This window comes from Diadema setosum, chromosome 17, assembly GCF_964275005.1.
Source record: "Diadema setosum chromosome 17, eeDiaSeto1, whole genome shotgun sequence".
In the NCBI taxonomy this organism is placed as follows: Eukaryota; Metazoa; Echinodermata; class Echinoidea; order Diadematoida; family Diadematidae; genus Diadema; species Diadema setosum.
The window spans coordinates 18,689,320-18,833,498 of NC_092701.1; the positions used below are offsets into that span (position 1 = coordinate 18,689,320).

General features: G+C 38.2%; 3 protein-coding genes, 2 long non-coding RNA genes and 2 pseudogenes across 5 annotated transcripts; 2 read left to right on the forward strand and 5 right to left on the reverse strand.

Annotated features, from left to right (window-relative positions):
* The first annotated feature begins 1,115 nt into the window (after window positions 1-1,115).
* LOC140240719 (uncharacterized) lies at window positions 1,116-40,679 on the forward strand. Its single transcript, XR_011902040.1, has 3 exons — window positions 1,116-1,203; window positions 39,788-39,976; window positions 40,424-40,679. It is a non-coding gene; the product is annotated as an uncharacterized lncRNA (long non-coding RNA).
* LOC140241072 (solute carrier family 35 member G1-like) lies at window positions 38,195-39,765 on the reverse strand (annotated as a pseudogene).
* A 10,591-nt stretch (window positions 40,680-51,270) lies between the features above and the next one.
* Window positions 51,271-52,494, forward strand: LOC140240499 (solute carrier family 35 member G1-like). Its single transcript, XM_072320271.1, has one exon. The coding sequence runs from the start codon at window positions 51,271-51,273 to the stop codon at window positions 52,492-52,494; it is 1,224 nt and encodes a 407-aa protein (XP_072176372.1).
* An 8,217-nt stretch (window positions 52,495-60,711) lies between these two features.
* Window positions 60,712-63,424, reverse strand: LOC140240500 (solute carrier family 35 member G1-like; annotated as a pseudogene).
* Window positions 63,425-66,243: 2,819 nt separating this feature from the next.
* LOC140240416 (solute carrier family 35 member G1-like) lies at window positions 66,244-70,912 on the reverse strand. Its single transcript, XM_072320181.1, has one exon. It carries the CDS (start codon window positions 70,682-70,684, stop codon window positions 69,461-69,463), a length of 1,224 nt encoding a protein of 407 aa, XP_072176282.1. The 5' UTR covers window positions 70,685-70,912; the 3' UTR covers window positions 66,244-69,460.
* A 77-nt stretch (window positions 70,913-70,989) lies between these two features.
* On the reverse strand, window positions 70,990-79,792 carry LOC140240410 (uncharacterized). Its single transcript, XR_011902030.1, has 3 exons — window positions 79,728-79,792; window positions 72,746-72,822; window positions 70,990-71,366 (listed from the first exon to the last, which is right to left on the reverse strand). It is a non-coding gene; the product is annotated as an uncharacterized lncRNA (long non-coding RNA).
* Window positions 79,793-110,634: 30,842 nt separating this feature from the next.
* LOC140241017 (probable flavin-containing monoamine oxidase A) lies at window positions 110,635-138,214 on the reverse strand. Its single transcript, XM_072320791.1, has 12 exons — window positions 138,065-138,214; window positions 125,499-125,808; window positions 124,058-124,145; window positions 122,203-122,377; window positions 119,050-119,164; window positions 117,276-117,439; window positions 116,300-116,480; window positions 115,431-115,531; window positions 114,192-114,395; window positions 112,605-112,691; window positions 111,780-111,880; window positions 110,635-110,773 (listed from the first exon to the last, which is right to left on the reverse strand). Exons 1-12 carry the CDS (start codon window positions 138,212-138,214, stop codon window positions 110,635-110,637), a joined length of 1,815 nt encoding a protein of 604 aa, XP_072176892.1.
* Between the last annotated feature and the right edge of the window lie 5,965 nt (window positions 138,215-144,179).

Sequence of the window (144,179 nt, forward strand, 5' to 3'; positions counted from 1 at the left end):
GGGGGATCTTATCGGCGGTGAGGCAAAAATCCCGCCGATTGGATCTGGGGGATCTGATATACCGGCCAAAGTCCGCCGATAAGTTCCGGCGGAACTTATCGACTGGCCGGAACGGATCGCCTGTGACACCGGTCGTCGCAGGCGATTCGCAGCTCAGTAGAAAAGCACGACAAGCTGCTCCTCCCGTTATTGTACCCCCGTACGTACCGAATGCCGAACACGACGCTACGCAGCGCACCAGCGAAAACCTGATGGGGCACGAGCGCCGTGTGAGCTGTCCACTGTAATTTCAACATGGACGCCCGAATACCTACCGAATGGGGCCGAATGGGTGCATGCACAAAACCGCACAACAGCCATGCGCATGAAAATCTCTCCCGGTCCGCGACACAACAAGTAGTGAGAGCTGTGTAGGGTGTACGTACGTACGTATCTGGCTCCAGTCTCTGTTTATATGCACTATGGTGCCAATTTCAGCAATCTAGGCAATAATATTTAAAAATGTCTGAAAATATTATATAACAATATCATAAATTATTCATATATTACGTTGTTTAATATTTGGTATTTATAAATATGCTTTGATGAAGAAATATTAAAACTCTAAGCTTCATGTATAGCAAGTTGCAATGCATATGGCCATATGGCAGGTTGTTATGATCTCATCGTGCAATGTTGTCTGCTGCGTCAGCTGCATGTGTTATACGTACAGCTTACAGTACGTTGGGCCGGATCGTAACATAACAAAGTTGATAGAAAGTCGTCGGTACCGGTATGTCAGTATCAATATTGTGTGTGGTATGCGAGTACTGTTTGCAATAAAAAGTGCTGTACTGTTTCGGCTTAGCCTTGGCTTTGGTTTAGTAATGAAACCTCACAATGGAGATCAAACAGCCGTCCAACTCGAGGCAACGTATCTACTTGTTTGACGCTATCGACGAGTGGAGAACGCAGAGAGACGTGTTCTTAGCTGGAGGACAAGTAACAGACCAGAGGGGGAGGCTCGCAGCGTCAGCGTGCCGATGAAAATTTTGCTTTCCACTTGCTGGAGTTGCATGAACAGTTTTGCAGGAATTTTTATTTAGAATGTGCAAATTCGTGTTACGACATGCACGGTGGAATTGTGTTGCCACGGCTTACGCCAATCAAGCAACCCCAGCTGGCCAAGTCAACAACTTCAAGGAATCCAGATCCAGATGATGTGTAAGTAGAAGTCTACACATGAATCAGTAATTGAAGTGGAATGACTTTTTCTAATCTAGTATCAGTAACTTTAGGGCATTTGCGTTTGATCGACAAGTAGGCCTATTTTTCTATGTATAATTCCGCGTTCTCATTTATGTCAAATTATGATAATGCCGTAATTGAAATGACATTTGCTGGGTCAGTTTAATGTCATTAGTCCCATTAAATGAGAAGTTTTTCATATCAATCATGTTATGCAAATTCCCCAAGAATATGATTTAGGATTTGCAAATAAAAAAAAAAAAAAAATGAATAGATCTATCGCAAGCTCCATCATACATGTAGTCTAACCCAATAGATCTGGTAGAACTCTAACGTTTAAACAGGGGAACTAAAGGTTCAAAGATGATAGATCTAACAATAATAGATTCTAGTTTAGGCCCTACTTCGACTTGAAGGTATGTCGGTTGGTGCACGGCCCCCTTCTATCACGGCCACAGTTACACTGTGCAGTGCAACTGTGGCCGTTGGCCCTGCACGGGCACAGTCGCTTCCGGTCCCCGTCCTGAATTTACACACGCCAGGGCAAGTATGGTTGGACCTACTACTAATCGACCGCCTAATGTTTATCTGCTTGATAAGAATATTTAACACTGAAATTCACGTAAAAAAAAAAACTTGACCTACGTGATTGAGAAAATCCAGCTCTATCAAATGCCGTTGTTCCGTTTTCGATTCGAAGTTTCAGTGCAAAAATATCGCCGACGAACTTGCGTGGCCTCGTTTCAGCTCTCCGCGGTAAATCGCGTTAATAGGATCGACCGCTGTTTTTGCATTGACAATGCACGCAAACCGAGTTGTACTGAACACCGTTTGTACGAAGCTTTTTAGAAGCCTTTTAGAAACTTCCATAGACATTACATTGTGCTGTCATTACGATTCGGTGAAAATATTCATTCGAAATTTTGTCCTTGATTAAAACCATTAATGAACAATGAATAAATCGCGTTTTCCCACACCATCCTCATCTACATTCAAAGCCAATCCATTTTTATGTGCTTTGCGCGCAGAGAAGTGCGTACTAAGTGTTCAGTGCGCGAATTATACGCGGTCGGTTTCAATAAGGGTGGTATGGTCGATATGTAGTAGGGCTACACAAGACACAGGGTCTCCGACCCAATCGTCCGCGTTCAGAATGGACAACTCGGCGGTAATATCCGCTACCCATGACGATGTGTCATCGTCCATGATGGCCACCCTACCTATATATAATCTGATCTGACGATTACAGTGTAGTTAACGACTGACGACGATCGACGGTGCGATGAAGAGAAGGCGTAGGCCTACACTGTAGTCGTACAAGTATAGGCAGCTAGCTACTATAGCTCATGCGAACATTGCATCACACAGTACATACAGTATACCATACATTCAATTCACATTACACAAAACGTACTCCCCGCGCTCAGATCAATCAAGCGAGCAAACGAGATACTATAGCGCGATACATTGCTTTAGGGATGTCTTGCGCACACACACATTTCGCTTCGTAGCAACTTCGGAAGCGAGTTTACGTGCTGCCGCCCGCGGCTGAAATATGTCCATGTATCCTCGCGACTGGGTGTCTTTAATAGACCCTAAGTTTAGACTCTTTTCTCAGAACACACTGTTCCAGAATGTATGTTTTCTTTTAGATAGGTTAGGAGAGTCTATTTGAATTGGGTTTATAGAGCATTTATCATTTAAAAGCTTAATGTCTATTCTTTCAGAATCTATTCTAGAAAATCCATGTCTGGTAACAGTCACTTCTCATTGGCTCTGTGATGAAGGGTCATAATCCATCAATCAATCAAATCAATCCCGTCCCCGTCCATTTGACTGTTTCCGAGTGTGTGTTCCTTCAGTGGAAAGCGACTGTACAACTAACCGTATTGTCTGTAGTTGCATAATTGCGGTCCTACATACTGGCTTTTTCGTATTTTTCTTACTCTAAATCTTCGAAATGCACATCATAAGGTATTCTTATATTATTAGAAGGCGGAGGCGAGGACAAGAGAAAAACACATTTCATGTGCTAAGTACGTGTGTATGCATGTATTGTGTTTATGGAGGGTACATTGAAGGACACAATGTTTGCACGATGAGATAATTACTTAATGCACACAGAATCCTATCAGTTAAAATATTTTTTCTTTGTCCTTGGTTTATGTTCATTTTGCTAAGAATGTTGCTAATGCAGCCTTTTTTTTTTTGGTTTCTTTGTTGCATATCTAATAGGCCTATCATTCTGGACAACCTATCGTAACGCATAAACAAGGAAGATTTATTCGAGCGGTGTCTCGTCATCGAATATGTTATCGAAGTGTCTGGACAAATGGTTGACACACGTTTGTTATCCTTGATGATCTTATTTCACTGGGAAATGAAAGAAGATCTTCTGTTTGTTTGAATAACAATCTCAACGAGGCTAATCTGGGTTTATAGTTCCTTGTCAATGTCAAGGGTAGGGTCATATTCTTTTCCTCTTTCTCTGGTAATCTGTGACGCCCTCTCCGATGAAATTAGGCCATTCATGTTATTTGCGAGAATCAGATACATTATGAACTAAGTGACATAAAGATACAGAGGATAGGGCCTATATACAAGTAGCGGCAGATTGCGTCAGACATTTTCGATTACAAAGTGACTGCTGAAAACTATTAATAGCCATTGTAAGGCATCGTCTTGTTTTTTGTGGTTGTTAAACTAGTTGATATAGGCATATCCAGGTGTAAATTACTAGTCATGAGCGTGGCAAACAGCTCGGAGAAAACAGCGAGCTTTAGATCTGCGACGCGAACGCTACTTATCAAGGACGACGCCTACTCAGCCCCGCCAGTTGAACAATGGAAACAGCTGTCTCGCGCGTGTACAGATCATTTTTTTTTCCTAAATAGCGTCGTCTTAGCGTTTGCGTGGCAGATCTAAAGCTCGCCAATAACTCGACTCCAAATTAAGCGACCATTTGGTCACCCTGTCCCACCTAAGTTCATTCTTTGTTTGAATATACATCCCATAAATTGTTACGTGGATCAAGCTTATTTATTGTGTCACTTTTAATACGAGTGAAGTGCATAACCAACCGAGGAAAAAGAGAGTCATGTTGTACCAAGGAGGTTTTATACATGGAGTTCCAACTGGCTGTAATTATTCAAACAGTTGTCAGATTTCTATTGATGTACAAAGGAATTCCACGGGTGCACTTGTGCCTTTGATGATCGATGTTCCTTGCCGCCGTCTTGCTGAGCATTCTGAAGATCAATTTTGAACGTTATCATAATGTTGGCCATATTTTGCTTATCTATTTATGAAATGAACTGAAATGAAATTAATGATTAAGCATGTAAAACAAAAAACAATTCGGTCCAGAAATTTGCGCAAAAGTGTAAATCAGAGCTGTATCATGTGAAAATGTTTAAAACTGTACCATCCTAGAAAGCTGGTTTTATCACTTTTCCGCTTAGTTTCCGCAAATGAAACTAATATGGAATAATCTTCAAGTATAATTCTTTATTGATAGATATATCAGATTAGTGACCGGGTATGACCAGTGGAGTATTTTTCATCTGTATTTCAGCATTTTCTGCTCCATTTCTATTCGCGCATCCTCATGTCTGTACCAACTACCTTTTATAAGAAGGGATAGCGAAAAGTAATTACCATGACAAAGAAATATCTTCCTTTGAAAGTGGCTAGTGATTATGCAATGAGACACGAGTCAATTGTCTTCCTATCTGCGTGGCAGATCCTGTTTGGCACATGCTTCAAATATTTTTGAGCGGCGGCTTCGAACATCTAGCAAAGGAAATAAGACGGTTGTGACTCCATTCTCTAGAACCTCCTTGGCTGTACCAATGTGCATGTGAGCTGATTAGGAACTGGCTTATTACATCTCCTTGTAGATACGGCTAAAGATGATTATTATTATCAACGGTGATGATGACGGTAATGATAAGAAAACTCATAATGAAAACAATTTTGCTTATAACGGTTACGACGATGCTTTCAATGATACTCATTTACATGCACAGATAGGAGATGATTTTGGAAGTAAAACAAAATCAAACAGAAGATATTGATACACTATGGATTCGTTGATGATGCAGTAAACAAGGTGGTGGGGGCGTCCTTCTGATACATTGCAGTTTTCTCAGTAACACTGTCTTGGTTTATTCATGCGGTACGTTATTGTTTAATGTAGCGTTACCTCCTCGAAAGTCCTGTACGGACGAGTCTCTGATTGTAGCAAGAGTCTTGCTTTAGGATCATTACGGAAATGCAACAAACACATTTTGTTTGTTTTGGTTTGCTTCACGAAGAGCTGTATTTCAGCGCCATTGCGGTGTAAAACTTTTTTCTGTGTAACCTACATGTTAAAATAGGAATGGAACGAATCCTGTGAGATTATTTTTCATTTTCTTTTTCTACACAAACAATGCTTCTGTCGTTGTTGTCCAAGTTTTGATTGGCCGAGGGTAAAGATAGAATTATCTAGAATTATCAAGCATTCGAGTGATATCGCGATGCAGGTGCCAGCAGACGGCAGGCAGTCGCCCTCAACGACAAGACTATTTCCGGTCATAGTCCAGCAGATGTTGCAAGTAACGGAGCAGAATATTGACATCGAGGACAGTCATCATTCAGACGTTCTTAACCTTAACATTCAGGAGTGGATCCAGGAATTCCGTAAAAGGGAGGGGTGCTTTACAACATTAAAGGGGTGCTTTACAACCTTAAAGAGGTGCTTTACAACATTAAAGGGGAGGAGTACACGCGCCACCAATCCATCTGCATCCACCACAAACATTCATGAACTTTCTTTCTTTTTTTCTTCCTCTTTTTCTTCTTTTCGTGTATCCCTGCTAAATGCATGGTGTTTGATCACTTAAAAGAAAAGCCCTGACTATTTTGTTTGTTTGTGCTTTCTGGTGTTCATCCTCCCACTCCCACCTTTTTTTTTTTTTTATTGAGTGATCGGTCGAAAATAATTGAATTTTTTTTCTTTTCTCTAATATACCCCTCGTCCTCTTTTGTGTCTTATCGTCTTATCTGTAACTTTTTGTTTCCTTTATCTTTCTTTCTCTCTCTCTCTCTCTTTCTCTCTCTCTCTCTCTCTATATATATATATATATATGTGTGTGTGTGTGTGTGTGTGTGTGTGTGTGTCCCTGCATTACAAAACCAACAAAAAATCGCCAGACATGGATTTTAAAGGACAAATTCTGAAAGAGCACACACTAAGATTTGAAATGATGTATAACTCAATTCAAATGGACTCTCCTAATCTATCTAAATATTGATAAGAAAGCACACACTCTTGAAAAGTGTGAACTGAGAAAAGAGACTCTGAAGTACAGGGTCTATTCAAGCGCTCAATCCTTAATACGGACACGTGCTAGCTGTGCGATGAAAGGGACAAAAAGTAGGATGCAAACCACTGAAGCAACAACAATGAAGAGATTATCAGATTAGGCCGAAATTGAGCATACTGTAGCATGGGCGTAAATCCCGGGGGGGATGGGGGGGATATATCCCCCCCTGAAATGGAGGAGGGGGGGATGGCCTGTACAAACATCCCCCCCTGAATTTTGGGGAAAAAAATGGAGGAAGCAGAAATGTGATAGTATCAATTTTGGCATATTGCGTGACGTTTGTACACCGGCCTTCAGACAGGTAACAGAGCTGAACAGTATTCTATCTTGTAGGAAAATGTATACATAATTTTCTCAAGCGCTCGCTCGCTTCGCTCGCTCGCGAAGAAAGTAACATCGACATAACCGTCGGCCTTATGCCAAAAGGGCCTTAACACCATAGACTTTGTACACTATTAGTGCCCTTTTGGCATGAGGCCGACGATACTGTACAATGTAAGGTATGGCTCAGACGTTGACAACGTCACATAGTATAGGCCTACATGTAAACATGCAATGACGCGAGTAACTTGGGACCATCTGCAAAATATGTACGAAAACAAACAAACAAACAAACAAACAATAAGAAAACTATATCGCCATAATTGAACCCCCTCCATTTCCTGAATCATTCCTGAGAAACGACAGTGACTATGGTGACTCAGTCAGGATACATCTATGGGCATACCCAGGGAAGATCAGGGGCGTCGAATCTATCCCGGGGGGGGGGGGCAAAGGGGCATCTGCCCGCCCCTACGGAAGTGTTTAGGCAGACAAATCATTTATCCCCCAAGCAATTCCCGAGATGAGGACAAATCTCGAACCTTCTTAATGGAAAATTGTCCAAATATCGCCAGAACTATGCACCAGATAGTTGTATTGCAATCTTAAACATGCAAAAGCTCCGCTATACAGGATCCCTTTCGATAGACTTTGTACACTTTTGAGATTGACGTATATTTCCCTAATTTATCAAAGAGTGTGCAGCAGATCTTTCACTTAACAAAAGCACCCTCATACGCAGAGGCGTCGATGGGGGGGGGGAATGGTTCCCCCATAAAAGTGGGACAAACAAAAGCGAAAAATATAGCCACAAACGGCAGTTTTTTGAGTGTAAAATGTCAAAATTTTAAAGCTCGCTCGCTCCGCTCGCTCGCATTTAATCGCTATGCCATTCTCCTGATGTTGCTGCCAGTGACTGACAGCAGTTGTGCCCGGTGCGCCCCCTTAATTTCCAAAGCGAAATATATAGCTACAAACGACAGTTTTTGGATTGTAAAATGTCAAAATTTTGAAGCTCGCTCGCATTTAATCATTATACCATTCTCCTGATGTTGCAGCCAGTAATTGCCAGCAGTTTTCGCCCGATACGCCCTTCTTAATTTCCCAAGCGAAAAAATAAAGCTACAAACGGCAGTTTTTGGACTGTAAAATGTCAAAATTTTGAAGCTCGCTCGCTTCGCTCGCTCGCATTTAATCATGCCATTCTCCTGATGTTGCTGCCAGTAATTGCCAGTAGTTTTCGCCCGGTGCGCCTCCTTAATTTCCAAAGCGAAAAAATACAGCCACAAACGACAGTTTGGGGGACTGTAAAATGTCAAAATGTTCAAGCTCACTCGCATTTAATCATTATGCCATTCTCCTGATGTTGCTGCCAGAAACTGCCAGCAGTTTTCACCTGGTGCGCCCCCCCCCCCCCCCCTTGATTTCCAAAGCGAAATAATACAGCCACAAAGGACAGTTTTTGGGACTGTAAAATATCAAAATTTTCAAGCTCACTCGCTTCGCTCGCTCGCATTTAATCGTTATGCCATTCTCCTGATGTTGCTGCCAATAATTGCCGGCAGTTGGCCCGGCGTGCCCCCCCCTCCCCCTTAATTTCCAAAGCGAAAAAATACAGCCACAAACGGCACTTTGGGGACTGTAAAATGTAAAAATTTTCAAACTCGCTCGCTTCGCTTGCTCGCATTCAATCGTTATGCCATTCTCCTGATGTTGCATACTGCCAGTAAATGCCTGCACTTGTGCCCGGTGCGCCCCCCCCCCCCCCCTTAATTTCCAAAGCGAAAAATATAGCTACAAACGACAGTTTCGGGACTGTAAAAAGTCAATATTTTCAAGCTCACTCGCTTCGCTCGCTCGCATTTAATCGTTATGCCATTCCCCTGATGTTGCTGCCAGTAATTGCCGGCAGTTGGCCCGGTGTGCCCCCCCCCCCCTTAATTTTCAAAGCGAAAAAATACAGCCACAAACGGCACTTTGGGGACTGTAAAATGTCAAAATTTTCAAACTCGCTCGCTTCGCTTGCTCGCATTCAATCGTTATGCCATTCTCCTGATGTTGCATGCTGCCAGTAATTGCCAGCAGTTGTGCCCGGTGCGCCCCCCCCCCCCCTTAATTTCCAAAGCGAAGAATATAGCTACAAACGACAGTTTTGGGACTGTAAAAAGTCAACATTTTCAAGCTCACTCGCTTCACTCGCTCGCATTTAATCGTTATGCCATTCCCCTGATGTTGCGCCCGGTGCGCCCCCCTTAATTTCCAAAGCGAAAAAATACAGCCAAAAACGGCAGTTTTTGGACTGTAAAATGCCAAAATTTTCAAACTCGCTCGCATTTAATCGCTACACCATTCTCCTGATGTTGCTGCCAATGATTGACGCCCGGTTGCGCCCGGTGCGGCGCCCGGTGCGGCACTCCTTAATTCCCAAAGCGAAGAAGTATATCTACAAACGGCAGTTTTTAGACTGTAAAAGTATTATGTCAAAATTTTCAAGCTCGCTCGCTCGCATAATCGCTATGCCATTCTCCTGATGTTGCTGCCAGTGATTGACAGCAGTTGCGCCGGTGTGCCCCCCCCCCCTTAGTTTCCAAAGCGAAGAATATAGCTACAAACGGCAGTTTTTGGACAGTAAAATGTCAAAATTTTCAATGTAAAAAGATTTCACCGTGGGAGGGGGAAACCCCCTACCATACCCTCCCCCTTGCTTGCTTCGCTCCCTCACGATCTCATAACCGCTCCCCCTAAGATCAAATCCTGTCTACGCCGGTGATAGGCCCCACTATTTAGTAGGCCTTCGCAGTGATGTCGCACAGGCGGAGCAAGAGCTGAAATACCACGATTTAGTCATTCAATAATATATTGTGAATATTTCATTTTCTATTGGGTTTTTTTTAAGAAAAAAAAACACAAAAATTTCACCAAACGTGTGCACCAGATCGCTGAATTTCAGGTCTTAAAATGCAAAATCTTCCTCGTGTGGGAGAGGGATACACCCCCCCCCATACACACCCTCCCCCCGTTCGGTCGCTCCGCTCCCTCTCACAGATATTTCAAAAACAAACTGATTTTCCGCCGCAAGTCATCTGACAAGCAAAAAAAAGCAACAACAAGAACAAAAAGTCTTCATATTTTTGCTGCCATTCTCCTCCCACTTTATATTTCTGCAAAAGAGTGGGACATCCGATCCCTGTAAAGTGTGTGTGTGTGGGGGGGGGGGGAGGGGGCACAAAGCTCCCCCCCCCCCCCCCCCCCCCAAGGCTGCGCCGGTCCGGTTATGGGCTTGTGATCGTGGTGATGGTGACCATCCCCCCACTCCTCAGTACGGATTTACGCCGTTGTACTGTAGTAGCGCATTCCAACATTGATTAATGACAACTTTCAAAGCAGTAGCATTATCCTTTCAAAAATTATTTGAGTTTAAAGTGAAGAGTGTGCAAAGGATTTTCAAAAAAAAATGGAAAGGGGCATCTAAGACATATCTGATCACATATCTAAGACATATCTGATATATATATGGAATATATATATATATATATATATATATATTTACACTCAGCAAAAAAAAAAAAACTTTTTCAAGTTTATATTCTCATAGAATAATTGGGTAAAAGTTAATGCATTATATACCATATTGAAGGTCATTTAATCGGTTATCAGCCTTGTAGGTCAATAAAAAGGGAAACTTTACGCATAAATGAACACCTTTGTTTTTCTCTTCCGAGGCACAAAAGCAAAAATTGCAAATATGAACAGGTTGTCATTCATGCGCAAGTGCTCTTCCGTATAAAAATAAGAACAAAAGAAAAATTTAACACAATTAGATACATTAATTAAATTGTCAAAATAAATCTTTGATCTCTATGATATCGTTGAAGACCAAAATATCAATGAAGGCCAAAAATAAGGGAGGATAATGAAGAATCTTTGGCCAAACCCAAATTCAAATGAAATAAGAGAAGAAGCAATATCAATAAAAATGATAGAAATTTCAATTTGTTCTCAAATTAAACTTATCTTATGAATACTTAAATTACTAAATAGAAAAATGAAATAAAGAAATTCTTCTTATTCAATCATCTCTAGGCCATTATTCCCTATGTCGTTTGAAGTTTAAGCTGACAGAAAATTCTTATTTTTCCCCTTTAATTTCCCATTTTGTTTTTGTTTGTTGTTATAAAGATATAAAGAGAACAAAAACTTGTGTTTGCCATTGCATTCATGATTCTCGTTGTATTAAATTGGCCTTTTATTGTCATTGTTATTTTGAAGGGCATTGCCAAATGAAAGACAACTTGTCCAATTTTACAATTTTTAGTTTTGTGCCTTGGCGGACAAAAATAAATGTGTCACTCGTGCGTAACTTTTCCTTTTAAATTAACCTACTAACTTGATAGCCAATTAAATTACATTTAAAATGACATACAATACATTGGTTTTCATCAAAATCTTCTATGAAAACTATGAACTCGAAAAAGTGTTTACTTTCTTTTCTTTCTTTTTTTTTTTTTTTTTGCTGTGTGTATATAATTGAGAAACTCTTATAAAGCGCTCATTCTTCCTAAAAATATACTCGTGGCGCTGTAGAATAGAGTACATATGTAAGACGTTACAACACAGAGACTATCACAGAAGATATATGAACAATAAACAAACAAACAAACAAACAATATATGCCTGTTTGATGAAATTTATGTGCATGTGTATGTAGGTGTGTGTTTTCATGCGCCTGGATTCCATTCATAAGACTGTTCATGCCATTAAGTTATCAGTGCCGAACAGACATTACAGGCGAGCGAAGTTCAAGCTTAGTAGTCTTGCTGATGTCAATAGGAAATACAGGGTGTCAAAAAAATGTGCACTTCAAAACTGACCTCCAATCAAATGTTATTCTATAAACATAATACTCGGCTGGCGAACGTCGTTTCAATCATGTGACACCAAGAAATGTTTCATGCTTGAGTGAGCACTGTCTACTTTTGTAAAGGACATGAAACTTATAGGTATTGGCAAGTCACTGTAGGTGAAGTGAAAAGTTATCCAGTCTAGAAAATCAACACGGATTGTCTGATGAGTTTTTGATAAACCAGGAAGAATGAATGAGTTTGTCTACTGAATGGCATCACTTATAAATTTAACATAATATTCATTATTTGCCTGAGTGATTACCTACTGATTTTTAATCACAATTTGATGATGGAAGTCGTCTTGACAATGCGGTATGTGGTGTTGGTGTCTTTGGTTATCATAACGGTACTCAAGGTAGTTCGTGTTTTCTAAGCCTCATTATTGATGCTGAAATATAAGATCCTCTAGGTCGACTATCAGAGAGTTCGAGTTGGAGGAAACTCGTTGGCAAAAACCAACAAAGTATGCCAGAAAAGGATAATTGATGATCATTCAGCTGTGCTATTTAGGCCATCTAAATATCAAACGTATCCACAATCACTTTTAGTATTCATATTTTTTCCTTTTTTTTTTTTGTCTCAGACTTGACAAGATCTAAGGTGCCACTGTCGAATTTGATTCTATAATGTCATGGTAGTACACCATAACGCCATGCAATTAATGCTTTAATGCTGTAATCTAATCTTAATAAAAATTTTTGTCGAAACACAGGAGAAGTGAGTGAAGGTAGAAAATCCTGCTAGCGCATCAGATTTCCATCACCATCACCCACGAGTTATACGACCCTTTGGCTTGACACGCGGCAAATAAGGCCAATCTGTCCGACAATAGGAAACAAGTCCCAGAAGTCCGTTACTAGGCAAAAACAAAAGACAAAACGAAACAAAACCAATAAGTTCGACACTGGGTAAACAAGGCAGACGAGTTTGACACTAGACAAAAAGGCTCGGAGACCGTCATTTAATCGCAGATGAGTCGATCTCATTGCCTTCTTTTTATTCATTTATTTTTTTTTAGCCTAGCTTAAAACTCGGTCGGCCTTGTTTGCCTTCTGTCTAGCTGCCTTATTGGCCTAGTGTTGAGCTCATGGGTTGTGTATGACTCATGGATTGTGCGATTCGTGGACTGTGTGTCTCGTATTAAAGTGTCGAAGTTGTGACGTGAACGTCGAAAGCCGAACGTCGAACGTCGAACGCTGAACTCGTGGCGTAAATTACCTCTTAGTGAGGTGTTCTGTGGTTATGTTTGTCCGTGTTCCGTATCATAATGTATTAATTAAAATGTTTGATTGATTTACACGAAGCAAGCAGAAAGAAGAAGATGGTGATGAAAGAGATGAAGAATATGAAGAAGAAGAAAAAGATGAAGAATATGATGATGATGAGGAGGAAAGAGAGTGAGAGAGAGAGAGAGAGAGAGAGAGAGAGTTTTGATATGTTGTGTCATAGCTGTGGTGCCATTGTACAGGGTATCTCAGACCACAAGACTTTGGACCAATACGAGCTCCCATCTTTTCCCTATCACAATTAAAGAAGAGAAATACATTACCTATTACCTTAACCAAATGCAAGGAGTTACGTCATCAAGGCCATGACTCTGACTCTCCTGATTCACATTCATATCGAACAATATAATTGTACTGCAAATCATGGCAAACATTTTGCAGACTGAGGAACCATCTTTAATATGGCAGACTACAACAACTCTCCAAGCGCGAATCGACGGAGTGAACAGGAGCAGGGAACGTGATGGGTTGCAATGACAGAGGCATACGTGTTGGTAAAGATAAACAAATGCCACGTATATTTGGAAAGTACATTGGGCCGGATGCATAAACGCTAGCAATTGCTTGTGCTAGCGATTGCTTGCTGCCCGCAAGCATGCTTATAAAGACCAAGCATTTGCTTAAAACGTATGCATAAAACGGACCTTTTGCCTGTTCTTGCTAGCAATTGCTTACGATTTTCCAAGCTTTGTAAATCGAGCTTGAGCTTTTTGCTTAACTGGGATGTTCGCTTTCAAGCATCATTATCATATTCATAAAAGAACGACCATGCTTGTGCAGGAGTGGTATAAATCTACCAAAAAAAAAATCCTCCTAGGTAGTGTAAGATTTTTTTTTTTTTCGTTTCAACTACGGGAATGTCTAGTGGTTAGCACGCAAAATGTTATGAGAAACAGGTAGGATGGCTGACATCTGTGGAGAGTAAGGAGACCTCTCTCCACGTGCGACCTGGTAGATCCGGGCTCCTATATGCAGTGATGGAATAAGCCATTGCGTGTGTGTGTATAGATGTGTGTGTGCGTCTGTGTGTGTGTGTATAAATATGAGTGATTTTAGAGTGAAATTGGAGTAAATTTGAGTGAAAATGGAGAGATCGCTGAGGTCACTCCAAAATTAGTGAAAATGAACATTTTCACTCAAAATTGTGTTGATTATGAAAAATCGCTCATTTTCACCTATTACGTAAAATCAAATTCGATATTTTCTGATCTAAAAAGGATAGGATTTAAAAAACTCCCTCGCTAAAAGATTTGAATCACTTGAGACACAATCTTTATGAAAAGATTTATGCTGCATGTCTATCTTACAGTACCTAAACATATCTATCCTACGGTACACACCATCGATCTATTTTAGATATTGACACATTAGAACTGACGTGGTTGAAAGTAACAAATACGAACCCCAAATTCATGGTTTGTAGTCCTCTAAACAGTAATAATGAAATCTTCGCTCATATAGAAAAGTGATTTGAAACAGATGATGAATGATGAAGAAAAGTTATATAGCGTAAGTTCTAGAGAATCAAGGACAATATCTAGCAAGGACTCTTAGACCTCTGGCAGTATAAAAAAAAGGTTTTTCTTTTTTTTTCTGAAGAAATTAAATATTTACCCCTCCCCCCCCCCCAAAAAAAAAAAATGCGGGTGTTAATATAACAAGAAAAAAAAATGAAACGGAAGATGAAGTCATTGTAACATGTAATTATCAGAGTATTATGTGCTGAGCCACGGGTAATGAACTGATTCGTCGATAAAACCAGTCGGCCATTGGTTCCCAGAGAATACACAGACGAGTTGCTCATGGGAGGTATCAGTGGAAATCCCGCGTGCTATACTGCAACGACGTAAATATGTAGGCCTACTTAACATACTACAACGCACTCGGTCATTACCTTTAATCAATTGATCAAAGAAGTACTAGATCAAAAAGATTAAAAAACTGAGTAAATACTCAGATCATGGCTTCATGGAAAACATACAGAATCCAATTTTATTTGTAAACATCGAATTCGAAGTTTTGAAATAAAAGTTGTCTAATCTTGTCATGGTTCAGAGCAATCAGGTAGTTCAACTAATATCTAAATGTCAAGTAAGGAAGAAGAGTTGGAAAGCAGGGTTTTTCCTTCCTTTATATTTACAGCGATACATTTTTAAAGTCATGTTGATTAAAAAAAAGTATTGGTTATAAAAGTATACATCTATTTTAGGTTTGTGTCACAAGAAAACAAAATTTTGAAAGAAGGAATGTTGCATTTGTTTGATTTGTTACTTTTGAACTCATACAGTTTTAGAAACATTTAAAAATAATAAAGCTAACCAAACCAAAAAGTGCTGAAGTTAGTTATGTGATTGTATAGTGGATATTACATATTGGACCAATTTCCCGATAATACGATAGACTTCATAAGGAAAGTGTTTTTTCCAAATATATATTTCAATGAAATCACAAAAGATCCTGTTATATCACTTAGATTAATATTCATTAAAAATACTTTTACACCCATTTTAGACCAGATCATACTGGACATTACCATTATTTTAAAGTTGTCAGGAAGTACTTGCTCTAAATAAATTGAGATGATCTTTACCGAATTCGATATGACTTTTCATCTCAATTTGTTTCAGATCACTGTTAACATCTTCCTTCAAAATGTGTCTTCACCTGACTAACATTTGAGCGAAAGCAACTGACATGATATTTACCATTTTTAAAACACAGGCCTATGGTCATAATTCAATGTGTAAATATTTCCCTTTTATCCTATACATATACCTCCTTATCAAATGAATTTGATCTATCCTATCATTACCGCCACATCAAATGAATTTGATGGAAAATAGTAATCTACTGGCAAGCGGAGCTTTGCTAAGTTTAAAGTCGTCAACTTTTTTTTTTTCTCGCAGGCATTTACTTGCATCTACCCTAACGTAGTTAAAGTCAGTGAAGATAACTAGATTAGCTATGCGAAAGGTATATGAGGTAATTTAACTCCATATATTTATGAATCCCTTTTCTTTTCTTAATTCTGTCCATCACATTTCTTGCAATATGATGTATTTCGTTCAGTATAATTGTAGTCAATGATGTCTGTACTAATGAACTACTATGGTAATGTAGTGTTTATATAATGATTGCTTTTTTTTCTCTTTCTTTTTTATTCCCTAAATCTATTTGATTGGTGTTCACCAACGGTTTATTTCTGCACACATATTTGCGAGCGACTCGCTCTCTCTCAAGTGTTGAGTATCAACACGTGAGTATCAACACTTGAGAAAGAGCGAGTGGCTCGAAAATTTGTGTGCAGAAATAAACTGTTGGAGAACACAGCATGAATTTTGTTCCAGCTTTGTTTTTTATCTTATAATATATATAATGTATTTTCAATAAGATGGAGACTTCTACAAAGAATTTAATCGCTGAAGCACCAGTCATAAAATTGTTATTTAGTGTATTGGAAATTAGTAAGTATCGCTTTCTGCCCAACTCGAAAGCCAGACTGAATAGGTGGGCCTTAAAGGGACTGTATAATTTTGGTTGAGACCTAATTTCAGGTTTCTAACATTTTTGGTGAGATAATGAGAAACCTTATATGAAATATGAAAGAGCATGTAATTCTATGAGGAATTCAACATTTCATGAAAATTGGTTTTGAAATGGCTGAGATATCCAAAAAAGAGCGATTCTAATAAAGTGTGGGACCCACACTTTATTACGATTGCTTTTTTTTTACTTTGTTTTTGAATGTTTCAGTCACTCCAAACCTGATTTTCATCAAATAAACTTAGAATTCCTCCTAAAATGGTATGCTCTGTACTATATCAGTAGTGTTTTCTTGGTATCTCGCAAAAAGTTAAAAGCCCAATTCTCATCTCCACCGATACTGTACTATCCTTTTAAAGGGATGGTACAGTTTCAGTTGAGATGGGTCTTCAGGTTTCCAACATTTTTCAATGATGATTTTATGAGATAATTAGAAACCTCTTAAGAAATATGAAAGAGTATATAATTCTGAGAGGAATTCAAAGTTTATTTGACGAACATTGGTTTTGAAATGGCCGAGATATCCAAAACGAAGTGATCCTAATAAAAAGTGGGTCATTTTATTAGGATTGCTTTGTTTTACTTTGTTTCTTTGATATCTCATTTCAAAACCGACTTTCATCAAACAAATTTTGAATTCCTCTTAGAATTGTTTGCTCTTTAACATTTCATAAAGTAATTTCTAAGTATCTCGGAAAAAAAGTTAAAAGCTAAATCCTCACCTCAACCAATACTATGCCATCTCTTTAAAGCATCGGTTTCATGGGCATTTTTGATCAGCGTTGGTGCCGAACTCGTGGGCCTTGTTTGCCTAATATGATGTCGGACTCATGGGTCTTGTTTGCATAATGGAGCTGTATCAGCTAGCAGCGTAGCAGCGATCACGCCATTGCACGAATGGTACAGGGTATCTCAGACATGAAGAACTTTGGACCGATTCTGGACAGCTCCCATCTTGGCTATAACAGCTAAATAATAATAACGGTTAGCCTCTTCAGAGCTGCCACTGCTCGACCAGGGGGCCCTGTCATTATCACTACCCGAGCTTTGCTAATTACCGAGTCATTCATTGGGACATAGTGGCTAAAACATCTTGTCTGTAAGGACGTAAGAACTGGACAAACACAAATCCCTAATATTTTAACCAAACGTCGTCAGAGCAATGGAACTGGATTCATCATTCTTCTGATTTACATTCATGGTGGAAAGTATAAGTGTGCTACGAATCATAGGACACATTTCGCAGACTGAAGAACTATCTTAAAAATGGCAGACAACAACTCTGCAAGTGCGAAACGACAGAGTGGAAATGAAAACAATGCTGAATTGTGTGACTTGAACGAGAACGTATTGGGTTGCAGTGACGGAGGCATACGTGTTCGCGGGGATGAGCAAATGTCAAGTACATTGGGACAAGACATTGAAGCAGAAAAGACTACGAATAGGAGGATAATATCGACCTGTTGGGAGGGGGTACTGCGGTGGAGAGGTGTTTGGTACACACTGACTTCGGCGGCCATCATTTCGCTTGCAGCGATGTCCGTGCGACATTTGACGAGCTACATCAGCCCGAACGAGGTTGCCTTCACACGGATGGTGATGCAGCTCCTAGTTTGTCTTCCAATCGCTGCCTGGAAGAAGGTATCTTTCAATTATACTCGACAGGGATACGCCCTCCTTCTTTTTCGCTCCATCCTTGGATCGCTGAACGCTTCACTTGTCTTCTTCACATACACCCTCATGCCGGTGGCCAACTCTAAGGCCATCCAGTACAGTTGTTGTGTCTTTGCTGGCCTCCTCAGCTGGTTGCTTCTTAAAGAGGCTTGCTCCTTCCTCGACGTCGTCCTCGGAATGGTGACCATAACGGGTGTCATGTTGGTAGCCCAGCCCCCGTTTCTGTTCGATGCTCTCGAATCGGTGGCTTCGGCTTCAAGATCCAGCGTCCTTGGTGCAATTCTTTGCTTGTTTTCTGCTTTTCTCTCCGCAGTTACGCTCATCGTACAGCGAAAACTTGCCTCCTTGGGTATCTCGTCTCTAGGAATGCTGACAGTGTATTCTCTGACCGCTACCGGTTTCACTGCCCTCTTTACGTCCTTCCCAAACCAGTGGGCTCCTCCGTACTGTGGGTTGGATCGCATAGCACTAATCGCCAACGGTTTTCTCAACTTTTTCTCCCAAATACTCATCTATCTCGCCCTCAAGTACGAGAGGGCCCCCAATGTGTCTCTCTATCACTCCAGCGACGTCCTGTTTTCATTTGTGCTAGAATTTGTGTTCTTCGGTGTCGTTCCGAACTGGATAACACTGTTAGGAACTGTGCTTATCTTAGCGAGCTTTGTTGGAATTGTAGGAAAACAATGGTTTATAACAAAGAAGAAAACAGATGAGGATGAAAGCGAAAAGCTGAGTTGTGAGAATATTGACGAATGTAGTAGTATCGTGTCAGAAACTACTGATATCTAACCACAATGTTCTTCTTGTTTCTGTTTGGGGAGTGAATAACTTTCTAATAAGCTGGTTAGCACCCTAGCACATTGCCTACGTTTTTCCAGCTTACGTTCTCTCCTTCTTCTTCTTCTTCTTTCATCTTTGTAATGTCGATACAATGAAATGTACCTAGCCCATATTAATTAAAATTCATCATCAAACGAAATGCGAACTATGCGGAATCTGTCAGTATTTAATGATACTGTGCTTCATCTGAGATTGAACACTCCTCTTTCAGTACTTACAGGTATGACCGAAATCAGGATAGCTTAGTCGGCAAAGACACTTCAATGTCTTTGCCAAAAAGAAGAACACCAAAATAATTTTTTTGAAATCCCTCTTCGCCTACCTAGCAAAAGGTCTCAAATGGAAGTGTTTGTATTTATGATACGTGAAGGTTGTCCACAGTTATTTATTTTGTTTCCTTTGAACACACAGCAATCCTATCATTCCCGTGAAATCAAGAAAGAAATACAATACTGTCTATAGCAAGGGTTCCATGCTTTTTTTTCTCTTTTTTTTTGGGGGGGGGGCAATGTTGTACGACAGCAACTCATCTGCTTATGCAAAAGAATGGGGTTTCTTTTTGTGTCATATCAAGGAGGTTTAAGACGTGAGGTAACAACTGGCTTATCCTTCTCGAACTCGTTTTTTATGCCGCCACACAAGTAAATTTGAAGCATGCGCCAAAAGATTCCTGCCTCACAGTTAGGAAGAGAAATTATTGTCTATAAATAACCACACATTCTCTAAGGGAGATATATCGTTAAGATGTAAATAACTTTCCGCAGTTTCCTATAGGCCCTACGTAACTTCTTCATACGTAATCAACCAAGAATGTTAGCACAGTGAAACATGTAAGATACACGTGTTTACAGACATGTACTTTGTCAATCAACTGCATCTTCTTCGTATGCACACGGCAATGTCATGTAAGTTGCGTGCTCCATTTGTCGAAAGTAATAATCACTCGGTGTTTTGTTATTTGTATTTTTCGAGAATAATCATAACATTGTAATAGAACCAATGATTTAGTAGACCAGTAGACTGTGAACCTGTTGATTGTGATAAATAACTCATTTTTATTTGTTAACGTAAAACCACACTTGATATTTTCTGAGCTGAAAGGGTAGGACTGCAAGAAACTCCCCACTTAAAGATTTGAATCACTTAAGACACAATCTTTATGAAAGTTCAGTTGATTTATGCTTTAGTCTATCTTATAGTACGAAAACATAATAGTATGTATCCTACCGTACACACCATCGATCTGTTTTAGATATTGACACATTGGAACTCACGTGGTTGAAAGTAACAAATACGAACCACAAATTCATGGTTTGTGTTTCCCTGAACAGTAATAATTAGATCTTCGATAAAATAGAAAAGTAATTTGAAACAAATGACGAATGAAGTTCTTCTTGGAAATCTCAATGGCAACATGCTTAAAGAACTACTGAATGCCACTGATGTTGCAAGATTATTTATTGAGCAGTTTTACCTCATTATGTAAATATGTAAAGAAACTGCACTTTAGTTTTCTGTAAGCAGATGTCGAAAATGCACGGATACTCGTTTTATCATTGTATCATTTATTGTATTTAGACGATATTTCTGAGCAAGATGTTATAAAAGCATTGGGAAATGAAGCCGAAATGAAAATAAAGCCCCTGGAATTGATAATATTCCCCCGCGCCTTCCCAAAAGAGATGTTTCATTATAAGTAATATATATATATATATATATATATATATATACATATATATATATAGATATATAGATATATCATTCCACACGTTCAATAAGGAAAAGAAAACTATATATATATGTATATATATATATATATATATATATATGTTTAAATAGATAAACGTGTTAAGGGGTTCACTCCATTTTTAATCATTGATTTTGTCTTGAACGGTGTCTCATCTCAAATCTCAAATGTTAGTGCTCATATAGCTGGAACTTTAGCAAATACCAATCTGACCCAACCATCCGGAGCATGTTTCCTATCTTTGTATTATACTCTGCTATTTTTAGGGTAGGCTCTTCAGTGTTAAAACGTTCTTCCAAGCTGTCAATATCAAGTACTCAGCTTTTTAACCTTGGTCGAGCGGGAGAGTGTGTTCGACACGTGATCGACATGTGATCGTTTATCATCTTATTGAGGGAAACATTCGAATTCAGAACACCAATTTGACAGGCAAGAGTTTTTCTCTCTTACTCTCTCTCTCTCTCTCTCTCACACACACATACACACACACTCACACACATACACACATACTCCTGTATACTACATGCTTATATTTATATATGGTAAGCAGAAATAACGCAGATACTTACAATTCATGAAATATCTAATCCCGTGCAGTTGTGTATCACTCACTGTTCACTAATTTTGGATCACCTCTGTATCTTTATTTCTTTCCAGAACTTCAATCCGTAAATACTGCAAGGGGTTTTGCTGGAAGTGAAATGGAAAGTGACACCCGTAAGAGTATTTAAAAAAAAAGATCAATTAACAACTTTTCAATTTGTGATAAAAGAAACGGCGCAAGACATAAAGGGAAAACTAACCAATGAAAAATTGGAGATACAACAAACATTCCCGGGAAGATGGCTAAAGAGATAAAGAGATAAAGAGGAAGAGAATGGAAACAGATGCAATATGAATCACGTCGCTACGATTCGAAAAAGCCGTGTTATAAACTGAGAGGATTGGTAAAACTATGACGAACGCACTGCATTAGCTCACGTAGATAACGGAACAAACCACTTACAGTGCGGTGGTGATAAGGGCAATGTTTTGATGAGTACGTACTTCGACAGAGATAGTGGTGCGCAATCTTGGGTCTGCATTCTGCAATGAGGGGACTGGTTTTGCATTTGTATATGCATTTGTTATTTGTAAACTTGTGCTACGACAGGTGTACTAAGTGCATAGTTTTTGTTTTGTTTTGTGTTGTGTTTTTTTTTTCTAAAAACCAAAGGTGCCGTGTCGACCCAGATTTTTGCGAAGTGGTGCAGAGGGATACAGCTCTTCGTGAGAAAGTTATATAACGTAAGTTCATTAACAGAGAATCAAGGACAATATTTAGCAAGGCTCTTAGACCTCTGGCAGACCAAAAACGGCTTTTCTTTTTTGTTCTGAAGAAATGAAATATTTACCCCCCCCCCCCCAAAAAAAAAAGAAATAAATAAAATAATCATAATAATAAAAAATGGGGAGTGTGAATATAATAAGAACAAAACGAAACATGAAAGTGAGGTCATTGTAACAAGTAATTATCAGAGTATAATGTCCTGGACCACGAGTAATGACCTAATTCGTCCATAAAACCAGTCGGCTATTGGTTCCCAGATAATACGCAGACGAGTTGCCCATGGGAGGTATCAGTGAAATTTCCGCGGGCTACAAGACTGAACGACGTTAATGTGTACATGAGTTTGTGCTTAACCCTATAAAGCCCAAGCTATTTTGTCCCCTTCCAGGCCCAAGGGGGTGGGGGCACATTGTGCCCCCCTATATAACTTCTTTATCATATGATGTATGACCGTCATATTTGGCACGTGGGTAGAGCAACTCATACTCGACATGACCCAACATTCGAAATTTCCCAAGGTCATCCACTGAGGGCGCTATTTACCAAAATATAAAGAAATACATAGGAAATACGCTAAAATCATGTTTTTTTTCTTTGTATTTCTTTATCCCCAGTATATATGTTTTTATTTTATATCAATCATTTTCATATTTACCACAAAGGAAAAGCAAGTCAACTTTCACTATTTGTTATGGTTGAAATTTCTCAAGGTCAACATGTGGGGGGGGGGGCGCTATTCATTACAATATGAAGAAATATATGAAACCTATCATGTATTGCTTGGAATGGGTACATAATATTGGCATCACATTTCATATTTCAAAAATATTGCAATTTTGAGTTTGCAGATTGATAATATGATATACAAATGATATTACCGGCAAAGCTTGTGTGAAAATAACGCAAAATAAAAGGGTAGTCTTTTGAAAATGCTGTATTTTCGATTATTTCTATTATATCTATTGTTTGATGCCTATGTCATATAAGAAATAAAGGAAATAATAAGAAGACCATTTCAGGGTAATTCACAACCATAATTACTTCACAATTTGGTCCTTCAGCAAATTACAGCCAAGAAAACCCCCATTTCATCCATTATTATATTGTTAACTGAACTTGGAACGGAAAATCATGCAAAATCTGACGAACATGGTTGTCAGTTTATGGTTTCCATAGCAACCAACAATATTGGACATAGCTAAATTATACAAAATGTTCGCAATAAGATTTTAGGAAAATATCAATACGTATTTTCCCCGCGTTTCCCCAAATTACAGCACAGTAATCAATTCTATTTTGGATAATAATTTTATAAAAAATCAATGCCATTTGCTCTGCTATATAAGGTCGAATTCTTCTTAACAAAATAAAAGAGTTTGTAATTTTTTATGCAATGTATCGATGTGATTTGAACACTCTAAATGAAGAGTTTGTTCGCAAAACCGATAAGTCCATTTTTGAAGATTTTGAAGTACGGTCTCTGTCATAAAGTACAAAATAATACCTTTTAAATGATATATTGGTCACTAGATATTAAGGTATATTTTTTATGTTATGGTCAAAAGAAGCAAAATTTCCTTATTATTCTCTTTATTTTTCTTGACCTTAAATCGCATATATATCGATTTGGCAAATATGGACTTATCGGTTTTTGCGAACAAACTCTTCAAATATTGATGAATCTGCATACCAAGATAATTGCAATTTGAAACACGAGTTATAACGGTGTCCTTTATCTTTATACATGGTGGCTCCACTGAGTTGATTTTCTTTCATGACCCAATTAAAAGAAATTCACACTTTGTAACATTGAGAGTGAGTTTATTTCTGGTTAACCATTTATGTATTCTCACTAATTCTACATTTAAAACGCTCGTCAATCTATTCGCATCACCACACGAGCAGTACAGGCAGGTATCATCTGCGTATAATGAAACCTTGCACTTCTTTACAGATAAAGGCAAATCGTTTAGTATAGAACAAAAAGTAAAGGGCCCAGATTTGACCCCTGTGGTATTCCACATGTGATTGTCCGTGGACTAAATAATTGTACGCCGTTGATAATAGTGCATTGTGTGGGATTGGCAAGATAGCTTCGGAACCATTCAACAACAACACCAACATCACTCATACCACACATACGTAGTTTCTTCAGGAGGATACCATGGTCTACCGTAGAAAAAGCCTTCTTTAAATCCAAGGTAGTTACTTTCCCAACAATGTTGCCTTTGTCCATATTATCAAGCCAGTCTTGAGTGGTGGTAATTAAGGCAATCGTGGTGGAATTGCTTGGCCTGAAGCCTGACTAGCGCTCACTAAGCAAGTCATTCATTTGTAGATATCCGTAGAGTTGATCAAATACTAACTCTTCTATAATTTTTGTAATAATCGATAATATAGATATAGGTCGGTAGTTACTCATATTAGTTTTCTCATCACCCTTGTAAACTGGCGTAAGACGTGATCGTTTCCACGACATCGGCACCTTACTTTGTTGTATTGACTGATTAAATATGTATGTCAGCGGCTTAACAGCATATTCAGCAATTGATTTCAAAATGATAGCGGGAATATTGTCAAAACCAGTTGCTTTATCAAGAGAGTGTTCAAACAGCTCAAAACATCTTGCTCATCTATCTTTTTCAACTTAAAATCATTTCCGTTATCAACGATTCAAAGGCCATTGCTCCCGTCTTCATTGTTGAATTCGATGTTCTCTTGAATAATCTTGCCTGTGTTTGTGAAGTGTTTATTGAAGCTATCAGCTATCTCACCTTTATCATAAATCTCCCTGTTCTCATTTGCAATACACGTTATTCTTTCAGTCTGCGATTTCTTAGGTAGAACATGCACCTTCCTCTCGACTCAGCATAACTTGCATGTTTCTGTGATATTAATGTGACTAACAAAAGACATGGCGAATGAACATGCAAGTTATGCTGAGTCGAGGGGAAGGTGCATTCCAATGTCTTTTGTTAAACATTTTAGTACTTTAGCAATGATTGACAGATGAGGTCATCTCAAGAATATTGGTTTAGAAAGATTTTTTGTGGGTGCTCCCAAGTAATCTGTAGAAAAACAGAAGAAAAAATCGTTAAAAATATATGGAATGTTTCTACAGATATTCGTTTCACAGCAAAAGTGATGTTGAGGGTATCATAAATCAGCACAAATCAACATGCATTTGGATTATGGCAATACAACCACCACTCCTATTTTTTCTGCTGCATTTGTCATAATGAGATGAATTGTGGAAGATGTAGTAGCTGTATCCCTAGTTGCAGAATTCACTAATTGTTCATAACCATAACATTCAATCACTTCAAACAACCCTTTAGTTTGCCACAATCTTTTCTCAGACATTGTATCACAATTCATGTCACCAAGAAGTATGCATTCATAATCTAAATCTTCTATCTCCTGAAGTCCTGATTCAAGCAAATCAAATGTTTTCAGATTTGAGTGAGGAGGTCTGTACCACGTAGCAATCAATACTGGCTTTACATCTACACGTTTTATTTCAATAATTAACATTTCCAGCTCTGAATTCATCAGGTCATATCTTACAATATAATTAATTTCATCTCGCACATATACAACTACACCTCCCCCTGATCTATCCCTGTCTTAACGGATTATGCTACAACCGTTACACAGTAATTCGTTATCATGAATTGATTCATTAAGATGTGTTTCACTCAATGTTAATCACGTGGATATTTGTTTGAGTACTGACAGAGTGCCTTGTATAACATAAATACAAGGCACTCGGCCAGTACCTTGATCAACTGATCAAAGAAGTACTAGATCAAAGAGATTTTAAAAAAATGAATAGATACTCAAGTCATATCTTAATGGAAAACATACAGAATCCAATTTCGTTTGTAAATATCGAATACAAGGTTTTGAAAATGTTGTCTAATCTCATCATGTTTGAGAGCAACCAGGTATTTCAACTAATATCTATATGTAAAGTAAGGAAGAAGAAATTGAAAGCAGGGTTTTTCCTTTCTTTATCTTTAGAGCGATACAGTTTAACTTCATGTTCATAAAAAAAACACTGATTACATAAAAGTGTTTAGATGTACCTTCTTTAGGTTTGCGTCACATAAAAACAAAATTTTGAAAGGAGGAATATTGCACTTCATTTTTGTTACTTTTGAACGCACACAGTTTTCGAACCATTAAAAATGATAAAGCTAACCAAACCAAAAAGTGCTGGAGTCATTTATTTGCTTGTACTCTCTAAAAAGATCGAGTGAAAATATTCACACTTGAAGGAGTGAATACAAAAATAGAGTGAAATTGGAGTGAATTTCGAGTGAAAACATTCATTTTCACTCATTTTGGAGTGACCTCAGGGATCACTCGAAGATTTTGGAGTGATCCCTGACGTCACTCTAAAACGAGTGAAAATGAACATTTTCACTCGAAATTCACTCCAATTTCACTCTAAATTCACTCTTTTTTGTATTCACTCCTTCAAGAGTGAAACATTTTCACTTGATTTTTTTTTTTTCTTAAAGCGTCTGCATAATCATGATAATGTTGTGTTAGACTTAAAATCGTTTATACGAATCAATATATTCTTCGGCATTTACATCTATATATGAATTTCGAGTGAAAACATTCATTTTCACTCGTTTTGGAGTGACCTCAGGGATCACTCGAAGATTTTGGAGTGATCCCTGACGTCACTCTAAAACGAGTGAAAATGAACATTTTCACTCGAAATTCACTCCAATTTCACTCTAAATTCACTCTTTTTTGTATTCACTCCTTCAAGAGTGAAAAATTTTCACTTGATTTTTTTTTTCTTAAAGCGTCTGCATAATCATGATAATGTTGTGTTAGACTTAAAATCCTTTATACGAATCAATATATTCTTCGGCATTTACATCTACACCAAACCATTCCACTTTTTTCTTCCATAACATGAATTATAAGTAAATGTTGAAAGACTTACAACTGAATATCTTCCAAAGCACTAGATCATATAGTTCCTTTATATCATTGGACCAATTTCCCGATAATTCGATAGCCTTTTAAAGGAAAGTGTGTTTTTTCCAAACATATGTTTCAATTACATCACAAAGATCCTGTTATATCACTTAGATTAATATTCACCAAAAAAATAATAATAATACTTTCAGCAAACTGGACATTAACGTTATCTTAAAGTATCAGCAAGTACTTGCTCTGAATAAATCGAGATGATCTGTATCGAATTCGATATGACTTTTCATTTCAATTTGTTTCCGATCACTGTTAACATCTTCATTCAAAATGTGTCTCCATCTGACTAACATTTGAGAACAGGCCTACTGGTCATAATTTAAGGTGTATTTACCTTCTATCTAAAATATATATCCCTCCTTATCAAATGAATTTTATCTATCCTATCATAACTGCCCCATCAAATGAATTTGATGGAAAATAGTAATCTACTGGCAAGCGGAGCTTTAGAGTTAAAAATCTTCAACTTTTTTTTTCTCGCCGGCATCTTACTTGTATCTAACCTAATGAAGATAAACAGATTAGTTAAGCGATAGGTATATGAGATAGTTTAACTCTGTATCTTTATGAATCCCTTTTCTTTTTTTAATTCTGTCCATCACATTTCTTGCAATATGTTATATTTCGTTCAGTATAATATTGTTACAAGTAGTCAATAAGGCCTCTATTGATGTAATACTATGGCAAGCTAGTGTTCAAACATGTTTATTATTCTCCCTCTTATTTATTCCCTGAAACTATTTAATTGGTGTAGGTGCAGAGAGAGTACAAAAGAATAAACTCTAGCGGTGTTGCTGGATTTTTCTCTTTCTCCATAATTTCATGTTTCTTTCATTCTTGTCTATCTTTGGACTTTGTTATACATTTATAACAGCTTGAAATGAACTGAATTAAGGTTGAATGTGATACACACACACAAAGAGATATGGAAAACGAAAGCTTTCCATACACTGCTATATCATTTTCATCAGTTAATGTAATGAACGTCCATTTGTTTTCCAGTTGCCAATGGTCGTTTTGTGTTAAGGTGAAATCATTATTATATCAATATATGTATATATGTATATATACATATATTGATATGTATATATATATATATATATATATATATACATATCAATGATTAATGATTCGCACTGTCATCCCCGAAGAAGAGGAAGGATCCTCGAAAATTCGGATTATTCATTAAATCAAGATTGGCTATTAATGCATTCCCTGCATTCCTCTGTTGTGACTTTATTATTGCTATTTCTAGTACTGCCAATACGCGGAACAACTACATTGTATATATATATATATATATATATATATATATATATATATATATATATATATATACATATATTTATATGTATATAGCCCTATATGTGTGTATATATATATATATATATACATATATATATATGATAAATATATATATAACGTATTTACAATGAGATGATGACTTCTGCAATGGGATGGAATGTAATCGCTGAGACTCCAGTCATACAATTGTTATCTAGATGTCTTGGAATTTAGTAAGCATCGCCTTCTTCCCCACTCGAAAGCCAGACTTATAGGTTGAGATGGGGCTTCATGCTTCCAACATTTGTTAATGATGATTTTTCTTTTTAGACAATGAGAAATCTGTTATGAAATATGAAAGAGCATAATTCTGGGAGGAATTCAAAGTTTATTTGAGGAAAATTGGTTTTGAAATGGCCGAGATATCCAAAACAAAGAGATCCTAAAAAAAAAAGGTTGAACCCACCTTTTATTAGCATGGCTTTGTTTTACTTTGTTTTTGGATATCTCAGCGATTTCAAAACCGATTTTCATCAAACAAACTTTGAATTTCTCTAGAATTGTATGCTCTTCAACATTTCATAAAGTCACTTCAAAGTATCTCGCAAAAAGTTAAAAGCTGAATCCTCACCTCAACCAATATTATGCTATCTCTTCAATGTGTCGGTCTTATGGGCCTTTTGCTCAGCGTTGATGCCAAACTCGTGGGCCTTGTTTGCCTACTATAATGTCGGACTCATGGGTCTTGTTTGCATAGTGGAGCTGTATCAGCTAGCAGCGTAGCAGCTATCACGTCATTGCAGCATGGTACAGGGTATCTCAGACATCAAGAACTTTGGACCGATTCTGGACAGCTCCCATCATGTGGATATCACACCTAAATAATTATAACGGGTAGCCTCTTCAGCTTCAGAGCTGCCACTGTTCGACTAGAGGGCCCTGTCATTATCATTACCCAAGCTTTGCTAATTACCGAGTCATTCAATGGGACATAGTGGCTAAAAACATCTTGTCTGCAAGGACGTAAGCACTAGACAAACACAAATCCCTAATACTTTAACCAAACGTCAACACAGCAATGGAACTTGATTCATCTTTCTTCTGATATACATTTATGGTGAACAGTATAAGTGTGCTACGAATCAACGGCGTAAATACGTACTGAGGAGTGGGGGGTGGTCGGCGATAGTCACCATCACCACGATTACAAGCCCAACCTTGGGGGGGGGGGGGGAGGGTGGGGGAGGGAAGAAGCTTGGTGAGGGGCTGCCCCCCCCCCCCCCCATCCACACTCACACACACACACACACTTTAAAGGGAACGAATGTTTGCACCCCCACTCTTTTGCATGAAATATAAAGTGGGAGGGAAGTGGCAGCAAAAATATGAAGACGTTTTGTTCTTGTTTTCGTTTGTTTCCGACTTTCGGTGGAAAATCAGACCAGACCAGCGATTTTGACCCCCCCCCCCTTCAAAAACGTAGCGTTGCCCTGAATAATACCCAAATAAAATCAATAGAATGGTAATATGGATCTCCATTTCTTTGTTTGTAATAATGTAGTAGATATTTTCCTGTAGCTATTGTATTTTTAAATTTTCTGGATTTAAGTTAATAAAGCCATCATCTCCAGGGGCATCGTTCCGTTTTAATGATGGTGGGGTGGGGGAGGGACTTGGAGTTGGAATATCTGTGCAAGGGAGTGGAGCAACCGAGGGGGGAAGGGTGTTGTGGGAGGGGGTATGTAGCGACAAAGATTGTCGACCAGTCAAAGATTGTCGCCCCCTGAAACAGGCGAGAATTTTTGACGGAGTTGGCGTCTTAAATTGTCGCTCCGTCATAAATTGTGGGCACATGATAATTTAGTGTCCGTTTGTGTGTGTGTGTGTGTGTGTGTGTGTGTGTGTGTGCGTGTGTGCATGTGTGTGTGATGAAGCGCTGTGCGTGTCCTTGAATGTTTCGTTCCTTTTATCTCCAACGTGCTTACGTAGTCACACGAACGCTCGCACACAACACACATACGTACGTAGCCCAGATATATTAACACTCATGCAGGCACAAAACTGCGCACACAAACACGCATCACCACACACTCTATACACACACGCCACTACCCACATACACACGTACGCATACAGGCACACGTATACACACAGACAAACAAACCACTACCACTATACAACCACCACACATGCACAGTTTCCACATATTGTATTATTATACTCCAAACACACACACAAACACACACACACACACACACACACACACCTATACGCAAACGCACCTACAAATCATACACAGCACATACCATGCAGCCCCTATAACTTACCAGTCATACCCACCCCATCATTCCATATACCAAAGCATAACACCGGAGCAATTACCCACCCCCCCCCCCCCCCCCCCCACGAGCCGGGGGCGACAATTTTTGCCCGGGCGACATTATGTCGCAACAATTGTTTTTGCCATCATTGTCGCCATCGACGTCAAAAATTGGGAACTGTGCAAGCATAAAAAATTGTCGCCACACGACAATTTTTGACGGGGCGACAATCGTTGTCGGAACAGGGCACCCCCCCCCCCCACACACACACACACACGAGGAAGATGTTGCATTTTCAGACCTTAAATTCAGCGATCTGGTGTACACTTTTGGTGAAATTTTGGATTGTTTTCCTCTGAAAAAAAAAAGTAAGAAAAAGAAATATTCATAGAAATTGAATGACTTAACCGTGGTATCTAAGCTTTTTCTCCGCCTGTGCGACATCACTGTGTAGGCCTACTAAACAATGGGGCCTTTAACCGGTGTAGCCAGGATTTGATCTTGGGGGCGGTTAGATGAGAGGGAGCGAAGCGACCGAGCCCCAGCGAGCGGAGCGAGCGAGGGGGGGGGGGAGGGGAGGGTGTGGGAGGAGGAATTCCCCTCTCCTACGGTGAGAATTTTTTGCATTTTGATGTTGTAAATGGTGCAATTTGATGCATTTTTTCTTTGTGCGTGATTTATCGACTTGGCACAGTCCCACATGTTTAAGGTAGCAGTACATTTTGATGTAGATAATTATGGAACAATTTTGCCTATAAAATTGTATAATTTAAATGAACTTCTTGTATTAATTATTATATCGAATATCATGAACGCGACCGAGCTCGAGCGAGCGGAGCGAGCGAGGGGGGGGGGGGTGGTGGAGGGGGGATTCCCCCTCACATGGTGAGAACTCTTCATTTTGATGTTGTACATGATGCAATTTGATGCATGTTTTTGCGTGTTTTATCGACTTGAAACAGTCCCACTTGTTCAAGGAAGCAGTTTATTTTGATGTATATTATTATTGAATAATTAAATGGTATCATTTAAATAAACTTCTTGTATTAATTCTTACATTGTCGTTTGCACGTTTTGTCGAATTGAAACAGTCCCACTTGTTTAAGGTAGCAGTACATTTTGATGTAGCTAATTATTGAACAATTTGGCTATAAAATGGTATCATTTAAATAAACTTCTAGTATTAATTCTTACACTGAATATCATGAACGCGACCGAACCCGAGCGAGTGGAGCAAGCGAGGGGAGAGGGGAGGTTGTGGGAGGGGGGTGTTCCCCCTCCCACGTGAGAACTTTTTGCATTTTGATGTTGTAAATGGCGCGATTTGATGCGTGTTTTATTTACTTGACACAGTCCAACTTGTTGAAGGTCGCAGTTTATTTTGATGCAGATTATTATTGCACAATTTGCCTATTAATTTGTATCATTTAAATAAACTACTCGTATAAATTACTACACTGAATATCGTGAACGCGACCGAGCCCGAGCGAGCAGAGCGAGCGGGGGGGGGGGGGGGGGGAGTGTGGGAGGGGGATGTTCCCCTCCCACGGTGAGAACTTTTTGCATTCTGATGTTTTAAAGGTGCAATTTGATGCATGTTTTTGCGTGTTTTATCGACTTGAAACAGTCCCACTTGTTCAAGGAAGCAGTTTATTTTGATGTAGATTATTATTGAATAATTAAATGGTATCATTTAAATAAACTTCTTGTATTAATTCTTACATTGAATGTCATGAACGCGACCGAGCACAAGTGAGCGGAGCGAGCAAGGGGGAGGGGGGAACAGGATGTGGAAGGGGGTGTCTCCCACTCCCATGGTTAGAATTTTTGTATTTTGACGTTGTAAATGGTGCAATTTTATGCATGTTTGCGTGTTTTATCGACTTGAAACAGTCCCACTTGTTTAAGGTAGCAGTATATTTTGATGTAGACTACATTGAACAATTTGCCAATAAAATGGTATCATTTAAATAACCTTATTGTATTAATTCTTACAATGAATATCATGAACGCTGTCTGTTAAGTAATCAAACAGAAAAAAGCAAGCACACGAGGGTGTGCATAAGTGGCGGTCGAGCAGGGAGAAGGCGTAGGCGAGTGCTATCACCACCCTTCCCGTACGAGGGAGCTTTTGCCTTTTTAAAGTTGAAATTGAGATATCCCGTATACGCATATTTGATGGAATATTTTGGGAAACTATTTAAAAAAATGATCTGGGGGAACTGAGCGAGGAAATGGGAATTGATTAAAAGGGGATATTCCCCTTGTACATGAAGGAACTTTCGAGTTTTCGGAATATAAGTGTTGTTTGATAGATACTTTATTTTCTGCAAATCAATATATACATAAATTACATAATAATGAACATGGTAAACATACAAAGTATATTTGAAACAGAGTCGTTTGACTTGCATAAACAACGATATAAAAGGAAATTAATGATATAATATTACAGTATGCATGTCTATGCAGCAGGGATTACAATAACAATATCATATTTAAGAAGCCATAATGCAGAGGGCCGCCATTGTAAGCATTGTTTGAAAAGATGGCCGGCCCGAGGAAAAGGTAGGGACGTACTAGATTCGTAACAATACAACATCTGCAGCGAAGATAGCAGGGGAAAATAAACTCTGATGTGTGATGGTGGTGAATGTGCGTGCAAGTGCTTGAAAGTGCACATGGGGCAGATAGGCTGGAATTTAGAATAATAGAATTGGTTTGCTGGAAGAGGGAACGGCATGCGATGTTGCTATCGGGAGACCAACATGAGTCATATAAATTATTCGTGCTTAATTCGTATTTGAAGTATACTGTAGTAAAATATGTTTCTTTAAGTTTGCTTTGAATGAAAACAAGGAGGCACACTGTTTCAACTCCTCAGGAAGAGTGATCCATGTATCCGGACTGTGATGTCTAATCGACTGTTGAGCAAGTAAAAGCTTTGGATTACTTAAATGAAAATCATGGGGACGACGGGTAGGGTATGGGTGAATATGGTCATTGGTTACTAGGGCATTATGGAAAAATGGTAATAAATTTCGAATGTGTTTATACATAAATATGGCATTTAGGTATAAATGTATATCATGGGCCTTTAGAGTTTTTAGGCAATAAAATATGGGATCAGTGTTAGCCAAAATGTTTGAATGTGTGCATATACGAAGAGCCTTTTTCTGTAGAGGAAAAATTGTGTTCAATTTGGTTTTGCTACAGTTGCCCCATACAATATTGCAGTACATTACATATGGTAGAAATAAGGTATTGTATAACATTATTAAAGTTTGATCATTAATCAAGTATTTTATTCTCCTTAAAACACCAGTTGCTTTAGATATTGCTGTTGTAATATTCTGGACATGAGTATTCCAAGTTAGATTGCTATCTAGGGTCACTCCTAGGAACTTGGTTGAATGTTTCTCAGCAATGTTTATATCATCAATAAAAATACGTTGAGGAGGAGTGGGTTGGGATTGACGCGTATGAAAATGTATAAAACATGTTTTATCAATATTCAATGAAAGCTTGTTACTTCTAAACCATTTCGAAATGTTACTTAATTCCATATTTAATGTACCAACCAGTCTTACAATATCCTTGTGTGAATAAAAAACGTTGGTGTGGTCTGCAAATAAAATGAAGTTTAAACGAGGAGAGGAATTGATAAATAATTATCATTAATATAAATCAAAAAAGTAGGGAGTCGAGGAAAGATCCCTGAGGGGGACACCACATGACACCTTCAAATATGATGAGTGACTGGATTTAAATGCAACATATTGTTTTCGATGACTTAAATAACTTCTGAACCACGACAAAGTAATCCCTCTCAAGCCATAATTATGTAATTTTTCAAGTAAAATGTCATGATCAATAGTGTCGAATACTTTACTAAGATCCATAAAGACTCCAATTATGTGCTCCTTTTTAATAAGCGCATCAATAATATTATCAACAGATTTGATTATAGCATAATCGGTAGAAAATCCTTTCCTAAAACCAAACTGATTCATATTTAATATTTCATTTTCAATCATGAACGAGGAGAGACGCTTATAAACTACTTTTTCTAAAAAAATTTATATTGCAGGTAACAATGAAATGGGTCTATAATTTTTCATCATTGATGGATCTTCTCTTTTATAAATGGGGATAACTTTGGCGATTTTGAAAGAGTCTGGATACTTACCGTTAAGTAGAGATAGATTTAATATATGGGTGAGAGGGGCTGCTAAGGGGTAACTTTTTTTTTTAATTCACCCTTAAGTTATCAGGCCCACAGGGTTTACTACATTTCAGAGATCGAAAAGTATCAATAATTTCCGATTCATTAATTGGAGTAAAAAACAAAGAATTTTTATTACTTTCAGGTAAGTAATCTTTATAATTTTTGATATTTTTTATGGGAATAGATGCTGCTAGAGAAGGACCAACATTGACAAAGAAATTGTTAAAAATATTTGCAATTTAGTCAGGATTGGTAATAACATTATCATTATGAGTAATGCTATCAGGACATTCCGTAGGTTTCTTTTTGAGTATTTCATTAACAGTCCGCCAAAGAGCACTTTTATCATCCTTATTAAATTCGAATTTATTTGAAATATTTTCAAATATTGTTTGGGTTGGCGACGTATTGGAGTTGTTACAGATTTATCATTAATCATAAAAATCGGTAAATGGTCAGATATATCTGAATAAAGAATACCGTTCATACAGGTTTCAGTTACAACATTAGACAGTATCTATTAATGTTTTACTATGGGTGGTGTTGTTTATTCTGGTAGGTTTATTGAGGTGGGGATGCAGTGAGTTAAAGTAATATGTCATGGAAATGGATGGGTTGTAATAAATCTATATTGTAATCTCCCATCAAAAAAAAAAAAATGGATTTTTTCTCTCCAAGAATTTCGTTAGCACATTGGTCGAAGTTGTCAAAAAAAAAAAAAAGATTGAACGTCATTTTGTGGAGGATGAGAAATGGTACCACGTACAATATTTTTCTCATTATCATTTAGGATTTCAATAAATAAACTTTCTGCTCCCTGAATACACAAATCAGTTCGAATTTTTTATTTAATTTGATAATTAACGTACATGGCAACCCCACCTCCTATGCCATGCTTTCTGTCATTACGAATAGAATTATAATTTTCAATGCCAAACAGGTCCGGGGAATTGGTGTGCAGCCATGTTTCAGTAACTCATGTAACGGAAAATGGAAAATCATTGAGGGAACTTAAAAACAGTTCAGACGTATCAAAATTTTTAGTTAAGCTTCTTGAATTAAGATGACTTAAACTGAAATTAGCACAAATCTGATTTGCCTTATTGAAAAAAAAAAAATGACTGTTAAATTCATTGATAGTGAAGTACTGTATGGCTTGTGTGGTTTACTAGCTGTTGGTCATCTATTCCAAAATCAGAATCCATTTGCAATGAGTGACATTTAACACGTAATAGCGGCCTATCATGGTGCAACGGGAAGTGCAGTGCACGTCGTATACACGAGATGTATATGATGAGGTGCATCGGTGCGTGATATGCTGTAACAGACTATAGAGGAGTGATTGAAACAAAATTACTGACATGATCTGCAGGACTGCAGAGCACAGACATACAAAAACACAAGAAAGAAAAAAAGTATTAATGAGTAATAATCGACCGCAACTATCTGCAAGTAATAAGTCTTGTGCACTCAGAAATATTCAGAATTTTGGGAGGGGGTATCCCCCTGCAAAGCACGAGAGATTTTAGTTTTGTTTTGTTTTTAAATAAAATTCAACGATCTGGTGCACACTTTTAGTGAAATATTGAAAAAAAAAAATATGATCTTGCTTGATGAAAGGTTGAAAGGGAGACCCGCTTCATGTACATGCATACAGTATGCACGCATTTTTTTTCCGCCTTCCAAATCCCCGGTACAAATCTTGGGGGGGGGGGGGGGGCTACACCAGTGTAGAGACAGCCCCCATAAGTTCCAATTTATAAGTTATGGGGGACGTTGTGGGAGGGGGTATAGCCCCTCCCACAAGACGAAGATTTTGCATTTTTAGGATTTACATATTATAATGATCTGATGTGCTTTTTTTGTGGAATATTCAGAAAAGTATCAATCCCGAAAGTGTGCAGAATCTAAATCAATGGACAGGAACCAAGCGGGTGGGGGGGGGGGGGAGTAAATAAAAAGAGGATGAGGGAATTTTTATGTCTCTCTATCACTCAAGCGACGTCCTGTTTTCATTTGTGCTAGAATATATGTTCTTTGATATCGTTCCAAACTGGGTTACGCTTTTGGGAACTGTGCTTATCATAGCTAGTTTTGTGGGAATTGTAGCAAAACAATACGTTATTACAAAGAAGAATTTGGATGAGGATGAAAGCGAAAAGCTGAGTTCTGAAAATATTGACGAATGATAGTATCGTAACAGAAACTACTGATATTTAGGCCTATAATCATACCGTTATTTTCGCTATTTTTGTGCACATATGTGGCATTAACACTGACAAGAACATTTTAATTGTAATATACATTCTTCCTCCTAAACACGCAAAGACTACATCCATTAGTGTACATGTAGAGTTTATACACAAAACATGTCACGATACAGGTGCAGCAATTTATTGACTTTAGTTCTACAAAGTTGAAAGGATATGTTTGATAATAATAACATGAAAACAAATCTCTGTAAATCATCATAGTGCATATACCATAATAATATATCAAGATTACACTATTTTTGTGAATTTGGACATGCTTGGAAATTTTGATAGTGGCTAAATTTGTGATCGAGAACCACATTGATGAAATAGGAAAGGAGAAGCACACCGTCCCTTTTCAAAAGTAGAAATTTGCATTCTGCTACTCTTGAGATGGTATACAACACATTTGTTTTACGTTAGTCAAGTTTTATTTAAAATTATTGATTTCGCGAATGTTGGCTGAATCTCAAAATTTTATGTACAGATGGAAAGACTGTGAAACATATTATTCCTATGGAATAATAATAATAATAATAATAATAATAATAATAATAATAATATTGATGATAAAAAAAAATATGATAGCGGCCTGTTGAAAAGCGCTAGAGTCCCTCAAAAACGATGCTCATGGCGCTGTTACATAACCAGCATGAACAATACATAATATCACCCTAAGGTAATCAAATACGATAACTTGTCAGAACTGATAAAATACAAACACAAACAAAATGCTGCTTATACATAACGAAATGTGAACATGTTTATAGCATTCAACAGGCACATTGTGAAAGAAACAAATAATGTAATTGCATGGAAATAGGTATATTGAGGTGTATAATCAAATCAGTGTCAATGTGATTCTTAGTCATTCTAATCATCAGAATTAGGAATCATCTATTCTAATTCACATTCTCTCTCCTCCTCACTTCAATTTTCCTCTCCTTGAGGATGATTCCTTGAAGCAATCCATTTCTTGATGGTAACTCCCAACGAACTCAGCAAAACCAATAGTGCCCCGATCACGGACAGCCAATGAGGAACTGTACCAAAGACAGCGAACTCCAACAGAAAGGCCACTATGACATTGTTACTCTTGACCATTGCTACATAGGATGCCCTCTCCAGCTTAAATGCAAGAGTTACGCAGATCTGATCGAAGGAACCAATAATGCCTATGAATATGAGAATGAGTCTGTCTTTTCCACATTGAGGGATTCTCCACTCCCCTAGAGCTGTTGTAACACTAGCAGATAGGACACTCCCTGCACTGCCAAAGGCCATGATCTGGATAAATGGATGGACCATTATTCCGCCAAGCTCCCTAGTTAGGACGAAGACAACAGAATCACATAATGCACAGAGTAACGCAGCAAGGACTCCAAGAAGAGTGTCCCCTTCTTCGGGAGCTGCCACAAGATCTCCAAAGAGAAACGACGGTCGGGCAATCAGCACTACGCCAAATATTGCAATCACCGCCAACAAGGCATCAACAATGGTATACCTTTCGCCCATGCTGATCCAAGCGAAGATACCAGTGAAGATGGTGTTGCACAAAAAAATGGCAATAGCGTCGCCAACTGGAATGTTTTGGTAAGAATAGAAACTCAGAATCATGGCACTGGTCCCCGCCACAATTCTCAGAAGAAGCCACTTCAATTGAGTAACAGTCACTTTGGGAGGCACACGGAAGAGGACAAAGAGAGGTAAAATGAGGACAAAGAAACAGTAGAGACGCACAGTGGCCACTTCGGTGGGAAAAATCCTCCCTGATAGCATCTTGACACCAATGGAGCCAGATGCCATAAAGATGCATGAGGCAAAGGTAAAAATTAACCCTTTGTGGAGGCGCAGGTTCCTCCGGAAACAACCCATCTCCCCGGGCTCGGGAATCTCCTGAACTGCACGGCAGCTTTGAAGAATCCCAGTTTTTTCTTTCTGGGTCATGGCTTCCTAATGACCCTTCACTGCCAGCATAATCTCCAGCAGCTTGCTAACCTCAATTATCATTAACCATTCTATTGCAGACGTCCGTTTCCCTGCTCTTCCAAATTTTACGATTCACCCTTGACAAACCTACAAAAAGTATATAATGTCACAAAAATGTATAACCCAAATTTAATAAGTAATCAAGTGAAGTGCAATTTTCGTTGCCAGCATGCTACACACGTATTATATGCAACTCTTCCTGGTGAACGGTATAGCTGGTATTTCAACCTCCGCGCACGTTCTGTTCCTAGCAAATCATAAGAGAATAAAAGATATCAGTAAAACACAGCATCGGATTACCAGAGCAATTCCAGATTAGTGTACTTTAATTAAATGATTATATTATCTTTCAAATAATTTCTTTTACTTCATTGTCATAACTGTTAAACACATGCTTGATTTTAAAGTGGAACACTTGAAAACGTCTTATTCATGTCCTCTAACACTGTCTTGAAGGCCTCCAAGAAAAAAACTCCACTCTTCAAGTCGCCTTTAGGATTTCACTGCGATAAGACGAAACTGAACCTGAAGAGAAGAATGATCTGTGGTCTAGGAAAGCAAAGTAGGAAGGCAACGATGATGATGCTTGGAGTCCTCTGTGTATGTCCTCCTCCAATGACTGATGAGCCCTCTCTTTACCTGCAGGTAAAGTATCAAGGAACAATGAATGGAGAACTGGCGATAAATCCCGACACAGTACATGTATTTCTTTGGACCTGACATAATAATTATTATACGTGTCATTATTAATATGCACATTCGAACAGTACTCACCCGATACTCGGAAAAGCACTTAAACGGAATGCCCCTTAAGTAGAACGAAATTCTGTGTAATCAATTTCATTTACACAGTGGGCCTAAAATCAGGACCACTCTTATTCTTACTTCACATTGAAGGCCAAGATCTGCCTTATAAAGGCATTCTGTTTGGGATGTTAACTTTGCAGGGCTACTGTTTCATAATTGTCAGTTTCATAATTTTGTCAGTTATGAAGAGTTCAATGTTAGTTGTAAAGGAAAGAGGATCTCTTCCTCTTTCCATTGGTACTTAATTATGTTGACAAATAACAATGACAAATTGCCTTTTTCCAGGTTTGAGTGTCACATGAAGGAACAGTGGATGTCTCTCTGATTGGATGAGATCTGTCAATGATGATGAGACTACTAGAGGTTATGACGTACATGTCTGTCTAAATGAGGAGACTACTAGAGGTTATGACGTATGTGTAGACAACGTTAATGTAAAGGGATTCCACAAAAATTCACTTTTCTAGATGAAGGAGCACTTGACTAAGCGCTTTCAGAAAGGAGGGAGAGTGATTGCTGTATCACCCCTAAATGTAATAACAACGCTAAATGTAATATCGACCCTAAATGTAATACATTTTAACGCTAAATGTAGTAATCAAGTCAACCCTAAATGTAATAACCAGAGACAACCCTAAATGTAATACATGTCAACCTTAAATGTAATACATGTCAACCCTAAATGTAATACATGTCAACCCTAAAAGAAATACATTTTAACGCTAAATGTAACAACGACCCTAAATGTAATACATATCAACCGTAAATGTAATATCAACCCTAAATGTAATACATCTTAACCTAAATGTTTCTCATTATGTAACATGATTTGTCTGGTAACATTTTCCTTAACAACACAATTATATAAAAGGTAGACATCTCAGTTTAATTTAAATAGACATTTAACTCTCCTGCAAAGCGCGTTCAAGATAGTATCTTGCACTTTTTGTTCGAATATCATCAATGAAATTAAAACTTGTTTACCTACATTTATTATACACCATTACTGCTAAATTAGACTTTACTTCTACGTGAGTACGGAGTGGGACACGCCGCATTCGTTGTATTTAGATCAAATTCTACTTTGTCGAAGCAAAAAAAAAACCAAACAAACAAACAACAACCCAAAACAACAAAAACAAAAACAAACAAAGTATCATCTGTAATGTTTCTTCGAGATCATACCTACACTGATGTATTATTTTGTAAAAAAAAAAAAAAAAAAAGAAGAAGAAGAAAAAGATTCACTGAAAATAAGTTACAATTACAACTGTGTCAGTGTATAGGCCTACATAAATAGAACATGAAGTTTTTAACAACGCTTTTTGATATAAAATTCAAACCATCTATAAACTCACTATAAACCGTCTATCCACCAAATGTAAACTATCTTGAATACGTGCAGTTTGTACACAGAAACCAATTCTCCTTTCTATAGTGGCTCTGGAATTTCCCAGATATTAACATAAAAAATGACAGACAATAGAAACATTCAGGCCCGGTCCCACTGCACTTACGGATGTAAAGAGGATGTAAAACGTAAAAAAAAAAATAATAATAATAAAAAAAAAAATCTATCTTGCCATCCGTTGGAAAACTGTTACGCCACGCATCCGCTGTGTACTCAACGCATACGTGTTTCATATGCTCTATCCATCGAGCATCCGTCCACTGCGATTTCATCCGCGCAAAAAGTTTTAAGCTGCTTAAAACTTTTAGAACGGATGAACTTTCCGCCGTGTACGATGTAAATCCGCGACATACGGGCAACAAACGTTGTATGTCCGTTATCATCCCTTAAACGTCCGCTGTATCCTCTCTGCATCCTCTGGGCATCCTCGCAAATCACATCCGCTGCAGCTGAAAGCGGAAAGAGGGAGGAAAGATATGGTACATGGAACGTCTATACATCGTTAATAGCACGGAAATAGAAAGGATGTAAGCGTATGCATCTCGTATATAAAGTATTTAGAATGGACAAAGCGTTTGTTTCTGTTAGGTGTACGTGATGCATCCGCTTCATCCGCTCTGCATCCGCTCTTTCCGCTATGCGTCCGTTTCGCAATTATCTCCGGTTACCCCTTCGGAGCTGTCATCCCCTTCCATCCGCTTTCATCCGCTCGGCTTCCGATGAACATCCTTTTAACATCCCCGCTACATACTACCCAAGTCCGTTCTTTTTCCGTTCTGTTTTCGCCAATTTTTACCAATTCTGTCAATTTCTGGAGCGGATGAAAGCGGATGGAGCCATCCCCGAAATTTTGCTCGTACGCTGTGTCCTTTCTGCATACGTTTTGTGTCCATCGGCCAGTGGGACCGGGCCTTAAGTCATTGCTAAATATTATCTGACTCTCATCATATCACTAGTTGATCCACTCATACGCAAATTGCCTTTTCGTGACTGGCCCCTAGCATTTTCTCCGACTCATGTCCAACTATTTATGTTTTAAACTTGTGTAATTATAATGTTTTCTGTTGTTATACTGTCTGCTAAGTTTCCTTCATCTTTACCCCCCCCCCCCTTGATTTCAGCATGGGGCACATCCAGTGTGCAGCAATAGTTGCTTAGATTTGATTTTGTTGTTTACCCGTGCAGATAAAAATCACACAAAATCTTATTTTTTCCTCTGTTTACTCAAAGTTAATTAGGTCCATGTGACATAGTTTTTAATTGTATTACCTTTATCATACAATCACACAAACATTTTGCATAACAATCGTCATTCTGTGTTCATGATTGTTTACAGTTTTGTTATTATCATGTTTACGGTTATTACATTTACAGTTGACTATGTATTGCATTTAGGGTCGTTATTACATTTAGTGTTAAAATGTATTACATTTAGGGTTAAGACGTATTACGGTTGATATTACATTTAGGGTTAAGAAATATTATATTTAGGGTCGATATTACATTTAGCGTTAAAATGTATTACATTTATAGGGTTGATATTACATTTAGGGTTAAAAATTATTACATTTAGGGTCGATATTACATTTACCGTTAAAATGTATTACATTTAGGGTTGATATTACATTTAGGGTTGACTTGTATTGCAGTTAGGGTTGTTATTATATACATTTAGGGTTGACATTATTACATTTAGCGTTGTCTCTGGTTATTACATTTAGGGTTAAAATGTATTACATTTAGGGTTGACTTTATTATTACATTTAGGGTTAAAATGTATTACATCTAGGGTTGTTATTACATTATGGGTTAAAGGGTATCACGTTATAGGGTCGTTATTACATTTAGCGTTGTTATTACATTTAGGGGTGATATAATTGCTACCCTTAACATATGTCAGTATCAAGTTGATGGAATGTGTATTTAATTTTCATGAAAAATGAATTTTCCGTTCTACTGTTGTTGCTGCTTTCACTCAATCCACATTTTCTTTGGGTTTGGGTTTCCTTTAAGTAAACACGAGGTGCGGGCAGAGCACCGTTTCATATTGGAGGTTCGTCTGGAGTGCGGTGGCCACATGTTACCGCGGCAACGTCGTCGAGCGCTTTGCCTGGCGATGAAGCAAATTTTTCAATGATACTTCTAAAATTGTTTCGTTCTGTGTTACTACAGGTTTTTATACGCTTAAATCAAGTAAAAATAGTAGAGCTTTTAAGATTAAAATGTCAAAATCACTTCTTAGCCCTATAAAAGCCTTATCCCAAGCAATACATCAGAGGTTTAATATATTTCTATATAATTATTGTAATGAAAAGCGCCCCCACATGCTGACCTTGAGAAATTTCAACCATAACAAATAGTGACGGTTGACTTGCTTTTTCTTTGTGGCAAATATGAAATTGATTGATAAAAAAATAAAAGCATACATACTGGGGATAATGAAATATAAAGAAAAATATGATTTTAGCATATTTCCTATGTATTTCTTTATATTTTGGTAAATAACGCCCTCAATAGGTGACCACGAGAAATTTCAAATCTTGTGTCATGTAGAGTATGAGTTGCTCTATCCATGTGCCAAATATGACGGTGATATATCATATAATAAAGAAGCCTGGAAGGGGTCAAAATAGCTTGGGCTTTATAGGGTTAATTATTTACTATTACAACAGATTATTGATATCGTCAGCATTAATTTTATCGTCAGTGCCTGCATACCCAATGCATGCATGCACTCTGTACGTACAGTGAATTTTATACACGTCCCCCCCCCCCTCCCTTTTTTCCCGTGTTTTTTGTTTGTTTGTTTTTTTAAACGTACGTAAGTGATACAAAGCGCGCTCATGACCGCGTTCTAGGATTTGCGGTTCTGCATGTTTGACGTGCAGTGTTCGTGCGGAGACCTTTTATAACGGAACTACACCGTTCATTAAAATATTGTTCCTCCACTGTTCATCCACTGTTCGTGCGAGATAGGTAGATAGTGGACGACCTCCGGACGTCATCGGCACTGTTCAGCGTCCTGTATGAAAGGGGCATTCGTCCTTTTACATCATAGGGAACACACTGACATTCTACCTTGGGGCTTGATAATAATATCTCTAAAGGTTCTGTTATGTTTTTTTAGCAGCAAATTGATACATGTCTAGAACGTCACCAACATTACAAATTGCATTATGGGTCGACACTTTGTTTAATGATCCACTCGCTCACCCTACGAGATAGCAAAGACAATACTAAAAGAACATACTTTAAATCCACGCCTACACTTCTCCTATTTCTTATGTACATTTGGCATGCGTAATCACCATTATAATGAAGACTCCTCTTTTTTCCTTTCATTTTGATTTAATCTAATTTAGGGGGAAATCCGGACCAGTTCAGCGTTAGTCTGACAATTATTGAAAGTAGCCCTTTAAAGGCACCATAGCGAGATTTAAAAAAGAAATCGAACATACTTATAAATCAAGGAAGTTATGAAGGGACTGTGCTATCATCAATTGTTTGCAAAACAGTTCTCGAAGAGTTGATATAACTTTGCAAATCTGTGAGCTGGTTATGTCATTACCTCACAAGTTTCCATTAGTCGTGTACATTAAGAAAAATGTGATGAAAATCCATTTTCTGCTATAGAATTAGTAAACTGTGATGTATATTACAATGTATTGGTCTAATAACTTCAAAATAATGATCCTCACATATATAATATGATTTGATATTTGTTGCAAAAAAAAAAAAAAAACAATGGAAATTTCAAGATTTTGTGTACAAATTCAATACATGACATACTCATTTGGATATTATATACTGACTGCTCAGGAACATTGTGTCTGTATGTGTATTTGAAAAATAGGAAGCCATCATAGGTTCATTGATTTTTATCCGAATCTTATAGAATTTTTATGAGTGTTTTTGTGAATTTCCACACGTTCTTATTGCAATAACTTTTCAATAGTCTATAATTCCCCTAAAAGGAATCTGTTCAATGACGTTTCATGTGATACTTGTGTTCAAAATAATTATCACTTGTGGCATGTCGCGCCTGGATTAATGGATTCTACTGATTCTCACCTGTTTTGCGTAACTTTCATATGGACCTTCTGATTCTAATTTGTAATGACATCATTCATCTCTTTGAACCCTCTTTGTTACCTACATACACAAATAGAGATTAGAAAATATTTCAGACAAAAAAAAGCAGCAGTCTATATGAAAAGATATGATAGGCGTTGCACATTTTTTTTTCAAGTATTCATCGCAGTCACAGCAATATGACTATGCAGACATTTTCTCTGTCAACATATGAAAATATTTTTTGTCATACTCTCACAGATAGCACAGATGAATGGTGTCAACTGTTACGATCTACTGGCAATATCTTTGGTGTCATGCAATACAAATGGCATTTTCTGCAACAAATAATGCTATTGCGATTATACAGCTTGGACACTTGAAATCTATGAAGTGAATGTCAACACTATTACTCTAAAAGATACTATCAAAATAATTACAAAAGTATCGAATAACACAGGGCTGGCAAATGGGAATAAATAGAATCTAATCCAGTTGTGAATCCAGAGGGGGCGCACAGGGCGCGTGTCCCCTTTTATTTTTTTTTTAAACAGAAGAAATAAAAAGAAAAAATGGGGCGCGTGCGCCCCCCCCCCCCTTTTGTAAAGATGCCCCCTCTTCACGTAATTCCTGGATTCGCCTCCGAAATCAAAATGATGCGAAACACCTAATCAGTTTTGTTTTGGTTTTTGGTTGTTGTTGGTTTTTTTTTTTTTTGGAATGTGGGGGATTCAAGTCAAAATCAAACTTGATTTATGTGCTGCTTCAAATTTAGACATGCTTAAACCTCATAAGAATGTGGGAATTCAATATTGTCTTTATGCGAAGAATCTAATAGAAGCTTAAGATTACAATCTGGTTTACTCTGTTGCCGGTTATCTGATCAAAATTAAAATTCCAATTTTGATGAGATAACCCGCAGTAAGATATACCAGAATCTTGATAATGTTCAAAGATCAATAAAACCATACAATAATGCAAAGGCTATCTTCATTTTCCACATCAGTGTGAAACATGCGTGTATATATATACATACTACACAACTATCCAGGTACCATGACTCTGTCATGAAACTTAATGGGTGCAGAAAAAGAAAAACAAGTGAAAAGATTAAAGACATTCGATACATACTTACATCAATCAATTCCTGGCTTTGTGATCTGTATCAGACGAAGTCATCGTTCACAGAGAATTCACCAGAATTTGGTGTCAGTGGGGACTGTAAGGATACTTATATCAATTTCCCCCAGCCATGAATCCCCAACCTTCTCTCCATAGGTCCTGTTTTTCACTGATAAATCATCCTTTCCGCACAATGTTTCCACTCTTATCTGTGTGTTTCCAGAAACAATGATGTGGTTTTGTTTTGTTTTGTTGGGTTTTTTTTTTTTTTTTTTTTGGTTCTCTTGTGTGTTTGTTTTTGGTTTTGTTTTGTTTTGTTTTGTTTTGTTTTTTGTTTTTTTGGTTTGTGTTAATGAACATGCTGACACGGTTTGATTGCACAGGCTAAAATTTCCAATCGTACATGCATATTCCGTACATTTGTGTAAAGTTATTTCTATATAACCCCTCATTGCCAGTACTCAAAACCGAAGGAAAGAGATTTTTTTTTCTGCGTAGGGGGGAGTTTATGCAAGTGAAAAAAAAAGAAACATAACTGAGCTCGTATAAATGCTACATTAGGATGTTGCAATTTTTTTTCTATTCGTTTTCAAACAAGTTGGTCTCCTCGACGGGCACTCCCTAACCAGCTAGGAGACGATTTGATGTTCCAGTCTAAAATTATTCTTACAAGGCCTGGTTTATGACGCGTTCCTCTGTGCATAACACATTGATAATGTACATAATGTGTTAAGAAATTGATGTGGTACTCTCGGTGTTAAGATGGTAGGCCTATATAGGGCCTACAGTGTAAGTAGTCTGCATGGGGGGGGGGGGGGGTGGTGACCGTATGCACCAAAGAAATCCATACAACACATCTTGATGATATGGATAAACGTATACGACTTACCTAGGTTATATTTTCTCATGATCAAAATAAGGTCGTGAAGATGAATATTATCTTCTTCCCCTTTTTTTTTTCCGATGATAACTGACACTTAATGTTTTCGGATTTCTAGGAAAACCAAGCCAGAGAGCGCAGTATAACCACATAGATGAATTAAATGAGTGGTGGACTGATACTGAAGGCACTCTGAAAGGGTTTATATTAAGTTATTTTGTTGTGTACCACATCCACATCTCCCTGATGTCTCTTCTCCCTCATGCATTGAATGACAACATTCACAGTTCTTGATTCTCATTAATTACTTTGTATTATTATTAAAGCTATAGCCCTATTGTACATTTGTGACAATAACCACATGGCTGTATTATGTGTATGTGTGCATAAGTGCCCTGCGGGCACCATGGGTGGGGAATGCACACTACAGTAGTGTAGAACATTGTATGCGTTGAACTATGGAGTATGTTGCCCACTGTGTGTATCATTGGTCATGCCTATGCAGTGCCTATGTACACTTATTGCATTGAGAAGTAAAACACAACTGGTTCAATAATAATGTTAAAGGACAAGTCCACCTTCATATACATGTGGATTGAGTGAATGTAGCGATATCAGTGGAACACATCGATGAAAGTTCGGGGAAAATCAGACAATCCAACATAATTATTATGTCCGATCAAAAGTTATGATATTTTTGTTACAGTGTCTGCTCAGTCACTGCTGGATGAGAGGACTACTATAGTGTGTGATGTCACATGCGTAAAACGATAAAAACGAAAATATAAAGAGAATTTCAAGAAATGTATTTTATCTCTTTTATTATTTCCTTGACTTGTCACTGACGTATGCTAATAAAGGGTAATATTATTCACCCTGTCTTCTGAAAGAGGCAAATATGTCAAATCTTTGTTACATTTTCTTTGTATCGTATATAAACATGTGACATCACAAGCTTTAGTATAGTCTTCTCATCCAGCAGTGAGCGAGCAGAAACTTCAAAAATTCATAACTTTTGAACAGATTGTCCGATTTTCCTCAAACTCTCACTGAGTGATCTGTTCTACTAATATCCTTTAACGCCCACCTTACAAACGAGTCACGCATGAAACTGTCAGTTCACAAGAGTAAACTCTGTGTAATTCTCTTCACCACAGGACAACAAAATCACATCCTTGGTCATACTCACACAGTAATTGCCTCCAAAATTGAATATAAGCATGTTCATCAACAGAAAACACAAAAGCCACTATTAAATGTACTGTGCAATAAATTTTCTGAAACATTTCTAGGTTTTGTCCAACTCATAAAGTCTTCAACTTTTCCTGTGTGTTTGTGATCACTTTGACCTTATTCTTTTTAAATCTCTCAAATATTTTCCTTCGTCAGGAAATAAAAGGTGAAGGCAATGCGTTTATCGCTACTCAATCAATGATTCATGCTCAAATAACCTCTCTCCCTGATTGTTTTTACTCTTCCTTTTTCCCTGTTACAATTCTCTCTCATTTTGCACTACACATCTGAGGTGCTTGGTGCACATAAATGTGTTGCATCCATTAAGTGACTATACAGTGTTGTTCTGGGGGCAGATTTGCACAATTTGTTATACACACTACATGACTGCAGTTAACCCTTGGTATCAACAGAAATTTGAAAGACTGGTATGGTGTCAGGAATGGGGCTGCGGAAAACACACTGGTAATGTATGCACTAGCTCTCTCTCAGACTATACATGATTATGTGCGATCTCTCTCTCTTTCTCTTTCTCTCTCTCTCTCTCTCTCTCTCTCTATATATATATATATATATATATATATATATGAAGAGTTTGTTTGCAAAAACCGATAAATCCAAATTTGCCAAATGGAGATATTTGCGATTTAAGGTCAAGAAAAATAAAGAGAATAATAAGAAAATTTTTGCTTCTTTTGACCGTAACTTAAAAAATGTACCTTTATATGTAGTGACCGATACATCATTTAAAAGGTATTGTTTTGTACTTTATGACAGAGACCGTACTTAAAAATCTTCAAAAATTGACTTATCGGTTTTTGCGAACAAACTCTTCATATATATATATATATATATATATATATACATTGTATATATATATATATATAATTATATATATATTTCAGTGTTTATACTACGTAATTGCCTTCAATAATGCATTTAAAAATCGCACATTTGTCTCTGGAAAAATTGTATTTCTTTATCATGTCCTCAAAGTGCTCTTTGATCGCAAATTCAATCACCTGGAAAGTATTCTTTTTGTTCCAGTTTTGAATATGAAGTTGGTCCTTTCTGCGATGCCCTTTTTATTGTTGTGTACAATAAGTTAACATGTATACGGTTGACCCATGTTGCACTCTGTAAATCTGGAAGATGTGCCGTACACACGAAACAATTCAGTTCCAAAATAAAAGAACAGAACGTTAGAAGGATGTAGTTTTATGATTGGCTGTAATCAATCGCTCCAAAGTAAATTGTCCTCGTGTCTCCTGTGAATGAGTAATAATGATGTTTATTTATGTAAGTTAGATGCATTATGGTTCATTTTAAGATTTCACATGCAGTAAGATGCTCTAGACTGCGTAACTATTGACGTATACACAACGTAGATTATTGTGGTCCTGGAAATGCTTACTTGATTCACCGCCAATATCCCAATGTATTCTGATCTTCATCGGGAAAGGAATAAAGTAAGTGGCTAATTCACTGACAAAATGTGCCTTGGAATAGCCAATTAGATATACTGTCAAATTTGGCCAACCACGTGCTACCTCTCTGTTGAGTAGATTCTTCTACATGCCGGGAATCCCCAACAAAGGGCACAATAAGGAGGTTGTAGTCCTGACTGTGTAGTGTGAATAAAATTTATCAGTCCAGAGTTCCACTAAAGTGGCTTCTGCTGAAGTAGTTAACTGTCATCGGTTGCGGACTGTTTGAGCAATGTGCCAAAGAGGTTCAGTCAATGGCAGTACATGTACTGCAGTCATCTGTTGTTGTTTTTTTATACTCACTTGCAGGTAAAGATAGAGCTCACTGGTCATTGGAGGAGGTCATTGCACCCTAGACAGAGGACCCCAAGCGCCTTGCCTGAACAACGGAACATCTTCTCTTCAGTGGAATCGCACAGCTTCTACTTTTAGACTTTCAAGTTTCTTAGGAAGGAACATGCAATGGACATGAGTGGAGACTTTTCAAACTTTCTGCCTTCGGAGGGACTTGATTTCGATGTCTATGCCTCTTAGTGGTTTTTAGTGTTTGAGGGATGGAATTAAGGTGTTTAACAAGCAGCATTTAGCCCGTAAAGAAAATGAAGTAAACAACAATTTTAACTGTAAAAATACCTCAAGGACAAATTACCAAAGATTAAACGTAGGGTCCAAAATAGTATCCACGTATGTAGTGCGAGTGTCTCAATACATGCAATATGAATTTACTCCGGCAATCCGAAGCAATGCTGTATTGATTTCCTTTTTTTATCCTCTTACGTTTAGTCAGGGATATGAGATACGTGGACATACGTACCATACTAGCTACTGTTCATCGTAGGCAGAGTTGCCTGAAGTGACTGAAACTGCGGTTTAGTTAATAATTTGTGTGATTTGGGTTTAGAATGTTCTTCTCAGAGGTTTGTCAAAAATGAGAGGCAGGAAGGGAAATATCGATAAGAGCGGGGAGATGCGTTCTCGCAAGAGGATGATCGATGGCAAGGGTAGCAGGCTGATTGCCGCTGGAGATGAACCTGGCGGTAACGGACCATCCGGAAACCATGAACAAGAGGGACCAAAGTGGGATACTTCAGAGCTTTCAGTTCAGCAGATTCCCGAGCCGGGGGAGATGGGTTGCCTCTGGAGAAATCTGCGCCTCCACAAGGGGTTAATTTTCGCCTTTGCCTCGTGCATTTTCGTGTCATCTGGCTCCATTGGTGTCAAGATGCTATCAGGGAGGATTTCTCCCTCAGAGGTGGTCACCATACGTCTCTTTGGCTTCTTAATCTTGTCTTTACCCCTCCTGGTGCTCTTCCGCCTGTCTCTCAAGGTCACTCTAACACAGTTAAAATGGCTTCTTCTGAGAATTGTGTTTGGGGCCAGTACTATGATACTTGGTTTCTATTCCTTCCAAAACATCCCAGTTGGAGACGCGAATGCCCTTCTCTTGTGCAACACTATCTTCACAGGCATTTTTGCTTGGGTCATCATGGGGGAAAGGTATACCCTTGTTGATGCCACATTGGCTGTGATTGCTATATTTGGCGTGGCGCTGATTGCCCGGCCGTCATTTCTCTTTGGCGATCTTGTGGCGGCTCCAAAGGAAGGGAACACCCTTTTGGGAGTTCTTGCTGCGCTCCTTAGTGCCTTCTGTGCCGCCACCGTTTTCGTCATCACTAGAAAGCTGGGAGGAATCAAGGTTCATCCTCTTATCCAGATCATGGCCTTTGGTAGTGCAGGGAGTGTCCTGACTGCCATTGTGACAACAGTAATGGGAGAGTGGAAGATCCCTCAATGTGGAAGAGACAGGCTTATCGTAATATTCATAGGCATTAGTGGATTTCTTGGTCAGATCTTGATGGTTCTCGCATTTCAGTTTGAGAGAGCATCGTATGTGGCAATGGTCAGGAGTAACAATGTCATCTTCTCCTTTCTGTTAGAGTTTGCTGTATTTGGACATGTCCCGCATTGGCTGTCTGTGGTCGGAACATTATCAATTTTGCTTGGCTCGTTGGGAGTAACCATCAAGAAATGGATTGCTTCAAGGAATCATCCTCAAGGAGACGAAAATGCAGATGAAGAGGAGAGAGAATGTGAAGAGCAGATGATACCTAATTCTGATGGCAAGAAAGAGGAAGAATCACATGCATATTGATCTGATGCTTAACCTAAATATACCTACAGCATGCGATGACATCATTTATTTCATTAGCATCGTGCCTGTTAAATGCTGTATGCACTGTATACATCGTGTACATGGTATGTTTCACCGTGTTTTCATCTTCATGAATTTTGTGGGTCAGTCAATATTCGCGAAATCAACAACTCTAGAAAATCTTGAAATGTACTACAATTCATGTGTTGTTTATCATCTCAAGAGCGGCAAATTTGCAAATTTCTTTCTTTCTATTTTCTTTCTATTTCGTGAATGTGGTTCTCGATCACAAATGCAATCACTGTCAAAATTGCCTTGCAAGTAAAAATTCACAAAATAGTGTACTCTTGACAAAGAGTGCATACACAAAATGATAATCCAACTTTGGAGGGGTACAGCTGTTTCAAAATTGTCAGCTTTGGAGAGTGCAGTGTTAGTTGTGAGGAAAGGAGAAATTTTCCTACTTCAATTTATACATAATCATGCTGACAAATGTCATGCATGACTGACCACATAAACTTTACGCGTAAGACATCAATGACAAATTGCATTTTTTCCAGGTTTGAGTGTTACCGTGAAGGAACAATGAACGTCTGAATGAATGGGTGAGATCTGTCAATCAAAAGTGTCGAAATAACAGGTTAGACTGCACGATTGCAGGTTTGTGTTTAGGATTTCCTCTAAACTTTTATTGTTCATAAAACAACATGAACTTGGTCACTTCCAAAAAGGCTAACCCATTATTCATTTGTCTCTCTTCATATTAACCCTATTCCCACCGGAGCAACATGCCCCCCCCCCCCCCCCGACGTTTCGCGTGATTATTCCGCAACGCGTGATGCTCTCGCCGCAACATGTAATGACTTTTTTCTTTGAAGTATCGCGCAACTTTTGAGACCAAATGTGTCACTCCCGGGCATACCGTTTTGAAGCCACGCCCCTTTGAAAAAAAATTCGTCGACCCCAAAATTGCACAAAAAATGATTTTGTGTACAAATCCAATGTAAATTGTGTTTTTGCGATTAACTCATATAAAAATATATATTTTTACTTTCAATGGCTGATAATGATTTATTTTAGCCTGAATATGCTTTAAAAAGCTTCTAAGACAAATTTTGACAAAAAATACAAAAACAAAAATTAAAAAACAAAGAACGAAAGAAATATTCTTGAAGCCGAATTTTTGCTTCAGTATTATTGTTGAGGATATTAAAAAGAATATGTTCACCAAAAATTAGAAGTCTTGGGGCTTTATTTTTTTTAATAGGCAAAAAATATTTTGCATAAATTAGCATAAATAAATTAATTCAAAAAACATAAATTAGACTTTGAAAAATCTAGCTATACAGCCTTGTAAATTACATTGACCTCTACCGTAGTGCAAATTTTCGCGCGGCTCGCGCGATCCACGACCGAGATCTGAAGGGGGGCCAAAAAGCCCCCCCCCCCCCCCCCCGTGGTTTCAAGTCCCTCAAAAAACCCGGTGGGATTAGATGGTTTGTCACTGCGAGCTATGCTGTGAATATGAACCAAAAAAAAAATGAATTTTGGGTTGTCCCTTGTAGGCATCACGAAGTTATCGGAGAGGTGGACCATGAAATGTTAGAAGAAACCCAAAACGCAGACCCTAAACACAACCCTGCATACGTACAGGCTGACCTATTTATTTAGCCACTTTCATTGACATATTCATTCAGTGAGACATTCCTTGTTCCTACATGTGACCCTCAATCTTGGAAAAAGTCCTATTTGTCTTTGCTGCCTTTAACCTTCATGTGCTCAGTCATGCATGACATCTATTTGCGTAATTAGGTACTTTCCTTACAATTAATATTGTGCTCTCAATTGCTGACAATATGAAATAGTAACCCTCAAAATTTGGATTACTAGTACCTTTTTTTGATAAGCACTGTATAATGATGGCATAATCAGTATAATGAATTACAGAGATACATTGTTATGTCATTAATATCAACGACATTCCACTGAAGTCGATATATTGTTATAGCTGTATAATTTCATCAGTACATCCATCATTTAAATATAAACAGTACATCATACTATAATTCGAGCAACGTTTGTCTGTTTGTTCCTCTACTCCTCCCAGGTCCTTGGTCCGATCTCCACCAAACTTAGTGGGTGGATGCAGGTCGACAGCAAAATTGCGCTTGAGGGGTTCATTTTTTGGAAAGGTCAAGGTCACTGGGGTCAAAGGTCAAATAACTTCAGACACCCGATAGAGGGCGCTATGTAGGCCTACTTATATGGGGATTCCCCCCAGAAATATAATCAGACACCCGATAGAGGGCGCTATGTAGGCCTACTTATATGGGGATTCCCAGGTGTACGCCAAAGAGATTTTTCTCCTCAAAATCTCTTTGGTGTACGCCTACTTATGCTTCCAGCAAGTTTGGCCAAGATCGGACCAAGGAGTAGCGCAAAACAGATATTTGACGTCTGTTGACCCAGTGACCTTGACCATTTCTAGGGGAATCCCCATGGAGGATTTCTGACACTCCACGGGTACATTGACTAGTGTACATTAATGTGTGTAGCTTTTGTGTGTTTAGGAGGAAGAATGTGTATTACATAATAATATTCTTGTCAGTGTTAATGCCAGTTAATGCCACATATATGCATAAAATAACAAAATGTTATGACATGCAGTTGTAAGTGAGCATGTTCTAAATTTCATTAATTTCAAAATGTTTAACGAGTGTAATTTTGCAGTGTAATTTTGCAGAAAACTGTTGTGTCTTATTCAATTATCACAGCATTTTATTTATTTATTTATTTATTTATTTTTACTTTTTTTTTGCATTGTATAGCCTCGATTTTCTAAGTCCATTTTCTTGCGTCAGAACATGGCTCATAACACTGAAAGGTGCTGGCTGTAGACGCTAATTTGTTACACACTTTGGAAGTGAATTTTCCTTGAGCATGAAGAGAGTACTTTTCATAATGCACAAATTGGACCATTTTCTTTTTTTTTATGAGAGTGCTGCACTGCATGCACGTACGAATACATTGTATACACATATACGCAAGCTAAATCTTGAATATTCGTGTGTTTTGAAAATACGTTTGCTCTGCTTTTGTTTGTATGTGCGATGTAATGATAATTTAAATGTTTAGAAAAAGCCGCATAAGTTGCGTATGAAGTCTATCAGAATATGCTATGCTGTATATCAATTCACCAAATGAAGACTTGTTATAGAAATTATAGGAAAGTACTATTTTCACTGCATTTGATTTAATTGCAGCGATCAATTGAGATTTAAGTTTCCTGATACAAAAAAAAAATGTAGAGTGCAACATTGTCAAAAAGGTTCATGGTACGGTGATCATTCTTAAAGAAAGTTGAATAGTTAAGTTGAATAGTAGAAATGGGAATGGTAAATGTTAGTACACATAGAAGAATGTTCATACTGTTCACCTCTCCCTTGGGTTTAGTAGTGGAGTAGGTTTCCCAAAATGCTGCCAAAATGTGATTGTTCTGTGATTTTGGAATTACGTAACGTAATTTATTCTCATTATTCACCGAAGAGGGCTTTTGGCACGATGAATATAAGAGGGATTTTTGTTGTTGTTGTTGTTTGCTTGCTTGCTTGCACAAATCTCTAAGACTAGTAAAAAGAAAACTGTTCACAGGGGAAAACGTGACGAAAACTTGAGAATCGCATTTCACTTGACTAATGGTTATTGTTATTTTCCTGTGGTCAGGCACAAATCCCAAACTCACAATCAGCCCATGTTAGCAGTGGGCGTTGTGCAATTAGAATATTACCCTATCCAACATGACTGTCCAAGACTAACTTGGTCCGAAGCGCAATCGCAGGTACTGCATACGGTTATAATGTTTCTTGCTCAGAAGTAGCGTGGTGTTATGGCGCCAATATTGCCTTACTGTTGCATGTTATTAGGTCCTGTGTTTATTTTAGCTTATATGCCTCATCTGTGTCATCTAACCAACTCTTTTAGCTGCGACTGTCAAAACGTTACTGAGGCCTCGGTGCTTCCCGCTTGCCTGATAAAGAGAAACTACATTGATACGTTTTGTTTTACAAAACAAAAATCTTATTGTGTGAGAATGGCTCTACCTATACTGAAGGAGAACGAAGTATCTCAGCAAAATATGCAGAAAATGTAAAAAAGGAAGAAATTTTCAGTCCTAGATAATCATTTCTGTGTAAATATACGGATTGTGTTAAAATGCTTTTGTGTTTAGAATGGGTATGTAAGTGGCTTTAGGGTTCATTTCCCCTGAAAAAAAAAAAACTATAAAGTTGGTATAGCACATTTTAAACATATTGTCATCATACTGATGGTATTGTTGAAACATCTTACATTTGTCGTTGTACAATCTGAAACTTTCTCAAATCAAAGAGAAAATAGACATACTTTCCAGTACTGGTTTGAAGTTTTCTAGATAGTTTACATACAGTGTAGTATTTCCATCATAATTCAGTGGTTTGCTATTAAATTCGCATCGATTAGACAGCTTATCTACTTTTGTTATCATCCATGGTCCGTTAGTGCTGACACTCGCAGTGAAACTGAAATGGGAACATTTTATTGGTGATGATGATGATGATATTATACTGACTGTTAACCATTCACTTTTCATCGCAGGGCGGAGTTGTAAAAACTGATCGAAATGTCTTAGAAATTTATTATCAAAGATTGTGTTTTGCAGTATATTCTGGTCTATAACTTGTGTCATGCCAAAGGTTATGTTTTGACTGGAATTTTTGAATGGGACTCCAGCTCCTTGCTCTATTCTCCTCCCTGATCTCAAATAACCCAATATCATTGTTATATCTGTCTCCTCAGAAAAAGTTTGTACCGCGCCTCGATTGCAGTGTAAGTTGTAGATAGTTGTGATGATATGAATTAAGCAAACCTTGATGTGCATGAATATGAATTAACAACAAACCTTCGTGTGTGGTAAAGTGAAGTTACAAGGCACTGCTTCAAGCGCCGAAAAAAAAAATCGAACATCATTGCTGAATACAGTCGAAAAAATAAATGAGTCCTTCTCCCATACAAATACAAAATGAATTTTTGAAGAAAAAAACAAAGAAATCGGTGAATTAATGCGATGAAATGTGAAGACACATGAATTTTGGTAAAAGAAGTCATGCCATATGTTCTCCAGATTTGCATTCAATTTCTAGATAAATATTTCGCATCTAAAGGATGCAGATGGCGCTATTGTCCTTACCTCAGTAGTGCCAAAAATAGGGCACTAATTTAAACCTTAAAAGCAAAACATTCCAGTTTGACTTTGTGTATTCTGCGGTCCTGCAATGTAAACCATTGTTCCTATCGGTCGTTGCTCGATGGCTCAGCGTGTATGTCACGGTTAAAAGACCTATATTAATGCATGTTGACTTCTGTTGATCTATATAACATCCTGACCATCACTTGTGGTTAAAAAAAAAAAAGATAGATATATATATCCAAGATAAATTTTATGATAGTATGTTCTGCACAAACAGAAACGTAAAACAACAAATAAATGCAGCCCATCAGATTGTACTTACGACAGTATCTGTCAATCAGAGCTGCCTTATATTATTGACTAACAGTAGACATGGAATGTACCTTCATCTGAATGATCTTAGAAAGAGTGCAGGTGTAAAAATGATATGATAGTGCAAGCAATAATAAACTTAATCACATTATAATTATGTACAATGTTGGAGCCTCAATTCATTTTATTATTCATTCTTTCTTAAGCCAAGGTGGTATTCCTAGAAAAGCAAAGTTAATCGCTGTCTTTTCTCCCTTTTTTTCTGAAGATGACCCTCTGGACCTTATTAATTAGCGCCCTGTATCATTTCTCTCTTCTGTTCGTGAAAATTCCTTTTTTTTTATTTGTGTATACATGAACGCTTTCCGTTTTACTCCATTGTAATATCTTCTTGAACTCCTAATTTGGTGACAAAACTACCATACATATACCGAACAAATGAATCAGTGCAAGTATACACTTTCCTTTACATCGATGGTAACATGAGGCATACGCATGCGCGCATGCACACACACACACACACACACACACACACACACACACACTCACGCACGTATCTTATTTCATACATTCATGATTTCCAAACTTATCCGATAGATTGTCGTTCATATCATTTGTTGACGATTAAAATACTGTTATTTCACATGGTGACCAAAAACTACTGCTTGAAATGGTAACCAGGGGGGTATTTCATAAAGCTGTTCGTAAAGTTACGAACAGCTTACGAGCGACTGGTGATCAGTTCTGATGTGCTATACTTATCAGAATTTCCATAATTCAGCACAAGAACTGATCACCAGTCGCTCGTAAGTCGTTCTTAACTTTACGAACAGCTTTATGAAACTCGGCCCAGGAAACCTATTTCATTTGGAGAGTAGTTACAGTCTAACAAATTTCAAATACACACACAAACACAAAAACCCTAGAAGTTATGTTACCAAATAACGCTGCTACTCCTCTAATTTCTTTGTGTACCGCTTGAATTTTTCATCTGACTATATTTCTTGGTGTAATCATAAGCGGTGAATTGTCATAGAAACTTCACATATAATAAATCATATATGTCTGAAGGTCAGAAACTGTCCAAAATGTACAGTACATCCCTCTGCTGCCTCACATCTGCATAGTATTGTGTGTAAATACACACACACACACACACACACACACACGTATATATATATATATATATATATATATATATATATATATATATATATATAACGAGAGTAAGGAGGCGGTAGACGTTGCTTTCATTCCTCACAAGTGATTTTACTTCAAGCTTTCGGGCTTTCTGCCCTTTGTCAAGACTGAGGACAAATCGGACAAAATACAAAACATGGATATCATATACAAAAAATAATGATGATCAAAGCAATAGTGAAAATAACGACTGTGATAGAGGCAGAGACGGCAGAGAGTAAATACACAGATGGGAGTGTATTTATGCATCAATCTTACATAATATAACTTGCATACATACAATCACATCAATTTTTGTATATGATATCCATGTTTTGTATTTTGTCCGATTTGTCCTCAGTCTTGACAAAGGGCAGAAAGCCCGAAAGCTTGAAGTAAAATCACTTGTGAGGATTCAAAGCAACGTCTACCGCCTCCTTACTCTCGTTATACACACTCCTAAAAGATGCGACGGCCCAGGGGTTCAGCGTTTTACAGCCATTTTATGTTTTTATCACATATACATATCATATATTATATATGTAATGAGTAACAAATGGAGCCGGGACTCGCAATGTTGGTTACGGAAGTTCTTTTTATTCGCATGTTCTGATCATCGGAACAACAAACCCCCTGCCGGAGACAAAGATAGTTGACTCTCACTCGCTCTGCTTCACAATATCAAGATGTTTCGAGTTGTCAAAGTTGCCGATATGAAGTCAGCAGAGGAAAACTTTTCTATATCTTGGGTTTATATGGGACCCTTCCCAAAAACGCATTCTAACTTTAAAGTCCAATCCACCTACGCACAGTTCTACGTCACTTTTTCTGCCACTTTGTTTGGGTGGAGGGCTATGAGGTCATAGCTTGACCCAAGGAGGACAGGGAGTGGACATTATGCCCAAATTTGGCAAGTAAAAGGAAAAAAAAATTGACCGGAAGGATTGGACTTGCAGAATGACGCAGGATTACTCATTTTCCAGAAAACTTATTTCTTTGTTACTTTTTGTTTTAATGTGACTCTCAGAAATCTTTCGTTCCTTTTGTTTTAACAAAAACCACAATGTTACACTCTCCCCTGCTTCATCAGCATTGTTTGCACAGTCATACATAAAAACGATAGACGGAAGATTATAATCCAGATTCAACAATATTTTGACTTAAGTCCCAAACAGTCTAAAGGAATGTCTTCAGAAATTATAACATGAAAATGCATCCTTGTACTCAACATACCGTAAATGCCACAATATCAATGATATACTATTCTTTTTACTTTTGATTTGGACGGAAGAAATTTCATTCCTTTTCAAATAAGAAATTGCATCTTGCCACTCTTGAGATGATATACAACGTATTTGTGTTACATTATTCAAACTTTCTTAAGTTGTTAAACTTTGGTTTCCTCTCAAAATTTGTGAAGATGAAAACACTGTGAAACATGCCACATATACCATGTAAACATTCAACAGGCATGATGCTAATGAAACATGTGTGGAATCAAATCAATGCTCATGTGCTTCTTCCTCTTTCTTGTCATCAGAATTAGGGATCATCTACTCTTCACATTCTCTCTCCTCTTCATCTGTATTTTCCTCTCTTTGAGGTTGATTCCTTCAAGCAATCCATTTCTTGATGGTAACTCCCAAAGAACCAAACAAAACCAATACTGTTCCGATCACAGACAGCCAGTGCGGGACATGACCAAAGACAGCAAACTCTAACAGAAAGGCCACGATGACATCGTTACTCCTGACCATCGCTACGTGGGATGCTTTCTCCAGCGCAAATGCGAGAGCCATGAATATCTGACCAAGAAATCCACTAGTGCTAATAAATATTAGGATGAGCCTGTCTTTTCCACATCGAGGGATTCTCCACTCCCCAAGTGCTGTCGTCAATATGGCAGTCAGGACACTCCCTGCACTACCAAAGGCCATGATCTGGATAAGAGGATGAACTTTGATTCCTCCCAACTTTCTATATAGTTATGACAAAAACGGTTGCGATACATAAAGCACTCAGTAGTCTAGCAAGGACTCCCAAGAGGGTGTTCCCCTCTTTTGGAGCCGCCAAAAGATCGCCAAAGAGAAATGACGGCAGGGCAATTAGCGCAATCAAATATAGCAATCACTGCTAATGTGGCATCAACAATGGTATACCTTTCCCCCATAATGATCCAGGCGAAAATACCAGTAAATATGGCGTTGCACAAGAGAAGGGCAGTCGCGTCTCCTACTGGAATGTTTTGGCAAGAATAGAAACCAAAAGGTCATGGCACTGGTCCCGAACACAAGTCTCAGAAGAAGCCATTTCAACTAGTTAGAGTGACCTTGGGAGACACGCGTAAGAGCACCAGGAGGGGTAAATACAGGATTAAGAAGAAAAAGAAACGTATGGTGACCACCTCTGAGGGAGAAATCCTCCCTGATAGCATCTTGACACCAATGGAGCCAGATGACACGAAAATGCACGAGGCAAAGGCAAAAATCAACCATTTGTGGAGGCGGAGGTTCCTCCAGAGACAACCCATCTTCCCAGGCTCAGAATTATTTATGTACAGTGTGAAGGAAAACTATAGTACATACATTACAAGTATGTTTTCTGCAGCACCATTCCTGACACCATGCAGTCTTTCAGATATCTGTTGATGCCCAGGGTGAACTGCAGTCACGTAGTGTGTGTATGAGCAAATCTGCCTCCACAACAACACAACTGTTAGTCACCTGTGGGTGCAACACAAACAACACAAACACCTCAGATGTGAAAAATGAGAAAGAATAGTAACAGGGGGAAAAACAGAGAGTAAAAAACAAAAAACAATCGGAGAGAGAGGCTATTTGAACATGAATTATCGATTGTGATTACCACATGAGTAGCGATTTCCTGATGAAGGATAGGGTTTGAGAGGACTCAACAAGGATAAGGTCAAAGTGCTCATAAACACACAGGAAAAGATGAGGAACCAGCGAGTCGGACAAAGCAGAAACTGTTGCATGAAATTGACTGCATGATAGATTTAACAGTGGCTTTTGGGGGGCTTCTGTTAATGAACGTGCTGATATACAATTTTGATGGCAAGTATGGCCCATGACTTTATTTTGTTGAGGCTGTTGAGAAATGAAATAGACAGAGTTTACTCTTCTGGGGTGACAATTTCATGCGTGATTCGTTTGTAATGTGGGCATTTTTTTTTAGCAGTTGTGTTTTACTTCGAGAAGGTGTACATGGTAATGGAGAATGATACACAACAATGGGCAACATACACCGTAGTTCAACGTACAATGTTCTATACTATACCATTCCCCACAAAATCATCATAGTGCCCGCGGAGCATTTATGCACACATAATACAGCCATAGGGTTATTGTCACAAATTTACAGTGGGGCTAGCTTGATCATATAAAGTTATCAAAGTAATGAGAATCAAGATTTACAAACGGAACTCACCTTCCTACATAAATGGTAGAATTAAAGGTTCGCATTCTGTAGGCCTACATGACATGTCTACCGGAATTATGTCACTTACGCAAGAGTACACATAAAATGCACTCATCAGCGTACACGATGTAATTATTCTACCCGGTCATCGTCCTTCCACGAAGACGTTAATTATTTACAGCCTTCCACATGCTATTTCAATCCGGAATGCAGAATGCCGAAGTTTTCTAGCCAAAGTGATTATTTAGCTATGCATCCGAGATCCTTACAGGGTGCAAGTTGAACAAGATAGAATATGCGATGTATTTGAGTAGACGGGCGTTTTTGGGTTTTTTTTTTCATGATTTGGATTTTGTTTTTGTATTAATTTAGCAACCGTCACTTAATTGTGCTCTCGGATTCAGGCTGTCCGAGCTTTATTCCACCTGGTTTCGTGTACTTGTATGACGTTGACACGTGGCTACATGGCGTCACACTTCGGCAAGATGTACTGTACTCTAGTGCTGAAATTGCTACACCATTCCCTCATTTTTTTGTGTTTTCGTTTTGTTTTGTTTTTTGAAGGGAACATCTGTATATTTCTTTTCTCAATTAAAGAGTATCTGATTTGTCTTACGACCACTAATATCTTGGTTCCGTCATTAGTGGAATATTTTTTGAAATATTGTATATCTACGTAGCAACTTATACAGGTCCATTTTTTTCTTGTGAAGAAAAAGAACGCATCAGTCTTTTTGAGTCCTGCAGGAATTGCCCATTATATTTGCATACATCCATACTTATTTTATGTTCGTAGTATTCATAGAAATTTTGATAAGTTGCGCTTACTGTTAGAAAACTTTCATGAAATATCTTGTTCCTGACAGGTACATGGCTGAACTCGAACATTAATCATGAATATTTACTTTACCCGGTTACGAATTTGTATACAGAAACAGAGATAACTGAGTGGACAGTGGGGTTGATGGTTTGTATATCACGCATGAATTTGAATTTATCATCCACGAAGAGCTGAATTTCATGACTGGTGTAGTTGAATCCCTTTTTGTCGACTCGATAAATCTTAATGGAATATATATATATATATATATATATATATATATATATTGATAGGTGTTATATAATTATCAACCGGCCCCTCGGTCGAATCTAAATGATTTTTTGGTGTATATACAAAAATTAGTACAAAATGCAATCTTTACCAATAAAGATGCATTTTTGTTGGGTGATGTTAATACACTGTACTGATCTCATAAAATGCAATTCCCAAAATACTTCACAAGAATATTCTAAAGAAACCCTCATATCTGCTTCTTTCTACTGTTAATTCCCACGCCGACCCGTGTCACCGATCAATAACCTCGTAGATAATAATTCTGCAATATTCCTCCATTTTCTCAGTCTGGTATTTTTCTTTCACTCATTTGTTACCATTATCCCATATTGCAAATGTCCAAATAAAATTATTGACTAAGCAAAGGCATATATCAGAAACAACGCAAGATTACAGCAGATAATCTTAACATTTTGAAAGAAAATTTTAAAGAAATCGATTGGTCATTTGTATACAGCTCTAGTAATGTCAGTCTGTCCTATTATTTTTTGTAAAAACTATCATCTCTAAAATTTTAGACGAACATATTCCTTTGCGTAACACAAACATAGATATACATGTTTATGAATTCCATGACTTCCGTGGATAACCCAATCTCTTTTACGAGCGATCAATAGGAAAAATAATTTGTTTTGTAAGTATAGATACAACCCCACTGAAAAAATAAACAACAAAGCAACAAAAGCCCATTTTTGTGGAATGATTTGAAACATAACGACCAGTAAGAATGTACAAATTAGAAGATCATATTGTACATGCATAAACACATTTTTAAAGCAATTGAAATTACCATTTGCATAACCCGAGCTTCCTTTTTTTTTTGTCTTTTGAGGTTTTGTGTATTGTATTGTATTGCATTCCATTGCACTGTACTGTATAATTCGCTTGTTTCAACCAAGTTAAAAATTGATTATACACGCACATGTAGTTATCTATCATATTTACATTAGTTCAGTTCAGTTCAGTTCAGTTTTATTCACCATCAATTTAGGAGTATACAATAAAAAACATCCACAAAGATACATAACTATATACAAAGCAAACAAAAACAAAACAGAAAACAATTAAACTTGATGGTGGGAACCCCAGGAGAAGCAGTGCTTATAAATAGGGGCCCCAGTAATGCTTAAATATTAATATACATGTAAAACAAACAAGCAAAAGAATTAATATACATTTCAAGGTTGTACATTTGGTATGGTGGGAATGGGAAAGGAAAAAAAAAACAGCATGCATATATAAATACATATATATGCACAGATACCATGGAAAACAACAGCGAAAATCCAGGAGAGATGAAAGAAGAGTAGAAAACAAGGTGAGTATGATTTGAAAGGTGGGAGTATATAAGCGATAGATGGACTATAGACAATAGGCGTAGTGCTCGCAAGCAATGGTTTTCATTCATGTGCGTACAAGTGTGACTAGGATGACAGTAGATTTTTTTTTCAGTTTTCCCTCGGACGGAGCAAATTAAAGGACAATCTCTTAAATCGTGATAAAGTAGAACTATGCTTTATATCTTCTGGAAGAGCATTCCATAGTTTTGGGAATTTTACTTGGAATGAGTTCAGGGCTAATGTTGTGCGTACCTTTGGTTGTCGCAGTGAGTTTCTCTGACGGGTATCATACAAATGAACAGAACTATTTAATACGAATAAATCATTAAACACATTTGGTAATAATCCAGCGTGAAGCTTATACATAAAGACTAAAGAATTAAATGATATCGAATCAGTAATAGGTAATACACGAAGCTGAGAAAACAGGTTGCTCGTGTGGGCATAAATACAAGAATTAGTTATAACTCTGACTGTCTTTTTTTTTTTTTTTTTTTGGAGTATTTCTATTTTTCGAAGTTGACTTTTGTATGTATGACCCCAGATAATATTACAATAATTCAAATGTGGCATTATGATTACATTGTATTACTGTACGTAGTATTTGTCTAGGGTTCATTTCTTTATTTTCTGTGCTTCTCTATGATAATTCCGCCACTTTATATCATGCTTGATATTGTGTTCTTTTAATGCCACTTTGTAAACTAAATCATGGTTTAACGGGGAATTAACGAAACTGGACGTGATCTCTTTCAGCACATGTCACATTTCTTCAAATTATTTAATTCTTGGGCTCGTTAAATTTGTCTGGGAGGGGGGAGGGGGGAGTTCTCGATAAATTTGTGTGCCTTGTTTTGAAATGGTTTTCAGATTTCTATAATTTTTGGGTGCGTTTATAATGTTGCTTTACTTTTGCCTGGTACATGTAACTTCCCTTCACTTTACCGCTAACAATTGACGGTAATACTAGCTGGAATTTTTCTTTCTTTTTTTCTTTTTTTCTCCTTTTGTATCAGTTTTAAGATGGATAAGGTCTGGCATTAATCCACACGAACACACATCACAACTGTCTACAGCAACTGACACTGCAACCAACTCAGGAGATATAAATTTTTTCCAAAGAGGCAAATATCACGTTGATATGTGTTTATTAAGGGAGGTGAGCTCACTTCCCTGGTTTATTTGATATCAAAGAGGAGAATAAATGGTGCAAGGAGCTAAAGTCCCATTCAAAAAGTGAAAATATAACCTCTGGCATGACAAGTGAGAAAGATGACAAAGCAGGAGTGGAACATAGTGCAAAACACAAATGCCACTTGGCCCTGCGATGAAAAACGCATGTACATCAACCATTTATCATCTATGTCTCCATTTGAATTTCACTGCGAATGCGAGTACGAAGTCGCCATAGATAATGAAAAGCAAGATAAGCTGTCCAATTCGATGCAATTTCACAGCAGACGACTGAATCATGCCGGAAATACTTTACTGTAAACCATCGAGAAAGATTCAGACCAGCACTAGACAGCGCACGTTGTATATAGTGCATTTCTTTCAATACACATATAATGATATAATTTTTCATTATAGCCTAGTCTTATAGTTGTACTGTAAGTGTATTACAACATACAACCAACTTAATACAACTTTCAGATATTAACCAAACAGCCATGTAAGGTGAAAACATTAAGCAAAACTACCCATATATCCAACATGGAAATGATTGTCTTGAAGTATTTTTTTTTTCCTTTTTCACATTTGATTTTTTGCACATTTCACTAAGATGCTTCATTCTACTTCAATACATGTACACCGTAGTTACAGCCATCCTCTAAATATAAAATAATTCAAACATATAACAGACAAAAGGTATGCATCAATGCATCACAAAAGTTTTGTCATCTATTGCTAAAAGAGTTGGTCAAATGACACGTAATAGGTCTATAAGCTGAAGTAAACAAAGGGAGTCGGAACATGCAACATGTAATACGAAATTGCAAACATAAAACCACGCTACTTCTGAGCAAGATACAGCGTACACATAGTGTGTAGTGCTTGTGATTGCGTTTCGACCGAGTTGCTCTTGGAAGGGGTAAAACTCTAATTGCACAAACGTTATACTGCTAAAATAAACTAGTTGTGTGTTTGGAATCCATGCCTGAAAACAGGAAAATGACAAACATTGGTAAATTAATACACTGTATGCACTGGTTTTTTTTATATATTTTTAAAACATTTTTCCATGGGAAAATATGTCTTTAAACTTATGTTATAGACTTGAACATGTAGAAAAAAAAAGAAGAAATTGCATGTATTTGACCTTGGTCTGACACAGATGAAGCTGAAATCAATAGTAAATACACGTACCGCTGTATAAGTAACCATAAAGTGAATTAGACTTAATTCCTTTAACGTCATTTCGAATTCAATTTAGAAAAAAAAACACACAAAAATCCTTTACTTTGATCGTGCCAAAATTCCACTTTAGGAAATGATGACACGGTAAATTATATTATCAATAATGTGATTCTACAAACACAAAATAATCAATTTTTTTTTCAGCATTCTGGGAATATATATCGCTGGGGAAAGAAGTGTAAAGGTGAAGTATAATACATGTAACACCAGCCTAATGGGGGTGCAATGTGTAAAAATAGTCTTTGTAATGTACTAACCTTTTGATTCCCATATGCATTCTTCAACTTAACTTTGGGGTTTCCAAAGAGAGATCACCGTGAATCCTTGTGACTAAGTTGCACACTTTACATTCTTGTATATAATCAGTAAACAAATTCAAATTGAACGCCGTAAGTACATCAAATGTAGTGAGAACAGTACTTTCATAGAATTTGATATAACAAGTTTTTCTTTGGTGAATTGATATACAGCATAGCATTTTCATAATCATACGCTATATAGGCAGCTTTCTCAGCATTACAGATATCTTCAGTACATCACAAAAGCTAGAAATGTCGCTATCATGGCGACTGATATGCCTGTGCCATATGGCATTGCTCTCCCAATAGGTCTAGAGTGCGTCTTGACAATGTGAGACGACAAATTCACATAATTAGCCAAAAATAATAATAATAATAATAATAAAATGGCATGTTTGTAACAAATTTGTCGACTTCTTACTTTCCTTGAACTACGTTTCATTCGGATGGATGGCTTAATCGTATAAGGGAGCAGGTATTTAGGTATTTGAGAATTTTTACTTGCCCTTTGACCCCATGGCTGACAATTCTTCAAATATTCACTAACTGGTAACATCCAATTTACATCCAGACGGACGGACAGATGGGCAGACAACCCGAAAACATATACTCTGGCGACAGTCATGGCAGGAGCATAAGAATACAACACACGTATTTTCAATATCTAACTTGCACGTATATATATTCGTACATGCAAGTGCAATAAGAAAGGATCAGTTCGGTCCCATAATTAGGAAAAGGATAGGCCCGGTCTTTTCATATCAAACAAACTCATTTCCATACTGCGTACCAAGTTACATCTACAACACCTCTCAGTGTGATGAGCCATGTACTGATGCAAGAGAAAGGCCTTGTAAAACCAAGGCAATACCAATAACCACGCAAAAAGAGAGAAAAATGTCAATAATAGTAATGATGAAAATAAGACAATATACTTTTCTACAACTACAAAATTACATTCATCAAAACCTTTTGAATTACTCAAATTTAGAACATGCTAACTATAACTGCATGCATGTCACACAATTCCATGGGTATTTCATGCAAATGTGGCATTATCACTGACACCAACGTTATTTTGGAAATACACATTCTTCCTGCTAAAGAAGCAAAGGCTACAGACATGTTTCTACAGAAAACGATAGGCAGTCGACTACATGATACATGTGCAACAATGTACAAGTGTATTGAGAAATCCCATGAAGTTTAAAGGAATCTCTTTGCTAATCATGAAATGGAAATGCATCTCTGTAATTCACCACACTGTATATGCCATAAATCATGTGTCAAGAGTACACTTTATTGTGAGTTTGGACTTGTAAGGCAATTCTGAGAGTTGTTAAATGTGTGATCGAGAACCACATTGACGGAAGAGGAATAAGATATGTTTCTTTTCAAGAGAGAGGCTATGAACCTGCCACTTTTAAGAGGACGTACAACGCATTTGTGTTACATGATTCAAGATTTTCTACAGTTGATTTCACGAAAATTGGTTGGATATTAAACAAATGAAAATGAAAACACAGTGAAACATATCATGAATACATGTGTACAGCATTCAACAGGTACAATGCTACTGACACTGAAACAGATACTAGTAATGTCATTGTATGCAATAGGTATAATGAGGAGTGGAATCGAATCAGTGCCCATGTGCTTCTTCCTCTTTCTTGTCATTGGAATTAGAAATCATCTGCTCTTCACATTCTCTCTCCTCTTCATCTGTATTTTCCTTTCCTTGAGGTTGATTCCTTGAAGCAATCCATTTCTTGACGGTAACTCCCAAAGAACTAAACAAAACCAATAATGTCCCGATAACGGACAGCCAATGAGGAACTGTACCAAAGACAGCGAACTCCAACAGAAAAGCCACTATGACATTGTTACTCTTGACCATTGCTACATAGGATGCTCTCTCCAGCTTAAATGCGAGAGTCATACAGATCTGAGCCAGGAAGCCAACAATGCCTATGAATATGAGGATGAGCCTGTCTCTTCCACATTGAGGGATTCTCCACTCTCCCAGAGCTGTTGTTGCAATGGCAGTCAGGACACTCCCTGCACTGCCAAAGGCCATGATCTGGGTAAGAGGGTGCACCTTGATTCCTCCAAGCTTCCGAGTTAGGACGAAAACGGTAGCGGCACAGAAGGCACAAAGTAATGCAGCAAGGACTCCCAGAAGGGTGTCCCCTTCCTTGCGAGCACCCACAAGATCACCAAAAAGAAACGACGGCCGGGCAATCAGCACCACGCCAAATATAGCAATCACGGCTAATGTGGCATCAACAAGGGTATACCTTTCCCCCATGATGATCCAAGCAAAGATACCAGTAAAGATGGTGTTGCACAAGAGAAGGGCAGTTGCATCGCCAACTGGGATGTTTTGGTAGGAATAGAAACTCAGAGTCATGGCACTGGCACCAGCCACAATTCTCAAAAGAAGCCATTTCAACTGTGTAAGAGTGACTTTGGGAGACACGCGAAAGAGGACAAGGAGGGGTAAAGACAGGAATAAGTAGCTAAAGAGACGAATTGTGGCCACCTCGGTGGGAGAAATCCTCCCCGATAGCATCTTGACACCAATGGAGCCAGAAGACACGAAAATGCATGAGGCAAAGGCAAAAATCAACCCTCTGTGAAGGTGTAGGTTCCTCCACAAACAGCCCACCTCCTCAGGCTCCGAAATCTCCTGAACTGAGAGCTTTGAAGAATTCCATTTTGCTTCCTCAAGCTCACGGCTTCCAGATGGTCCCTCACCACCAGAATCGTCTCCTGGAGCAGTTAGCCCACTGGCTTTCTCATCAATCATCCTATTGCGGACACACATTTCCCCGCTCTTTACATTTCTGCTTTCTTTGCTATTCATCTTTGCCAAATCACTCAGAAGAACATTTTCACCCTAATCACATAAATTGTCAACTACGGTTTCAGTTACTAGCATATGTTCATGCGATTTATAACTCATGTGAATAGCAGCTAGTGAGAACCCATGCCTACATACGTCCTAGCCGTGACTGATCGTAAGAGAATGAAAGAAAATAAGTACCAATAATATTGTTTCAGATTGCCTGAGCAAATTCAGATTAAAATACTCATATTTATATAATATATCAAACAAATAAACACCTTTGGTAATATGTGTAAATCTTTGGGTTATTTCTCAGGCAACATTTCATTTAACTTCGATGTCATTACGGGCTAAATACTGATTGTTAAACACCGTAATTCCATAACTCTTAACAGCAAATTCCAGCAAGTGGTGTACACAATAAAATTCAAGTCACTCCAAGATCAGAAAGTTTGAAAACGTCTCTATCCATGTCCTTTGCATGTTCCCTCCTCAGAAACTTGAAAACCTCGAAGCAGAAGCTGTGCGGTTCCACTCTCTTAGCCACCTTTAAGAACTGTTTGCTGAGTGAAACTGGACCTGAAGAGAAGATGTTCTGTTGTCCAAGCAACAAAGCAGGAGGGTGATGATGAAGACGCTGGAATTCCTCTGTCTATTTGGTGTATGACCTTCTCCAATGACACGTAGGCCTTCTCTTTATCTGCATATGAGTATCACCACAGAAACAAGAAAAGAAAAGATGGATAGATGGATAGATGGATAGTGAACTGCAAGTGAGTGAACTCATACATGTATGCATATATTCCTCAAACAGTTTTCACCCAAAAAATCAGGAACTTCTATATGTATAATAGGAAGCCGCTAAAGGACATGAACACTTTGGGCATCAAATTTTATCTGCACAGCACACTCAGGACCATTTTTACTTACACTGTGTGGGCCTCAACTGGAGACTCCTTGCCACAAACAAAGAAGAATCTACGATACAAAAAGATAGCACTTTTGGTTTAGCACTTGGTTGGCAAAAGTAAACAGTTTGCCACATCAGCCATTCTAAGCCAAATTTTATATGGGTTTAGTCACTTTTATACTACCAAATTCAACAACACACTAATCCTAACAAACATTAAAATAAAATGTTGGACAAGTGAAATGAGTAGTAGACTTGTACTTCTCAAGACCACAATAAGAATTGGTGCACTATGAAGCACGAGGCTTAGAGCTTCTTGCTATGCAAGCCTTCAGTGAACCACAATGTATTTCACCAAGTAGGTAAAATACCAGGCTTGTTAATCTAACTTAGCCATTTTAATTGTAGACAGCACATGAATGCAAACTTCAAGTTGTACCTATGTGCATTGAGCAAATCTGTGTAGGGGTGGGAAAATCATATTTTTGTCTTCTAACCAGATAGAGTTTCTAGTTACATTGATTACAGCTATTGATTTCGTGGCCTCTGTGTTAATCAAGAGCTGCATTTTTCTTTGGAGCTAAAACTAACCACACATGCTTGATTAAATGAAATATCTCTAAGGTTCTGTTCTCTGTTCTTAATACGCAATGATTATTGGTGTGTGTGCCATATAAGACCCATGCTTACAAATTGACTTATTGGTTCACTTTCAACAGCAAAGATAACCAACTTCATATGCAGGCCTACACTTACTCCATTTTTCCTCTATAGTTCACATCTTTGATCCCCTCTGTGACCCCCCTCGACCAATTTTTTGAAAATAACAATTTATAAAGTGCAAAACCTATGTACATAGTATTATATCACTTTGTGTGCAAAAGTTTCTAATATGCTGCCAATAATTACAGTTTAATGAAAAATGTGTCTTGATTTCAAATAAAGACTGCTAGACAATAATACTCTGCACGTGATTTCCCCCACATGATATCAGCAGGTCAACAGTGTATATATATATATATTATGTTAATACAAATGCACAAAGTTTTTATAGGCACTGTTAAAATTTTATCATTAATATTATGCACAATATGTGTGCTCAAAAGCATGCGTATATTACTGTCTTGTTGGGCAACGTTGTGTGGATATTACAAAGATTTCTCGCCTACCTTGCACAACTTTCATTTAGTTCTTCCGATTCCAATTTGTAAGAACACCATTTCTCTCTCTGAAATCTCTTAGATACCTATGTATACAAACAGAGATTAAAAACAAATTTTATACTTCAGACAAAGATAACAGTGCATCATAATAGACAATGCATGTTCAAATATTCAGTTACTCATAACACTGTATTAATGGCACCATCTCGGTTTTGAATATATATTAAAAACTAGATATATCGCTACGGCGACTGATATGCCTCCGCCACAATGCATGGTTCTCCTAATAGGTCTATAGTACGTCTTGATAATGTGTGATGACAGTTTCACACAATTGGCAAAATATTAAAATGACAGGTATGCCACAAATGTGCTGAATGTTCACTTTCCTAGAACTAAGTTCAATTGGATGAATTATTCAAATGTCAGAGTGCAGGTATTTGGGGAACTGATGATTTTTACTTGACTTTTGACCCTTTTATAAGTTTATACATTGAGTAATTTTCAAGGTATTGAGAAAAAGTATAATTTCAGTATCAAATGGGAAAATAGCATTATCTAAACCTGGTCTTTGACCTTTGACCTGACAGTTTCACAGAGAATCACTGTTAGGTAGAACATGCATAAATATGTAAGTTTCATGATGATACCTTGAGTTACTTTCGAGATATGGAGGAAAAAGTGCAATTTAGCACTTTCACTTAACCCTTTACCTTTTGACCTTTGACCTTTTGGCAAGAAACTTCCCCAAAAATATATATTGGGTAATACATGCCATACATCAAGTTAAAAAAAAAAACCCTTCAGGCATATTGCATTTTAAGGAAAGTAGTGATATTTTGAGGAGTTGACCTTGACCTTTGAACCCCTGACCTTTGACCCATGACCCCCAACTTCCCTAGATAATCACTGCCCATCGGTACAAGCATATATACTAAGTTCCATGAAGATACCTTGAACCATTTGCGAGATATGGAGAAAAACATGAAATTTCCAGTTTTTTTCACAAAATAACCTGTGACCTTTGACCTTTGACCCTGTGACCCTAAAATCCACACAAAGTATTATCCCCCAAGGATATACCCTCATATCAAGTTTGATGTAAAACCACCACACGGTTCTTGAGATATCGACAAAAACAAAACGGGACGGACGTAAGGACGTACGGACGGACGGACGACCCGAAAACATAATGCCTCCGGCCACTTCGTTGCGGAGGAATAAAAAAGATTTTGTCCAACATTTGTAGTAAGTGAAAATTCAAAGAGCATTTTCTTGTTCTATATATCTGTATCAACTGTTACGAGTTACAAGTGCATTATTAGAAAAATCTTTGGTGATATGCGATATTATTATGTAAGGTCTTTTCTGCAACAAATATATGACTCTATAGATTCAACCCCTTAAGTATATATAAATGAATGTCAATTTGTAATATGCCTTTCCTCCAGCACCCCCCCCCCCCAAAAAAAAAAGTAGATAAATACATAAAAGAAGAAGAAAATGTACAGTACAACTAGGAATGTATTCTGCTAATTCAGGATAATACAAAATGTTCACAATCATTTTTCCCCAAATATTTCACACTTATTACAGAAGGGCTCAAAGGCCATCATCGCTTGATTAAGGCACACACATAACACAGAAAATAATTCGACAATACACAGCATATATTCACGTGATGTTCAGGGCAATGTGTCCCTGAACGGTGTCTGGTTACACAATTCAATAATGATGATTAATTGCATAAATCAGTGGTCTCAAAAGTTATGGCGAAACATCATTTGATCAATGAGAATTTCCTTGGACTATACAAAGGGGGGGGGGGGAGGGCAGAAGCCAAGATCTATTATGCTCTCCTGTACTTGGTAGTCCCCCTCCCCCACCCCCTTCAAGGATAGTTACCGGTACTAAATTCAGTGAGCCATTCACTTTCCTGAACAATGCTTTTCAACTAGTGCATGAATGGCCAAAAGAACAAGCATGCATGCAGAAAGAAGATCTCCCTTCCATTCTTAATGGTTTTAGTTTGTCTTTGTATTTTCCAGAGCTACCATTAACACTACTGATGTTACAATGTACGCATAATTCTAGAATTAAATAATTTCCCATCCAGTTCACTTCAAACAACATTCAAAGCCAGTGGTTCTGGTTCTTCAAGAATGACACTATACACAAAGAAGAGTAGGGCCTACTGAGGGGTCAAATACTGTATTAGACAAAGAAATCAGCTCAACATGCACATGTGATAGGAAGTGGCCTACTGGAAGTACATTTGTACGCCTGACTTACGAACCAGAGATCTCTTGTATCTGGCTTGAAGTGCACACTTTAACCAAAGTTCTAGCATGCCATCATGCCACACCTCTTCATACACTGTATGATAATAACATGAGGAGCTCTTGCAGATTTGCAAAGGAGCTAAAATGCTGAATGTTTAGAAACATATTAAGTAGAAACATAATATTTCACAAATTGAAATATGTAAGACAATTTCGCAAGTGTTTGAATGTACAATTGAAAACCCCACTGAAGGAATGAAATTGAAAGAAATATCATTTCTTATAATAATCTTGAGTAAATTTGTAATCAAAGCATTTGTGTTTTAAAATGGAGGCAATACTTCCTTCAGTTGTTAATTTCATAAACTTCATCAAACTCATAAAAATTGTGAAAGTTGAACACTGATATATACAGTTAATATAAAAGTGAGAGATAGAGCATAAATTATCAGTCTGTTATCTGCAGCCTCATAATTCCTGACACATTGCCAGTTTTACAAGTTATTTAGTATTTACATATTTAATGAAAGTCTCTAGAAAAATACAACTGTACAAATTGTAAGTCAGTGGGTGTGACAAATTCACGCATGATAAACAGCTCAGCTATGCAAAAGAAATAACAGGAAAAAAGGAGAGAAAGAGAAAACAAATGGCAAAAGGGAGGTTATTTCAATATGAATTACAGATTGTGATTACATGTACCACATACTGTAAAACATGATATACAAGCCTGTATTTGCGGTATGAATTTTTCGCGAATTGGAGCCGACAGCCATTTTTTGCGGTATTAAATTTTCGCGAACTGCCACTGGCATTCAATGCATATAGTGTACAAAAGAACTTTCGCATGCATTCTAATTTCTCGAATCTTCACGCTCGCGAAATTCGCGAAATTAAAATGCATGCGAACATTTCTCGTTTTACAGTAAGTAGCCATACTGCACTGCCTTCACCTTTTGTTTCCTGTTAAAGGAAAGGACCTTTACAGAATTTAACATGAAGGTCAGATTGCTCATGCCTTCTATGAGTTGTCCGAGGACAAAACCTACAAATGTTGTTGAATATAATGATTATCTATGCACATAATGGTGACTTTTGTGGTTTCTGTAATGAACATGCTGTCATTCAGTTTTGATGGCAAGGATGCACCCGGACTCGTCCTAGCTGCATGTACAGTAGAGAACAAGTATTCAGGTACAGTTTACTCTTTGGGGTTCACAAATTCATGCATGACTTGTTCGAAGGTGGGCTAAATGGATATTTCTATTATCATTTTCAATAAACTTCAATGCAAATGTTATACTGTACATATTCAGGTCGAGACCAATGATACACAGTAATGAGCTGCACAGTTCAATGCAAACCAGTACACTGTACAATGTTCTATGCTATGCTATTCCTACACTACGTGCCCACAGTGCAATAATGCAGACAGACTACAACCTTTAGGCAATAATAGTCACAAAAATGGAAGAGGAGCTAGCATACAATGCACTACAGAGACAAGGCAGCAGAGGGATATACACAATGTACAACAATACACGGCACACATCAAAATAACTCAACACAGGGCCCTACACTGTATGACATTGGACTGCCACTCGTGAAATCTGAATTTGATAGCCTATAAGTGAGTTGTCTGGTTGGGCTTTAGGAAATCTGATTATACCTGCACAATATGTACATTTGTCAGTTTTTGCTGTTTAAGAATATAAATTATACCGGTATATCAGCTGCTTCTAAAAAGAATATAAAAAAAACAACAACAACAACACAAGTATACATGTTGATATATTAGCTGCATACATTGTAGATATTGTTTGTTTAGTAGGCCTATAATTGCAGTCATTAATTCGTAAGTGCTGCATCTGATCCCCCATCACCTCACAGACATCATACAGATTGCAGTTCACTCAACTCTGTGTTATATCTTTAAGAACAGGAGTACAGTGTACCTCATGAGACACCATGTCATGTACTGGGCATTGTACGAGTCATAAAAGACTGGAATCATACCAGAATATTTTCAAAAAGCTGGTAGCTCATTAAGGGCTGGGTTATCACTGCACAATGTATCACCTTTTATGATACACAGTCGGCTTCAACTGGCTCCATCATGGACCAACCACTAGACTGTACCTCTTCCGAGATTCCAGTTGGTGCCAACCATGTCATCAGCACTCATCCTTGGCACATGGGAGGAATGACAATCAGTCACTCATAGTCATCAGCCGTCTGATCTACACTCTGATCTACACTCTCAACTGCTGTCCTGTCTTACACACAATGTAATTCAAAACCTATAACCTTTAATATTCTCTTAGCTGCTGGTTGGGTGTCTGCAGAAGTTCATCAGGTAGTGTTCCATTAAAATGTCTGAGCAAAAAAGGTGTGCCATGATGTTTTAAACCAGCTGCTGCAAGACATAAAGTGCTCAGTCTAACTCTGTATTGAAAAAAAAAAAAAACTGTAACCATGTAGATACAGGTGTACTTGCCAGGTACGTACTAGCTGTCACACAAGTGATGTACATTGTGCCCGACGACACATTCACAGTCAAAATTCAAAAACTACATGTAGACTACCATGCCAGCTTTGGTAGGCCTACTGTAAATGACATGTGGTTTTAGGCAAGTATGCTAATTGATGTTTTGCTTTGAACATTACTTCTTTGCATGCCTGATTGTAGAGTCTTTTCTCACATGCATGGGCTGTATATAGTACAAGCTCCCAAACTGAACCTACATGTATCACACCCAGGAAGCAAAATAAGAGTACAAAGACTGCTTTACCAGTATTCCTGCAATTAAGCCAACAACTTCCTGTGAGAAAGATACAGAAAGTGTCTGATCTCAGCAAAGATAGGGCAATATGGACTTTGTACATATAACTTATACTAAAAAGTTCTACAGCAACACAATTCAATCTTCCCAGGTTAATCATTCATTCTATGAGGAAATTTAAAGGAAACATCCATTACCTAAGGTCAAGATCAAACAAGATCCTCTCCCATCCTCATATTCATGCTCGTGTGTGTTTTGACAGTGACACAAAAGCAAATTTTCAGACTAGACTCATTTTCAAGACAGGACTCAGTACTATGAGATCTCACAGAACCATGCTGAAGTTGGACATTTTGAAGGCACACAGAAGAGTGGTTTCATTCTGTGATTAAATGGTTCTCCATAATACTACATTGTAAAATTGTTCGCATTCATAAGCAATGACACATGAAGATGGCATTTCAACTAGAGTTATGAATCATCAGATTTTACTTTCAGAAATATTTTTCTTGTTTCACCATTTGGGTCTGTCTTGTACAGACTGCTCCCATTCAAGATGACTTTCCATTAATCTTTTTTATACCTCTAAACCTTTTGTTTAATACTGAATTATCTTGTATCATCCATGCCATTATCAATGTCCATGTGTTAAAGTGGAATTTCAGACTCAGTCAAATGTTAGACTGATAAGAGTAAAATTACATAAGCACAACAGCAAAACAAAACAAAAAATAATAAAAATGCAAAAGTGAGGTACAGATGCAAGATATGAAGCGGGGGAGTGCACTGGGTGCACCCCCCCCCCTTATTTTTTTGTAAAACAAAAGAAATAAAAAGAAAAAATTGGGGGTGCATGCACCCCACCCCCATTAATTGTGTAAAGGCGCCTCCTCTTTACAGAATTCCTGGATTCGCCCCTGCTGGAGGTGTGTCGTGTGCAGTCCGTCACCAATTTAAGGTGCTAATCTAATGGTCCTTTCTAATTCTGTTTTGAAAATACTTAAAGACGGTTGGGTATTTCTAATAACAACTAAAGAGGGATGGCAATTCCATTGAATGAATGGGTGTAATTTCTCGAACTGTCAATACCAGCTAGCTGAAGTTATGATGGCAAAGCAGTGTCTAGATCGTTGAACCTTAAAACGACAATCCCTCAACAGCTTCAACAGTTCCTGACCTTGGCATAGGAGCTATCCATGAATGCAAAGAGCTGCTGGGTATGGAGCTGATTAGTGTTGAAGTATAGAAAATCAAATGTAAACGGAAATTCCCAAGGGGAAAAAAAAAAAAAAAAGGTTTGACAACAATACCAGTCAATATGTGCCATGTGGCACAGTAATAATAAGGGTTCGATGATGCAACCTTCTTACTGCATACTGGAGCCCTGTTAGCTGTGAAGAGAGTACCAGTAGAAACACCGGTGGGTTTAGTAGCCAACAGCAGGGCATCATCAATTGACTTGTAGGCGCCTAACAGTTGTACATAATAATTTATGTACAAATTTATCACAGACACAGATTTGTAAAGTCCTACCCAATACGGCATGACAGTATGAGAGCAGAATGAAAAATTAATCTAGTCGCATTTATTAAACTGGGTGCTCTGATCATCAGAGCTGTAGGCACCTACAGATGGAGTGTAAGTGTTTGTATTAAATTCTAATAACACAGAAACGTAATTGTACGACTTACAGAGCTGCTTACGACTACTTACAACAAGAACGCAGCGCAATGCAGCGTCGACTTTCACCGCGGGTACCGGTAGCCGGCAGGTAGGTACAGTGACTGTAATGCAAAATCCTGATGTCAATGAATGTAGCGAGCGGAGTTCGGGAACATGCAGTCCCATAAATCACAACTGATATGATATGCAATATTCCCAGCTCAGATCATGTCAAGAAGCTGCAAAAGCTAATGGTCTCACCTCCCTGATGTTTCCACCCAAGCCAAGACCTGTACCTTGGCTACAATACCAGTGTATGGTAATACATGTACCGCTCGGAAGCTGTGGATGGCAGGCAGGCAGGCAGTGTCGAAGCGAAACACCGATGTCATTTATTACAGCGTATACGAGCAGCAATGTACCGTACCGATTGTTCACTTTCTTCTCGCTCGTTGTTTACAGAAACGACACGTACTGTTGCGCAAGACTAGTCTAGGTTCCAGACTTGTGCGAAAAATGACCCTGCAGAGACAGAAACGAGGGGAACGTATAGTGCAGGGGCGGCGCTACGTTTTTCAAAGTGAGGGGCAACATGGGATATGATATGGAACTTCGATTTGTTTTTTTTTGTTTTTTTATGTTGATGGGGGGGGGGGGGGAGGTGGGAGGGACATGTGCCAGGTTGCCACATTTCTGGTGGCACTTCCAGGGTTACTGTACTCGGCTGACAAGCGAGCAAAAAAAAAAAAAAAAATGGGGTTAATCGGCAGACCCCCCCCCCCAAAAAAAAAAAAAAAAAAAAATGAAAGAGGGGTCTTTACATTTTTGGCTGACACTTCTTTAGTGCCATCACCTGACAAGCAGCAAAACACACACACACACACACTTTAAAAAAAAAAAAGATAATAATAATAAATTAAATAAAAAAAAAGACTGTCTCACAGGCTCCAAAAAGAGTATAGGTAGCCCAAGCATTTATACTGAGGCCTATAATATCTTCTGAAAAAAACAAAACTGAAAACCTTAGTCGTACAAACAAACCTTTATCTTTCTCGCAAATAGTTCTGGGCATCATTGCATAACGGTACGTCATGCATGCACTTGTACCTGGACGTATAGGGCCTTTTGTTTTTTATGTGATACGCTATCACCAGACTTGTTTATCAAGATCTTTAATTAGGCGATACGCCTGTCTTCGTATCATGCACCTACCGTGTTTGTACGAATTCTTTCTTTCTTTTATTCTTTGTTTTTCTTCTTTCTCAGGTTTGTGTTTTACTGTCCTATCTCAAAAGTCCTTGTCCTTGTCTTTGTCCAGTCAACCAACGTCCGTGTGGATATACTGTCATGACTCAATAGGCCTTTATACCTGGACGTATTGTTGTCATTGTTACTTTAGTTGTTTTTTGTTTGTCTGTTTGTTTGTTTTTGTCTTTACCACATTTTCTCGATGGTTTCTTGAGATCAATCGCAATTTGCAATTGATCGCAACTTTACGTTCAATCTATATGAAACAAGCCCTGTATAGGCCTATAGGCATCTACTAAGTACTCGTTAGTATAGTACAGGCCTACAAACGAGTGTTATGCCTATACAAGGCTATACAAGACTGTCTCAGCGACTTCTTGTGGATACTATCACCTTGCCCCATGTAGGGTCTACTTTCGCTGACTTCTTGATGAGCTCCAGCACGATCTCTGTAAGTGATTCGGTCTTGAAAACATCCCTTTCACAGCCAGGCATTGAGATCTATTCAAACTAAATGACCTCCATGTCCTTTTGCGAGTTGTCACTAGGTACCCATCATGTGCAAGGATTTGTGCCTGGAGTGCTGATGGCCTCATTGACGTCTCTGGCTGTTACCGCAAGTGCCCTTGTATGGCACAAAACCAAATGAGGAAAAGAAGAGGTAAAGTTTCTCTGGCATTGATTAGCTTTCCTCTCAGACTGGAAGAGTTTGCAGCAACCATAGCTCATTTCATGGAGAGATTAATGGTTTAATTCATCCAGTAGGCCTTATTCACGTGTGCTTGTCAATGTATAGAATCGCATTTCATTGATACCGTCATTCTGTGCACCTTTGAAGCATGATGAGGAAGTTGTTTTTGTTTCTTGTTATTGTCGGGTTTTTGTTTCTGTTTCTGTTTTGTTTTGGCTTTTTTGGGGGTAGGGTGGTTTTTTTTTTTTTCTTTTTTTTTTTGTGGGGTGCGATGATTACAAAGTTCCTACGCGGCACCACTGTTTCCCAAATTCCCAGTTACGTGAATGTGCTGAATTATCCTGGTGGGCAAGGGCGCCGGAAGCGGGAAGGGGGGGGGGGCAGGGGGGGCACTTGCCCCCCCCCCCCCTCCCCCCCCCCAAGTGCCCCCTGTAACAAATAATTCATCACTGATTTAAAGACCAAAATGAACAATAAAGGCATATTTCTTGTCTAAATGTTGTAATTTTATAACTTAAAATGCAAAAATTTTCGCCCCGTTAGGGGCGAAAATTATAATACACTAACAACATACATTATTGTATCTATACACTAATAGTAGCTTATGAGTAAATTTAGTGCATAGATGGTAGCCTCGTGTCCTCGAGTCTGCCCGCTGAAACATACCTTTAGTAAACCTTACATTTTTCATTAGGTGATACGCTATCAGCGTATCACCTATTGTGATTGTCAAAATCTCTCTTTATTTTTAGGTGATACGCTATCAGCGTATCACCTATTGTGATTGTCAAAATCTCTCTTTATTAGGTGATACGCTATCAGCGTATCACCTATTGTGATTGTCAAAATCTCTCTTTATTAGGTGATACGCTTTTAGCGTATCACCTATTGTGATTGTCAAAATCTGTCTTTTTTCTTATTCTTCTTTCTTTCTGGCCTATTTTGTGTCGTCAATATCTCAAGAATGACATTACGGAGTAACATGACATTTTCAGTCAACATGTCTCATGACAATATCTAGCCACAATAAGGTTTTCATGACAGTAGCGTATCTATGACGTCATCTAGGCGCCATTTTGTGATTTTCGGACCATGTTACATGATCGATCATAACTTCATAACTAAAGGTCCTTTCTGTATCAGTTTTTGTGGACATAAAGTTCAGGTCACGCTCTATCTTTCTTTCTCTGATGCTAATTACCTAGGACGTCATCTAGGACGCGTAAGCGCGCGTCAAACATTTAAAAGGCTCAAAACAACTTTCCAATGGGAAATCTCGAAGTTTCAGACAATTTTAAGCGTTTCAAACAATTTTGCGCGTGCGCGTCCGTCCGCGCATTTTCGCGCGCACAGCGCGTCAGTAACATGAAAATGCACATTTTTTGACTGATTTGGATTCCTGATACTTTGAGTAACAATATCCATTGATTTCTGATCGATTTTGACAAATAACAAAGCAATGCACTGGCGTCAAAGTTGAAATTTCGCGTGCGCATCTATGTGCAAATATAGTGAAAAAACATGTCTTTGTTTATTTCGCCATAGCTCTTTAAAACGTCAGGTGACCCTATGTTTTTATTGCATATTACAAAAGCATATGAATTGAAAATAACGTTTCAAGTATCATTATTTCCATAATTACAATATGACGTCATCATATCGTCATCTGAAATCAAAAAAGTGGAATTAATTTTTTTAAGGTACTGTTTCTGACATTCATTTGCTCGTATCTCTGTTGTTTAAGCTCAATATTATCCCAAATTCAGATATGTTGTACTTTGAACATTTGCCTTTTAAGTCCATGTCATGCTTTTGATATTTGATGACGTCATCATACCTTAAATTGTGATTAAAGGTAAAGACGCAAAATCGGACAAGTTTACGTGTATTGTCTATGGGAGGTGATTTTTTTTAAAAGCATCAATTGACTTAACAACGTTTAAGCACCTTTATCTCAGCTGATTTTGCTTCATTTCCTCTGAAACTTTAATATGTTGTAGCTGAGACAATAAGCTGCAGTAATCATGCATTTTATTCTTTGAAATCTCCTCATCAGATTGACAATTTTGCAGTTTAAAACTGAAAATGAAAATGGAATGTGGACAAAACGATTCCCCATGTATCTTTCACATACATAAGTTTACGTTCCCCATATTTTCTCGTCGAGACGTATGGCCGAGTGGTTAAAGGCGCCGTCTCAGAGACGTGAGATTGCGGGTTCGAACCCCACAAGATCACGAAACATTTTTTTTTTATTTTACTTTTTTTTCTTCAATTTTGTATTACATATTCGTCCATGTAGAAATCACGTTCGTATATAAACGCACCTATACACACACAGAGACACACACACACACGCCATATCCCTCTTTTTTGTGTGTTGGAGACCACATTGCTTCGACTGCAGCAACATTTTGCAGGTTGACTTTGTCAAACCGATCATAGTATGTAATGACGACGACTGAAGTGTTGTACTTTGAACAATTGTCTTTCAAGACGATGTCATTGTTTTGTAATTTGATGACGTCATTACACTGAAAATTGTGATTAAAGGCAAGGTATCAAAACCAGCCGATTATAGGTTTTATGTCTGCGGGACGTATTTTTCCCAAGTTGCCAGAAATGGCATAGTGACCTCAGTCGTTACAGGGCCGCTTCTCCGTCTAGCAATGCAATAGATGTTCACCAGGCCACGTTAGTTGAGTGGGCATTGACTTTCCCCCTGTTATATCTATACATTGTTTTTTTTTTTTTTTTTTGTCTTACCATTTCCGTGGATGACCCGTGGCCGAGTGGTTACAGAAACGGTTTCGCATGCACGTTCAATATAACTTCAAGGTGCCTATATCACATTCTTTTCTTTGTCGATCACAGATGACCGTCATCTGATGACCACAAGCGTATCACCTAACTCGTCCTCAATGTGACGAGTTTTCATGTCTCGTTTCTTTTTATTCTTCTTTCTTTCTGGACAATTTTGTGTCATCAATATCTCAAGAATGACATTACGGAATAACATGACATTTTCAGGGAACATGTCTCATGAAAAAATCTAGCCACAATAAGGTTTTCATGACAGTAACATATCTATGACGTCATCTAGGCGCCATTTTGTGATTTTCGGACCATGTTACATGATCGATCATAACTTCATAACTAAAGGTCATTTCTGTATCATTTTCGGTGGGCATTAAGTTCAGATCACGCTCTATCTTATATTTCAATGCTAATTATTTAGGACATCATTACGCGCGCGTACGCGCGCGTCAAACTTTTAAAAGGCTCAAAACAACTTTCCAATGGGAAATCTCGAAGTTTCAGACAATTTTAAGCGTTTCGCGCGTAGGCGTCCGTCCGCGCATTTTCGCGCGCAGTGCGCGTAAGCAACACGAGAATGCAATTGTTTTGACAGATTTGACAGATTTGGATTCCTGATACATTAAGTAACAATATCCAATGATTTCCGATCAATTTTGACTTATAACAAAGGAATGCGCTGGGGTCAAAGTTGAAATTTCGTGTGCGCGTCTATGTGGAAATATAGCGAAAAACATGTCTTTGTTTATTTCGCCATAGCTCTTTAAAACGCGGGGTGACCCTATGTTTTCATTGCATATTACAAAAGCATATGAATTGGAAATAACATTTCAAGCATCAACATTTCCCGAAATACATTATGACGTCATCATATCATTATCTGAAATCAAAAAAGTGGAATTAATTTTTTTGAGGTACTGTTTCTGACATTCATTTGCTCGTATCTCTCTTGTTTAAGCTCAATATTATCCCAAATTCAGATATGTTTTATTTTGAACATTTGCCTTTCCAGTCCATGTCATGGTTTTGAAATTTAATGACATCATCATACCTTAAATTGTGATTAAAGGTAAAGACGCAAAATCGGACAAGTTTACGTGTATTGTCTATGGGAGGTGATTTTTTTTTAGACCATGCATTGACTTGACAACGTTTAAGCACCTTTATCTCATCTGATTTTACTCCATTTCCTCTGAAACTTAAGTATGTTGTAGCTCAGACAATAAACTGCAGTCATCATGCATTTTATATTTTAAAATCTCCTCATGAGGTCGACAATTATGTAGTTAAAAACTGAAAATGAGAATGCAATCTGTACGGAACGATTGGCGATTGTTGTTTGCAACTGTATATTGGTCGAATCCACGCGGCCACTTGTGGGAAGTTGAATAGCGCCATCTCCGTCAACAGTCACGATTGTATAATTAAAAATTTAAGTTTCGCAAACGATCTTCGGGACAGCCGTGTGGCGTAATCGCTTAGCGCGCTGGGTGTTCATAACGCCATACAGGAAGGCGAGAAGTTCGACTCCCGCTGCAGGACTTTTACCTTTTTTTCTTTCTTTTTTTTCGGCTGTTCAGCTATACTCGATGTCATTTATCGTATTATTTTATCAAGTATACGTAAGCCGTGAACACGGCTGCTCTATTTCCCTTAATTGTTTTGTATCGGAGTTTGGAGATTGGGTTTGCTTCATTAATTTTGTCACACTTAATGTTGTAAATTGCCCCTTGTTACAGTGTCCCGCTTGCCACCTTTCGTTTGCTCTTTCCTTTTCTCTTCATTGGTTCTTGTTATATTGTAACAGGATAGGTAGGAACATGTACGTTTAGATAACTGGCAGGAATGGGAGCTGAATTGATTAACTCTAGTCCAGGTGTATGGCGCCTCGCTCATCTCTTTGAAATTCCAGGTTGTTATTGTTTGACCCAATAACGGAGTTGTAGACAGGTTTTATGTTTCTATAGAGGTATCTTGTGCCACATGAGTGGAAGGCATCACTGTTTAGTAGTAGTAGTAATGAACTTTTTCATGTTGTAAATGATATTAAGTTATGAATTTCACATCCAATCTTCGGGACAGCCGTGTGGCTTTACAGTCGCTTAGCCCGCTGCATTGTCATTATGCACTACCTTAGGACGAGATGTTCGAGACCCGCAGGACGCTATTATTTGTTTTCTCTCTCTCTTTCTTTGTTTTTCTTTTGGCAGTTCTGCTTTATTCCGATGTCATTTATCGTATTATCTTATCAAGTATACTACCCCACGAGACACAGTCACTCAAGTTCCATTTTTTTTTTTTTTTGTCGGAGGCTGGAGGTTGTATTTGCTTCATTTATCATACGTAATGTTGTAAATTGCCCTTGGTATACAGTGCCCCGCTTGCCACCTTTCGTTTCTCTTTCCTTTTCTCTACGTTTGTTCCTGTTACACTGCACAAGACAGGTCGGAAAATAATTTACATAACTCAACTGGAGCAGGAATGGCAACTGAATGAATTAACTCTAGGTGTACGGCGTCTCGCTCATCTCTTTGAAATTTCAGGTTGTTATTGTTTGACCCAATAACGGAGTTGTAGACAGGTTTTATGTTGCTATAGAGGTATCTTGTGCCATATGAATGGAAGGCATCACTGTTTAGTAGTAGTGATGAACTTTTTCATGTTGTAAATGATATAAAGATATGAATTTCACATCCAATCTTCGGGACAGCCGTGTGGCTTTATAGTCGCTTAGCGCGCTGCATGGTCATTATGCACTACCTTAGGACGAGATGTTCGGGACCCGCAGGACGCTATTATTTTTTTTTTCTCTATCTCTTTCTTTGTTTTTCTTTTGGTAGTTCAGCTTCATTCCGATGTCATTACCCCACGACACACAGTAACTCAAGTTCCCTTTTTTATTTGTCGGAGGCTGGAGGTTGGATTTGCTTCATTTATCATACGCAATGTTGTAAATTGCCCTTGGTATACAGTGCCCCGCTTGCCACCTTTCGTTTTCTCTTTTCTTTTCTCTACGTTTGTTCCTGTTATACTGCACAAGACAGGTCGGAAAACAATTTACATAACTCAACTGGAGCAGGAATGGCAACTGAATAAATTAACTCTAGGCCAGGTGTATGGCGTCTCGCTCGTCTCTTTGAAATTCCAGGTTGTTATTGTTTGACACAATAACGGACTTGTAGACAGGTTTTATGTTGCTATAGAGGTATCTTGTGCCACATGAGTAGAAGGCATCACTGTTTAGTAGTAGTAATGAACTTTTTCATGTCCCTCCATGTCAATTATAGTGTGTTCAAAGGGGTTGTGTGTCTATCTGCCAAAGAAAAGGAGAACCTTATTTTCGTCATGGCTATTTCTCTATACGTAACCGTAGGTTATGAGTGTTGTTGGTCTCTGAGCAGTGAATAACACAGCATCAGACTAAAATCCCCCTTAGTTATACGCGCTAAGCGTTCAATTTGATATATCTTTATTTATGTAGTCAATCACTGCTAATGGAGTTACAGAATTATGTTATGACACGTTTCACTGAAACTTTGTAAAGCAAAGTTTATGGACAAGGCAAGCAATTGTACATGAATAATACCAGTGATTTCAGAGGGAAATTATGGTATACCTAAATGTAAGGGTATCATTGCTTTGGAATTGCTGAGACAATACATCTTGGCACGAGGGCTTCCACCTTTAATAACTGATCCCTTTGAAGATGTGTCGGTCACGGGTGATCGTCATGATTCATCTTTCACGTAGAAGCTTCCGTTCCACACTCTTAGTTCGAGAAGACTTACCATCATACTTTAAATTGTGATTAAAGGTAAAGACTCAAAATCAGACAAGTTGACGTGTTTTGTCTATGGAAGGTGATTTTTTTTTTTAAACCATGCATTGACTTGACAACTTTTAAGCACCTTTATTTCAGTTGATTTTGCTTCATTTCCTCTGAAACTTAAGTATGTGGTAGCTCAGACAATAAGCTGCAGTAACCATGCATTTAATTTTTTCAAATCTCCTCATCAGGTTGATGATTTTGCAGTTAAAAACTGAAAATGAGAAAGGAATGTGGACCAAACGATTCCTGAATCATCTTTCGCATATAAGCTTACGTTCCTCATATTTTCTCGTCAAGACGTTCATGGCCGAGAGGATAAAGGCGACGTCACAAGAGACGTGAGGTTGCACACGTACGGGTTCGAACCCCATAAGAGGACGAAGCAAAATACTTACATCTTTTGCTTTGTATTTTTCTTTTATGAAGTATTCACCTTCGTCCATGTAGAAATCACGTTTTCATGTAAACGTACACACACACACAGGCACACACACACAGACAGACACACACAATATCCCTTTGTTTTGTGTTGGAGACAACATTGCTTTGACTGGCAACTTGGACTTGAAATTACAAATGTTAAAGTGAAGATTACTCTTAAAAGACCGCATGGCCATGTTTGATTTTCTTTTACAATGTAAAGACCTATTGGTAAATATTCATTCACATATCCTTTCCAATCAAATTACTTGGACACGCCAGCACCACAGGAAATTTTCAATTGGTTGCATGACAGAAACAATTTAATCTGAATTATGTAGGACTGTATAAAGAATTGGACTTCACGAATATTTCTCAATATTACTTCAAGTCGCTACTTAACATTATTTTCGTTGTCGATCACTGAAAATGAGAATGGAATCTGGTCGAAACGATTCCCGATTTATCTTTGTAACTGTATATTGATCGAATCCACGCGGCCACTCGTGGGAAGTTGAATAGCGCTATCAGTCACTTGACGTATATGGCCAAAAAGCTGAATATCAATGTAAATTTGTGTTGTGTATAGCATACATAGATAGATTTAAGTTTCGCAGAAGATCTTCGGATCTTCCGTGTGGCAGAATCGCTTAGCACGCTGCGTGTTTATAATGCCCGACCGGAAGGACGGAAGTTAATCGAGTCCCGCAGGACTTTTTCCTTTTATTTCTTTTTTCTTTTTTTTTTCTGCAGTTCAGCTTCACTCTGATGTCATGAACACAGCTACTCTATTTCCCTTGTTTTGTATTGGAGTTTGGAGGTTGGGTTTGCTTCTTTAATTTTGTCACACGTAATGTTGTAAATTGCCCCTTGAAACAGTAGGGCCTACCCCGCTTGCCACCATTCGTTTTCTCTTTCCTTTTCTCTTCATTTGTTCTTGTTATACTGTAGCAGGATATTTAGGAACGTGTACGTTTACATAACTAACAGGAATGGGAACTGAATTAATTAACTCTAGTCCAGGTGCATGCGTCTCGCTTATCTCTTTGGAATTCCAGGTTGTTATTGTTTGACCAAATAACGGAGTTAAAGACAGGCAGGGAAGGAAGTGACTTGATATTGCTTCATAATGAGGAATTTCGGGCAACGCCTTTCCAAGTGTAGTGATTATGACGGGGTTCTCTGTCGTTTACTTTTCGTCATGGCTGTTTCACTAGTTTAGCCAAAGGTGATATGTTGTTGGCATCTGGGAGAATAGAACAGATCAGTACCAAACTGGAATAGCCCTATAAGCAATGTGGTAAGCGTTTAATTTTTTGCATTATCTTTCTTCTTTAAAGTCAATCACTACTGATCGTAATACACAATATAATATGACACGTTCCACAGGTAGTTTAGGAAAAGGGAGTTAATGCACGATGCAATGATAAATATGCTACCATTGATTTTAGAGACGTTATTGTGGTGTGGTACTGGTGATGGTAAGGGAACCATAGATTGCTTTTAAAGTAATGAGACAATCATTGGACCTTTGCATCAAGACCGTATTTCCATCTAGAATATAATGCATGTTCATGCGGCGTTTTTTTTTTTTTTTTAATCCTGACGTGGACATTTTCTTTTTCTTGTTTTTAATTTACGAATGTTATATCTAAATTTGTTTCTTTCCCCTAACATTTTTTTTTTAAATATAAAGTTGGACGTTCCTTTACCGAGTCGAAGAGCAGCGATTTAGTTACAGTTTCAATGCATCTTGTTTACCATCTTCTCTGACATTAAATTGATGGTTTTTATATTTGACATTGTCTGTCTATTTGCCTGTTTATGCTCATAAAACACTGCTATAACAACTAATACCTTTGCTTCACTTGTCACACGCAATGATATGGATTGCAGTTGTGCATGCAGTTTTACTTCTGCCACCTCTCGTTTTTCTCTCCCCTTTTCCCTCACTTTGGTTTTGTTATACTGCAGATGGGAATGATTACACTAACATAACCCAACTTGAAGTAGGAATGAGAATTGAATAAATTAACTCTAGGCCAGGTGAATATAGCGTCTCACTCATCTCTTTGAAATTTCAAGTTGTCATTGTTCGACCAACGGAGTTGAAGACAGGCTTTATGTTGCTATAGAGGTATCTCGCGCCACATGAATGGAATGCATACGCTGTTTAGTATTAGTAATGAATTTTTTCATGTCCATCCCTGCCAATAAAAGTGAAGTGTATTTGACGGGGTTCTGTGTCATTCTGCCTATGAGAAAGCAAGGTTTTATTTTCGCCATGGTTGTTTCTCTATGCGTGGACGTGGGTGATGGGTGTTGTTGCATCTGGGCAGTAAAGAACCGAATATCATGCTATAATACCCCCCCCCCTTAGGTTCTAAGCGTTCAATACGGTGATATATCTCTCTTCTTTATCATGTCAATCACTGCTGATGGAATTACAGAGTTATGTTATGACACATTTCACTCAAAGCTTAAAAAACAAAGTTTATGCACGATACAAGTAATGGTGCATGAGTCCTATAGGCCATTGATTTTAGATGAGAAATTATGATATGCCTATAGTAGGGGTGTCATTGATTAGGAATTAATGACACAATTACTCCTTCCACTTCTAACTCTCCCCTTTGAATGTGTGTCGATCACGTGAGATCGTCATGAATTATCATTCACGTATAAGCTTACGTTCAAAGTGTACTCTTAGTTGGAGGAGACCTAAGTTACATGGTTAAAGGCGATGTCTCTTTCGCTGGAGCCGTACGTTTGGCCCGTTTTTCTTTTGCCCTTTTCTCTTTAATTGAGGTATCACTTTCGTCCAGGATAAATCACATTCTCATGTAAACAGACTCACTTGCTCTATATCCCTTGTTTTGTATCGGAGGCTTCATTGGTTTTACTGCTGGTAAATCTCACAGGCTTAGCTGTAAGAGCTCTCTGAACTGATCATTATGATAGCAAGATTAGAGGGAGTCATATTGGTTATGTAAATAATGGTCAAAGGTCATGTTTTAAAAGGCCTCTGTTAAAGCCAGGATGGTTATAAACACTTAATTGTCATGTTTTATTTGTACGTGCCGAGGATCCCTTGGACCCCGTTTACAGTGTGACCCACCTTCATTTCGGTGTAAACGCGCAAAAGGCCTAATGCGGGGCCAAATTTGGCCTCGCATTAGGCCACGCTCTGGAGGTGGTCTCGGCCGTGGCCGAGCCGCGGTCAGTGTAAACGCAAACTGCGCTAAATGCGCGGCCACTTCTAGTCTGGCTTCCAAACCCTCGCCTGTACTATTTCGCTATTCAGGATATTAACCACTTCAACGTCGAAAACTAGTATAGTTTAAGGTGGTTTTGTCCTGCAAAGGATTTTCTCCTTCGGCAAAGGCCTTTGCCCGAACGGCGACTTCGTCGCCACGGAATTCAGTTGGCAAAGGATCTGAAAACCAGACAATACCAAATTGCGTTTGTTTACAAGTAGAGCGCTACTACGACAAAATATTGAAAGGTTTGAATCAAAAGCGCGGCCGAGTCCGGCAGTGTAAACAGACTAAATTGCGGGGCTCGGCCTCGCAATTGAGGTTGGCCGCGGCCGCGGCTCGGCCGCGGCTCCGCCCAGCCCCGCACCGTTAACGGGGTCTAAGTTTATACACTGTACGTACTCAAAAAGTCCGTAAATCAACTTAGTCGCACACGCACAGAATTTCCACCAAGTTTGTGTGACAGAAAAACAAATGTGATCTGAATAATGTAGGCCGAAAAAAGTTCAACTAAGTATGTCATTATAACTTCCAGGTGCTATATTGCATTCTTTTCTTTGTCGATCACGGATAACCGATATCTGATGACCACAAGCGTATCACCTAACTCGTCTTTAAAGTGACGAGTTTCATGTCTCGTTTCTTTTTATTCTTCTTTCTTTCTGGACAATTTTGTGTCATCAATATCTCAAGAATGACATTACGGAATAACATGACATTTTCAGGGAACATGTCTCATGACAAAATCTAGCCACAATAAGGTTTTCATGACAGTAACATATCTATGACGTCATCTAGGCGCCATTTTGTGATTTTCGGACCATGTTACATGATCGATCATAACTTCATAACTAAAGGTCATTTCTGTATCATTTTCGGTGGACATTAAGTTCAGGTCACGCTCTATCTTACATTGTAATGCTAATTACCTAGGACATTATTACGGTCGCGTACGCGCGCGTCAAACTTTTAAAAGGCTCAAAACAACTTACCAATGGGAAATCTCGAAGTTTCAGACAATTTTAAGCGTTTCGCGCGTTCGCGTCCGTCCGCACATTTTCGCGCGTAGTGCGCGTAGACAAAATGAAAATGCACATTTTTTGACAGATTTGGATTCCTGATACATTAAGCAATAATATCCTTTGATTTCCGATCAATTTTGACCTATAACAAAGGAATGCGTTGGCGTCAAAGTTGAAATTTCGTGTGCGCGTCTATGTGCAAATATAGCGAAAAACATGTCTTTGTTTATTTCGCCATAGCTCTTTAAAACGTCAGGTTACCCTATGTTTTTATTGCATATTACAAAAACATATGAATTGGAAATAACGTTTCAAGTATCAATATCTCCATGAATACATTATGACGTCATCATATCATCATCTGAAATCAAAAAAGTGGAATTGATTTTTTTAAGGTACTGTTTCTGACATTCATTTGCTCGTATCTCTGTTGTTTAAGCTCAATATTATCCCAAATTCAGATATGTTGTACTTTGAACATTTACCTTTCAAGTCCATGTCATAGATTTGAAACTTGATGACGTCATCATGCTTTAAATTGTGTTTAAATGTAAAGACGCAAAATCGGACAAGTTTACGTGTTATGTCTATGGGAGGTGATTTTTTTAGAAACCATGCATTGACTTGACAACGTGTAAGCACCTTTATCTCAGCTGATTTTGCTTCATTTCCTCTGAAACTTAAGTATGTTGTAGCTGTGACAATAAGCTGCAGTAATCATGCATTTTATTCTTTGAAATCTCCTCATGAGGTTGACAATTTTGCAATTTAAAACTGAAAATGAGAATGGAATGCGGACGAAATGATTCCTGATTCGTCTTTCACGTACATAAGTTTACGTTCCTCTAATTTTCTCGTCGAGACATATGGCCGAGTGGTTAGAGGCGTCGTCTCAGAAACGTGAGGTTGCACACGTACGGGTTCGATCCTCACAAGAGCACGAAAGAAAATAATTATTATTTTTTTTACTTTTTTTTTTCTTCAATGGAGTACTACACCTTCGTCCATGTAGAAATCACATTTGCATGTAAACACACCTATACGCACACACTCACACAGTATACCTTTGTTTTGCGTTGGAGACTGCATTACTTCGACTGCTGCAAAATTTTGCAGGCTGGGCTTTTCGTCCATGTAGAAATCACATTTGCATGTAAACACACCTATACGCACACACTCACACAGTATACCTTTGTTTTGCGTTGGAGACTGCATTACTTCGACTGCTGCAAAATTTTGCAGGCTGGGCTTTTCAAACTGATATAGTGTATTGTAACAAAATGAAATTTGTTCATACCAATTCAGTAACACAATGTAGTCGTGCTTACTTTGTGCTGATTTATACATGTAACAAGCTATACATTGTAAAAAAGGTATTTGCATTGTTCCTTTAAGTCAGTCTTCTGTATTGATGATTATTTGTCAATTAGTGGTTTTTGTGGAGTTTCAGATAGTGATAAAAAGTATGGATGATAAGTGCAGCGATAATTCCTACAGTTAGTTCAAAGTTGTGTTACAGATGTTTGATACATGCATTTAGCATTGTGTGTGTATATACGTGTGTATACAGGTTGGCCATATGACACATTCTAGACAAATAATCTTAATTAATTAGCAAACGTGATCAGCTATGGAACTGAATATGGTACTGATGTATGATATTAATGATTCTAATTAAACTGTGACGAGTTTAAAGGGATAGCATAACTGTGTGTAAAAATAAGGCAATTATAAGGAAATTTTAGGGGAATTTGATAACCATGCCTATAATAATTTCATACAGGTACTAATATCTGCCTCATATTCGTGCGAGAGATCGTCATGTCAATAGCAAACTGACAACGTACGATGAATGTGTTATATATTGAACAAATTGTCTTTCAAGTCCATAACGTTCCCCATATTTTCTCGTCGAGACGTATGGCCGAGTGGTTAAAGGCGACGTCTCAGAGACGTGAGGTTGCGGGTTCCGAACCTCACAAGATCACGAAACAATATACTTAGCTATTTTACTGGTTTTTTTTTTCTTCAATTTTGTATTACATATTCGTCTATGTAAAAATCACGTTCGTATATAAACGCACCTATACACACACACAGACACACACACACACGCCATATCCCTCTTTTTTGTGTTGAGTGGGCATTGACTTTCCCCCTGTTATATCTATACATTGTTGTTGTTTTTTGTCTTACCATTTCCGTGGATGACCCGTGGCCGAGTGGTTACAGAAACAGTTTCGCATGCACGCTCAATATAACTTCAAGGTGCCTATATCACATTCGTTTCTTGTCGATCACAGATGACCGCCATCTGATGACCACAAGCGTATCACCTAACTCGTCCTCAATGTGACGAGTTTTCATGTCTCGTTTTTTATTCTTCTTTCTTTCTGGACAATTTTGTGTCGTCAATATCTCAAGAATGACATTACGAAATAACATGACATTTTCAGTCAACATGTCTCATGACAAAATCTAGCCACAATAAGGTTTTCATGACAGTAACATATCTATGACGTCATCTAGGCGCCATTTTGTGATTTTCGGACCTTGTCACATGATCGATCATAACTTCATAACTAGATGTCATTTCTGTATCATTTTCGGTGGACATGAAGTTCGGGTCACGCTCTATCTTACTTTTTAACGCTATTTACACAGGTCATCATTACGCGCGCGTAAGAGCGCGTCAAAATTTTAAAAGGCTCAAAACGACTTCCCAATGGAAAATCTCGAAGTTTCAGACAATTTTAAGCGTTTCAAACATTTTCTCGCGTGCGCGTCCGTCCGCGCAATTTCGCGCGCAGAGCCCGTAAGCAACATGAAAATGCAATTTTCTTTACTGATTTGGATTCCTGATACTTTGAGTCACAATATCCATTGATTTCCGATCGATTTCGACCTATAACAAAGGAATGCACTGGCGTCAAAGTTGAAAGTCCGCGTGCGCGTCTTTCTGCAAATATAGTGAAAAAACATGTCTGTGTTTATTTCGCCATAGCTCTTTAAATCGTCCGTTGACCCTATATTTCTATTCCATATTACAAAAGTATATGAATTGTAAATAACATTCCAAGTATCAATATTGCCAGGAAAACGCGATGACGTCATCATATCGTCATGTTAAATAAAAAAAGTGGAATTGATTTTTTTGAGGTACTGTTTCTGACATTCATTTGCTCGTATCTCTGTTGTTTAAGCTCAATATTATCCCAAATTCAGATATGTTGTACTTTGAACATTTGCCTCTCAAGTCCATGTGATGGTTTTGAAATATGATGACGTCATCATACTAGAAATTGTGATTAAAGGTAAAGACTCAAAATCAGACAAGTTTACGTGTTATGTCTATGGGAGGTGATTTTTTTTTAAACCATGCATTGACTTGACAACGTTTAAGCACCTTTACCTCATCTGATTTTGCTCCATTTCCTCTGAAACATACGTATGTTGTAGCTGAGACAATAAACTTTAGTAATCATGCATTTTATGTTTTCAAATCTCCTCATCAGGTTGATAATTTTGTAGTTTAAAACTGAAAATGAGAATGCAATCTGTACAGAACGATTCCCAATTTTTCTTTGCAACTGTATATTGATCGAATCCACGCTGCCACTTGTGAGAAGTTGAATAGCGCCATCACAAGTCAACACATTCACGATAGTATTTAGATTTGAGTTTCGCACTCAATCTTCAGGGCAGCCGTGTGGCATAATCGCTTAGCGCGCTGGGTGATCATAACGCCTTTCCGGAAGGTGAGAAGTTCGACTCCCGCAGGACTTTTTTTCCGTTCTTTCTTTTTCTCTTTTTTTCCCGGCAGTTCAGCTTTACTCCGATGTCATTTTTCGTATTATTTCATCAAGTGTACGTAACCCGTGAACACGGCTGCTCTATTTCCTTTGTTTTCTATTGGAGTTTGGAGTTTGGGTTTGCTTCATTAATTTTGTCACACTTAATGTTGTAAATTGCCCCTTGTTACAGTGTCCCGCTTGCCACATTTCGTTTGCTCTCGTCCTTTTCTCTTCATTGGTTATTATTATACTGTAACAGGATAGGTAGGAACATGTACGTTTAAATAACTTGCAGGAATGGGAGCTGAATTCATTAACTCTAGTCCAGGTGTATGGCGTCTCGCTCATCTCTTTGAAATTCCAGGTTGTTAATGTTTGAGCCAATAACGAAGTTGTAGACAGGTTTTATGTTGCTATAGAGGTATCTTGTGCCACATGAGTGGAAGGCATCACTGTTTAGTAGTAGTAATGAACTTGTTCATGTTGTAAATGGTATAAAGATATAAATTTCACATCCAATCTTCGGGACAGCCGTGTGACTTTATAGTCGCTTAGCGCGCTGCATGGTCATTATGCACTACCTTAGGACGAGATATTCGAGACCCGCAGGACGCTATTATTTTTTTTTTCTCTCTCTTTCTTTGTGTTTCTTTTGGCAGTTCAGCTTCATTCCGATGTCATTACCCCACGACACACAGTCACTCAAGTTCCTTTTTTTTTTTTTGTAGGAGGCTGGAGGTTGGATTTGCTTCATTTATCATACGTAATTGCCCTTGGTATACAGTGCCCCGCTTGCCACCTTTCGTTTTCTCTTTCCTTTTCTCTACGTTTGTTCCTGTTACACTGCACAAGACAGGTCGGAAAATAATTTACATAACTCAACTGGAGCAGGAATGGCAACTGAATAAATTAACTCTAGGCCAGGTGTATGACGTCTAGCTCATCTCTTTGAAATTCCAGATTGTTATTGTTTGACCCAATAGCGGAATTGTAGATAGGTTTTATGTTGCTATAGAGGTATCTTCTGCCACGTGATTAGAAGGCATCACTGTTTAGCAGTAGTAATGAACTTTTTCATGTCCCTCCATGTCAGTTATATTGTGTTTAAAGGGGTTGTGTGTCTATCTGCCAAAGAAAAGGAAAACCTTATTTTTGTCATGGCTGTTTCTCTATACGTAGCAGTAGGTGATGAGTGTTGTTGGTATCTGAGCAGTGAATACCACAACATCAGACTAAAATCCCCCTTAGTTATACGCGCTAAGCGTTCAATTGATATTCATTATCTTTATTTATGTAGTCAATCACTGCTAATGGAGTTACAGAATTATGTTATGACACCTTTCACTGAAAGTTTGTAAAGCAAAGTTTGTGGACAAGGCAAACAATTGTACATGAATAATACCATTGATTTCAGAGGGAAATTATGGTATACCTAAATGTAAGGGTATCATTGCTTTGGAATTGCTGAGACAATTATTATCTTGGCACGAGGGCTTCCACTTCTAATAACTAACAGGAATGGGAACTGAATTAATTAACTCTAGTCCAGGTGCATGGCGTCTCGCTTATCTCTTTGGAATTCCAGGCTGTTATTGTTTGACCAAATAACGGAGTTAAAGACAAGCAGGGAAGGAAGTGACTTGATATTGCTTCATAATGAGGAATTTCGGGCAACACCTTTCCAAGTGTAGTGATTATGACGGGGTTCTCTGTCGTTTATTTTCGTCATGGCTGTTTCACTAGTTAGCCATAGGTGATCTATGTTGCTGGCATCTGGGAGAATAGAACAGATCAGTACCAAACTGGAATAGCCCTATAAGCAATGTGGTAAGCGTTCAATTTTTTGCATTATCTTTCTTCTTTAAAGTCAATCACTACTGATCGAAATACACAATATAATATGACACGTTCCACTGGTAGTTTAGGAAAAGGGAGTAAATGCACGATGCAATGATAAATGTGCTACCATTGATTTTAGAGACGTCATTGTGGTGTGGTACTGGTGATGGTAAGGGAACCATAGATTGCTTTTAAAGTAATGAGACAATCATTGGACCTTTGCATCAAGACCGTATTCCCATCTAGAATATAATGCATGTTCGTGCGGCGTTTTTTTTTTTTTTATCCTGATGTGGACATTTTCTTTTTCTTGTTTTTAATTTAAGAATGTTATATCTAAATTTGTTTCTTTCCCCTAACATTTTTTTTTTTGTTGAATATAAAATTGGACGTTCCGTGACAGAGTAGAAGAGCAGCGATTTAGTTACAGTTTCAATGCATCTTGTTTACCATCTTCTCTGACATTAAATTGATGGTTTTTATACTTGACATTGTCTGTCTATTTGCCTGTTTATGCTCATAAAACACTGCTATAACAACTAATACATTTGCTTCACTTGTCACACGCAATGATATGGATTGCAGTTGTGCATGCAGTTTTCCTTTTGCCACCTCTCGTTTTTCTCTCCCCTTTTCCCTCACTTTGGTTTTAGTCCATGGGCCAAGACCCGAAAAATGGGTTATTGGTACCACTTGAGGTGGCAAAACCTTTTTGGTGTCATTTTGTTTGTCGGGCATAGATATGCTTATCAAGCTATGATAGCATTTCCAAATGAGTAGCTTAGTCATAATAAAATGAATTGTTAACCAATTTGGTCTCGTTTTTATATCCCTATACTTCTGAATCGAAACTAACCGCTATACAAAGAAGAGCACCGTCTTCTGTATGTCCACAGGTGTTCTGTTGTAAACGCGGTGCTCTTGGTCTTTATTCAAGGCAGCGAAGGAAATATCCAAAGGGTTATGATGTCCATAGCTGTCACGCGGTGCACTCAGTCTTTACCTAGACCATTGTACCGTTATCATATCTAAAGTTCTTAATAAAAGGGATTATTTATACTGTTGTTATACTATCCTCTTAACAATTACATAAGTTTTAAACAAAAATCACTCTGTTAATTTGCAATATTATCTATTATAATGTATTGTAGTGTACCGGTACATTGTTTTTGCATTATCTCTCATTGTTGGATGGAAATAAAGCGACATTGGCGTGGTATTTGTGTTTTCACCGTAGCGTTTTCACCGGAAAATGATAGATAATTGAAAAAATACGGTAAAATTTACAAGGAATTGCTTTCATTTTTGGTTGTATTTAGATAAAGGGATATACACTGTATCATAAGCGTTGGATGTTCCCTTCGCCGTCTTGAATAAAGACTACGCGCTGTGGACATCATAACCTATTTATATTCCCTTCGCTGCCTTGAATAAAGACTAAACGCACCGCGTGTAAAACAGAACACCTGTGGACATACAGAAGACAGTGCTCTTCTTTGTATAGCGGTTAGTCTCGATTCAGAAGTATAGGGATAAAACAACGAGACCGAATCGGTTAAAAATTCATTTATTATGACTAAGCTACTCATTTGGAAATGCTATCATAGCTTGATAAGCATATCTATGCCCGACAAACAAAATGACACCAAAAAAGTTTTGCCACCTCAGGTGGTACCAATATCTGCCCTGGCCCATGGACTATTTTGTTATACTGCAGATGGGAATGATTACAATAACATAACCCAACTTGAAGTAGGAATGAGAACTGAATAAATTAACTCTAGGCCAGGTGTGTATAGCGTCTCGGTCATCTCTTTGAAATTTCAGGTTGTCATTGTTCGACCAACGGAGTTGAAGACAGGCTTTACGTTGCTATAGAGGTATCTCGCGCCACATGAATGGAATTCATACGCTGTTTAGTATTAATAATGAACTTTTTCATGTCCATCCCTGCCAATAAAAGTGTGTTTGACGGGGTTCTGTGTCATTCTGCCTACGGGAAAGCAAAGTTTTATTTTCGCCATGGCTGTTTCTCTATGCGTAGCCGTGGGTGATGGGTGTTGTTGGCATCTGGGCAGTAAAGAACCGAGTATTGTGCTATAATACCCCCCCCCCCCCCCGTTATGTTCTAAGCGTTCAATACGGTGATATATCTTTCTTCTTTATTATATCAATCACTGCTGATGGAATTACAGAATTATGTTATGACACGTATCACTCAAAGCTTAAAAAACAAAGTTTATGCACGATACAAGTAATGGTGCATGAGTCCTATAGGCCATTGATTTTAGATGAGAAATTATGATATGCCTATAGTAATAGTGTCATTGATTAGGAATTAATGACACGATTAAGCACTCCTTCCACTTCTAACTGTCCCCTTTGAATGTGTGTCGATCACGTGAGATCGTCATAAATTATCATTCACGTATAAGCTTACGTTCAAAGTGTACTCTTAGTTGGAGGAGACCTATATAGTTACATGGTTAAAGGTGATGTCTCTTTCGCTAGAGCCGTACGTTTGGCCCGTTTTTCTTTTGCCCTTTTCTCTTTAATTGAGGTATCACTTTCGTCCAGGATAAATCACATTCTCATGTAAACAGACTCACTTGCTCTATATCCCTTGCTTTGTATCGGAGGCTCCATTGGTTTTACTGCTGGTAAATCTCACAGGCTTGTATACAGCTGTAAGAGCTCTCTGAACTGATCATTGTGATAGCAAGATTAGAGGGAATCATATTGGTTATGTAAATAATGGTCAAAGGTCATGTTTTAAAAGGCCACTGTTAAAGCCAGGATGGTTATAAACACTTAATTGTCATGTTTTATTTGTACGTGCCGAGGATCACTTGGACACCGTTTACAGTGCGAGGCTCGGCCGCGGCTCGGCCGCGCCGAGCCCACCTTCATTTCGGTGTAAACGCGCAAAAGGCCAAATGCGGGGCCAAAATTGGCTTCGCATTAGGCCACGCTCTGGAGGTGGTCTCGGCCGCGGCCGAGCCGCAGTCGCGCCCGGCCTTTTTCTCAGTGTAAACGCAAACTGGGCTAAATGCGCGGCCAATTTTAGTCTGGCTTCCAAACCCTCGCCTTTACTATTTCGCTATTCAGGATATTAACCACTTCAACGTCGAAAAATAGTATAGTTTAAGGTGGTTTTGTCCTGCAAAAGATTTTCTCCTTCGGCAAAGGCCTTTACCCGGACGGCGACTTCGTCGCCAAGGAATTCAGTTGGCAAAGGATCTGAAAACCAGACAATACCAAATTGCGTTTGTTTACAAGTAGAGCGCCACTACGACAAAATATTGAAAGGTTTGAATCAAAAGCGCGGCCGAGCCCGGCAGTGTAAACGGACTAAATTGCGGGGCTCGGCCTCGCAATTGAGGTTGGCCTTGGCCGCAGCTCGGCCGCGGCTCGGCCCAGCCCCGCACCGTAAACGGGGTCTAAGTTTATGCACTGTACGTACTCAAAAAGTCCGTAAATCGACTTAGTCGCACACGCACAGAATTTCCACGTAGTTTGTGTGACAGAAAAACAAATGTGATCTGAATAATGTAGGCCCAAAAAAGTTCAACTAAGTATCTCATTATAACTTCAAGGTGCTATATTACATTCTTTTTTTTTTGTCGATCACGGATGACCGACATCTGATGACCCCAAGCGTATCACCTAACTCGTCTTCAGTGTGACGAGTTTCATATCTCGTTTTCTTTGCTTTCTAGCAGTATAGAAATATTTTTTATTATTCGAACGATGCGATCATGTTTAAGCTTTTAATGAGTAGGGCCTACATTTCAGATAAATTGCGAAGTGAAAGTGGCTCGCTCGTTCTGCCCGTACTCATAGTAAAATGAAAAGTCATCATAAGTTATTATCATAGTCCTTCGCAGTGATTTCTTTTACTGTGTTTAATTCCTCAGAAATTTAATTCAAAATGCTCTATAAAAGCGACTTTTATATTCTGTTTTTACAAAAAGTCCCTACCGTGGGAGGGGCTATCCCCCTCCCACACCCTCCCCCGCTCGGTCGCTTCGCTCCCTCGACGAGGATCTCACACCATCACATACCCTCGTATGTTAAGATCATAGTCCTTCCAACTGATTTTTTTTTCAATATGTTAATTCCCTAGAAATTTGCGTTAAATTATCTATAAACGCGACTTTTATACTCTGTTTTTACATAAAGTCCCAACCGTGGGAGGGGGTATCCCCCCTCCCACACCCTCCCCCCGCTCGGTCGCTTCGCTCCCTCGCCGAGGATCTCAAACCATCACATTATTATGTACTCCCGCATGTAATAATCATAGCCCTTCGCACTGATTATTTTTCACTATGTTTAATTCCTTAGAAATTTGCTTTTAAATGGTCTATAAATGCGACTTTTGTACCCTGTTTTACAAAAGCTCCCTACAGTGTGTGTGTGAGTGTGTGTGTGTGTGTGGGGGGGTTATCCCCTTTCCACCCCCTCGCTCGCTTCGCTCCTGCGCCGAGGATCTCACATCGTCACATAAAAAAATATATGCCCCCGTTGAGATTTTGCCCCCCCCCCCCCCTAAAAAAAACCAGAAGTGTTCCGGCGCGCTTGCTGGTGGGTTTTACTTCACTCCGCACAGTATTGTATTAGACTATGGCAATGTCAGCACTTCTGAATTACTGGCAATTCAGTTGAATATTGATGATGTATTGTCAGGGCCTATGCCTAATATAGACTCGAACTACTGTACATTTTCAGTTCTAGTGATTTTCTCTTTGCTCATTTCCTATGGCATGCATTTTATAATTTTAAATGCATCTTCAGACATCCTATTGATCATTGTTATGTGTCATTTATCAGTTTACAATGGAAGTGCAGGGTGCCTACAGAAACATCATAAAAGTAATATAATATAGTAGTGTAGTAATATATAGTAGGTATAAGTAATCACGACTGTCTTGTGCGGTCATATAGCAGATTTGTACAGTATCTTATGCGTTATTCATTTTGTAATATCACCATCGGTCACTGTTTGGTTGTATCTACAGGGCCCCAAGGAACAACAGTACATAACTATTTCTCTGTGACAGGGCTGTCGAGATTGAGAAATACATAAACAAATATTCAACAACAAAAAAATCATTTAACAAGAACTATATAGGTAGCAATTTTTAGTCTATTTGTTTGCTGCAATTTCTTTGTTATGCCTTTACACTTAGCAAAAAAAAAAGAAAGTAAACACTTTTTCAAGTTTATATTTCTCATAGAATATTTGGCAAAAACTTAATGTATTATTATACCATATTGAAGGTAATTCAATTGGCTATCAACCTGGTAGGTCGATAAGAAAAACGGAAACTTTACGCATGAGTGAACACCTTTGTTTTTCTCCTCCAAGGCACAAGAGAAAAAATTGCAAAAGTGAACAAGTTGTCATTCATGCGTAAGTGCTTTTCCATATAACGATAGGAACATAAAACAAATTTAACACAATTAGATAAATGAATTAAGTTGCAAAAATAAACCCTTGATCTCTATAATATCTTTGAAGCCTAAAATATCAATAAAGGCCAAAAATAAGGGAAGAAATGAAGAATCTTGGGTCAAATCCAAATTGAAATAAAATGAGAGAAAAGGCAATATTAAAAAAAAAATGGTAGAAATTTCAATTTGTTTTCAAATTAGGACAATTGTAAATGATATTTGGTTCTTAATCTATCTCATGAATCGTTAAATTACTAAATAAAAAGAGTGAAATAAAGAAATTCTGTATATCCAGTCATCTTTATGCCATTACTTCCTATGTCGTTTGAAGTTTAAGCTGACAGAAAATTCTAATTTCCCTGTTTAGTTTCCCACTATGTTTTTGTTGGAGGTTATGAAGAGATAAAGAGAACAAAAAATTATTTTTGCTATTGCAATCATGTCTCTCATTGTGTTAAACTTTTTTGTCATTGTTATCGTGAAGGGTATTGCCAAATGAAAGACAACATGTCAAATTTTGCCATTTTTACTTTCGTTCCTTGGAGGGTAAAAATGAATATGTTCACTCATGCGTAAAGTTTGCCTTTGTATCAACCTACCAGCCTGATAGCCAATTAGATCACCCTTAATATGGTGTATAATACATTGATTTTCATTAAAATCTTCTACGAAAAATATGAACTCGAAAAAGTGTTTACTTTCGTTTTTTGCTGAGTGTATTTCGGTATTACTATACACTTCTCTTTATCTTTTATAGGGTGTCGTTAATTTCGTTACCTATTTTCTTTTCTTTCCATTTCTAACTAATGTAACCATTACAATGTTTTTCATAGATATTAGTTTTGCCCCAATAGATATTGATATACATGATAATAATTCCTTTATATAGGGTCTCCTCATGTTTTCTTTCCGATAACTGTGACCAATATTAAAACTACACCAATGTTTTGGCCATATGCAGGTCAATATATTGTTACGGTCCCATAGTTAGGCAAATTGGGACTCCACTTGTAGGGCAAGTCTTATGGGCGGACACATTAACTGAGAACATTGTTAGTATTTGTGATTCTTCCTTTCCCCTAGAGCCCCCTAGAGTTTATCACCCCCAAGTATACTCTCTGTCCCCAGACCAGACCACAAATGGCCATTGGTAACGGTCACCGTAGAATACAGTCATTGTATACAAGAATGTGATGAATGATGCTTTGATGTTGTAAGAAATTAAGAGTGAGTGTTGAGGAGACATCCTCGGAAGCTGACTGGAGTGAAAGTCAGTCTTGGTATCAGCACTGGTGTGCAACAGTCATGTAGTCTGCCCGAATAAAACACGGGAATGAGACATGAGCCATCGAAATGACTGGTTTGCCTGGTTTCTTGATGTGTCCTTTAGAGTTGAACTCTAAGGCCCGAATTCACGAAGGTGGTACAAAAGAAACCATGGTTTAAACCATGGACAAAAACCATGGAGCGCCAAGTGTCGCACGGAATATTTCGTTACGAAATTGGTCATTTCGTCAACAAAATGACAGTTTTGTTAACAAAATTATCATTTCGTGGACGAAATGTTCATCTGGTTACAAAATAGTGTCATTTCGTTACAAAATAATCATTTCATCGACGAAATGACCAATTTCGTAACGAAATATTCCATGCGACACTTGGCGCTCCATGGTTTTTGTCCATGGTTTAAACCATGGTTTCATTTGTACCACCTTCGTGAATTCGGGCCTAACTGTTTTGTGTACCAACTCGGCGGTCCCAACAGTATTGCAAATTGAATTACATTTTTTGTGCAGTCAATGTTCTGTATTCATGCAGATGTCATTGTCTTTATAGTGGATTGTTTGATTGTATGTAACAACAGGACCCCGAGGAAGAACAATACAGTGCACATAACAAGCGGTTTATAGCGAAATTCTCCGTTCAACAAACAACGAAATCGGAATTCAGTATCAATAACCATGCAGTATTCATAATCTATGTATCTGTAATTATACACTATACTCTTCGGCTATAATAATGATGATGATGATAATATAATAATAATACCAATTTATAAAGCGCAAAACCAATTTACACATACACATGTAATTGTGATTATTCTTCTGCAGAAGCTTCAACTACGCTTGACATCATGTGCATGCAGCTAAATGGAAAAAAAAAAAGATGTGTCTTGAGTCTTGATTTAAAGACTGCTCAATGCAGTTGTTGATTTCAAGACTTCCGAAAGGCATAGATTGGGAGCAGCGCATTCAAAATGCTCGGTCTCCTAATGTTATTTTTATTCTGCATGATTGGATTTGTATCAAAAAAGGTGTGTTTTTTTTTCAGAACTGCGCAGATTGAGAGTGCATGTGTTTATGAAATAATATTGCACTAACATACTGTAGTTCAGTGATGTAACTAGGGGCTTGACCAGGAAAGTTACCTTTAACGAAGTTCCGATATAAGGAAAGCAAATCGACGGTCCCGACGACTTCGTTACTATACATATAACGGGAGTGCACTCTATATGTTTATTACTTTCCCAATGATGGGGCTTTACTGTGATACCCTAATGAAATAAGCTGAATGTATAAGGGCCTTCGTGAATACATGCATAAATTAACGTTAGATAGACACACAAAACAAAGATTTACAAAGTGAAGGAGACTTCTATAAAGATATGAAATTTAATCGCTGAGACACCAGTCATAAAAGTGTTAAGATATTTTAGAATACATTTAGCATCATCATATATGCCCAACACGAGCGGAAGATATATTCACACAGTACATCATAAAGCAAAGGAAAATCCTCATTCACCTTGATTGTTCATCCGTCCTGACAGTAGAGTCGGGTGGGAAATACCCGGGATCTTGGTTTGTACGAGTCATGCTTTACCGTATAAAAAACAGAAAAGGAGTCATACCGAACTGAAGTTATTACATTCTGGCAGAATGAAGATGAATGTCAATAAGCATTATTTTTTTTTCACACAGATTTGGCAAGGTGAACAGCGTACGAAGACAACTCATCGACCGTGGATTGAATGACAGACGTTTAATACATGAATAATGCTGTATACAGGCTCGTGGGGAATTACTGAAATTAAACATTTCACGTAAGCAAAAGGTCTCCAGTTAGAATCCACTTTTCGTCCAGGAAAAAAAAAAACAAAACTGTGTACCTTTAACCCCAAAATCAAAGTAGCGATTAAATGATACTGACTGATATACCATAAGTCACCATAATCTATGCTAAAAAGCTCAATTATAATCCATTAAGAGGTTATATGCAGGATCAAAGCATGGCCTGATCAAGCATGCGTGATCTCCCCTGGCCTCAGTCACCCTATAGTTTATTACGTAGCATACAAGTTTATGTGACACAAAGGATTTAATCCTTTGTGGGCTTAGAGTTTCGATAATATGCACTCGTGAAATGTGCAAATCCAGGTAGAGTAAAGGTTATTCACACCAATTCCCATTACGATTTTGAAATGCCCCTATAATCGAGATGATATAGACTTTAACAGCACAGCACTACCAAGTTCCAGTGGACAATCGATTAATGGGGAATAAAACCAAAATATGCATATGGCTTGAGTGAAGGCAACAATCCAACGTATCAGTAGAACACATCGGTGAAGTCTGAGAAAATTGGACAATCTGTTAAAAATTTATGAATTCTTAAAATTTCGGTGCCATCGTCGTTGCATGGATGTGAAACCTGCAACAGTTCGTGACGTCACTCATAAAAAGAAAGTGTGAAGAGAATTTTCTTCATATCGCTGTCCATACGTTATGAAGAAGCTGTCGTCTTCTTGTCCAGCGATGTACCTGCACCAAAGCTTTAAAATTTTTGAACGGATTGTTCGATTTTCCTCAAACTTAGCTAATGTCTGATGCATTTCTTCAATTCATAATACATTACATATTTGGGATTCATTCTTAGATTCTTTACTTTTTCAAGTTCCCTGGACCTTTCAAATTTGTCTGAGGATATACGTCTGTGCTTCTCCCCATTATGACATCACAAGCGACGAAAATGACGTCACACAAGCAAAGGGAATAGTACCCCCGTAGCAAAATTAATTTCTAAATATAATTGTCATGAGAAATTGTTCATACTATATACTCGAATCTATGACTTACATATACATATAGATCTGTGTTTCCATTTTCACTCAAGATCCCCCCCCCCCTTAAAAAAAAAAAAAAAAAGAACATCAGGTTACTGGATGTAGGATACAGTTATATCCAGTCCGTTCCTTGCTACGCTTCAATTACCAGAAAATTTCGATTCAAGGGTTTGGTCCCGAAATACACTGATTATGAACAAGATCTCCTCTGGTGAAATTTTGTTCGATGTTGATAAAATATGCAGTAAAGTGTCTTCATATCCAATCTTGAGTTGCATTGGTCCGTCAGCAGTGGACACCGTTATAAACAAGATGACGTCAAGTACATTACGATGTATAGATCAGGGGGCATTTATTTTCATGAAGCGTTTTGTGAGATATTTCGTCTGACAAACTGTTAAAAGCTACTAAAATCCTTGCATATGATTGACTGAGAGAAAATTTGTCCGACAAAGTCGTCGGACAAAATGCTTCATGAAATGCCCCTAGGTGTCCATGGTAACGGAATTCACTTTTTTGTCTTCAAGGCACATTCAATGAAATGTTCTATGGTGATTATACTGCCAATCCCTCATACCTCTCCCCGTGGTCTAGTGGTTCGCTCTATTTGGTTAATAATTATTTATCATCCGCGTCCACCAAAACTACAACACGATAAAACAAAATAGACAAAAGAAAATAAAAGACAATATACAAATTAAAGGACACATGTACTCAACTTAACATCTCATGTTGACATGAAATCTACCCGATTAAACAATGACTATTCCATTCATTTTTACCAAAACGAGAATAAGACAAAAATCCTTGAATAGATACAAGTTAACATGCAAACGCGCATGCATGTATTACAGGACCCGAAATATTACTGTATAGCAGAATGCTGCATAAAGAACATTGAACCAGAACACATGAACCAACCGATACTTTTCACGAAGAAATGTAAACGCATTTACACAAAAATTACGTGCAGTGATCTATGGACATTTCGACAACTTGCCAAGTGCGAGGTTTATGTGATGCACAGTCATACATGAAAATGAATGATCAAAAAGACTGGAAAATCTATTAAAATAATTGTCATAATCATTAATCATGCACTGCTTTCGAAGAATGACAACATCATGTCAACTTAGCTTTGTTTTCACCATTAAGATAATACACTTCACGATCAGTCAGTTTTCTGTCCTCAATGAAATGCAATGATACACGTTTCGTTTTCATCGGAGTACACCGTAAAACACTTTCAGAAAATAGAAGATCAGGGAGTTCCAGATTTGAGGAATTAACAGCAATTATACTTATACGTCATAGACAGCTCAATGTTATATTATGCCTTATGAAGATATCATTACGTAACCTATAGGAAAGACGACCAATACCGACAGGGGAATATAAAATACGTGACTATATCGTATAATCAATGTTCCGTTCCCTGTTTAATCAAGAATAATCATGGTGATTGACAGTCGTAGCTATATAACTGGAAGACAATATCTGGAACCAGAACATTGAACTTGTAGTGACAAGAACGTTATCTCAGGTGCACAGCAGAAATCAAAAGTTGACCAAATTCTCTAGTAATGCGTAAATGATTTCAGTCACGAAATATCCGGGATTTCTTTGTGCTTCTTTTCTTTCCAAAGAGAATAGACTAATGGAATTAATATATGCTTTAAAAACAATATTTTCTAACGTGTCGATGAAAGAAAATTCTGGAGACGAACAGCCTTTACCACAACGGAATCTACAAACCATAATATCATAGAGAGATTGCTCGTGATTGAAACCATGTACAGACCCGTTTAGTTTGGGTGCTGTTTTTTATGTTAAGATGTTCTTATGTCAAAACAGAATTGGTCTATTTTAAATTGCCACTTTTCAGACACAGTCAAACGACAGCCGATCAGCTGTTACTTTGTAATTGATGTTCTGTGTATATATGGTAGAATTGCAGTAATGATTTTAGCTAACATGCAAGCCTTTCATGGCACGGTGTTCCTGTACATCCCCAAACGTTCAGAATGAGTAACTATGATACATAATACATTCAGTCAGCCTTCAAACAAACTAATAAATAAACAAAACGTTCTTTAACGTGGCATATATGGGTTCCAGTTTATGGCAACGTAACGGCACTCGATTAAGACTTGAGGCGTTAGATTGTAATTTTTCATTTTTACCTCATCGACGCTAGAATGGATTTTTCTTGGAATGGAAATCCAACATTTCGAATTGCAATTTAATATCTCTGACAGCAAAGCATCAATCAACATAATAATCTGCGCTCGAGACATGTGCCATTCTTGTTTCCTTTGACTGGGCACGGTGTATGAAGAATTGTGACGATTTTCAAATGAAGGGCGACAGGAAGTAGAATAATATCTGTTTTAACGCTCATCTAGGTTAAAATGCTCCATCGTGTTAACATTAAGGAAATAGATTTCTTCGACGTTCTTACGACGTTCATGTCGTAGCTTTGTATCAACATTCACATTGTCATCTTGAAACGTATTCAAGAAGCGTTTTGATGCAATCAATCTGCAGACCTCAAGGACGTCATTGGCCTTTGCTCGTTCTTCGTGAATTTCAGTTATAGTTACCACCAGGTGTGGATAAGAGCTGATCACTATCGCATCGTAACTCGACTATACGAGCGACGGGCGACCAGGAGTTAGGACACGCTTGGCGTTTCTCTGCTCTTGAGCCTGAGGTCCTTGGCAATCTCGTGTGCGGCGCGCTTTCCGGATTTCACCGAGCCTTCCATGAAGCCGTACCACGCAGAAGCCATCTCCGTCCCGCAGTAGTGAATTCTGCCCACATGAAATTTGTGCAGAACAATAGTAAAAAGTAACATGATACTCGTGGTAGATGATTTAATATGCTCATGATGGTATGTAAATACACACTCCACATGCTATTTAGTGCATGTGGAGCACGAGGGATATGGGCAGAAAAAGTGAATGTTGGTCTCCCTTATAGTTGATTGATTCCCTCCCCCCCCCCCCCGATTTATCATGAGGGTTGTCACAATAGTCGTAATTTATCACGAGGGTCGCAACAAGGCGCACTTAAACTTCAACCCTTGCATCAGGGAGGTGCTTGCACCCATAGCTAGGCATGATATATTTGACTCACAGACTGAAAGACAATTAAAATTTCCTATCATAATGATGTAGTCAGTCAGACAGCGGGTGAAAATGTGGCACCCCTGTACTGCCTCTGATTTTAAGTTCCTTAATGATAATATGCTTAAGGCTTGGTTGTATTGCCACCTGATATGCGCTAGCTGCACTCTGCCGTAATCAGGGGAGAGATAGAAGGGGTGTCTTGTGACGTTTTGAGCAGCCATCAGTTTTTGTTCCACACAGACCAGTAAGCTCCTTACCCACAATTGTGCACATTGGCTAAGAGATTCGTTTTTTAACTACTTTAATAGCTATAGTAACAAACTTAAAAACACCCAGTCTAATGCTATGGCTCACATTCCAACCTCAGTCAGGCGAGTCTTCAAACAGGAACACACAGTATCATGTTCATTTCTTCTTCTTCTTTTTTTCGAGGGGGTGCCTCATAATAAGACATTATTACTATGTCAATAGCTCTATGAGTATCCTTCCACTGTGTGGTTTCTATCTCGTGGTATAATTGTCGAGACATTGATATAAAGATCTATAAAACAGATAGAGAAGAGAATATGTCATGTTGTGAACTGGTTCACTTTCTAAGGGAATTGTCTGAGAGGCATTGCCTTCGGGTGGTTTCCAAGGGCAATTCTTGTGCATATGCATAATTATTCTGTCCGCTAAAGGATATTACCTCCCGAATGGTTTCTTCAACGCCTTGCTGTGGTAGATCAGAGCACCCGGCGCCATGACGCTGAACGGGTAACCGCTTGTGTACCTCTCAACACCCCAGTCCTAAAACACACAATGAAACGAAACGGACATGAGCCATAATGGACAATGTGCGACGCACGATGCGGGTATAGAGTGCATGTTAATATTTCAATTAACGACAACCTTGCACGCTCTAAAAATGTTTTCGTTTATCATTCAGGAGTTCCCTAAACCTCACACATGGAGACTTCTGCCAAATATAGCTCATACAAGCAGCAACGTTTTTGACATTGCGCTGTCAAAAATGAATAAATAGATAAATTCATTCATTCATTCATTCATTCATTCATTCATTCATAAAGTCCAACATGAATTATCTCCTTCGGTTGTGTAAGAAGCATCAGCATCTTTTGACTGTACGCTGACTTTCATATAAACCATCGAAAGTAAATAATATCACTAAGTCAATCGTGATCAAATGAATAAGTTTCATTACCAACATATTTGAATTTGATGTGGGTTATTCATTTTTGGCATTCTGTACGATACGTTCGACTTTGATATTGACCACTTTGCCCATCAATTCTGGTGTAATTGTTTACATCTCATGCAAATTACCATTAATTTAGTTTGTGCGAGGTACACACTTGACTTATACGATCTAATTGCAAATGGAATTGGGAGAGAAATTTCAACGTACTATATACGTACATGTATGTATATGTCTTTTTTTATTTGCTCTGACACGTTGACTTATTCATGAGGCAGTGGGAAGGGGGAAGGGGATCGAATAAGCTGTGCTCACCATTTCACCATAGTCGATGTTGCTCAGTGCATCCTTTCCAAACACATCAGCCAATTTCTTTAGAATTCTTCTTTCTCTTTCTGCCGGCTGGAATAGAATTAAGAAAAAAATAAATCACACGACAAAATTATGTTATAAATTACGAACAAATCAGCAATTTGAGATTAGATGCAAATCACGCCAAATTACGTATTAAAGGACAAGTCCACCTTCATATACATAAGGATTGAGAGAATGCAACAATATTAGTGGAACACATCAGTGAAAGTTTGAGGAAAATCAGACAATCCGTTCAAAAGATATGAATTTTTGAAGTATCTGGGCAGTCACTGCTGGATGAGAAGACTACTACAGTGTATGATGTCACATGCGTACAACGATATAAGGAAAATAAGAGAAGTTCACAAAACTTTACTTTTTGAATGAAGTGCATATTTCTTCGACTTCTTACTGACGTATATTAAGGGTAATGTTATTCCCCCTGCCTTCTGAAAGAGAGAAGTTGAATGTTCTTTCGTTATGTGAGAAAAATGGAAATAGGTTGAATTTTCTTTATTCTTTCTTTATATCGTTGTACTCATGTGACATCACGAGCCATAGTAGTCTTCTCATCCAGTCGTGACTGAGCAGAAACTTCAAAACTTCATAACTTTTGAACGGATTATCCGATTTTCCTCAAACTCTTACTGATGTATTCTACTAATATTGCTGTGCTCACTAAACCCACATGTCTATGAAGGTGAACTTGTCCTTAACGAGTCGCAAATTTACTGGAACATTGTTTTGATTAAGTCAAAGTGGTCTCACATCAGAAGGAAAATTTGGTATTGTAACCTGAAACGGAAAATCACCATCCTTCAGTTATCTGTGAATTCTTTTACATAAGGTTATGATAAGAGTTTGATCTGTATTTTGTAATCATCGTTATGATATTATGGTCGGCTAAGATAAAATAGTTTTCCCTTCGTTAGAACCGCGCTCCTCGTTTGTCTTAAGTTTTCCCAAGAAAGTGGTCTCCCATTTCTCTATCTCTCCATCCCTCTCTCTATATCTTGCACCCATATCTCTCTATCCCTCTCATCTACTTTCATTATCATCTTCTTTTTCTACTCCTTAAAGGATCCCTGCAGTCCGAATGTATGTTAACCTCTATTGATGCCTTTGGTCTGTACATAACCAAATCACTAAATATTTCCTTTAAATAGGACTCATGCATTTTCAACAAAAAAATTGTAAAACAATTTTTTTCTTAATTTTTTCTGCACCTTGTTAAACCCCACTTTAGAAAAAAAAAAATTATCCAGAACATGTTTATTCATATTCCCGCTGTGGTGTCATCTTCCTGTAACATTTGAGACACAGTTATGTGCCTTACCATTCATTGCTATCACTAGCTGCACTTTACTCACAACAGCATCACGTGTTCTCTCAAATGCAAATGTTCTGACGAATTCCCGACGTAGCAATAACGCAGTCGAGAATGTGCTTCTAATTCAATGAACCAACTCATGAAAACTTAATCGAATCAAGGAAAGAAAACATAAAAGAGCGAATAAGAATTCCGTTAATGTTTTTTCTAAGTCTTACTGTTAGGAGTCTGAGTTCCTCCGAGAATATTACACCCATGAGAGCGGGGTTTTCCGCCGCCTTTGCCTGGGGGTTCCTGTTCGGTGCGCAGGCATCAAAGACGAACTCGTAGGCGATGAGGTCTTCCTCGTCGTCGTCGAAAGCCTTCTCCTCGTCGACGAGCTTCAGCACCAGACCACTTTTGCCGTTCTTCCGCCAAAATGCCTGCCGGGAAATGAAGAACAATTACAAATACCCACATTAGCCAGAATCTTTAATTCATGTTACTGAGAGTGTTTGTAGCTGTCTGTCAGAATTGTGCAATATTATTATGTATCATTAATAGTTGCATTTATTTGCACCTGAATGCTTACAAGTGAATAAAAATTTCTTTGTGGAAAAACATTACAAAGACTCGCGTGAATTGTATTGAGCTTACAGGCGGCTGACGTATAATGTGTCAGCTTGTTGTTGTTATTTCTATGCACAAAATGTAAATGCAAAGATTTATGAGTTTCAACATAATTATATCCTTTTATAAGAGTATTCGATATCTAATCGGTGTAAGCTATTGGAGGTACCGGGTAATCATAATTGAGCACGCGTCATCGCAAATAACGCCAAATATAAGGGAAGAGTTGGTATCTTATTTACAAAATGCCCGCAAATCTATTCACTGGTTGTATTGTATAACATATCGACATTGATATCGAAATGAATGATCACACTTTTGACGAAATATGAAATGAAAATGTAAGTTGTTGTTAACCTTTTTTTAACTCAGCCTCTAACTGCCTAGTTCACTGCTTGGCACAGTCACTGAAATTCGTTATGTTTGTTCCTCTCATGCACAGACATATCGAAAAAAAAAATAGGCCCTACTGTCAATGAATGTTGGTCACGTGATCCTGGTACCTCCAATCATGTATCATTTCAGTGGTCCTTTAGTTGTGTGGGATTGTCTCAACGTTTTACTGCAGTGGGCTAGCTTGCCTTTCGTATACTCCTGCTGTTTTGTTTTTGCTTTTCTTTTTATAAAGGAGAGGGTGGGGCTCCTTTCCACCGCCGTGGTTTTACCACCAATAATCACAGTTTCCAGTGTATCTACTAAAATAAATTACTATTATATGAGGATAATAATGATAATAATAATAATCACAATAATAATAATATTGATGATAATTGATGACCTACGTGATGGCTATCAATCAATAATCATCATTCGTCTTCACCTCAGGGGAGCGAGTCAATAGTTCTTACCTTCTCGTACGTGACGACATACTTGATGCAGAAGCCAGCCGGCATCAGGCTGGCGAGTGCCTGTCTCTTCAGCGGAGGGTCTGGTTTGTGCATGATGCGAACTGTTAGAATTACCCAAAATAAGAATGAAAGCAGTATAAGCCATGCTATGATGACAGCACATAATAATGATCTTGCTACTGATGAAAAAAAAAAACCCAACATGATCTGATAATGATGGGGATTTAAATGATTGCAATGAATAACAATAGTATTTATATTCATCATATTGACAATGAAAATGATGTAACTATCATTGTCATAATTATTATTAATATAATTACCCATATTATCAATAATAATAATAATAATGATAATAATAATAATAACGCTTAAAAAAAAAACACCAAAAAAAACCAAAAAAAAAAAACCAAAAAAAAAAAACAGCACTGCTGGGGACGGCGCGAATCCTCAGAAAAGTACTAGAAGTCTAAGGTTCCAGGCTGGAACTTGACGCGATATTGATCTCCAAGAGATATCTTGTGACGATAGAGACAATAATGATAACAATTGTACAATATCATCATCGTCGTCTTCTTCATATTTTTTTTTTACCAATATCATTACTCCAATGAATTTGTTTGTGGTAGACCACATAGATACTTTTCTTGAATAACTATGGTCCCGTAAAATGGCCCAGATACTCAAAAGACTTTTGAACATTGTATTTTGATCTTCGAGATGAATACGAATAAAAAAAAAATCTTACGACTATGGCGTATCGCAAAACCTAAGAACGTACATTATATGAAACAAATAATGTGGGCACTTAAATGCCCATGCAGTCAACACCTGTGTGAAAAAGAAAGCAACAAACTGCTATCCCCTACCTGAATGCGCGACGGAAGTCGCCACGAGCACCCGTCTGGCCCTATACTGACATCCGCTGTCGGTGCTGACGACCACGAGTTGCTTGTCGGTCTGGTCGATGAGCAGCACGGGGTCGTCCAGGCGAAGATTTGCCCGGTCGATGCCCGTGGCCAGCCTCTCGCACAACTGCTGTGCTCCACCCTGGACGAGAATAAAATTTCATATAGAACTCTAATTATCTTGTGAAGAGACATATTCCCACTTTATATCACTTTTCTCTTTTTTTTTTTCCTTTTTTTTTTTGGGGGGGGGGGGGGGTCTCTTGCTGGTGGGTTGACTTCGTCTCCGGTGACGGCCTTCTGCTCCTTTATCGTCCGCTTATTCTACAGTGTGAGTCTTGACTTACTATCAAGAGTGTTATAAAGGAAACGACATTGAATAGCTGGATAGAGTAGCTTATTTTTCTCATTATTCAGTACCTATCAATCAGAGAACACTGGTTTTATTCCTTCTCCTCTTCTTCTTTTTCTTTTTCTTTTCTTTTCTTTTCTTCTTCTTCTTCTCCTTCTTCTTTCAACGGGCTTAGATGGAAAACAGATACTTCTTGCAGCTCAATTAATGTCATGGAAATTATTTGGTTGTTTAATTCGTAGGTCACGTTTACATCAGGTTAAATGACAATAGTTCTAAAAGTGGGATAAAGAACACAGCATTCGGGCATATGAGGGTACTTTATTTCATTTTTTATTTTGGAGTACGTTTGTTTCGTCTTTTATATATCTTATGTTTTTATTACTGCTGCTGCAGCTGATGATGATGATGATAATGATGATGAAATTTCCTTTCATTGCGCTCCAAGAATATCACAAATCCTCAGTGCTAACTACAGTTCAGGAGCCTCGTTGTTTACTTATGTTCCAAGCTTTATCGTTATATGATCTCGTTTTCAGGATAGACGGCTCATGAACAGTGGCCGTCTTCACTGCGGATTGATACCTTGATTTTCAGTTGCCTTGACGACGGGAACTCGTCATCCTCCCCAAACATGACCCTCCATCCTCCGACACTGTTGAGAACATGACAGAAGAAGAGCAGGGACATCTCACGGGGAGTGACCCCGAAGGTCATGGCCACCAGTGCGTCGAACACCTGTCGAGCAGCTTCCGGACAGAGAAACAGAGAGAAAGACAGATCAAAAGATTATTCACCCTTGGCACTCGGATGGAACAATGAAAAGTTGATCTCTCATGATTCTCTTTTTGTTCCCCACGTTCAGCAACTTTGTGGAAAGTTTAAGCATTTTACAAGTCGAATTTGATTTAGGGAATCATATCAGACAGTTTTGATAGCGCTGGAAACGAAACGCCTTTGTGTTTGGCATCAGGACGACAAGGTAAAGGTATTTTGTCAACCTCCATCTCAACTGAAACTCCTCTTTTTAACATCATCATTGTGGAGGCGGATGGTCTGTTGGTCGCATCGTTGAACCAACAGTTGAATCGCCAAACCGTAATTTGGAAAGCAAATGAGGCCAGGCGTTAGGCCGTTTTCATCTCGCTGTACTCCCCAATCCACAGGTGAATTCGCTTCAGTATTCTCAGTGCTGGTAGACATTACCATGCACATTTTCTCAACCATGTACCGGTTGAGTGCATCAAAATCCATTCATCAGCAAAGCTCAGTGATAGATTTGCAGATCTGAGGAGAACGCCATAAGATTAACATAATCCAAAAGAACAATAGATATATTCAGTGCAAAGCTGCACACATTATAGTAAGTATCCCATAGATAGGAAAGACTTGGTCTATCAAATGTTCGGTCCCTGTTTTGCTCCTCCTTTTTTTCTAGCACTTCATAGAGTGAAAGAGGTCCCTTCTATTATGTTGTTCCATCAAACGCCGGTAGTTTTAAAATGGGAGGATTTAGGAGACAAGGGAATGCGGATTGGGCGCGGCGGGACTTTGATACTGTATGCAGAGCAGTAGTGGAGGTCAACAGAGTACCGTAAAGCCAAAAGGACGCTTGTGCTTCATAAACCACTGAAAACATGGTCCACACATCAAGTAATCATGTATACTTCTTATTAAACAGGCCTCCCATTTAAATGAGGGAGCAACTGAACCAAACAGAACTCAGACAAACGCGTTGCGATTATACGGTCCTTGCAAGTTTTTCTTTCACGTGCAAAGTAGTTGCAGCAGCAGTGGTGCGAAAATAATGATAAAAGAACCTGAGGAGAAAAACAGCACATGATTTCTAGTCTTCACGTGTGGGAGGAAAACCGCGAATTTAAGGAGAAAACAATTAAGATTCTTCCAAAGGTGAACGAGGACTACTGTCCGAATGTTTTGCTCGTATCCATGAACATGAAAGGGCATGTCCGTTCTACCTTGACCAGATATAAAACAAGAGGGAATATCATTGTTATCTATTATTGTTATCTATGATCTCTATCGGCTAGTGTCGAGGCACGTGAAATACAGCAGGAAACCGATGAATAATGACAACAAGTTTGAAACAATTAACAGGACACATACCCCAACCGGACACTACCCCCTAACTGAATCCACCAGGTTTAAACTATGGCGTTATTTACACGATTAACATCCTCCAAGAGAATTTGTTTGCTATGAACTAACTGTTCATGAATGGGATATTTTTTTTTCCATCAGGAGTGGCTATTTGAATTGGTACTTGACTAAAAGGTAAAAGTCCAGGGCTTATTGTCCAGAGAGTCCTTGATCCGGAACAAAACATTTTGCCACTCACCATCCGTCCAAATGTGCTCCTGTTTGAATTGCTCCAGGGTGATGGCGTCCCATTTGAGGGACTCACTCAAGTCAGTAGGGTCCTTCTTCGACATATCCTCCCGCATGCTTTCAATCTGAGGAGACGGTAATAAAGATCATTTCACATCATGTCATCATTGTATAGTACATAAATCGATAAAGTGCCATGTACAGATTAGTGGAATTTATTGTGGACCTTGAGCAGATAAATCAATACTCTGAAAAAAAAATAACCCAAAACATAACGCACTGAACGAGGATGATGACATAAGAGGTTCGCATATTCCAACAGCAATGTAATTTAACTTCATAATGCAGGCTAACTGCACTGTCAGTATCAAAATGCATAACTGTGATCAAGCGGGTGGAAATATTTGTTAGAAGATCCTGGGGTAAAAATATCAAGAAGAAGAATAAGAAGTACACTGGCATTTGGGTATATTACCCGCTGTCATTCCAAAGCGACTACAGGAAGGGCACCGTTTCATGAAAGTTGTAATACCCCAATTCCACAGAAATTTTATCGCATCGGTCATTCGCCGGAAGCAAAGTTTGTATATAGCTTCCGGCGACTCACTGAAGTGTATCAGATCGCAATCTAATGAATCCGACTTTGAATAGTCGGACGACTATCAGGTGAGTGTCAGACATGTCACGTGTGATCCTCATCGGACGATCTTGCCTCATCGGATCACCACCCTCTACTCGGATCACCACCCTCTACTCGGATCACCACCCTCTACATGTGTGACACTGACCTGATAGTCGACCAACACAGGTCGGATCCATCGGACTGCGATTCGATACACTTCGGTGGGTGGCCGGAAGCAATAAACTTAGCTTCAAATGACTGAACGATGAGGAGAGAATCTCTGTGGAGTAGGGGTATCAGCCCTGACGTAGAAGTTGTCAGTCTTTGACAGTCATCGTAGTAACAGTCAGTGACTAGAGCTTCTCAGCCAAACAAAATCAAGGATTTTACTGAAATAGTGACAACTTGTCGGGGCTGACAACTTTCATGAAACGATGCCCGGGTGTTGTTACCTCTTTTTAGCATTTTCCTCTAGTGTACACAGTCGGTCTTTAATAATCAATTCGACACTACAAATTTTAGCACAATCGATTACTCTGTCAAGCGGTATCTACACGGCATCCGACTAATCCTAATAATATCTGTACACATGGCACCTGTTACGGTTCTAGGCAATTACCCCCTGGGCAATTATTGCAAGACGTCCGGAAAATCGAATCGAATCGAGAGTATCGAAAATTTCAAGACGTCCGGAACCGTATAACTTCATGGGAGAACCGCTGAAATAGGACAACTTCATCAAATCGACAAATTAACAAAATCTAATGAGGGCTGATGCAAAAGAAGTGAAAAGAGATAGGGCCGTGTGGTTTTGAGTTCAGTGAGTACGAACTCAAACCAGACAATTTCATCGAGTCTGCAAGCTTTTGAATACTACTCAGTACATGTATTTCTTCAGTGTTTCCTCTGTCTACTAACAGGGGCATCGGCATGTGAATGCTTGTTATAAATTACACAATATTGGGAACTCGCAGATTCGCGTCAAGTGGATTGCCAATGGGATCATCAAAAGTTCATAATTCAAGGGATAAGTTCTGGCAAAGCAGAAAAAGTCCGGCAAAGAAACACGTAACATATTATTTAGTGCACTTACATGTGCATGATGTATCTATTTTTCATAGACCTTGCAGATCGAGTCACGTGTCATAGGTATTTCTAGTTTCTTGTATATTTAGTGACCTTCTTGAACAGTTGTATATAATGGTGGCCAGCTCATATATTGTATACACGTTGCCACACTACAACGGCTCCGCATAAAGTGGTTTTTATCGTATTGTGGGGATTTCACGACATACTAACTCTGTTGCTGTATACAAGACACTCCTTTCTTCCTATTGTGGCAAACTTTTTTTATGGACAGAACGCGTTAATGCGGGTGTACAATAGAGTAAAAACCCGATACCTGGGTCGCTCCGAACAGATATCTAAAGGCGTGTTAGATTTGACATCTCTGGCTGCTTGTATTTACTCAATGAACAAACACCATGTACAAATGCCAATGCGGTCGCTGCTATTTGCAAACGGGAGGTTGGAAGTTATTACGGTGTACATCCATTAATTTGTCCCAATATTGACAAGAATGCTGGTGCATGTATAGGAGGAACAACAGTATCAATGGCAATGGTAGGATTGGTACGGGTCTAGCAATAACTCCAACTGTGACACTTCAAAGTAGTGTGAACAATGCTGTCCTCACGTTAAACTATAACTGAAATTGTAAGTAGACTGTTTCATTATACCTGTATGTCTGTACTTTTTTGGAATATAATACGTAGCGAAGGATTACAAGTGCACTACTAGCAATTTCTCTTTTCAATGAAAAAAAAAAACAATAACAACAACTAAGGGTCATCGCACTATCTCATACCCCTTTTTTGTCCTCCAGTGCAGTTGGGTATGAATAAGCTAATCTTCCTGCTATTAACTGTGAAAACCGAACACATTGCTAGGAAGCTATTTCAAAATAATGCTAAAACCATGCCCAAATAATTGCATCAAAAAATCTGTTCATTTCAACAAACACAAAAATGTAGTTGCTGTAATCAGTGACATCAGTTTGTTAGAAGAGAACGTGGAGTTTAGCCCATGCAATCTGATGTGAATATGACACTATGTTACTACATGACTGTATGTCCTCCTTTGGCCAGAAGGTAGAAACAGTGGTAGTTCTAAATTATTCAACTCTGAGAACAAGCTACCATGACCTAAGTGTTTCAATCCTCCCCCTCATTTCTTTATCATTTTATCAGCTCGACGTGATGTTATGTGACATGTATGATATCGCATTTTTGATAATATAGCAATGATGATAATTACAGTGATGACGGTTATCACCGTTGTTGTTATCATGATGTTAACAATTTAATAATAGCAATAATGATGATGATAATAATAATAATACTAACAACAATTATTAATACTATCTATATCATAACTATTGTTATCACTATCATCGTTGTTGTTGTTGTTGTTGTTGTTGTTGTTGTCATCGACGTCATCATACCCTGTTTAGATCAAAGGCATCCATAAGAATGACCTTACCCGAGACACGAAGGAGCTGATGTCCAGTCGTCGGAATGGGTTGATGGGATAGATGTTTCCGGAGTACTCCTCCCTGCTGCCATCGGGGTATATCAAGATGTTCTTGCCCTCCTTGTGCTCCGGGTACGTCTCCAGCTCCAGCTCGTCCAACAGCTCCAGGATTGTCCTCTGTTCTCTAAAAGAGAGAGAAAACAGGCTCTCTAGACTACCCATCCATGATATCTGAACACTGGTGTGATAGGATAGCCACGACATCTGATACTTGGAAACTTTTTTTTTATAAGTGCCATGAAAACGAGATAATTCCTATCCACGCAAAAGAAAGGGAAAACAAGGAAAGAAGATGATGAGATTTTGTTGGCTCTCACTTTCACTCTTCTCTATCCTAACAGGAGATGAGCAAGATATTTCCGATCCCGGCTTCTCGTCTTCTCAGACCAAGTCGAAAAGACGAGGAATTATCTTGTCTTCTCGATAGTATCCCTTGGGGCCTTTTTTGCTTCCATATTCTGCTTCCATCTCACAGCCTGAAGTTCGACTTAACATCGGCATCCCGTACCCCTTACTGTTGTCACTTATGTTTAGAAGACTGAAGCTGTTACCGCGGTCACTTTCCTAATTTCAGAGCAAACGCTACTACAAAGAAGTATGACATGAGCTGTATCTGACTGCATGACATTTGCTCCCATGAAATATCTGCATGCAGAGCCAATCATAACTTCTACCCACAAACATAGTAACCCAGATGCCCTGAACTTCATCCTCATCATCGATATTACTCGTCTGTTCTGATTGGCTATTTGTTCCTTTGTTTGTTGTTCTTTTTGTGTATGCAAAGGAAGTAAAGAAAAAGACGTCATATGCTCCCAAAGAAATGGGTACATAGATTTTTTTTCTATTTCACGTTCGTATCAACACCCTGCAAAGATGGTTTTGCGCTCTTTGCTGATTCTACACAGCGTAGCTGATCTTTTAAAAGAGATCAGCTAGATGTCAGCTATACTTTTAGATCTTATTCAGAACATGTAATGGACTAGATATTTTGCCCTGTGGCAACAACATGACATTTTTACACAATAACTTTTTACGCCCTGCATTGCGCTGACATTGAATGGAAATGAAATGCCTGCAGCAGGTTTATTTAGCAATATCTCTGCCAATTATGGCATACTTTCCCGGTTAACCGGAGGTACGTATACCAGCATTCTCTTCCTCACCCGTCTGTCAGTGGGGGTTGGCGATTATAATGTACATGGGATAGTGTGAGAGACAGTACGACCATAATATCAAGATAGAACGTTCGTGCCAATTCAATTCCTAGCTTGCGTGAACAAATATCTACTTTGGGGAGGGGGGGAACTTTCAAAGAACGCCTCTTGACTGGATTACACAGGAATAATGAAGATTATGAAGCATTAAGATGCTAAGAGTACATGACTTTCACATGTACTTCAATCTTTGCCCCCATATTGAAACTAGGCAGTACTAGGAGGCTGCCATTCACCGAATACTTGGTGCTTTGATGAGTCTCATTAACTCCAATATGGCCCTCTAATTACCCACGATGTCGGATCCTGTTGGTAAGGCTTATTGAACGATTCTTATTTCATAAAGAATGTTGGTGAAATCTGCGTGCAGTAGGCTACAAATCGGTGAGCTGTGAGGCAGTACAAAGACAGTTTAACCAAGGAGGTACTAAGCAAAGCTACATCCTTGGTTTAACGAAGTTCCAGTCAGTCAGAAGTTACTTCATCCCTCTAGAAACATGGCCTTATCATTTTGCTCTCCGATTAGTTTGTATTTACAGAATGTGTGTTTGTTAGATAAATTTGTCGAAGTCTCTTCGCTCACTTACGTGCTGACCCACTGATCACCGAGGTCAAACCGCCGAGTTCCAGTAGCTGTGTTCATCATGGGAGACAGCGTGCGTCCGCCAACGTGGGCTGTAAATCAAACATAGTAGTGATAAAACACGAAAAAGCAAATACATCAATTAAGGGTTCTATATACCGTCGTCTCAGTATGTTTCAATGACTCGCAAAGGATGTTAATTTGTGTATATGTGTGAAAACAATGGTCAAATGGACGGATGAATTTTAGCTGTGTATGACAGGGTGAAAAAGGGAAGCGTCTGCATGCGTCAACCAATGAGAGCAATATCAAACCACGGAGGTGATTCCCATCTTCCTGATCAAACATCAACGGCCTTTTTTTAAGATTTGAACTCCTCTATAGAGCACTGGTGAAACTTGGCCAAACGGTCATCGTGAGAATGGATTTTACAGAGAGATGGGGATTCAGAATTGAGCTTTTTGTGAGATAATTAGGAAGCGCTTATTTGAAATATTAAAGAACATACAGTTCTTAGAAGAATTCAAAGATTATATGATGAAAATTGGTTTTAAAATGACTGAGATATCCAAAAGCAAAGACGTTCTAATAAAAGGTAGGACCCAACTTTTATTAGGAACACTTTGTTTTACTTGGCTTTTGGACATGTCAGCCATTTCAAACAGATTTTCATCAAATAAACTTTTGATTTCTCTTAGAATTGTACATTCTTCAATATTAAAGTGGTTACTGTTTATCTCGCAAAAAGTTGCAACATGAATCCCTATCTCAACCAAAACTATACTATCCCTTTAAGAAGGTATTCAATATTGACTCTATCGGAGCTAAGCACCGGTGAAGTACCTTCTGATGATTCTAGTAGTCGGGCGAGTAAATACTTGTGTACGGTATATAAATTTGATAGTTTTTATGGAGGACAGGATGACGGTTATTATAATAATTGTATATGACTTCTCATAATAGAGAGATGTTCGTCATTCCGAAGGTTCGTTAATCCGACTATGAAATAAGGTTCGCTATTCCGAAGGCTTGTTATTCCGAAAGACACAAAGTCCACATACTGAGGTGTTCCTTAATCCTAAAATGATATATGATTCGCTAATCAGAACATTTGTGGCGTTACTGCGAAAGTTCGTTAATCAGAAAATGAAATAAGGTTCGTTATTCCGAAGATTCGTTAAGCCGAAAATGATATAAGGTTCGCTATTTCAAAGGTTCTTTAATCCGAAAATGAAAAGAAGATGCAAACTAATGGACCTTCATAATTATGAACTTTTTCCCCCATTTTCCGATTAACGAGAATTCTGGAGAACGAGCCTTACTTCATTTTCGGAATAACGAACTTTACATCATATTCGGATTATAAACAACCCTTGGGAACAACGAACGGTAACCATGGTAACCTAGTAATCACATTAAGAGACAGAAACGACGGGAGAACGTACAGTTTGCCTCGAGCACTACCAGCTTTAGATTTGGGTGCTTCTTCTTCAGCGCGTATGCCGCCGTCAGACCCGATAAGCCCGCCCCTACGACCACCACATCGAGCGGTGGTTCGGGCTCTGGGTAGCCGTTGCCGAGGTGATTGGACAGCGAGGTCGGTGGAGCGGACATCTGTGCCCCGGCGTCGACCGGGGAGATAAAGTCCTCATCGTGCATTTCGACGCCGTTGGCGATGGGCCGGTCAAAGTACTGGTCAAATGAGTCTATGCTGCCTCGAGACTTTGTTTCGTCATCATCACCCGTGATCACCTCCTGTTTGTATCGTGAAATGAACCATCCAGAGATAGGCATGGGAAATACAGTATGTCAAGGAAAAGATACAATCGAATTTTTGCATCGATAACTTCCAACACGATTATACTGTCTGAAAGTTATTTCAGAGTGTTAAAATATAACATCTTAGCTATAGATATATTTTGCAGAAAACCCCATTCAATTTCGTGAAGTGGTCACAGAGAAATGTGAATCGTTGTAAAGCAGGTCATGGGTCTGATTCTCCCAACTTCTACTAGGATGCTCTTGGGCCTGCGTATTAATGTATGAACACAATGGACAGAACTTGGAGGGAAGGGATTCCTGACATGCTCTTCAAAGATCATCATTCTCTTTGACCACTGAAGCAAATGGGATAATTTCTGTAAGATGTATAGTCTCATGCACTGAAATTGTATCTGGATTGACTCACAATTTCTAAAATCATCGTTGCAGCGGGTCCCGTCGTAATTTTGGGGGGACATATACGGTATAAGAAAGAAATCTGTCTTCTTCATTTACATCACGCTTCGATGGATGACCGGTGGAAGCAAGAAATGGGGGGGGGGGGGGGTTACCACAGGTGAGTCTTGCATAAATCGTGAACGTCATGAACAAACCGTAAGTGATAATTTCCCTATCACATCGGTCACTTAACCACGTTTTGCAGCGATGTGGCATATGGGGAATCTTTGGTGCAGTGTCTCTCATTAGATCATCTTTGTCTGAGATAAACTTTTAGATCAAGTTTGAATCATAAAGTGCAAAGCGTGAATGTGAGAAAAGTCAAGTAAATGAATGAAATAATAAAAGATAGATGCATGAATTTAAAAAAAGAGGAATTGATTATGTAGATTGTTGATTAATCAATCTATTAGTTCCTTTATTTACCTATTTACCTATATATTTATTCATTCATTCATTCTCTTATTCATTCAATAACAAATAATGCATGAATATAATTATGACATTCAGAATTTGCTTTACATGGAGGGATTCTCCGAGTAACGAACCAATCAATATCATTTTCCTTTTTCGAAACCGCGTCAACGTACTACTGTGTTTTACCTTTAAAAGACTACCAGTGACTATCGGTAATCTGCAGAAGCCTCCGATGAAAATTATTTTACTGTACAAGGTAAATATCTAAGCAGGAAATCAAAACGCTAATGAATCTGCTTTCCATTACTTTCCCCTTGCCATTTTTCCTCGAGTTGTTCAGTGGGTGCATAATGATGATTTTTTAAAAGGATAAAGCAGACAATGAATGTTTATTCTTATAAAGTTTCCAACGCTTGTCATGTACTTTGAACGTTGTTTTCAGACGTTCTTGTTTTTGTATCTATTATAAACAGTAACTGTGTTAACAATTACCCTACATGATAAAAAAAAAATCTTCACTCTCCACTAGACCACCGACAGCACCGAGCTTCCGCCCGACAGCAAGTGTTGGTTCTAATCCTTATAGCATGCAGCGGGTGCTGCGTAATCATTCAAATTTATGAAATTCTTCCGTCGAGATGTTTTCATTGCAACTGATGACACCTGTTCGGAGATCAGGAGGTCGTACAATTGTAGAGGTTCGAATCCTGCTCGAGTACGGATGCCCATGATTTTTTTTTTTAAATCATGGCTGCTACTAAAACACTGAACAATTCGGTGCTCATTTACGTCGATGTAGGGCAATTTGTCAATCAGTTGCACAAAAACATTTCGACGGAAGAATTTCATAAATTAGAGTAACTGTGTAACTGAATTCTTCGAAAATCAGTATCTGAGGTTGTGTTTGCACACATGCAATCCACACGATCATCAGTGTTTGCACTGCATTTCCTGATATTTGCCTATCAAAGGACAATGTTCCTACCCTTTTGAGCTATCTTCAAGGAAGTATAGTGTCGTTTTATTCGGAACATTGCCCTTTGATATTAAAGTGACGTGCGTTAGCCACATAACCCGAATTCAGTTTCATTCGATCGCGCCATTCACATCAAATCATTACGGTTCCTCATATTACGAATGGTGACACCATCACATCAGTATCTACTACTATATAGTGTTTTTATAATGTATATAACAATTACATGAGATCACTGGCAGTCTCGCGAGTACCTTGGGAACCATTGAGGTAAGAAATACATGAATTGCCAACTATTGTCGTTTAGCAATGAAGAATAATGAGTTAGATTATAATAGCATGATTTCTTCCTATAAAATCAAGTCACTTCCCAGGACCTGTCGAAGGGTAATCAACAAATTGAGACAAAATCTTTGAAAATCAAGATCCTGGAAATCTTTCATCGTACATCCTGTCAGAAACTCACTTTAAAATTTTGCAGGTTGCCTTTTGTTGACCTGCCATTGCTTAGTCCATGACAAACGCGTACCATCAATCCAAGAGAAGTACAATTATATATTATATAAGGATCTATTCGACTTTCGTTTGTGATTGCCTAGGGGGAAATGAAATGCCACTAAGCTTGGAGTTCATAAACGTGCCTTGCAGTGGAAAGAGAGAGAGAGAGAAGAAGAAGAAAAGATAGTCACAATTTTAAGTGAAAGTGGCAAGGTTACAAGCCTGAAGCATTTGGAGAAGTCATTACTGCCATGGGTTGATGAATATCTGTAATAACTCGGCGACTAGATTGGTTAGGTGGGATGGGGTATAGAAGACAGCGTCTCATTATTAAGACGTCGAATCATCAAGCTTTCTATCAATCACGTGATGCATGCGTTACATGATTGCTACTGGTCATATAACACGGATACTGTACTGATACTGATTAGGAGAAATGGCATATTCCACGTACATACACTTACGTCCTATTAGATATTTTTGGTTGCTTGCTTCATTTCAGAAATTATCAAAGTTTCATGGCTTTTAATACTGCTATGATTATGTTCAATTGCATGCAAGGTAAGATGCTCTAGTAGACGATAGTTTGGAGAATTATACGGTCGATATTGCGATATCTTTGAAAAAAAAAAAGAATAGCCAAGCTAACAGAACATTTACTATAAAGTGATTTATATCTATAACAATATAACCGTCTTTGGGAAATATTGAGCAAATCCGTTCACTTATACATGATTATGTTTCGAAGCATTTAACATTTATTTTTAGCCTTAACTCTTTTCATATATTCATATTCATGTCGCATTACACAGCATTAAGAGATGCAGGACCATAGAGCTCAGCTTCTTCTTTTTTTTTTCGAAATGGAAACGTTGCTCAACAGTAATTGCAGAAGCTGTTCATTTGTGTCATTTTAGTAGATACAATTTCTTGTAAATGAGCGCGTTTGGCTGTTATAGATACATTTAATACATTTTAACAATAATAATGATTATACCCTGTAACAAAATTCCTTGGGAAAAAAAAACTATTTTGAAAGGCATTGGGATTTTTCTTTATCATTTTGAGGCTCCTGGGTTGCCATACTGGAGTATAGGACGATTAGCACATAAGCGCTGGAAGTAATCTACCGATAATTTATCAACGGCGTATTCATTGGATAAGATGTGTATGTGTATATGGCTTAATAACGAATGCAAATATAAGTCTTGTTAATTGAAAGATGAGCTATTTAGACACCATATGGAGAAATTCAAGATATACGTTCGGTTCTAGAGCCCAAAAGTATAAATGTGATTTAACTCTTGTGAAAAGTACTCACATTACCTTTAATGGCGCCACGAGCACACACCATAACGGCGCACAACTGTTATTATTTCACGTGCAAATGACTTTGATGCATTGCCTTTGGTATCATGCTGAATACCTTCTATTGTTATCTCTGTTTACGAAGAATGCATTGAACTGTTTGCACTTCTGGTTTTCGAGTTGATATTTACACACGGGCATGTTTCACTTTGCTAACAATAAACTCGTGCTACTACTTGAAATCGCCACACTGCCATGTTGTATATACATTCACATACTATCACATGATCACATGATCTATACTCTAAATTGCCAGGTGCGATGAGATATGGGAGTCCGTCTGTCGTTGCAGAACATTAAATGAAAACACATGTGGTGCTGCACTATTAATCGGCAGGTACCATTGCCAAGGAACTTGCTATGTCATCATTGTTTAGCCAACCGCTTGCACATAATATTTCGTTGGAACTTGTAAATCCCTTAAATAGAAGTGCAAATAATCACTTTAAAAACAGCTGTACACATTTCGTGCGGATTGAGTGTCGATACAGAGCAGAGAAATAGTTAAGACCTGAATACTTCGCAACGAGGATAACTGAAATATGATCCCATGGAGAAGATCACTCTACTTTGTATAGGCCCTATTTGAACAGTAAGTGAAGTATTGAAGCCATTTGTATATATTAAAGGGAATTCCAGACGATTTTCATTATTTCACATCCTGTAGTATACGTAAATCGACAGCTCCAAGCAAAGATTTGTGGAATTTATTGTGGTCCTTGAGCAGAGAAATCAATACTCTGAAAACCAAAAACAAACTTTCTTACACCGAACATTAGGAGCCTCACATATTTCAGAAATGTAGCAATGTAATTCCATTGCAATACCACATGTTTCACGTTTAATGTTTAATTTCGATGTTTACAAAACAGTCGAGATTTCTTTTTATCGTCGGCAACCGTTCAGTATGGAAATTTATCTATAACATGTGTATTGATATTTTTTCAAGTAAATATAGTGGTGAGTTTCGTAAAGTCATGCACGGAACACATCCATTGTTTCGCTTAATTTCTAACTTCCGCGAGGGACGGTATATTTTTGCCAGAGTTTGTTTATTTTGTAACTTGCTTGCGATATTTTTTGGGACTGACTTTTGATGAATTTTTAGGACAGTAAAAGCAAACACACTGTAGTGTGATTCATTCTAATGGAGTTCTGTGCCATATATATCAAATGGAGTTTGAAGGGGATTTGCGCTCTACGAGTGGCGTGTTCTGGTTTTATCGTGGTCTGGTCCATCAAGACGCCATGTTTGTCCGACTGTGACAATGAGAAAAAGAAAGGCAATGCATCACAGTGCGTACAATATTTTCTTGAGCACAAAACCAACACTGCAGCGAAGCATATCGCATATCTCAGCATTATATACAACAGCAGCAGGTCGTGTCCTGTTGAGTATCTATGCAGCAACCTGTAAACATCACACTATTTTCTTTGGCTTCGGTGCACACCACTGCATTTTATTCCAACTTTGCATGCACACACTCTATACTCACAATGAAAGGTCACTGATGGCAGATAAAAATTGGCAACAAAGAAGTACTCGTAAACCGAAGAGCTTATAGAACCTCTCCGCTTAAACAGTCGAAATACTGAGAGCTCAAGACTTAAAAATAAAAAATAAAATGATAAAAAGGAGAGCAACATGTGCCTGAGTTTAGATTACCCAAACGAAGCAAAAAATGCATTGAGAAAAGTCAGCTCTGTAATTTCTGTATACCTCTTGCTGAAAATGTGTGACAATTTTCAAAACACATAATGTTGGGACTCTAATCCATTAAGATAACATTACACTACAACCAGGTATGAAATGTAATGTCGTTATCAGAAATATTTTTTTTCAAGATCATGACAAGAGATTCATGAGGAAACCTTTAATAGTTTTAAAGAGCCACTTTCTGCTCGATTTAAAATATACCATCCTCGTCTGATACTAAACGTCATTGTAAAACGTTGCAGTTAAGCCCGCATATCTACTCTCTTTCTCTTTAGTATACAAATACAGACCTTATAAGGCAGATTGTCTTGACTCATCTATTCAAGAACCACCCGCATTTTTAACTTGTCTCTGTGGTACGCCGATCGTCAAGGTTACTGCCAAAATTGGAAGCAGAAATTTGCAACAATCGTCATTACTTGAGTGACATTAATCTAACAAAATATAATCGATGTACAGCAACACGGTACCTGGTACATTTCTCTGTTGCGTGCAAAACATTCATACACACACTCAAACACGTATGCATACTATATGCATACGCACATACATACATGCATGCATGCATACATACATACACACAGCACTCACAAAAATAAATGTAAATATATGAATGGGTGTGTATTGGTGTCTGTCTGTCTGTCTGTCTGTCTGTCTGTCTGTCTGTCTGTCTGTCTGTCTGAATATATGTCTGCAACAATCTTCACGTTCTTCACGGCAACAACTATGTGTAGAGTCACTCACTTTCATGGTTTGGGGATCATACACTTTTTCACGATGATGCAGCAGAGCAGAGATTCCAGTATGAAACTAACTGTAAGAATAAGATATGATGATTTTAAGGACAAGTTCACCTTCATATACATTTAAGGATTGAGAGAATGCAGCAATATCTATAGAACACACCGTGAAAGTTTGAGGAAAACCGCACAATCCGTTCAAAAAGTTATGCATTTTTTTGGAGTTTCAGTGCCGCCATCGCTGGATGAGAAGACTACTATAGCTTGTGATGTCACATAAGCAAACGAAAAGAGGAAAAAAAAATAAAGAAAATTCAACATATTTTTACTTTTTCTAATACTAAAAGAGTATTCGACTTGCCTCTTTCAGAGGGCAGGGGGAATATAATATTACACTCAATATAATTATGTCAGTAACGAGTCGAGGGAATGTGTACAAGCGGTACTTCTTTCAAAATATGAAATTTTGTTGAATTCTCTTCATATTTTCTTTATATCGTTCTGCGCATGTGACATCATACACTGTTGTAGTCTTTCATCCAGCAATGACTGCATCGAAACTTTAAAAATTCATAACTTTTGAACAGATTGTCTGATTTTCCTCTAACTTTCACTGATGTGTTCTACTTAAATTTCTGCATTCTCTCTATCCTTATGCACATGAAGGTGAACTTGTTTGGAGTAGCACACTATGTCCCTTCTTAACGAGCAGAAGCTTGCATCTTGGATAGGACGCATACAAGCAAGGTAAGTTTCTAGAAATACTGCATTATAATCATGGCGCCACGGAGATAAGTGCATGAGCACATACATAATATACACATATTCAACACAAAATGCGCTCCTACACGCACCCCCACTGTCGCCCTACCAGACCGTGACTGTAACCTTCAAATAACTCCAATCTGACTCTAATCACGGAACACGGACGTGGAATTACAAAAAAAAAGGTACCCCCACATGGGGTATTCAAGTTGAGGTAAGGGCAAATGAAGAACAATGCACAGCAGCAATAATGTGAAGAAGACCTAGACATTTTGTAATTTGACTACATAATTATACTATTTACTGACTACAACGGAGAGATGTACGACAAGAAACTGATTCATTTTACGAACAAAATAAAGGATATTGTTTAACAGGCTCCATTCCAGCAGAACAGTTAATTGCTATCAATGTATGAGATTAGCCCGCATAATAACTCATAATGACATACAGATATATGACGAGAAGTTTAGTTAAAGAGATTGTATAGTTGGTTGGGACCTAACTTCAGGTTTCTAGCATTTTGGTGTTTTGTTTGTTTGTTTGTTTGGCTTTTTTTTGGGGGGGGGTGAGATATGAGAAACCTTATATGAAAATGAGAAAGAGGATGTAATTCAAGAGGAATTCAATGTTTATTTGATGAAAATTGGTTTTGAAATGGCTGAGATATCTAAAATATAGCAATCCTAATAAAAGGCAGTATACCCACCTTTTATTACGATCGCTTTGTTTTACTTAGTTTTTGGATGTCTCAGCCTTTCCAAACCGATTTTCATCAAATAAACTTTGAATTCCTCTTAGAATGGTATATACTCTGATTTATTTCATATACGTGGTTTCTTGGTATCTCACAAAACGTTTAAAGCCCAATCCTCATCTCCACAAATTTGGCGAAAAATCTACAGTATATGGAAGATTAAAATTCTATACACTTTGATCCAAGTGCTGCTAGTGGTTTCAGCCTTCCTGGACCATTGTAGTAGAATACCATGCACTGGCAGCTGAAACACTACGTCTCCTCTGATGGTGTTAACTATCACTTTCATGCTTTAATATTTACGTGGGGCCGTCGGAAGGAGACAGGGAGATGTGCCGACACTGCCCTGCCTGGTCACGTGATATCTGGACTAACATCGAGACAAAAAGGAATCTTAGAAAAGTAAAAAGATTCAACATCAAGCACTCAGGACATGAGGTTATGCGAGCCCTTACATTTCCTTTTATTCTTTTTCGAAGCCATAAACTAAGATATGACCTGTCATACTGCCTGTATGATAATGTCATTTGATACTGAAAATGAAAACCGATCGCGGCACGACGTAAACATTGGTAAAGGTGTACATGCAAAGAAAGGGGCCACAAACAGACTCAACGCACGGGAGAATGGGAAAAGTTTAATGCGCATGCAATGTACGAGTCTTGTACGCATTAACAATATCCTTTGCTACGATTGTTCATTTCCCATTCTCGATATATTTATTTCTCACGATGATGCACCGTTTCTTCTTCTTTCTTTTTTTTTTTTCATTCCACAAGGCCATACTATTCTTCAACTGTTATTTGAAGAACACATGGGCACAGAAGAAAATCTCTTCGTCCAACATAAATCTGTCCACTTTGAGGCACTTAAATGCTTACAGCAATATGCTAAGCAAGCTTCTGGTGACCCTGTGGCTTTAGGTCCATTCCGTCGAGGGATTGGATAATGATAATGTGGCTTGCCAAGGGATATGACCGCAACTACCACAGGACTCGAACCAGAGACTTCACGATCTTGAGTCCCGAGGTCCTATACCACAGAACCACAACTATTGCAACTACCAACATTTCCTCTGATCATTTATTGTATGGAGAAATTCTATCATTCCATGATGGAATAACTTGATTCTGTTTTATCCATCCGAACGCAAAAACAGTGTAATATCCTCCAAATGACGACTGTCTATCGTCAGGGTGTCGAATGAAACATCAATCGCGAGCAAAAGATGGTTGTTATTCAATAACCAGATGCACACCTTATGATTCAGGTCTTTTTGATGACGTATTGGAACAGCAGAAATGCGAAACGTTGTGTTATTCAAGGTGATTACGACTAAATTCCTTGGATACTAAGAGAATTCCTCTGAAATCAAAGACATAAAAAGACTGTGTGTCTTTGCATTTTTTTTTTAAATATGGAGACAGTTATACCTATAGATTGTAAAAGATGATGTCAATAGGCTTTAGAAGAAGACGAACTTTCATGGATATGGGATATGTCTACCTTGGACTGCGTACTAACTTTGACTTGATAACTTGGTTAACCACAACTTCGATTATCATCTCGGCCAAAGAGGTTATGTTTTTTGACGAAATTTGGATTGTTTGTTTGAATATGTGTCTGTTTGTCTGCCTGTCTGTCTGTTAGCAATATTACTCTGAAAGTTATGGCCGGATTTTTACTAAAAATGTTAAAATAGATCAGTAGTGGTAAAAGGATCACTAGATACGATGGGGGGGGGGGGGAGGGTTGCGGAGATCCGGATCCATGATTTTCTTTTACAGGATGCGCTGGACAATTCTATGACGTGGGTGACCCGATGTTGGTCTTAAAGAAGATTTACCCTAATTCTGCCGTTGCCTCAGATTCTACGCTGATATTGAATCACACAGGCCTACCATCGCGTGTATTCTTCGAATAGGGCGACCGTCAACCTCTGTTGTATTGATGGATCACTTACTTGTTGATTCGGGCGAGTCTAATGCGGCCAAAGCCGATGTATTTTCTATTTGCAATTGTCGACTCTTCTGAGGTTTTAAACTCTTCAACGGAATAAGTCGAGGGTGAAGTCGATAGACCAAATATGGGTGCGTTAGCAAATCTCGTTCGTATAATATCTGAAGACCTGCTGTGTTCTTTTTTATCAATAGGCACTTCAAGAGTTTGTCCGCGCTTGTCTTCAGGGTGTGGCAACAGAAAAAAAAAAAATCTTTGAACTAATAAGAAACTGTTTGTCCAGCTAAAGAGCAAAGGTAAAATACTCAACAACAACAACAACAACAACAAAGTAAAAGGTACCATGCACTTTGGAGATAAAGAAGAGAGTAACTTCCAAATATGTTTCAAAGGAATTGACGCAATACCGACTTATCTGGCGAGTGAAAGGTAATGAAAGGAATATTACAAAGAATTAGAAAGAAACTTAGAGACAACGGTTGCATGACGATTTGCTCCTGTGACAGTAATTGTTTCCATGAAATATCTATACGCTAAAGCCAAACATAAATTCTATCCACAAACATAAGTCTATACCCTATACCCTAATTCTCACATAAAACCAAAACTAAAACCCTACGACAACCCATAACCCAATAAGTTCTGGGAGAAAATAACAATGGAGCAATAATTGTCGTAGGAGCAAATGTCGTGTCATCCTCAACAGACAGGGAAAATGTTTTTTGCGCATGGTTGCAATTCTCTTTTTGATTTAGGGTGACTAATATTTCCAAAGGTGTTCTCGAAGAAATCAATAATAACAAAGATGAAAGGACATAATTATAATGCCAGGTTTTTCTACTCCTATGATAATAATGTGGGATAATACCCTTCGTATTTCGTGTGGTCAAGTTTGATTGCGCGCGAATTTCCCTTGCTACAAGTTTATATAATAGGAATAGTCATACCAGTCATGTATCTTCTCTAGACATTCATCTGAAGGGGTACAAGTGTTGCGTAATAATCAAGTGTCCCTCCTGTGTATTCTTAAATGATCAAAGTATTGACACGGGCCGAAAGACCCTTGAGCCTTGAACGTTGAAGTATTAATCCCTTTCAACAGCTCCTTGGAACTATCCGGGGATGGTAGAAGTGTCGTGCTTGAGTGAGAGGTAATATACTGTATGGTGAACAGGATTGTTTTAAATATCACAAATGTACAATAAAAGTGTACTTGTATGATATTGCTATGGAATATACTTCGTTTTATCGCATCACGAATTGCACCTAGATGGTCTATCAGGAGGTATGGTCCTGCCGATTAACTCAGGGTATCCATCGTATTGTATGCATGCCCACTTGAGCGAGACCATGCATTAGAGTATCTAGAGGATTAATCACACCACCTTCTTCTTCTTTGCTTGAATTCCTCCAGTCAGGAGAACTGCTAAAGTTGCAGAGTTGTCTAAAATATGAGGTCTATGAATGAATAGTCACGAGGTCACAGGATAACAACACCGTTGTGTTTGATCAGTGGAGGAAGGCATGTAGGATTGTACCACCTTGAGGTATAGCTTTTAACGTTGTGTCTTTGTTTAAAGACATAACAAACAAATAAACAAACAAAAGAACTTTCGAGTACACGATTTCCACAGGCACAGCGCGTGCGGGAAATGATCGTGCATGAGCTAAGTGATTTTTCATTCGTTCCTTTATCAAGCATCTGTTTTGCTATTCGTATATATAATGAAATGAATATAATAAATGAAAACACATAAAACGTTTTAACATGAGCTTGTAACATATCCTGTGTGACTGAGGTAATTGAATGAAGCGTATAGACTGTTGAAAAACGGAAAAGAAGCAAACTTTCCTGAGACGGCATCATTAGTGTACATGTCTGAAAGAATCATATAATACATCTGATACAACATTAAAAAAAAAAAGTAATGGTGCATTTCATGCGTACGGTAACATGTAGGTATTAAAGTTCTTTTTACAGAGCTGAGTACGCCTATATCACGACATATGGGAACTACATATTTCCAAGTTTACATTTGTATTCCAGTGTAGCTGTGGGGATTCGATAGGTTGTCTACGGTGATAACTAGCAGCAGAAATGCTGCGAAGAATCGATCGAGCCATATCCGGCCGCGCATTTCTATAATTGTACGACTTTTGTTACTATTGCATAACTGATGGCGTCAGAATCGCCACTGTCAGTTTGTCATATCACACCCAGGCTGAAGAAAAGTGAGGCAAGAGTTCTATATGTACCTACCTACCTACCTATGGATTCCTATGGAAGATTCTGAACGCAGGCCGAGCCTCTATATTCAGATCCAGGTTTGGTCCTTGAGATGAGCTGGGTCATGGCCAGGTGGAGTGGCGTCGAACTTAAATTTTATGGGTTCATTGTCCCAGAATTTGTCCAAACCAACTTCAAAACTGAAGACACTGGGTGCATCTATTACCCCCACTATTATAGACCTATAAACTGTATGAGCTTCCTAATCCCAAAGCCACTTAAATCATGCTACTTATACATAATGCATAGCGGCCGGGGTAAAGGAACTCTTTCCAAAAGTGATGTGACGGTAACAGGTGATACTCACGATTTTGTAAGGCTTGGCAGAGTTAGGACGTTTCATCTTGGTATATGACACGGTGACATAGCGATTGATGTTGTATGTATCAATCGGTGTTGTGTAAGTTCCGCACACCGAGCCATTAGCCATGGTCATTGTATCCACCTTCGTTGACATAATTACAATTAGTATGATATCATCAAGACAGGCGACAAACAATAGATGCTAAAGCGCAAGGCCCATCAGAAGAACATTTGGTCAAACTCGGAACGCCACCAAAAAGGCCACGCTCCTGAGGTAACCTCCTATATCTGTGCACTGGGCGTACGAAAGAGAGAGGCAAGCCGCACGCCAGTGAATCGAGATCTACTGGTAATTCACAGATCTGATCGTCCGAAATTCATGAAGCAGCAACGTACATAGACCCGCAGATCCCAGACTGTGCCTGCGGTATACACGGCGGGGTCTGACAACCAATTCGTGACCTCCCCTTCTGTTCTCCGTTCTCTCACTCCAGTCTACCGTAAAAGCCCGGGCGCACTGATTTTTGTTTACCTGGGATATCTTTTCTTCTTCTTTATTCAGTTCAACATTGTCTGAATAATCAGCACATTTTCGTGGGGCTTCGACGCTTATTGTTGCCCAAAGCTTGCGGGTTTCTCTTCTTTCTTTTTTCTCAGAATCTGTTTATGTCCAACCTAAGGCGTTGTACAACGCTTTGAGATGAATCTATAGAAATTTTAGATTGCGAGCGATTTACATCCTCAAACCACTCAACATTTTCCTTGGGCCCTTTATGTCGCGTTAGGGCTGAGTGAATAGCTTTCTGTGTAGGCCTTATAGGTGGTACATCGTTTTGAACATAAGCGTTGCACCGACAGGGCCACAAGGTGCACATGTAGAGGCAACGGGAGCGAGAAAACCAAGACGGATGCTAAGAGGAGATTAAAGGTTTATTAGGAAAGCGATGCCATGACAATGCTCTTGGTCTCCAACTATGACGAAAGCCTCCTACAGTCGAGCTCTAGTATCTTGCAGAAAATATTTCAGCAAATATTTCAGCAAAGAGGTATTTTTGATTCCTTAAAATAAAACATTCAGCTACAAAAGAAAAAGAAAAAAATAACGCTCGTTGGACAATATTATACATCACCTTACCCGCTTTTTTTTTTTGCGAACACGTTTAATGTGTCATTTTTCTCGCCTTCTGATGTTTTTGCCTGCAACTAAAGGAAAAGGTTTTCAAAATTGTTTCGAGCCATGAAAGAGTTCAGAATTAATATAGTGTATCCCCTTAATTCGCTTCCATCGCACCCGTCCGTTAAGATCGTTTTGACATGTCATGTGAGGGCGCTGTAGTTATATCTCTTTCTAATTTATCTGTGAGAGTGTTGATGTATGACTGGTTGAGAAATGCCGACGGGTTGCTCGTTACAGTGGGCAATAATGATGGCGATTAGAATGATTTAAGATGGATCGACGAAGTTGGGTGCGCGGCAAGGAATGACTCCTCGCCATGAAAAAAAAAAGCCCGTTTGTCACATTTTTCTGCAATTTTCGATTGTTTTCTCGATATGATTATTTCATTAAATGGGACAAACATTACAAATATTCGAAATTTTGAACTCACACCAATCAAGAGAACACGCATGAATGCCTTGTGATTTTATAGAATTGTTTTCATTATTGATGGTATCTAAATAAGTTTAACACCTCCGGCTCCAGGAAATATTTTGTGCAATGTAGATCAGGTGACACGACCTTGATGTGAACTCGCGTTAACTCATCCGATAACGGCAGTTGCCAATGTGATTGACAAGTGGAAATGGGAATGAAAATGATCGAAATTGATAAAGCGAATTTTGTTTTGTTTTTTTCAAGTGCGTGTGTGTCCCTTTAATGGGAGCTGTTGCAATCGTCTGACATACAATTGAAGAGCGGCTCAATCAGTATACTTGTGCTTTGCTGATGTGCAGACCTGATTGAAAGTAGCAACAAAGAGCTGCATAATTATGATCTCACGAATAGGCTAACGAACAGAGCAGAGGAGCAGGGAAATTTAGATCATTTGGAGAGCATTCCCACTCAAAAGCAATATTGATAAATCTTGCAAGAACTCATGAAGTCTAATCATTTCTTTTGTTTGTTTTACCAGAAATGATGACAATTAATTGAAGAGCAAGTAATCGCCCTGAAATATGTAAGAAAGTAATTATTAGACACATATTAGACTATATTCATGGGAAAAAAGAGGTGACATTCCCCTACTACGAAACTGAAACCAAGTTGAAATGGTACAGTCATGTTGGATTGAAATAAGATCATCAAAACCAATTTCAAACATCACTTGAAGCAGACAAAAACTAATGAATTACTATAAAAGGAAAAAATATGTACGAGGAAGGTGTGCCTCATATTCAGGTAAAATTCGCTCCTATAGAAGACGCAAAAGTTTTATTTATTCGCACCCTATATAAACTGGTCCTTTGACAGACATTCTTTCCATTTTCATCCAGAGAATTCATCACTCTCCTTTTATAATATATTATTGTGATATTTCAGGACCCCGGGAACAACGGTCCCACGGTCAATCTCCAATTTCAATTAGCGCCATTTTCTCTCGAGACTATCAAGGTGTCAATTCGCATCGCGAAGATCTTCATCAAACTGCAGGGGAAAACATGATATGTATCATGTACCAATGAACGCTCTCTCGGCCAACCGCGGTTTTCTGGCATGCTGCCAACAGATATGTATTACTAGACCAACTCATCTAGGATATAAGACACAGGCCATTTTCGCGATTTCGGCGATTTCAGACTAAACTATGTCTTATCAATTCAGTTCAAGTGATTTTTATTTCCACATAAAGTAAAACAAAGCAAAATATAAAACGCTTACATGAGTACATTATATTAAGGAACTTTGAATCACATAAGTTTCAACAAGACGTGGATACAATAATTGTATTATTATAGCAATATCACTTTTGTTTTAAGATAAATAGACAAGTAAGCAAAACGTTTCTATTTTGTAACATACATGGAAAAGAGGAATGCACACAAGAGAAGCATAGCTTGTAAATTTTGTGAATTACTCGAGAAGATGAGAGCATCTCAAGATCCGTCAAGGACTCCGTGTATGAAAATTTTGATATCATGACGTCTGGCGAAAAAGAATGTGTAGTATCTCTTTAGTCTAAACGAAAGGCGGTATGCGGTGTCCGTACACAATATAAGGTTCCTGAACTGGATGTCAATGCGACCGGGTTTGGGGTTTTAATCGGGACTTAAAATGAATATATGTTTGTTTTTTTTAAAAAAAGAAGAATCAACAACAATTAGGCAAGACCTTTAGTGGATGCCCTGTGTAATCGTGGATTAAAGTCTTGACTTTAATCGAAGGTCCCGAGTTCAAGTCCCTCACAAGTACCTACGTCATTACACAAGATGTTTTTACCCATCATGTCCGTCTTGACCCAGGTGTAAAAAAAGGGAACCTGGCAACACAAGGTTAATAATAACGGCAGATCCCTCTGTTAGCAATACTGAAGAGGCTGCTCCGGATAAAGAATACTATATAGTAATTATCATCATCTCAAGAAAAAAAAAATGTCTGGAAGACAGGCCGGAATTGATTCCGTTTTAACTGATAATGAGAGCCAGATTTTATAGCATAATATATCAGGACGATTGGGTTACAATCCGCTGTTCCAGACGTAAATGTAGTGGATAAGTCACTGAGGGCGCCGGTTTTATAATCAGAAGAATCATTCACGTGCATATTGAAGTTGCCCGCAAGATAACTTATTTCTTTCTTCTTTTTTTTTTCTTTTGTCTGCTGCAATCATCACAAGTAATTCTTAGGAAAAGATGGGAACAGTATAGTGTTGTAACACTTGCCAGGGTATTGCTGTGGCCTGTAAATATAAATTAGTTGGTTGTCAATCCAACATCGCTTATCACCAATATGATAATACAATAAATTGACATTTGACATACAGGATCATTGTTTCATTGATCAGTCTACAATCAACTGCGAAACTGCAACAAAAATTGTATTTGTATAATTTTACACAGATTTTGTAAAGAGTCCCTTTATCATGTTTATGTAATCCCTACATACATGTTTACTAATGGAAATTTCGTAATCGATCTATCGATTTAGTGATCAATTTCTGTTTCAAATGCCCCATTTGTGTCCACCAACCCCTCCCCCTTAAAAAATAATGTTCACTCCACCGTCCCTGCTTGCAACCTATCAATGTCGGAGAACTTAATCTTACACCCACACTGAAATCTACCTCGGTTAACACCTTACAAAATCAAAACCTGCTGGCGCCACTCGTTCGTATCAGTTACGGAAGGCAAGGCACAGTGAGTTGCATACGTGCGTACGAGATGTGTGGTGTGTTTGTGTGTGTGTGTGTGTGTTTGTGTGTGCGTACGAATGCGCGTGTATGACACTTAAAGAAATAAACAAAGTAAGAAACTGTTTCGAGATTGAAAACCATTGTATATTAGTCAGTTGCTAGCTTGCTGTATTATCTTCAATGTCTCACCTCTCAGTTCTGCATTATTTTTGTTGTTGTTGTTGTTTTTAATGAGTAACACTATTTCAGGTGGTACTTCATCACCAGTTTTCGTTCTTTAGTTTTAATAATTGTAGGTTAAAGTGTACCAATACCCTGAGTATTATGTTTGCTATATTTGTAGAATATACTTGAGACATGCCCTCTACAAAACATTGGAACTTTTTGTCACTCTGATTTTTATTTATTGGACATTAAATGTGAACTTTAAACAAAAAATGACTTAAAATAGACGAGTCGATCACCCGACTCTTCCAACCAAACGATCGCGCTATGAAAATAAGATTATCGCCTTGAACGACATTGTTATGCTATGCCTGCGTGATATTCCCAGCTCACCGATCGACATGAAATCTCGATATTATTCGTAAAAACGTACGCGTACAGCTAGAACGCGCACACATCAGTACCGTCGCTTACGGAACAGAAATATGATCTGATTTATCGAAATATGTATATACTTTCAGAGGCTATTACAGGTAAATTATGACTGCCTTTTTCTGTTGTGTGTGTGTGTGCGTGTGTGCGTGTGTGTGTGTGTGTGTGAGTGTGTGTGTTCTGGCTGCAGGCCCTACACAAATTTGATTTCCAGAGTAGTGGAACATTTTTGGCAACTCCCGTTTGACGGTCCGCTCTAGGTTTTCTTTTCTATCTGTAATAGGTTACACGTATTCTTCTCAAAGGAAAACAAAAACCAAAAAATGCTGCTTTTATCTTCTGTACTTGGAGAAAATAAAATAGTATCAACTGCTCCTGAACCTTCACTCTGGAATAAATGCTTCTAAATATTTTCAGCCAGTAAAAACGTCTCACGCCCAGTTAAAATCACCAGAGTTATACCGTCCGATTCCAAATCAGAATGTAGGTAGCTTTGAAAAATGAGGTAAAACAAAACTTTAAAAAATTGGGTTTCATCACAATTCAACCAAACATAGGAAAGTTTTGACATGATGTTATTGTGTTTCATTGGTCTTCACACAAAACTTAATATTCACCAAATTTGTCCATTTGTGACGTCATATCACACACAAAAAAAACTTGCATCCTTCGGGATTCATTCTACGGGATAAATATGATTTTATTGATCATAATATTATGTGTTCAAAGAGAGACAATTTTAGTTGTTGATATCGTAAACCTGATGCAGGCGTAGACTTTAACATTAAATGCATTGTTTACCATGAGAAGCAGCGATTAAAAAATGTTGGAGTTATCATACAATGTATTGGATGCATATGGGTAGGTCAATTGTGTCACAAAACATCCTACCATTTAAACATTTCGCAGTAAAGCCTAGAATATAAGGAGATATCACCGTTTTTCTCAATAAACCGTAGCAGACGGTTTACTATAGAAACAATTTTATCATAGCCTACTGTTCACATTTTGTATATTTAACAATAATTAAAATTGATTACACTGATTAACATTTTTACATTGGTGGTTTCTATCCCTATAACTCACATTTTAGAACTATTTTGAAGCTCTAAAGCGGGGTTTTCGTTTCATCTGCAATGGTGAATAATGCCTGTATCATTAATCTCACCCGGA

What these genes read in the sequence shown, in the direction of transcription:
- LOC140241017 (XM_072320791.1), bottom strand. Translation starts at nt 138,214, where the DNA reads ATGTCAACGAAGGTGGATACAATGACCATGGCTAATGGCTCGGTGTGC. An exon ending in GGAGCACATTTGGACGGATG is followed by an intron (nt 117,440 to 119,049) that starts GTGAGTGGCAAA and finishes TCTGTCCGGAAG; the next exon opens with CTGCTCGACAGGTGTTCGAC. An exon ending in ATGTCGTCACGTACGAGAAG is followed by an intron (nt 114,396 to 115,430) that starts GTAAGAACTATT and finishes ATTTCCCGGCAG; the next exon opens with GCATTTTGGCGGAAGAACGG.
- LOC140240416 (XM_072320181.1), bottom strand. Translation starts at nt 70,684, where the DNA reads ATGAATAGCAAAGAAAGCAGAAATGTAAAGAGCGGGGAAATGTGTGTC.
- LOC140240499 (XM_072320271.1), top strand. Translation starts at nt 51,271, where the DNA reads ATGAGAGGCAGGAAGGGAAATATCGATAAGAGCGGGGAGATGCGTTCT.